The following is a 141,247-nucleotide window of genomic DNA, read 5'->3' as shown; positions in this document are numbered from 1 at the left end:
ACGAGGGGGAATCGGGAGGCAGCTCGTCTGACCGCGAAATAATTCAGTAGGGGGTTTGCTCGCTTCCTCTCTGAAGACAATGTTTCTCTTGAATAAACAGACCGAAGCAAGCGTGAGAACTCTCATTGCTAGAGGGTCCTGCCCCTTGCCTCCCTCACCCACCTCATGGAATGCCAGCTGAGGCTCAGAGAGGAGAAGTGTGCTGTCCGGAGTTGCATGGCTATGTTGTGAGACGGCAAGAGAACCCTTGCACCTCCCAACCTCCCATTCCCCAAATTTTGGACCACAAGAAATCCGTATCTTGAGAAAGTTCCCTCCGCTCATGTAATTTTTCTAGGAACCAATGATATAAGACAGGCAGCGAGTGACTTACCCAAGACAACACAGCCAGCTGCGGCAGAAAGGGGGCTAAAAACTAGGACTCCTTGCAAGTCCGTGCTTTGGCCCACCCAAGGACAGACACTCTCATCTGCATGTTCATCCAGCCATCCTTTCATGCACCCATACATTTCCATAACCATCTATGTGTTAATTCCAGCCATTCACCGACTCCACAAGCATCCATCTAATACCCCTCTTTGCTGGGCCTTGTGGTCAACACTGGGGATGTGGGGATGGTCAGGACATTCACAGTCTCTGTCCTCTTAGCTCATTCATTGGACAGTAGTGCCAGCCAATTAAAAAAAAATACCCCAAACAGAAAGCAATCATAGTAAGGGTCACCCACATATTATAGAGGGATGTGACCCTGGCCGAGGCCAAGAAACTTCCCCAGGGGCGTCACCTGTGTGCCCAGTCATGTCTGACTCTTGTTGACCCCATGGACTGTAACCTGCCAGGCTCCTCTGTGGAATTCTTCAGGCAAGAGTACTGGAGCCTGGGTTGCCATTTCCTCCACCGGGGGAATCTTCCAACCCAGGGATCGAACCCACGTCTGCTGCACTGGCAGGTGGGTTCTTTACTGCTGAGCCCCAGGGGAAGAGACTCCTGAGATTTGAAGGATGGATAGGCACTGGCCCGGTGGGGAGGTGCTGGAGAGGGTGCTGCAGGTGGAGGAAATGGCACTGATGTGGGCGGGAGCAGGGTGACTTTGGGGGGCTGAAAAGGGGGTGAGGGACGCAGCCAAGTGGGTAGTGAGCATCGGCCAGGTGGGACGGAGAGAGGCAGGGCCAGACTGTGGGATGGGGTGGGAGGGAGGGGAAGCCATATGTAAAGGGGTGACTCAGATCTGTCTATTAAAAGGAAGTTTGGGACCTCCCTGGGGGACCGGTAGTTAAGACTTGGTGCTTCCAACGCAGGGCATGGGTTCCATCCCTGGTCTGGAACTAAAATCTCATATGCCACGTGGTGTGGCCCCCCAACAAAAAAAGGATAAAAGGATGCCTGATGCCCAGGGCTGCCCGGGAGGACTAGTTAGAGAGGGCCAGGAGGGGAAGCTGGAGGCTGCTACCGCATCCAGGTAAATGTCCTGCTGCCTGGAACTGTGGGAGCCGAGGTGGAGCCTGAGAGAAGCGGGCTTCTCCAGAGGTAGTTAAAAGCTGCCCAAGCTTTCTCTGGGGAGTGGTTAGTGGGAAACCAACTCAGAGCTCGTTTCAGCTGCACAGAGGCCTTGGTGTGTTGCTTTATTGATGGAAATTAATTGTAAATATTATTCAAATTTGCCTCCCAATGCACAATTATATTTCTCAGGGGAGCCTTCTGAGCACATAATAAAGCCCTATAAATAATACATATATTAACCTAAGAGGAACAGAGGCATATTAATGTAGCAATTGTGGGTGGAGGCTGCAGGGAATTTAACAGACTAGATGCCAAGCGCTTGAACTTGGGGTTTAACCTCGAGGTCACCTAGAATCCTCCAGGCACCCACCAAGCACTTTCCTCTCATCATTTCACTGAATCCTTCCAGAGATCTTTGTGGCAAGGGCCATCTCCATCTCCATCTACAGATGAGGAAATTGGGGTTCAGAGAGGTGAAGTGACTTGCCCAGTGTCACTCAGCTAGTAAGTGATAGAGCTAGAATTTAAACCCCAGTCTCTTTGACACTAAGGCAACTTGTAAATACAAATTGTCCTCTGAAGAGACTCCTCCCTGGAGAAGGATGATAAGCATATGCTTCTTCTCCAGTGTCAGATTTTGAGGAGGTGAGAGAGGAATCTGAGAGGTTGCTTTTTCGTTTGGTGGAAGAAAATGTTGTCTGGGTGGACTTGTCACTTCCTCATGACCGTGGACTTGTCACTTCCTCCTGACCCTGAGAATCTTAGGGTTGCTGAGTTTGCAGGAAACTCGGCTTCATCAGGTTCATCCCTTCCCATCCCCACATTTTGCAGATGGTGAAACTGAGGCTTCTTTGTAATAAGACTGGAGACCTCCTGCCTTACCCACTGCCGAGAGATGAGATATGCATGGAAATGCTTACATGAGTCACTTTTAAATCACCGTTATTCTAGAGACCTGGGCCTTCACCAAGCCACCCTCTTCACTTCTTGGTCTGTTGACAAGGGCTTTGGTGCTGCTCTGCCCTGAAGGACCCCAGCCTAGGCTCTGGGAGTCACTTGGAGTTTCCAGTGAGTCTTCCTTCCTTGGGGAGGTAGGAGATCTTAGAAAAACCTGGTACAGGGCAGAGACGTGCTGTGCTTGGGGCATAAACTATACCCTTCAAAACTGTTCTGGGTGTAGGCAAGAGGGCTTCCCAGGTGGTGAGTGGTAAAAACCCACCTGCCAACGCAGAAGACATAAGAGACGCAAGTTCCATCCCTGGGTTGGGAAGATCCCACAGGAAGGCGTGGAAACCCACTCCAGCACTCTCGGCTGGAGAATCCCCTGGACAGAGGAGCCTGGCGGGCTACAGTCCATGGGGTCGCAAAGAGTTGGACACAACTGAAGTGACTGAGCACGCACGCAGGTAGGTGAGAAAGACGCTCTCTGTCTTGATCCAGGTGGTGGTTCCATGGTTGTCTTCATATGAAAACCCCATTTATCTGCGCATGCACGATTAACGCCCTTCACAAGTGCACTGTGCTTCATTATATCTCAGTTAAAGGTATTTTTAAAAATAAAAAAAATTCATGGCACCTGGAGGAATAACTTCCCACTTGCATTGGCACCCTGGGCAGACCCAGATCTGGGGGCTTCCCTCTGATTCAAGGGAGCAGCTCAGAGAAGGGTTGTTCTGAAGGGGCCCATCCGGACAGGCAGCATCTCAGGAAGGACTTAGCCCTTCCCCCTTCCCACTCTGCCCTCGGACTCAAAGGGCCTTTGATGGTTAAGACCCAGGATCACATGGGCTCGGGAGTCAGACTGCCTGGGCTGGAATCCCAGCTTCACCATTTACATCAGCTAAGGTTAGGGCTAGGGTTAAGGCTCTATGACTGTAAGCAAGCTATTCAACATCTCCAAAGCCTCAGTTTTCTCACCTGTACAATGGGTATAGTAAGGACCTGCAGCTCACAGGGTTGCCATGGAGATTAAAGATGTGAAATCTAAGCATTCAGCAGTCTGGGCTCACACGCACTGCCCTCTCTCAGCAGACATGCGTCTACTCCATCATTGGTCTCCCTATTTCCAGCCTTGCTCCCCAACAACTCACTCTCCGCAAAGCAGCTAGAGTGAACATCCATCCGGTACAAAGTACAGCAATCCAAATCCCTCACTGTGACTTACAAGGCCCTAGAGGACTGACATCACCTCCTCCATCTTTATCTCACGATGCTCCCCGGCCAGGCATTCCATTTGTCTCCCCAGAACAACGCAACATCAAGAGCGGCAACAACGCTAACACATCTGAGACTGTTCCCACCTCAGGGGTTCGAGTTTGCTATTCTGGGACCTCTGTTTGCATGACTGGCTCCTCCACTTCCTCCAGGTCTCAGCTCCAGTGTCACCTCCTGAGACAGGCCCTTCCTGACCCCCCCTCCCACTTAATGTAGCCTCCCCCTCCCCACTCACTGTCCATCAGATCTCTTGTTTCTTTTTCACCATAGTACTTCCTGTCATCTGGAATAATTTGATTTGTTTCTTTGTTTAGTTGCCTTAAGACTGTCTGTCCAGAGACTACCTCTTGCCCACCTCTGTACCTCCAGCGCCTAGAAGTCCTTCGTACAGAAAAAGTTCTCACTGTGTTATGTTGAGCGAATGAAAAAAAATAACCATCAGCTGGTGTTATTTTTGTCATCACTATCATCTAATTCATGGTGATGTATTAATCTAAATTAAATTCATCGTCTAAATTGTGATTACATCATTTCCAAAGTATTTTCACATTTTTTCTCATACTGGTAGGGAAAAGGTAGGACTATCCCCCATTTCACAGACATGGAAACTGAGGCCCCAGGTCACGTAGTTCGGAAGTAGAGTAACCACAATTCTTTCCCTTGTATCTTTAGGAGCGGTCCCAAGCGAAGGAGGGAGGCTACCATTAAATGCGTCTACCACCCCTGGCCTTTTCGCTTCCTCTGTGTCTGATTAATTGCAGCCTGAAAATAAAGGATCCAGATGCCTCCCTCCTCCTCCTTCCCCTCCTTCTATTGTTTCGTAGTTCTTTTCCGGTCCAGGATTCGGTTAAGGGTTTGGCTGGTATGACCGTGACCACACACTTCCTGTGTTTATCCTGCCACTCAGAAATCGTGGCTGGAGCGGTCAACTGGGCTCCAGGTCTGTGCTGGGCCCTGGGAGATGCTATGGCAGAAAGCACAGCGGCATGATTAGTCCTGATGCCCAAGGATCCCTGGAGTCCAGATGCCCAGCCTTGGGAGAGATGGCTTCCTGATGACCTTTTCCCAGGCGTCCATCATACAGATATGTGACACCTACGGAGCAAACATCCAGATAATCAAAGGAATTTCCGGTTGACTCCCAGAGGCTGGTGCCACAGAGCAGGGACTCACACAGGGTGGTGGGAAAGGGGTTCTTGGCCGTGGCTGGTGGCTAGTAACAGCCTAGGAGCTCCTGGTTCACGGCAGGGAGTTTACGATGGTCAGGCTCCAGTGCTTTACTGGGAAGAACTGACTCACGATGGAATTTTAGGCAATTCCACATCCATCATCCCATGCCATCCTCATTAGAAGCCTGAAGCGTAAAAGCATCTTAACTTTGGAGATGAAGAAGTTGAAACTCAAAGAGGTCAACTTTCGCAGAACCACAGGGTACTTATCGCCTCTGGAATGATTTTATTTATTTCTGTGTTTAACTACCTTAAGGCTGTTCCCAGCCGGGGTGGTGAGCTCCATCAGGCCACAGATTGTGCCCATGTTGCTTACCTCCAGCAGCTAGAGTGGTGCCTAGCACAGAAGAAGTGCTCATGATACCTGATGGAACGAATGAAGAAATAAGCGCAGACTGATTGTTAAGTTTATCATTGTCGCCATTGAGTTTTATGACAATGACTATGACAATTCACTGTTTCAAATTTATTTTACCTTTTTTCTATATTGATTACATTGTGAGGCTAAATTGATTTTTATTGAGCACCTACACTGTGCTGGGCTTTGGAGATGTGAGAGCAGTCACTCTCTTCACGCTCCTGAATCTTACAACATGTTAGCATGGGGGAGAGCTGGAGCTTGAACCCACATCTGCACAGCTTGCTTTTTCATTAGGTAGGCTGTTTCTTGTTTCGACAAAGGAGTGCTTTGTCACTCAGTTGCGTCTGGCTCTTTGCGACCCCATGGACTGCAGCCCACCAGCCTCCTCTTTCCATGGGGATTCTCCAGGCAAGAATACTGGAGTGGGTTGCCATGCCCTTCTCCAGGGGATCTTCCCAACCCAGGGATCAAACCCAGGTCTCTCCCATTGCAGGCGGATTCTTTACCGACCGAGCCACCAGGGCAGCCCCAGGAAAGGAGGGATGAAGACGTTGGTACAGAAGGGAGAGAGAGACTTTCTGTTGTAAAGCAGTGAAACTCTCAGGGGTTAGAGAAGCCTCATGTCTTGGCTGGGGTTGCTGACCTGGGATTGATTCTGGGGGCCAGGGTGCAGCTGTCAGTGACTGCTCCCCCATCTCTGACTCTTCAAAATAGGGGAGTGATCTGATCCAATACTCCTTCCCACCCTTGAAAGAGGAGCCGGGAGGTGGCACTGCTCAGCCCAAATGAAAGGTGTGGTAAAAGTGCAATTGCAGGAACCCCGAAGGTTGGTGGGAGAAGGTGATGGCACCCCACTCCAGTACTCTTGCCTGGAAGATCCCATGGACGGAGGAGCCTGGTGGGCTGCGGTCCATGGGGTCGCGAAGAGTCGGACACGACTGAGCGACTTCACTTTCGCTTTTCACTTTCATGCATTGGAGAAGGAAATGGCAACCCACTCCAGTGTTCTTGCCTGGAGAATCCCAGGGATGGGGGAGCCTGGTGGGCTGCCGTCTATGGGATCGCACAGAGTTGGACACGACTGAAGCGACTTAGCAGCAGCAGCAGCAGCAAAGGTTGGTGGAATAAGAAAGTGGATACGGAGGTACCCTGCTCCATGTGGGGAATCCCAAATGTGGGTTCCACACTCCCCTACCAGGCTCACCATTGGGGCGATGGGTTTTCAGCTTGGAATCGTAAATGTCACGCCTTTCTGGTTCCTAGATTCCCCAGTCGTGTCACTTGCTTATAAACCTCTTCCTGGTCCCCTGGCCACAGCATCTTCAAGGATGCAGAGAGTTCTATGGAAATGGCTTGCTCACACTTAACATGTCAAAGCTGACAAGACCGTTATGGTCAGTCTGGTTGAGTCGGTTCCCTGTATCCCTGATGGGAAACAAGTCCCACAGTTCACTGGAGGCGAGCTAGGGCAAGAACCCAGAAGCCTGCATGCCCAGCCCCACTGTTCTCTGCTCTTCAGCTGGGTATACATCCCCTTCAGCGGCTCCGTCTCTCTTTCTGTAACATTTTCACTCAGACATGTCACTCAATGTCAACCACATATTGCTCCTTAGGGCATTAATTGCTGAGTTGCTTGTGTAGCAGAGCTAGGAGAGAAGAACCACAGTTTATTCAGCCAAGTCCTATTGAGAGGCCTGAAGACTGTTTCCTTTCTAGAAGCGTCATTGGTGCCGGTGTTTCTGTAACTCCCTGATGGGCTCTCCCCAGAGAAGCTAAGTACAGCCTAGCTTCTAAAGCCTGACCCTCAAGCCCAGGGAAGCCTACAGATCTGGCTAATCTGCGCCTTCTGCACACCAGCACCCCACTTCGGGTCCCTGCCCCACCCCTTCCCTTGAGGGAGAAGGAAGCGCTGTTTAAGGCTTTAGGAAGAGGTCACCCAGCTCAGGAAAATGAGGCAGGTACAGCGGGCAGTGTTCACACACACAACCTTTGGAATCAGGCCAGGTTGACTGGGCAAATAACTTTTCCTCTCAGAAACTTGGTTTCCCCATCCCTAAGCCTGGGAGAGTAGGAAACATGCCTTGTAGGGTTGCATGAGGATTCGATAAAATCATCCGTGTCAAGAGCTTATCAGAGCATCTGGAAAATATTACACATCCCCAAAGTTGCTAGCACTCACTGTTGTAATGTTTTATTCCATTTGTTTCCCCCTCTTTTACTGGAGCTACAAGACTGCAGCTTGCTTTGTTATCTCTGGGAGCCGTGCCTAATCCAGGCTATTGTTTCAGGAGGCTGCACAAATCTGCTTAAATTATGTATTGGGGTTGCACGTTGAATGCTTGCTGCAATTTGAGTGTGTGAAGAAAATGTAATTGCTTTGTCTGCAGCTGATCTGATCTTCCTTACGAATTCCATTCCAACTTCTCCCACCCCCCTCCAACTTCTCCCACCCCCCAGCACTGGCGGAAAACAAAACAAAAGCACAATTAAGCTTTACCCATGCTGTGGTTTGAAGTGTGTCCCCCACATTCCTGTGTTGAACTCCTGACCCCCAGTACTTTAAAATGTGACCTGCTTTGGGAACAGAGCTTTCATAGAGGTGAGAAAGTTAGAATCAGGTCATCGGGGTGGGTCCTGATCCAGTTTGACTGGTGTCCTCGTAGAAAGGGGAAATTTGAACGCAGATGTGTACAGAGAAAAGACGACATGGAGAGACACAGGGGGAAATGGCCACGTGCAAGCCAAGGAGAGAGGCATGGGGAAGACCCTCCCCTCCAGGCTCTCGGCAGAAACCAGCCCCGCTGACACGTGATCCTGGACTTCCAGCCCCCAGAATTGTGAGACAGTGTTTTTCCATGTTTAAGCTGCCCAATCTGCGGTCCTTTGTTACAGAGGCTCTAGCAAACTGATCTAACTCTGTTTTGACATTTTAGTCCAAACGATCTTCATACAGGCTCTGGAGGTTAAGTGTCCTCTTGCTTGTCTCCTGAGGTGGTTTCAGGCCTGTGGAGGGTAGGGCCTGGTCTGATGGTCCCAGGGGAGCATGTGGGAGTCCAGAGTTCCTGAGGGCTCTGCCCCAGTGCATGTGAAGGAAAGTCTCCACTTTCTCAGTTTCCTGCGCTGGCTCCCCCGAATGTAAACCCGGCACCCCTACTCTGCCCTCCTCCCAGCTGGGACTGAGATGAAGCATCCTAGCCTGTGAGAAGGTCACTGCCCCCGCCCCATATCCACAGCACATGAGAACCGAGGGCGTCGAGAAAGCCAGAGAGACCAGACTGTGATCTGGAGGCCACCCCCTGTCCTCTGTGGACCTGGGGCAAAGCTGCAAGGAGGAAGCAAGCCAGTACGTGGGCACTCCTCTCACCTGCACCCCCCTCCCCTTCTGCCTCCCGGTTCTTGAAAAGCAGTAGCTTTTCTTTTCCTATCCCTGTGCTCTATTCTCCTATTATCCGGTGGTAAGCCTCGGAGTTGTTGCAGGAAGGGGGTCTGCTCCTTGCCCTGGCAGAATCCAGGAGCTGAGCTTTCTTTTGTGCTAAAAGGAGAGAATAAAGGGAGGTGGGAAATCCTCCCTCAAGATAGCAGTCCGCCGTTAGTCCAGAGCCTGGCTGCAAATCTCATTGCACGCATCAGAGCAGATATCACATCATTCTTCCTCTTATGTAACTGGTCCAGCTCTCCTCCCATGCACACAGACTCCTGGGGCCGACTGGACAAAGATCTTGCATTTGCAGCACTAATTAAAAAAGCTCCTTCATCATTTGCAGAAGAGCCATCTATTACCAACACTTCTAACCCCCCAACCCCTGCTGCACCACACAGCGTGGCATGCAGAATCTTAATTCCCCAACCAAGGATCGAACCCGTGCCCCCTGGAAGTCATGCAGTGGAAACGCAGAGTCCTAACCACTGGACCGTCAGGAAATTCCCCCTTCTTGACTCTATCTGCCACTCCCAACAGGGTTTGGGTCTTAAGAATCGGAATGAAAGAGTCATAACAATCACTATTAAGATCATGACTAACAATCTTCAACAGTTAATGACAATTATTCTATATTTCACATTTGCAGGAGGAATGCAGGCTCAGAGGGGCAAAGTCTCTTGCCCAGGGTGACTGGGCTGGGAGGAGGATGTAGCAACTGGGAGCCGAACCCCCTTCCGCCCTACTCTGGTCTATCTTCCAGCTGTTTATCCTTGCACTATGAGGACTGCATCCTTGCAGCCCAGGAGGGTTTGGCATTGCTGTAATCAATGTATAGCTGTACATGATTTTTCTGCCCACTTAGGTGGAACTGCTTCCCAGATTTCTGAGACCTGGGAATCGGCCAGTGACAGGGCTGGGAAAGCTCTGCAGAGAGGATGGTGCTTCGTGAGGTCACCTAGGACTCCTAATGCCTCTGTAATAGGATTAACACTGCCTGGAACCCTGGGCGTCTGTTCTCCCTTCCTGCGCTGTGTCCCCTGGGTCAGAGGGTTGCCAGGGATTAGAAACCCAGCCTGGAGTTTTGGAGACCACAAGAACAGATGCTCAAGACACTCCCCCCAGTGTCTTGTGTACAGTGCTGGTTGCAGGCAGTCATTCTGCCTTAAAGGGGGCTTTCACCTGCCCGGCCTTGCTGCACCCTAAACGTTCACTGGGATGGGGTGACGAGCCCTGCTTTTAATGAGGAGAAACTAGGTGCTCAGAGAGGTTAAGACACGTGCCCAATCAACACAGCTAAGGAATGGCAGTGCCAAGAGGCTGGGACACAGAGGATGCCAAGATCTTGTGCTCGACAACAAACTGTTTTTTTTAAAGCATTTTAAAAGTCTTTATGAAATTGGTTACAATACTGTTTCTGTTTTGGTTTTTTGGGCCATGAGGCATGTGGGATCTTTGCTCCCCGACCAGGGATTGAACCCTCATCCCCTGCATTGTTAGGCAAAGTCTTACTCACTTGACCACCAGGGACGTTCCCTCCGCGTCAAGCTTGATGACCCTGGCCACCAAGTGCCCTCTACAGTTCATGCCTCAGTGTTTTGGGCTTTGCTTTCATGTGCAAAGTGGAGCGGCAGTGCAGGTTCTGAAATAAAGTGCTAAATCGGAAGGCAAGAGACCCGTGCTGGAGTCGTACTGCTCTCACGGGCTCTCTGTGTAACTTTGACAGTCATGCTCCCTTTCTGGGTCTCAGCCTTCCTTTCAGAAAAAATCGGGAAGGGGAAGGAGATGGGTTTTGACAAGAGTGCACTTATCAGAAGTTAGCATGTAACAAGCACCTACTATGTACCAGTTACTTAAAACACACATCACTTCATCGACTCCTTCCCAAACTAACATGGCTGTATACATTTTCTGCTCTGCATGTGTGCTTGGAGTCTGACTCTTTGCAACCCCATGGGCTGTAGCCCACCAGGCCCCTCTGTCCATGGAATTTCCCAGGCAAGAATACTGGAGTGGGTTGTCATTTCCTAACTCCAGGGGGTCTCCCTTTCTCAGTGAGAGAACTTGAATCTTTGGGGTCTCCTGCATTGGCAGGTGGGTTCTTTATCACTAGCACCACCTGGTTAGGTATGTGTAAACTCAGGGTCTGTGTGTTTCCAGAGCCTTGCTCCTGGCCAGACAACCTGGAAGGATCCTTTAAGCTCTGACATTCCAAGATTCCAGGGAGAAGGTTTAGACAGATCAGGACACAAATTCTTCCTTTGTCACTTCCCAGTTGTGGGACATTCTGGACAACTTATTTCACCTTTCTGAGCCTCAGTTCCTTCATCTACAAAATGGATCAACTGTGTCCACCCCTTGGACTTACTGAGATAATTGGATAGGGAAGTTTGGCGTGCTGCAGTTGATGAGGTTGCAAACAGATGGACACGACTTAGCGACTGAACACACACACAGATGATTAAATGATGCAGTACACAAAGGTCCGCCCTCCAGCACATGGTAGATGGTGGATCTTTTTGCCCTTTTCCTACCCACACTCATGGAATGTTGGAGAGGCGTCTAAGTGGGGATGTTGGAAGGTCTCTTTTCTCCTCAGCAAAAATCCTTTCCCTCCCTCCTTCCCTTCTGTTCTGCTCTACCACACTCAAATTCCAGCAGCTGTGCTTAATTGGATTTAACTTAATAGTTTTATTGATGCCTTTTGGTTGGGGGGACGAAGAGGCCTCTGGGTAATTTGCACATTTTTAACAAACCCAATAAAGAGCTGATAAGCATAAACAAGTCCGTTTTAATTGGATTAAGGAGAGGCTTGGCTTGGGGACTGCAAACCTCAGAGGAGGTGGAGAAAAAGAAGGCTCTTGGAGATTTCAGATTTTCTGCTTCCTTGGACCTCCAAAGTGCTCTGCACAAGGCGCTGGTTTCTTTCTGATCAACAGCATTCTGGAGTATTCATGTCCATGTCTTACTTGCTACATGGGATGGCAGCATCTTTCCCCCCGGCTTCCTTCCCCACCTGTTGTCACTCTCCGTGTGACAAGTGGTTCAGCCCTCTGGACCTTTGTTCTTAGATCCACCGAAGTTCAAATCCTGGCCCTGACTCTTGCTTGAGTCTCTTGAACAATTAAGTGATCATCTAAGCCTCCACTTGCTCAGCTGTGAAAGGGGTTCATGGTGGTTTCTAAACCGTAGGGTTAGTGTGAGAATCACATGCTGGGAAGTTGCCTGCTTCTGAATAGGTCCAGCAAAATGGCGGCTACTCATAGCAGGGGGAAGGACCACAGTCCTTGTTCTTACGGGGGCTCACGTGTCTGTGAGTCAGATATTCTCATACGTTTTGTCCGAAGCAACCCCAGCTGATGGAACAGGGGAGTGTTCTGTCATGTGAATCTTCTCACAAAACTTAAATATTCCAACAACTAAACTCTCATACCAGCTTCCCAGGTGGCACGGCAGTAAAGAATCTGCCTGCCAATGCAGGAGATGCAAGAGGCACGGGTTGGATCCCTGGCTTGGGGGAGATTCCCCTGGAGGAGGAAATGACAACACACTCCAGCATTCTTGCCTCGGAGAATTCCATGGACAGAGGAGCCTGGAGGACTTCAGGCCATGGGGTTGAAAAGAGTCAGATACGACTGAGCTCAAGCACTAAAAACTCTCATATACTCCTGGAGGGAGTACCTAATGGTGTTGACTCTTTGGAAAAGGTTGGCAGTTTCTTTTATTAAATGTATGTATATCTTGTGACCTGGTAGCAATTCCACTCCTAGGTATCTGCTCAAGAGATTGAGAATGTTATATTCACACAAAGACCCACGTGTGAACATTTGTAGTACTGCATTGGCCAAAAAGTTCATCTGGGTTCTCTGTAACATCATATGGAAAAACCTGAGTGAACTTTTTGGCCAACCAAATACCTTTATTGATAATAACCAAAAACTGGGAAGAAGTCAAATTGCTATCAATTGGTGAATAGGCTAAAAAAAAAAAGATGTGGTATGTCCATACAATGGAGTACTACTCAGCAGTGAAAAACCAACTATTTATATATGCAACAACCAGGATAAATCTCAAACGTCTTACATTAGCTAAAAGAGCAAGATGGATATGATTCCATTTACATGAAATTCTCGAAAATTATGATAGAAAGAAGACTGGTGGTTGCTAGAGGCTATGGAGGCTATGGTGGTGGAGGAAAGGAATCAACGGCAAAAGGCATTAAAGAATTTGGGGGAGAAATGATAACGTTCCAGGGCTTCTCATGTGGCTCAGGAGACGCAGAAGATGCAGGTTCGATCCCTGGGTCAGGAAGATCCCCTGGGGGAGGGCATGGCAACCCACTCTAGTATTCTTGCCTAGAGAATCCCATGGACAGAGGCGCCTGGCAGGCTGCAGTCCATATGGTCACAAAGAGCCAGACATGACTAACGTGACTGAGCACACACACACCATAAGGTTCCATAGCAACATGGTGATGGTGGTGACAGGCCTGTGTATGGTGGCAGTTAAATCCATCATACTGTATAAGTGAAAGTGGCAAATTTTGTCATATGCAAAATATACTTCAATAAAGCTGATCAAAAGACAAAACATCCACAGTGGAGAAAATACTGACATGGACAACAATAATAATTACATCCCCTACAGTGGGTCAGGCACTTCATATACACAGGTCTCCTTTTCTCGATCAGAAAACCAATGCTCAAGACCATGAACCTTCATTTCTGAGGCCGCACTCCTGGGAAGTGGCAGAGCTCGGACTTGAACCCGGGAAGGTGAAGGTACTTCATGCAGGTTCCGAGATCCATGAGCTGGCCACCCTGTGGCTTGGGAATCTGGACATTTGCTTGGGAAAGATGCAGTCCTAACCCTTGCGGGGCTCCTGATTTCTCCTTGGGAATTAGCTAACCATTATTGAATCCATGCACCTAATGAGGTAGAAAGCTACCTCTGATAACAATGATTAGTACTGAAGCGCTGTTCTTTAACATTAGCTTGCTTTGAAGGCATGTTTAGTAATTAAACACTTCCCACAGCCCTACAAGGCGAGAGAAGAGTAAATGGCTGGCTTTCAAGGACAGCAACCAAGGGGAGAAAGAGGGTGTGAATTTCCCTAGGCTGAGCTCCTGCCAGCCCACCATCAGGACCCTGTGGCCTGAGTCCGTTTAGCCCATCAACACACAAAGAAAGGGCGTGTGGAAGATGACTGTTCTCAGAATGGTAGGTTTGGCATCAGGGAACATAGGTGTGAAACATGATTTGGGGCCAGGCTCCTCCCTCTCAAGGCCTTGTTCCGCAGTGGGCTGGCTTGTATAATTCTAAGTTGTCCTGTCCCAGGGATGACTGGATCCTTAGGGGATCACCCAGTGCAGTGATCCTGGTTTTACGGAGGGGGAGACTGGGAAGTCCAAGGTCAAGGTGTCGGCGGGTTTGGTGGTGCCTGCTGAGAAGTCCGTTCCTGGTCTGCAGGTGGCTGCCTTCTTGCTGTGGCCGCACAGAGAAAGAGACCTACTGCCTCTACGCGTGTGTGCGTGCGTGCGTGCGTGCGTGTGTGCGTGCGTGCGTGCGTGCGTGCGTGCGGTCCATGGGATTTTCCTGGCAAGAATACTGGAGTGGATTGCCATTTCCTTCTCCAGGTCATAGCGATGATAATAAAGAAGATACCTTTGTGCTTTCCAAGCCCCGCCCCCCACCCCCACTGTATATAGAGTACTGGGCCCAGTACTTCTATTCCATGATTATCTCCATTTTAGAGATGAGGAAACTAAAGCTCAGAGATGTTTGGCAACTGGTCCCACCTCACACAGCTGAGTTCAAACATAAGTCAGTTTAGTCTGATGCTGGAGGAATTCCCCACTCATTTCACTGAATGGGTGAGCGAATGAATGAATGAGCAGAGCCCCTTTTACTATATTACACCAGGGTCTGCCAGCATTGGCGCTATTGGATATTCTTGGTTGTGGCGGTTGTTCTGTGTTTTGTAGGATTTTGAGCTATGTCCCTGGCCTCCACCCTCTAGATGCAAGCAACACCTCCCCGTCCCCAGGCTGTGGAAACCAAGGACATCTCCAGATATTGCTAGATATCCCTACGGGAAGATCCCTCCTGAGTGAGAACCACTGTATTAGAGACTGGGATTTCACCTCTGACTCTGATTGAAGATAGGGTTCTGCTGCCCTAATTTGGAAGCCACTGAATTAGATGATTTATTTATTTCCTGCTGCTGCTAAGTCACTTCAGTCGTGTCCGACTCTGTGCGACCCCATGGACTGCAGCCCACCAGGCTCCTCCGTCCATGGGATTTTCCAGGCAAGAGTACTGGAGTGGGTTGCCATTGCCTTCTCCTGTATTTCCTAGTTTAGGGAAAATCCCATGGGCGGAGGAGCCTGGTAGGTTGCAGGCCATGGGGTTGCTAAGAGTCAGATATGACTGAGCGACTTCACTTTCACTTTTCCCTTTCATGCATTGGAGAAAGAAATGGCAACCCACTCCAGTGTTCTTGCCTGGAGAATCCCAGGGATGGGGGAGGTGGTGGGCTGCCGTCTATGGGGTCGCACAGAGTCGGGCACGACTGAAGAGACTTAGCAGCAGCAGCAGCAGCAGCAGTTTAGGTCTCAAAGAGGCTAAGTGCTCCTTGAAACTCTGCAAAACTCTGCATGCGTGGGTGTATGTTCGCCTCACCTTTTCCTGGGGAGACAGTTCATGGCCTCCACGAGACCGATAAGCCCATCTGGAACCCCCTTCCCAGTCTGAGGAATGGACCTGTGAGGTCCTAAGCTCCGCTTTGTTCTTTCTTCTGCCCCCTCCGCCGAACTTTGCTCCTCCATCATGAAAGGGTCTCAAGGCCGAGCGATTCTTCTCCTCCAGCACAGTCTGTCCTGAGGAAGAAGCTGTCACCCTGGCTCTACTGGCTGAGAGGAACGGCAGTAAAAGAGAGTGGGATGGACTTTACAGAGAATCACTGAGCTGTGGAGTAAGAGAGTATTGCCTGGCAGTTGCCATGGGAACCTATAAACCACCTTGCTGCTGAGAAGCCAGAGCTGCTTGGAGTACCAGCTCCTGGCCTTGTCTCTACCCCCTCTCTACCCCAGGGGTCCTTGGCCCCAGAAAGGCCAGTCCTTTGCAGTTTGTTTTCATCCCTCATCTCCCGATGCAGCAATCTTCTCTGTTGTTGACTTGCTAGGATCACCCTTACCTTCTGGGCTCTTGGACTGTTTCTCCCCACTGGGATACAGCATTGTGGCTAAACATATGGATAAGGAGCTAGACTGCCTGCCTGAATTCAAAGCCCAGATCCAATCATTGCCCAGCTGTGTGACACTGGGCAAATTACTTAACCTCTCGGAACGCCAGTTTCCCTCACTAAAAAGTGAGGAGACTGTGTCCCTGCCTCCCAGAGTTCTGGTGACGACTCAGTGACGTTATACATATGAAGCTCCTAGCACAGTGCTCAGTATATAATTAGTACTCTGGGCTTCCCTGGTGGCTCAGCGGTAAAGAATCCACTTGCCAATGTAAGAGATGCGGGTTTGATCCTTGGGTCAGGAAAATTCCTTGAAGAAGGAAATGGCAACCTATTCCAGTACTCTTGCCTGGGAAATCTCTCGGACAGAGGAGCCTGGTGGGCTACAGTCCATGGGGTCGCAAAAGAGTCAGCCACAACTTAGCAACTAAACAGCAACAAATATGAGCTACTATCACCACGGTCCTCTAGTCAAGGCTGTGGTTCTTCCAGTGGTCATGTATGGATGTGAGAGTTGGACTGTGAAGAAGGCTGAGCGCTGAAAAATTGATGCTTTTGAACTGTGGTGTTGGAGAAGACTCTTGAGAGTCCCTTGGACTGCAAGGAGATCCAACCAGTCCATTCTGAAGGAGATCAGCCCTGGGATTTCTTTGGAAGGAATGATGCTAAAGCTGAAACTCCAGTACTTTGGCCACCTCATGCAAAGAGTTGACTCATTGGAAAAGACTCTGATGCTGGGAGGGATTGGGGGCAGGAGGAGAAGGGGACAACAGAGGATGAGATGGCTGGATGGCATCACTGATTCGATGGATGGGAGTCTGAGTGAACTCTGGGAGTTGGTGATGGACAGGGAGGCCTGGCGTGCTGCAGTTCATGGGCTCACAGAGTCGGACACGACTGAGCGACTGAACTGAACTGAACTGAACTGATCGCCACTGTGAGTGGTTTCTCATTCCCCTATCTTTTGGGCCATTGTTTGGGCACTAGGGGGGGTGCTTCTTCTAGCTATTCACCCCAAAGTCTGTGATGACTGAGAGGCTGGTGGATGGTGTTAAATGTAACTGACATATCCATTCTTCCACTGGGTCAACATTTGCTCGTCACCTAGTCTGGACCAGGAAGTGCGTCGAAATCCAGAGTCAAGGTTCCTGTCCTAACAGAGCTCATCCCCTGAGCTCTGAGAGAGACACCTGTACCAGATTACCAAAGAGATCACAAGAATGGCCACGCCCAGAGTTGTGATCGCTCAGGTTAGAGGAGGAGCTGAACTTGGCCTTTGGGATCAGGGGAGGCTGCCTGGAGGAGGAAGAGCCTGAGTTGAGTCTTAAGGAGGCTTTCCAGATAGAGGGGGACAGCGCGAATCAAGGCATGGAAAAGACCAGAAACAGCATGTGTGTACCTCTGTGCTTTGGGTACTGGTGTCCTGTTAAACACCCAAAGACTGGCTCTCGAAACAAAGCCAGAAAGACACTCACCTGCTCTGTAGCAGTTGCCGATTTCCATGGTGTAAATATTCCCACCATGGCCAATTTCGAGCTACGGATGTGATGTCACTGAATGTGAGTTTGAGATGCGCATAATGGGCTTTCGAGAGCCGGTGTAAGTGGGCTGCACCACACCATCGGCTTTAGGGGCTCAGGCTGGGGGTGAGAGAACAGAAAATCAATTCAGTGTTACTGGAGAGAAAATTCAGGGCTGCCAAGGGCCTGCTCTGGCTGATGACTTGTGGTTTTTCTCTGAAGATCCTCTAACAGTCCTCGATTCACTCATTCCAAAAATCACCAAGCACTTCCATTGCACTTGTGTGCCCGGCACTGTGCTAGTTCTAGGGATCATGTCTTGAGGTCAGTGATTAAGACTGCCCTTCCACGGTAGGGGGCTTGAGTTCGATCCTTGATTGGGGAACTGAGATCCTGCATGCTGTACTGCACGGTCCAAAAAAAGAGAGAAAAAAAAACTACTACAGTGGCACGTAGATCGGGGCCAGGAATTATCAACAAGGGAACTGTAAATACAACTTTTCCTCCCAGTAAGCCCAGCAGATCCTCTTGTCCATACCTGGACTCTTAGGTTTTGGGAAATTTGATCCTTATCCCAAGTCTGGGATAAGGCATGGGCGTTCCACGTTTTGGAAGCCCTGGGAACTCTATGGGTCAGGTTCCTAAACCCAGGTCTCAGAAGAAAATCTGACCCCTAAATTGCCTCTCCCTCCCTCTTATCTCCCATTTGTCAGGACACGCACACACACTCATACACACACACACACACTCACACACACACACACACACACACACACACACTTGTCTCCACTAAGATCAACCCCCTCTCTCATGTCTGGCAGACTGTTCACTCCCCATAATTGTTTAGTAAGACTCCAGAACACACAAAAATCATTTTGTTGCAACACATTCCGTCCTATCATGACTGTTCGTTTCAATTAGCTGTCAGAGACCAGAAATAGAGACGCATGGTCCCGCTCAGATACATCAGCACCGTGGTCTGAAAGTGGGTTTAAGGCAGCCTGGGTGTGAGGGTGTGGATGGAGGGGATAAATATTTCATTTCTTCACTCCCTGATGTTCTGCCAGTTTGTTCTCATTGCCATGTTTCCTGCCGCCCCCCCACCCCCCTGACCCTTGCCTGCTGGCAGATTGCAGACTGTAAATTTGAGGGGAAATAGTAAATGTGCAAACATGAAAAATAAACATGTTGCTTTTGTGGGGATGGATATTATTATCATCCAGATTTATAGGTCTCCACGCCTGCACACTTTATTGCATTTGGGGAAAAAAATGGAGAGAGGTCTTGGTGTTACATTGATCACCTTTCTGCCTTTCGCCCCCGCCACCTGCTAGGAGTCATTTAAATATCAGCCTAGACTGGGGACACAGTCCGTGTCCCTGGGAGTGGATGTGTCTTGACAGGTGTTTTCTTTGGGGACAGTTATTTATAGCTGCAAAGCTATCAGCCCGTAGGGGGCTTCTGCTTCTTCCCTCCCCCTTGTCTTGTTTCTCTAAAATCGAATGTCTATTTTGTTTTCCCAGTAGGAAACTGCCCAGTCGATGGTTTAAAATCTCTCTTCCTGTTTTCTCTTTTTTCTCTCTCCCTGTCTCTTCCTGTCTCTTTATATTCTACCCACTTCTGTCTCCCATCTTTGGGACAGGCTCTGGGTCCTTCCCAGGTTCCAATCCAAGGGTCACCACCAACTTCTTGTGCCACACGATCCAATGACGTGCCACCCCTGAGTCTCTCAACCCACCCTCGGGGCTGTGCTTTTTATCCCGGGGTCCTTGTTGCCAGTTTACAGGGTGAATTGCATGAGTTATTTCTGTGTCTGTTCCCATCTCCCCTCCCCCATGTCACCCCAGCTGGATGGTGCACTCTTGGGGACAAGGAGCTTACCATTCCCCACCCTCACCTCTCCTCTGCCCTCTGTTATGCACCTCAAAAGCCCTCCTTCTGAAGATGCTCAGACAGAATCTTGGTGTCCCTTTGCCTGCCCACTCCATGTGTCCAGTCTGTCCCCAGGTCCTGTGGACTGCTTCCCTAACTGTCTCCACTCTGCTTCTGACCCTGCAGCCCCTCCACGTCATATTTTTGAATGTCCCTAAAGTGCTTCTCTCTGACCACTGTCCCCTCTCAAGAGGACCCATACAGCAGTGTCTTTACTGACTTTCTCATCTCCAGGCTTGTCCCCCGCCCTCTCGGTACTTACTGTCATAGCTAAGGGACGGGGCAGTGGAGCGCGTGCCTGCAGCTTCTGTTGCTAAGGAAACCACTTCCTTGGTTACCGGGCCGGGTAGCATTTGTCTCACTGTGTCTGGATCCCACTGAGTCGCCCCCACTCTCCAGGAAGATGAGGGGGAGGAGGGAGGAGAGGACAACAGAAGTGGAGAGGGAGAGAGAGAGGGAGCGAGAGACAGGCAAAGACAGAGACTGAGAGAGACGCAGAGACATGTGGACAACGAGAGGCAGAAATCAAAACAGAGAGAATGCAGTCAGGGAGACTGGTTCAGGGATGGGGGCAGGGAGGAAGCTACGGAGAGGAGAAAGACGAGAAAGAACAGAGGTTTAATGTGCATCTCGAGGAAATAAAAGAGACCACAAAGAGAAACTGAGAGCAGGAGGCAAGCGTGATAAGGAGAGATGGTGAGGGGGGCAGGGATGAGAATAAAATACACCGGTGCAAGAGAGACGGGGAAGGAAGGAAAGGAGCTGGTTCCTGAAGGACCTTGCCCCTGGCAACCCCTCGGCCTCCCCACCCTTTCCTCCTGCCCACACTGTCTACCAGGGATGTTTGTAGCAGCTTCGGGGTTCCTGGAGAAACCAGGAGGCAACCCCTGCCATCGGCAGATGCAGGCCCTGATGTTCCTCCTTGGGTCCTGGAGTCACAACGTGCTGGGGGAGACAGCAGGGTGGGAACCCAGGGGTCCCAGCTTGCAGGCCGGGCATGTCCTGGGCTCTGGGGACCGCTGGATCACCGAGCTCTCCTTCGTCCTCAAGGGTCGGGGTTTGGAGGAGGGGGCACACAGACACACCAGACATGGGGTGGTCATCATGTCAGCTGGTGGGGTGCAGTCTCCCCACACAGAAGGGCGGCTGAACACAGAGGTAGAGACTGTTCTGCACACCAAGACACACAGTTCTTTAGAGCCTCACAGACACAAAAGCAATGACGCACCCAGAACATTCCTGTCTCTCTCTGTCTCTCTCACACACACACACACACACACACACACACACACACACACAGCAGAGAGAACATCCCATTTGTGACCTTGCCTTACATGACACTCCATCACGTGGTAGAATTATCAACAAAACTCGCTTTTAATGATGGTGTTGACCTGAGGAGTCTTCAGACAGTGGCTGGCAGCCTGAAGGGGCCACCGGCAAAGAAATGGCCCAGGTCTTGGGCCCAGAGTCTCCCAGAGAGAGAGCTGACCTCTTAGAGGGCAGCGAGGCCAAGCCCTCTGGTGCTTCGAGAAAGAAGACTAGACATTTGCCTGGGGGAAAGAAATTTGGTACAAAATACATTCAGAGCCCCCTGGCCGGGCCTTGGGGTGGCCCGAATCCTAAAGATGAGAGGCTCAGGGATGAAGACAACGGGTCTGATCCCCCAGCCCTTCTCTTTGAGTGGCCGGGTTCCAAGGGCGTGGAATGTATGAGTCATATTCCTCTTAGAAAAATATATCTCTTTACACGCGCCTTCTCCATAGTCTCTTGGCTATTTGGGAATGAGCATTTACCTGCACCCCAAGGCTTCAGAGGGGGCTGCTTGGGTGGGGGGTGGTTCCCGACAGAACAGCAGAGAGCTGTGACCTATGGCTTTTGCATCTACATGGGGGTGGGGTGCAGGTGCGCAGGTGGGGGCCAGATGCGAAACCACGGTACCCAAGGTGAGGGGAGAGAGGGAATCCTGGAACTTGATGCTTTCTAAGACAGATGATCAGCCACCCAGTCCTTTGGTTGGACGTCTCAGCATTGAAAGAGCAGTGTCTGTATGGACATGAAGAACCATCCCATTCACCCCTTTCCTTAAAGGGCACCCCCTGGACTATGACCAAAGCGGGGGCCGCTGGTCTGGGAAGGTTGTGGGGATCTCTTTCGGTCATAGGTCCACGAGATTTGGGACACACTTGTTTTCCCTCCTGGACAGCAGAGGACCCGCTGGGGGTCGGAAGGGCAGCGTCAGATCAATGCGTGGGACCCCACGGTGGAGAGAGGTGTCACCCCTGGAAGCGGGTCACCCCCTGGATACAGCGAGGGAGGAAAGGGCAGAATCCCAGGTCCCAAGGTGAGCATGCCACGTGGGGGCTCGGGATGACCGTGACCCCACCCGGTGGACCCAGGTAACCTACCCTGAGTGCCACGGCCTCTCTGACCCACTCAGAATGTCAGAAACCTAAACCCATGGAGAAGCCTCCCAGCAATCTTCCTGTAGACAGAAGCGGCCCAGATAAACCCTGTCACCGTGCATCCTGGCTGGGAAGTACGGGTGGCTACAAGCGCTCAGCCCAGCACTGGGGCGAGTCTGGGGCCACTCTGTTCTACGCCATTCCCTTTAGCTCTTGTGCCAGGGTCCTCCACACCCGCGGTGGGGAACCCGGATCTCTGGGACACCCAGGAGCCCTCCTTCCCACAGGTGTGGGGGTCAGGGACACGGGAGACAGAGCAGGGTCCAGGCGGCGGGAACTCCCCAAACTGGCAGCCCCTCCATCTCCAAGGGGTGGGGAGGCGGTTGCGAGTTGGTGGGAGGTGCCTGCACCATCTCTTCCCTTGAGCCTCCTTCGTCATGCGGAAAACTCATCGGAGGCCAACGCTAGGCCAAGGGGATGGTCCCTACCTACACGGGAGAGCGGACGGGCAGGTGGGGTTCCCCAGGGGCCCGGAGTGCCTGGTGCCTGCTCGGTCTGGACAGCCCGCCCCCTGCCCCGGTCTGATCACCCATCATCTGGGGTAGTAGTCGTCGGGCACGCCCGTGAGGTTCCTCCCCCGGAGCGCCGCGTCCACCGTCTTGATGTAGGCGGAGATGGTCCTCTGCATGTCGGCCGTGTAGGGGTCGTACTCCAGCTTGCGGAGCCCGGAGCGCTTGAAGTTGCCGTCTTTCTGGCTCTCCACGCACAGCAGCCGGTCCTCCCTGACGGCCACACCCAGCAGGCCCACCATGCGGCCCAGCTGGACGAAGAGGTCGCGCTTCAGGTCCTCAAAGTGCACCACCAGCACCTTCTTGCCGAACTTGAGCCAGTCCAGCGTGTGAGTGGCCCACCAGGGGGCATAGTTCCTCACGAACTCCGGCCACTCTGCGTGGACAGAGAGGGGAGGCGTGGGTCCAACGTGCGTGCCGTGCACGCGCACCACCACCACCGCTCAGCCCTGCCTGACACGGCCAGACTCGCCTCCCGCCTCCCGCCTCCCGCCTCCGGGCTGTTGCTTCTGCCTGGAACAGTCTTGGTCCTTCCTGCTCTTTGGGGAGACCCAAGACATCTGTCTGGAGAAGGCGATGGCACCCCACTCCCGTACTCTTGCCTGGAAAATCCCATGGATGGAGGAGCCTGGTGGGCTGCAGTCCATGGGGTCGCGAAGAGTCGGACAGGACTGAGCAACTTCACTTTCACTTTTCACTTTCATGCATTGGAGAAGGACATGGCAACCCACTCCAGTGTTCTTGCCTGGAGAATCCCAGGGACAGGGGAGCCTGGTGGGCTGCCGTCTGTGGGGTCGCACAGAGTCGGACATGACTAAAGTGACTTAGCAGTAGTAAGACATCTGTCTGGGCCTTACGCCACACCAGGCACAGACATATATAAATCTTTGCTACTCTGTTTTTATGCAGGCAGGCATGCTCAGTTGCTCAGTTGCTCAGTTGTGTCCGACTCTTTTTGTGACCCCAACAGGCTCCTCTGTCCATGGGATGTCCAAGGCAAGAATACTGCAGTGGGTTGCCATTTCCTTCTCCAGTGCATGAAAGTGAAAAGTGAAAGTGAAGTCGCTCAGTCGTGTCCGACTCTTCGCGACCCCATGGACTACAGCCTACCTGGCTCCTCCATCCATGGGATTTTCCAGGCAAGAGAACTGGAGTGGGGCGCCAGTGCCCTGTAAATGCTCAGTAAACTCTGGTTATCATTACCACTGTGATTATTCTGTTCTCAGGTGAGATGCCATCTTCCCTAACTCCCTAGGCTCAGGCAGGTACCTCCACTGGGCTGAGGGCATGGTTTAAGTTGGATTATTTACAGTGTCAACTCTGAATATTCATTGGAGGAACTGGTACTGAAGCTGAAGCTCCAGGACTTTGGCCACGTGATACGAAGAGTTGACTCATTGGAAAAGACCCTGATGCCGGGAGAGACTGAGTGCAAGAGAAGAAGGGGGCGGCAGAGGATGAGATGGTTGGATGATATCACTGACTCAATGGGCACGAGTTTGAGCAAATTCAGGGAGATAGTGAAGGACAGGCAAGCCTGGCGTGCTGCAGTCCATGGGTTCACAAAGAGTCAGATACGACTTAGTGACTGAACAACAACGAATTTACACTGTCATCTTGACACCTTTCTATCCGATTTGTTCTCTCTTTGCTTTTTATTGACGTATCACACATGGCTCCTCTGTGGTATGGTAAAAGCACAGGATGGATTGTCACCAAGACTGGGAATGTTTTGTATGGGATCTCCTGGCTCCAAAGACAGGCTACAACAGAATGTGGGAAATTCCCTGGAGAAGACCTCAGAGAGACAGCCAGCCAGCCCCTGGAGCTGCTGAAACTGTGATCAAGGGGAACCAAAGAGGGGGGTCATGAAGGATGCTGGGAACAGAGAAGGGGATGTGCAGCCTCAATTCTGAGCCCCAGCTGGATAGTAGCCAAAGGGCTGGTCCTCAGGAACCCTGAAGGAACCCTCAGGCATCCATGACTTCTCACAGGGACAATGCCACCCTGTACCTTCCAGAGGAATCTCTTTATTGAATGAGGGTCAGCAAGTTTCCCAGGCTGGGGAGCCCAGCTGGTCCTTCACAACTAAATACTCACCCCTGCTGGGTGATGGACACCCCTTATCTCATTTAATCATAGTGACTACCCAGAAAGGAAAAGACTACTGTTAATTTGTCACCAGTGAGGAAATGGAGGCTCAGAGAGGTGAAGTAATTTGCCCAAGGTCACATAGCCGGGAAGCACCATCCAGACCAGGGCTGCCTGATTCCAGGCCCCCATCTCTCCCAGAAAACAGAAGCCTCACCCCCCACTCCCTCCCACTGCCTTACACCCAGCAGGGGCTTAATAAATGGTTGTTGAACTAAATTGAAATTCCCAGCAGCCAAGTGGCGATGTGATTAAGGGTTCCTCTTTCTTTGCAGACCACATCAGAATCTGTGGCGAGGCTCCTGCTCCCCCGGCGCCTCCCAGGAACACCATGGCTGCTTGGAAAATATTTATGCTGATGACAGAGGTATTTTTTTTTTAGCCTTCAAATAGATTATTTACAATGTATCTAGATAATTGGGCCCTTACTGTTATAATGGGTTAAACCCAGATGTATCTGTGTGATTAGGGAAAAATCTAGCATGTGTATAGTCTGTTTTCCTTATTTTGCAGAAGCATTTCCCTGCTGCTGCATCATCTCACAGCATCCCCGGGGAATCAGGACAACTGCGCGCCCACGGCAGAAGCCCAGGGGGACGGGGATGATGATCGGTCATCCAGCAGCCCACATATCTGGACTTCCAGGCTTGCGACCATCTCAAGAGGTCCCTGGAGAGTGGGCCTTAGGGAAAGGAAGGGTCCATCTGCACGATGGTCTGGGTCTCCCAGCGCATGGCTCCCACCTTGGATGCAGGTGGGAGGGAGATGTGGGTTCCAAACCTCCCTGGGATGGGAGTGTACATTGCTTGAACACCTACTGTGAGCCGGGGGTCTGTGCCAGGCACTTCGCAGGCCCTGTCTCGGGCAGTGCACACAAGAAGCCTGGAGAGGAGGAAGCACCAGCTCCTTTATGTACACGGGAACAAAGGAGGCTCAGAGACATGAAGCCATCTGCCCCAGCCCACACAGTGGGCATCCGTGGCAGGATTCGTGCATCTATCCCAGACTGAGCCTGGCTCCTGCCCTCCTGGCAAACCCTTTAAGAGCACCTGATCTGCCCATCTCTAGCATTCTTTTTGCCCCAGATCCTAGTCTATGATCGCTTGCCTCACCTTCAGGTGTTGTCTAAGATACGGGGTCTGTTCACAGATGACTTTGAAGTCAGATTGCTAGGGTTCAAAACCCAGCTCTTCTTCATATTGGCTGTGTGACCTGGGGATGCCAAGCACTGTCCTTGAGCCTCAGTTTACCCGTCTTCACAATGGAAGCCTTGCTAAAACCTCCCCCTGTACAAGCGGAACTGGAATAAGACTTGCAGACCCTGCCACCAGACCTGAGACCCAGGAAGTGCTGGATAAATGTTGGCCACAATTATTGTTATTTTTTTGGCGGCACCGCATGGCACGTGGAATCCTAGATTCCCTGACCAGGGATCAAACTCAACCCCCCTGCAGTGAAAGTGTGAAGTCTTAACCACTGGGCCACGAGGGGAGTCCCGTGGCTACCACAGCCTTGATGTTGGCACCCAGCATCTCTGAGATGCCCCACGTGGCCCATCCTTTATGGGCATCAGACATTTGCTCCCTTCATACCCCTTCCTATAGCAGAGATACCTCACTTGAAGCTCCTGAACGACTTCACTGGAAAGAAGAACAAAAATGAAAAACAAAAGCCCTCGATTAGCTCGGGATTCCCGGTAATTAATGGCTGCCTTCAAATTGGGTAATAAAGGCATGCTACGCCATGGACCACTGGTAATGAGTGCTGGTTCCGCCGGAACTGCTCTTCACGTGGGCCTGGCAGGACACGGGCTGACCACCCTCTGCTTCATCTTGTCATCGGGAGGAACCGGGGCCTGATTAATAGCTTAACTGTATTTAATTCCCCACGGAATCATTAAACATGGTCTCTGTTTCATTAAACAGATCCAGGACAATTCACCTTGTGTAATCATATCACATAAAACTTTGCTTTGGACTCACTCCAGGGAGATTGTAAAATTAACGTTATGGAACCAAAAGCTGCGGGGTGGGCGGGTGGGGGATGACAGGAGCCTCGACCCAGCTGTAACCGGGAGGGTTCACAGGCAGGGTGGGGTGGACACACTCAGCAGGTGGCTGACCTCTGCCCTTAGGTGGGGGTGACCCTCACATTCTAGGCCGATGGAGTCCTGAAGCAACGATTCTCAAACTCTAAAGTGCACATGAAGCTTCTGGAAGGTATCTTGTGAAAATGCGAGTTCTGATCCAGGAAGCCCGAGGTAGAACCTGAGAATCTCCGTTCCTAATTCCCAAGTGATACTGATGCTGCTGGAACAAGGACCCTAAAGCAAGGGTCTCAAACTCAAGTGCCTTCAGGGGTCAGATGTTAATGAAAATGGGAGGATTGGGCAGGGTGGGGGCCGTGAGGAGGGTGCTCTTTGGGGAAGGCACTCAGGCAGAGCGCTTGAAGCCCTGGGTGAGGTCTGGAAGGAAGCACCATCCCAGACTGATGAGGGGGCCAGGCCCCCAATGTGAGATGTGTGTCCCACACTTCCTGTCCCCTGCAGCCTCTGGACTCAGCCTCTCCTGCTGTCTCCCTTATCTCTGGTTTTAAAGCTCCCAGTCATCCTGAATAGGGAAGAAGAGGCAAGGTGGCTCCTGGGAATTAGGAAATTGCCTGAACCTGAGAGGAGGGGTTATGCCAGAAGAGGGGAACCTTTGAATGTACCAGGCCAGAGACACCCCAGGGTAAGACAGAGCCTGGCGGCTAATGCCTGGGTTTGAATCTCAGCTCAGTCAACTCCTGGCGCCTGAGACACATGACTCCTCCCTTCCTGGGACGACTTTTGGCTACCAGCGGTGGTGGCGGCCCTTCTTACCTCCCCAGGGAATTAGAAGACTTAAATGAGATAATGACTGCTAAGTGCCTGGTCCCATGTGAGCTTCCCAAGTGAGTCCCGCACTTCTTATTTGGAACAGTCGGCTTCCCTGGTGGCTCAGATGGTAAAGAAGCTGCAGGCAGTGCAGGAGACCCAGGTTCCATCCCTGGGTCAGGGAGATCCCCTGGAGAAGGGAATGGCAACCCACTCCAGTGTTCTTGCCTGGAGAGTTCCATGGACAGAGGAGCCTGGTGGGCTACAGTCTATGGGATTGCAAAAGAGTTGTCGGACAAGACTGAGCGGCTAATTCTTTCAGTTTCAGGATTACTGGGAGGTAGAGAGCTGGGTCTGGTTTGCCATCACATGCCTGAGTGATCCTGCCAGGCCCCTGTCTCTCCTTGGGCCTCATCTTCCCCATTAACAGTGAAAGTGAAAGTGAAGTCACTCAGTCGTGTCCGACTGTTTGCGACTCCAAGGACTATAGCCTACCAGGCTCCTCAGGCGACAGTCCATGGAGATTTTCAGGCAACAGCACTGGAGTGGGTTGCCATTTCCTTCTCCAGGGGATCTTCCCGACCCAGGGATCAAACCTGGGTCTCCTGCATTGCAGGCAGACACTTTACCATCTGAGCCACAGGGAGAATGGATCAATTTGCCTGCCTGCAGACTGCTTTAAAAAATACCGATGTCCAGGCTCCACCCCTGTAGTAGTCCAGTGTGCGGTCTGAGCACTGGGATTTTCCCATGCTCCTCCTGGGATTCAGATGTGCTGGCCGGGATGAGGACCCTCGGGTACAGCGACCTCCTGGGTCCTTTCCCGCTTGGCAAGCAGAGCATGTGCTCCTGGAGCAGGATCCTGCCGTTGGCGCCTGTGGGCTTCTCAGCCTGGCCACAAATAATGTTCATTTTCGATTGTTCTACAAATAAATAATTCAGAGACCTCTTTATCCCCTGGGAACAAATGTCACCCACTGAGGGAGTGGGTCCGCAGGGGAAAGGATAGACAAGCCCCCTGAGCAAACTGGGAATCCAGGGCGCACACAGTTGGTCAGGCAGGCCCAAGGGTTTTCATCGATAACATCAGTGCTGAGTGTGATTGGCTGGGTTAATGTCATTCTGTGCTCTGGTTTTCTCTGGGGAGGGGCTGGAATGTGGAGCAGCTGTCAGGGGGCAGGGGGCATGGGGAAGGTTTGGAGGGAGTGGGAAACACCTTTGGGGCTAGAGGCTGCAGCAGCTTGGTTCCTCAAGGCTGAATGAGGCGGGGAGGGCTCACGTTTACAGACCACCTACTCAGCATCAGGGGCTCTGTGTGGGAGGATTTGTAGCCATGGACGTTCTGATCAATTCTTTATTGTAGCTCAGTGGTCCCTGGGTTCAAACCCCTGCTCCACCACTTCCGAGAACAGCGCCTTCAACCTCCCTGAACTTAGCTCGCCCCATCCACAGCACAGGGTTAACTGTGGGAGTTTGCAAACACTCACGGAGGTGACTGTCACTACAGTAAAGGAGACATGGGTGATAACTGATACGGGGGTTTGAGGGATTTTGACTTTGGAGCTCTCCCCCACTTCGGCGGGGCCACTGCTCTGCACAGAGACATTCTCCCATTCTGGAATCTACTGAGCACCAGAGATGAACACCAGTCTCAGATCATCTTAATGAAGTTCTGCGCTTGGAGACTGATGGTGTGACTTTCCAGCTGTGACCAAGGGCAAGTCACTTAACCTCTGCTGGGAGGGTGGATTGGAATGATGCTCACAGGAGCTCACAGATGACCTCGTGGCCACTCTGCCACTGACCTAGGTTCAGGTCTCTTGATTCCCAGGAAAGGGTCTGGAACCTGCTTTGAATCAGTGTGGGAAAAAAATGAAAGTCGCTCAGTCGTGTCGGATTCTTTGTGACCCCATGGACTGGGGCCTCCCAGGCTCCTCTGTCTGAGGGATTCTCCAGGCAAGAATGTTGGAGTGGGCTACCTTTCCCTTCAATTACATGAGGGTCTATTGAGTGCTTCTAAAGGGCTGACTTCTTGAGTTTTATTACTTCCATTTTATAAACTGGACAATCCAAGTTCATGGAGGCGAAGGAGCTTTTCCTGGAAGTGGTGGAGTTGGAATTTGAACTCTGGGAGTCTTGCTCCAGAGCCCAACCCCTAACCTCTATGCCATGATAACAGCCTGGCTCACAGAGGGTGATGCTCGTGGGCTGGGTGGCATGAGGGAGGCATACCTTCTCAGCTCTAAGTGGGACCTGGGACCTCACACACGCCCTCAAGGGTGTCCTCCTGGACCCCTGGCAGGAGACAGCCCAGGCCCCTCCCACTGCCCTCGGCACCCTGGCACCCGGCCCCCGCTCCCAAGTGGTACCTTTGCCCTTCCAGTGGGCGTGGGCAGCAAAGCCAATGTGTCCGCCGTACTTGCGGTTGAACTCCGCCATGAGGGCCTTGTAGGGGTTGCGGATGAGCAGGATGGCCGCGTCGAAGGCCTCGATCTCCTTCTGGCCACTCTCATGCGTCTTGATGCAGATGGTCCTCCCACTGCGCCAGTGGTCCCGCTCACCCTTGAACCCTTCCCGCAGCCGGGGAGGGGTCCAGGGGACACGGCAGTGAGCTGGGGGAAACAGGAGGCCTGCCCCACCCCATCCTGGGCCACCCCTGGGATCCTCAGACATTCACTCGTCCACTCATTCAGTCACTCGCATGTTTGTTGAGCACCTACTATGTGCCAGGGAGCTGGGGAGAAAATGACTTGCAAAAACATCCATGGGTTACAGTTCTTGAGAGCCAGACCATTCGAATAGTGGCATGGATGTAAAGTCACTGCCCTGGTTAGGACTGCAGAATAGGAGTATTCACGCCCAGGTGCCATGCTGGGGGGCCTGACGTGATGTGCCTGAGGGTTCCCCTTAGGGCAAAGTCCGCATTTCCGCCCCACTGATGCTGGGAATGGCTGTATGGCTTGCTTTGGCCAATGGACTGGGGGCGGAAACGGGTCTTGGCCAACGTATTAGGACCCAGCACGTTTCTGTTCACTTGTGTGTGTTTTTTGTGTGTGTTTTGGGGGCATCCCAGGTGGCTCAGCGGTAAAGAATCCCCCCCACCAAGGCAGGAAATGCAAGAGACACAGGTTCCATCCCTGGGTCGGGAAGATTCCCCATTGAGAGAAATGGCAACCCGCTCCAGTATTCTTGCCTGGAGAATTCCACGGACAGAGGAGCCTGTAGGGCTGCAGTCCCCGGGGTCGCAAGAGTCAGACACGACTAAGCAGTGAGCGCAGCACACGCGTGTGTTTCTGCTGTTACTGTGAGAGGGACATGCCCTGGAAAGCTGTTGGTCCCAGAGGGCAAGACACCCACGGAACAGACTTGGGCCCAACCTGCAGTCTGCAGCTGGAGCGGCCCAGCCAGCCTGGCCAAGATCACTGACCCAGTCAGGCACCATCCAGAAAGGCTTCTTGGGGCAAGAAGGTACTTAGGCTGAGAACTGAAGGATGGGGAAGAGTTTACCAGCCCAGGTGAGAAGAGCCAGTGAAAAGGTCCTGTGGTGGATGGGAAGAAATGTGTCACACATGAGCAGAGGGCGAGAGGGGAGCATGAGGCCAGAGAGGGTTGTGGGGGTTGTGATGATGAGTTAAGTCTGTGCTGAGTCGCTTCAGCCGTGTCTGACTCTTTGCGACCCCATGGGCTGTAGCCCTAGCCTGCAAGGCTCCTCTGTGCATGGGGTTCTCCAGGCAAGAATACTGGGTTGCGTTGCCGTGCCCTCTTGCAGGGGATCTTCTCAACTCAGGGATCGAGCCTGCTTCTCATCCGTCTCCTGCACTGGCAGCTGGGCTCTTTACCACTTGCGCCACCACTGGACCAGAAAGACTACACGGTCCTTGGAAGGTTTAATGCAAAAGGAAGGAAGGACCTGATCAGCTTTTCATTTCAAAAGCTGAGGAACTGAAAGAAGTTCTGGGTAGCCGGTGGTGGCTTCTGGAGCACAGGCTCTGTGCCGGACACGGCTCTAAGCCCTTTACATGTCGTAGACAGCTTGATCCTGCCAATTATCCTACGAGGGTTTTATTTGATAGAAAAGGAAATCGAGTCCCAGAGACATGAAATAACTTTCCCAAGTTACAGAGCTGGCAAGAGGCAGAGCTAAGGTTCAAACCCAAGCCACGATGCTGCCCAAGACTGCTCTTCACCTTTTTGGCCTCTCGTGCCCGTGAGAGCCAAGGCATTTGGGTGGTCTCTTCGAAGCCAATTAGAAAGCTAATGTACTAGGCTTTCAAGATGCTGGCTGTGTTTCCAACTCAGTGAGTGATTTGGGATATCCTGTTGCCTTTCGGGCCTCACTGTCCTGCATGAGGTGCCCAGCATACAGTAAGAGCTCAAGGAATGACTTAAATGGAGGGAAGGTCCCAGACACATAGTAGGTGCTTGATAAACGGATGCAGGTGAGATACCAACGGCATGATCTCAGGAAATGTCTGTGGGATGTTAAGTGAAGGGAAGATACTAAGCATGTGAAAGTGTTAGTTGCTCAGTCATGTCTGACTCTTTGCGACCGCATGGACTGTAGCCTGCCAGGCTCCTCTGTCCATGGATTCTTCAGGCAAGAATACTGGAGTGGGGAGCCATTCCCTTCTCCAGGGATCTTCCTGACCCAAGGATCGATCCTAGGTCTCCAGCATTGCAGGCAGATTCTTTATAATCTGAGCCATCAGGGAAGCTCACTAAGCACATAGTAGGTCTCTATCAACATGCCCGGGAGAGCTGAGCGGCTTGCAGTAGGTGCTTAGAAAGGGTTATTCCCATGTCCTTCCAGGGGGTCCGATCCCCATCCCCCGTGCCTCCTCACCTTTGTTGTACAGAGAACCATCGAAGTAGTAGCTGCCAGTGTAGAAGCCTGTGGCCAGCTCGATCAGGTGGCGAGCCCACGTGTTGCCAGCTCCCGGGAAGCTGGCCAGAGCAATGAGCTGCTTGGACTTGGCTGGGAGGAACCGTCTGTCCATGCAGCGGTTGTCTGCAGAGGGCAGGGCACAGACAGGGGTCAGGGGCAGGGACCGATCGGAAGGAGACTGTCCAGGAGGGACTAGAGTGTGAGTCTCAACCCTGCCACTTCCCAGCTGTGAGAGCTGGTGCTTTCCGAGCCTGTCATCTCCTTATCTGGAAATGGGAACAGGGTTATGAGATAATATATGAAAGGAGGATGCACACGCGGTAGGGATTCAATAAAAGCCAGCCAGGAGGATGAGCCTCCTCTCCAACCTCAGTTTATCACCTGAACAGTGAGGGTCTGTCTTATCCCCATACTTTCCTCCAGGTTAAAACCCACACATGGCAGCCATCTGCATGGGGCCTAGGCCGAGGTTTTCATCTGGACCTCCAAGCTCTGTGCGGCCTGGCCCTTGCCTCCTCCTAGGCTCACGCCACCCACCCGCTCTCCCTTCCCGCCTCTGCACCTGCCAGCGCCAGGTCCATCCGTGCTCTGCTCCTGCCTGACTGGGCTGGGTCAAGTGTGCTGGTCCCTTAGCCACAACCATCAGAGCTGATGCAAAATGTCATGTCTCGGCATCCCCCACTGCAACCACTCCTGCAGCTAAGAGGTCACAGTGCTGATTTTTTTTTTCTCTCTACAGACATAGGTGATGGCCCAGCAAAGGAGATTCGGCAGTAGAAAAGGAAGAGGAAAGAATCCTGGATTTTTGGTCCTACCACTGCTTCTTCAGTCTGGACCGATGACCTCAATCCTTACCATAAAGTCACGGCAGGCAAGCCCCCTCCCTCCTCTGCCCTGGCTCTCCTGCCCCTTGAGCCCCAAGCTTGCTCTCTCAGCCTCTCTCCTCCCCTATGCCCCCACTTTCTGGGGAGAAGGGAGTGACCCCTGCTGTAGCGTCTGTTCCATCTCCTTTCTCCTCCCCCAGCTCATAACTCCATCTATTTTCCCTATGTCTTCTCTCTCTCTCAGCTGACTTGATTATTAGCATTCAAACATGAACAAATAACTCCATCGTTAAAAATAAAAGTCCCCCTCCAGTAAGCACACTTTCTCTGCACGCCTGTGGCTTCCTGGGTGACTCAAACAGTAAAGAATCTGCCTGCAATGCGGGAGACCTGGGTTCGATCCCTGGGTCAGGAAGATGCCCTGGAGAAGGGCATGGCAACCCACTCCAGTATTCTTGCTTGGAGAATCCCATGGACAGAGGAGCCTGGTGGGCTACAGACCACGGGGTCTCAAAGAGTTGGACACGACTGAGCAGCTAACACTTTCACTTTCCACTTTCACTCCACACCCGATTCAGTCTCACTTTTGGCAGAGCTGTCCACCCCCCTATCCCATTTCCTCCTTCCACCATTTCATGGGGCTCTTCCCGCCTCCGCCCTGCTCACTGCACAGAATCAGCTTCTGCTAAAGTCACCAGTGACCATCCACCATTCAATCCAGCTTTCCCTTGCTTTGTTAACTTGGCAGCATCTGCTACCTGCCATCATCCTGCCCCTAGAATCCTTCTAAGATGGTACCCTGGTCTTTCCTGTTCTGTATTAGCTGCCATTATCGAAGTCTCATCACAAGCCACACTGCTTTCTCCAAAGAGGCCTTCAAGGGGAAAGTCTGAAGTCCTAAACTTAAATTCCAATTCTGCCACCTCCTTGCTGGGTAGGCAGCCTTGGAAAAATGATGGATCTGAATAAACCTCAGTTTTCTCACCTGTTACATGGGACGCTGATAATGGTGACATCCTGGGGTTCTCAGGAAGGTCAGAAGAGAGAATGGGTATTGAGTGTGAACACAGGGCTCACACACTGTGAGCTCTTAGTAATGATGCTACTAGCCAGAGACCAGCTCTCTTCCCCTGCCATGCATGTTTAATCTGTTTGTTCAGAGGAGAGCAGACTTTGGGAAAACAAACAAGCGGAAAAGCATCTTTATCAAGCCAAGCAGGTGTCTGGGAATAGTTTTCATGGGAACACACTGCAAAAAAGGAGCCTAGATACAAAACTTTCTGGAACGTGGTTATGTTTTATAATTTTGACAGGGGTGTGGATTTGATAGGACCCAGTTGGCATTAAACAGTACACTCAAAATTTGTGCATTTTGCTCCATGTAAATGTTACTTTGAAAAACCATAAGCAAATATTGAATTACAATTAGTGATATGAGGACTGAAATGTAATCATGTTGCAACTACTTTGAAATGCATCCAGGAAGAAAACTTGAGGGATGGAGAAATGAAGAGACGCATGAGAAAGTAAACAGACCATAACGCTGAGAAATGTAAAATCTGTAGGAAAAGTCTAGCATGTTCACTGTGTAACTCTTCCCATTTTTTTTTTTTTTTCTGGAGCTTTGACATTTTTTTTCATAATAAAATGTTGGGAGAGAGAAAGAACCGGGCCCCTCAATTTCCCCTGAAAACAGAATTCTCCATTTAACTACTATCTGGGAGGCGAAGTAAAGGTGCTTATTTTCAGCATTAAAAAGGAAGTGTATTTGGTTTTTAAGCTCCACAAATCAAAACAGATGCTGGAGGCAGTGTAGTACATAGTTAGAATCAGACAGGCCTGGCCTCAGCCCAGGCTGATCACGGCCTAGCTGTGCAATGTTGAGCAAGGCTTTCTACCTCCCTGAGCCTCAGTTTCCTCACTTCTAAAGTGGGGCTGACGAACCTTACAGGATCCAATGGACAATGAACGGGAAGTATGTGCAGGGCACGTTGAGAAGCTGAGATCGGGAGTGCAGGCTCAGGACCCAGATTGCCTCGGTCTGAATCCCAGCTCTGCTCTGTCCTAGCTGTGTGGCTCTGGCCGAGCTCTTCAGCCTCTCTGTGCTGATTTGCCATGTTTGTAAAATGGTGATAATCGCAATACCTATGTCATTGGACTGTTGTGAGGATTAGATGAGTTAATTCAGTCTAAAGAGCTCAGGCAGTCCCTGGCACACAGTAGGTGCTCAATAAATGGCAGACATCCTGGCCCATGCTCTTGGTGGCGTCATGAACCACATGACTCTCAAACCTCCCCAGGGTGGGGGTCCTGCAAGTGTGACGTGGGGGCTGAAGAGCAGTAGTGGCCTGGGAATGAGCAAACCCATCAGTCAGGGGCTACTGAATAGGCTCCGGGTCCGGTCACATCAGAGCTGCTCCTGGTCACGGGATAATTAAGCTGAGTGTGACCCTCCCCCCAGCCTGTAGCTACACAGTTCTGTATAGACTAACCAACTCTTACTGGAACCTAACAAACACTCATCCTTCCTCACTGGAGTGTAAATAAAGCCAGAGGCCACCCTGGCGAAACACTTTCCTGCTCACTGAGCTCTTAGTGGGATTCAGCCGCCAGGGAGGAAGCCGCAGTTGGTCACCACTACCCCACAGCAGGCCACACAGGGGCAGACTGCTGGTGGGGCCGCCGCTAGCTCTTACAGCACCTTTGTGCAAGTCAGATCAAGGTACCCGCCCCTTCCCCTGAGCAGACGCACTGTCGGCCCGAGTGCACAGCACAGCGGGCTGAGCACGGGCTGGCTCTCAAACATCACCCTTCCTTCAGGCTGTGCCTGCGCAGTGCTCAACCTGCGCAACTGTACATGGGCTAGGGTCCTGGGAGATGAAGAGGAAGTCTAGCCCAGTGGTGTTTTGTTAGTTCTCCAGGCTCCAGAGGGTGTGCGGAGTGCCCTCTGCCCTGTGGTCAGAGGTTTCTAGCTTGGCCTGTGGAGTCAGAAACCTGAAAGCAAGCCCCTCTTGCAGATGTGTGATTATGGCCAGTTCTCAAGCCCTCTGAGTCTCGGTTCTCCCGTCTGTAAAATGGGGATGATACTGCCCTGATCATAGGCTTACTGTGGGCTTTCTGTAATTAAGTGAGATGAGGCTTGGCACAGGACTGACACACATAGGTGGAGAGTGTTCTCAGATGTTGGAGTACGCCTTCGCAGGTTTTCTTTGGGTTGGGCATCCCAACAAGTTACCTTTCCAAGTGCCACTCACCCTTCATCATGCCTCTACAGGAGAAAAGATTTTCTTCTAGAAATTTTATAAACCCCGTGATCTCAGGTAAGTCCTGTTCTGAGTCTCAGTTTCTCTACCTGTGAAGGAGGCATAATGACTCTTCCTGCCTCATAGGAAAGCTGAGGGGAATCAGTGAGAAAATGCATGTGAAGGATTCAACACTGAGTGTGGCACAAAGAAAGTCCCTAAGGGCCACCACCACCACCACCACCATCACCACCATCATCATCACTATCATTATCACCATCACTATCACCACCACCATCATCATCACCATCACCACCACCATCATCATCACCATCACCACCACCATTATCACCACCATCATCATCACTATCACCACCATCATCACCACCATCACCATCACCATCATCACCACCACCATTATCACCACCATCATCATCACCATCATCACCACCATCATCATCACCATCAATCACCATCATTATCACCATCACTGTCACCACCATCACCATCACCATCATCACCACCACCATCATCACCACCATCACCATCACCATCATCACCACCACCATTATCACCACCATCATCACCATCACAGTCACCATTATCACCACCATCACCACCATCATCATCACTATCATCACCATCATCACCATCACTATCATCACCATCACCACCACCATTATCACCACCATCACCATCACCATCATCACCATCACCACCATCATCACCACCGTCACCATCATCACCACCATCACCATCATCACCATTATCACCACCACTACCATCATCATCACTATCATCACCATCACTATCATCACCATCACCACCATCATCATCACTATCATCACCATCAATATCATCACCATCACCATCACCACCATCATCACCACCATCACCATCACCACCACCATCCTCACCATCACCACCATCACCACTATCACCATCACCATCACCGCCACCATCATCACCACCACCATTATCACCACCATCATCATCACTATCATCACCATCACCATCACCATCAATATCATCACCATCACCATCACCACCATCATCACCACCATCACCATCATCACCACCACCATTATCACCACCATCACCATCACTATCATTACCATCATTATCACCATCACCATCACCCATCACTATCATCACCATCACCATCACTATCATCACCATCACCATCACTATCATCACCATCACAATCATCACCATCACCATTATCACCACCATCATCATCACTATCATTACCATCATTATCACACCATCCACCATATCATCACCATCACCATTATCACCACCATCATCATCACTATCATCACCACCACCACCATCACTATCATCACCACCACCATTATCACCACCAACATCATCACTATCATCACCACACCACCATCCACCCATCATCACCACCACCCCACCACCACCACCACCATCATCACCATCATCACCATCACCATCACCACCACCACCCACCACCATATCACCACCACCATCATCACCATCACCACCCATCATCCACCCATCACCCATCATCATGACCGTCACCATACATCATCCATCCTTCACCATCACCATCACCATCATCATCTTCACCATCATCCCCACCATCCTCACCAGCACCATCATCACCACCATCACTATCATCACCACCATCACTATCATCACCATCATCATCACTGCCTGGTGCCCCCAAGGGGTGGAAGAGGAGATAAACATCAAGTGTGGGTTCCACCGGCAAAGGGAGAAAGATGAAAGTAGAAAGGATGAGTAAGATGGAGAAAGAGAAGAAAAAATTATAAATTTGCAGGATTCTAGAACTGGAAGGCCAACAATCTACAGCTTCATTTTACAGATGGGGAAACTGAGGCCCAGAAAGGAGAAATGACTTGGCCAGGATCTTGTGAGTGGTCTGGTTGGAGGTCTGGTTGAAGACCCAAGTCTCCCACTCCCAGTTCAGATGTCTTCTCGCTCAATCTCTCTGCCGCCTTTACAGGAAGAGACACCAAGGGGTGCTCAGTGTGAGGGCTGGAGAGGAAGGTCTCCAGAACCATCCCGCTTGCCGAGGGCCCTCCCTATGCTGCCCCTCCAGGATCTCTAAGCCTGGTCATGCCCGCTAGCCCTGCCTCTGCCCTCTGCCCCCTAGCCTGCACGCTTCTCTTGCTGACGGGCTGGCTGGAGCACCTCTGGGTGGGAGGCGGTCACTGGGAGAGCGTCTGGGGGCCTGCTGCGTGGGGTGGGGGCTGGCTTACCTTGGACCTGCGTCTGGTACACGATGAAGTAACTGGGGGTCCCGCAGCTCTCGAACTCCTCTGCGCTGCACTTCTGGGCACAGAGCTGCTCGTCCTCTCTCTCATGCAGGGGGAACCGTGTGGTGGGGAAGCCACAGTGGCAGGCAGTACCTGCAAGGGCTGCCAGCGGGTACTCCTGGGGATGATGCGAGAGAGGAAGGGAAGAAAGTCCCTGAGTCCCCTGGCAGCCTGGACTCTGGATGCAAACAGGATTTGTGTTCCAACCGCCGCCTTCTCCATCACCCTCCCCACCTCGAGGGTCCCCAAGCTTCACTAGGAAGATTCTGTCCTGTCTGCGTACCTCCTGTACTATTGATATTTTCCAGCTCTCTTGAGCTATAATTGACAGATAAAAATCACATTTATTTAAGGCGTATGACTTGATGTTTTGACATATGCATACACTGTGAAATAATCACCACAATGAAGCTAATTAGCATGCCCATCGCCTCACATAGTTTTACGTTTTGCTTTTCCAGGTGGTGCTAGTGGTAAAGAATCCTCCCGCCAACGCAGGAGAAGCAGACTTGGGTTCGATGCCTGGGTTGGGAAGGTCCCCTAGAGGAGGAAATGGCAACCTGCTCCCAGTATTCTCACCTGAAAAAATCCCATGGACAGAGGAGCCTGGAGGGCTACAGTCCACAGGGTCGCGAAGAGTCGGACATGACTCAGCACGCATGCGTGAGCGTGCACATGTGCCATTTGTTTCCTTTTGAGACACACATTTCCAGTCACGCTTTGAGACTCAGATTTCAAAGGGAACTTCTTTTTTTTTTTTTTATCACTCTCAAAAGTAGTACTGATTGAGAAGTAGCGTTTTCATATATTTTCATACTATAGACCCTAATACTATAGAAACAAAACCATGTGATTAAATTCTAACTAGGCACCCTGCCTGCCAAGAACTCCCTGGGGTCAGCTCCATTTTTCCTGCAAAAGGGAGATTAGTGTAGTGGAGAGAGGTGTTAAAGCCATTGCTGCGCTGAGAAGTAGCTTTCTCCTGGAGGACCTGAAAGAAAACTGAAAAAGGAAAATTCTTCTCATGGCCTTGAATTACTCCCCAGTCAATCTTCCGGGGCTGATCATGGTATGAAGCCCATGCTTGGGGAAAAGCTGTCTGAAACTGTTCTTTTAAGCCAAAGAGGATGTCGTTACCCATGTGTAACCACTGTCTGCTGGGAGTTGTGGTTCAGTCGCTAAGTCATGTCCGACCCTTGGTAAGAGGCTCCTAATTGCTTTAATTGCTCTTTGGAAGAGCTAAGTGGGAGCAAGCTGGACCTGAGATTTGGAGGGCAACAGACTGTCCTTTGTCCAATTTGCTCAGACCCATGGAGCTGAATTCTCCCTGGTAGCTGGTCCAGGAATAATCTGCTAACAAACCAAGGTCACACCTCTGGGGCTGGATCCGGTGAGCTTGGCCACGGTAGGTTTGGTTTCTTTTTCAGATACTGAATCTGAGCTACAGCACCTAGCCTAAGATCAGAGAGATGCTGCTGGGAGGCAGGTGGCTGAGCCTGGGCTGTGATGGAGGCTGTTTTCTAGCTGGTGACACATACTGAAGCCCCCTCTGACCCCCTAAGTCTCAGACCCTCCACCACTTGGCACAAGCAGCTTTGGACCCCTGTCTACCTAATCCCTGCCAGTTTTCCCCTGTGGCCCCTTCTAAGGAGATTAGGGGAAAGCAGAAGAGGGAGGCATGCAGCAGGGCCTTCCTGTACCCCACACGCCCCTACAAGCTGCCCACACCTTCCCTTCCCTCCAGTTCTGTGTACAGCAGGACACTTTTCCACGCTGGTTTACCCTGTGACCTCACCATCTCCTGTTTGTCCCTCACCACTAGCTGATCTGTAGTTTCCCCTTGGGCCCTCAGGACAGATGGATGTCCACCTGGAGGGGAGGCCATGGGAGGGGGATTCCTGCCCAAGAGAGAAAGCTGGACCAAAAGATGGTCAAACTTTTAAAAATCTTATGAACAGCTCCCCTGACCTTCCAGGAGGCCTCCAGGGAGCAGAGCAAGCACTCAGGAAATGTTTGGTGACCTGAAGTTACCTGGCTGCCCTTGAATGGCTCCTGGACCTTGAGGAGTTCCTGCAAGCCCCTCTGTGGGCATCTCTGACTGCGTGCATGCTAAGTCGCTTCAGTTGTGTCTGACTCTTTGCGACCCTATGGATCATAGCCAGCCAGGCTCCCCTGTCCATGGGATTCTCCAGGCAAGAATCCTGGAGTGGGTTGCCATGCCCTCCTTCAGGGGATCGTCCCAACTCAAGGACTGAACCTGCATCTTTTATGCCTCCTGCATTGGCAGGTGGGTTCTTTACCACTAGCGCACCTAGGAAGCCCATGGAGTCTCCAGGGGAGCTCAGAAGACCATAGATTTGGTGTCAGAACCCATTCCGCCACTTGCTTGTACCGTGAGCTTGGGAAGTGACTGTCTGAGCCTTGGTTTTATCATCTGTGAAATGGGGAGGAAAATTCCCAGTTCCTAGCCTTGTTGTGAGAGGTAAGCTGTGTGACCCATGGGACAGAGGGGTGCATGGAGGGGCTCAGTAAGTGGCAGCCTCTATGATGTTGCTGCCTCTCGATCTTTCTGAAAGGTGCTTTGTGAATTAGGAGCCTTGATGAAAGAAACAGCCAGGCAGGATGACAGAACAGGTGGGAGCATTCAGGAGCTGGGGTGTGGGCTGAGCACCCAGGAGGAGCCACAAAGCGGCCCCCAGCCAATGCCAGCATCACTGAGGATAAAGACCACATCTCGCTGACGTTGCACTCCCCGCATTGAGCACAAGGGCCTGGCACAAGGGAGGTTCTCATCAAATAGTAGCTGAGAGGATGAATGAAATGGGTAACCACTTTCTTGTGGTGGGGAAGTGGGGGTTCTCCTGTGGACCATCATATAATTAGCTCACCTTGAATGTTGGAGGGAGCTTCTCAGATATCACTGGATGCCAGTGATGAGCTTAGCTCCATGCTGGGTATCAAGAGTGGTCACAAAATGTTTTAGGCATAGCCTCTACTCTTGTGGAGTTCTCTGTCTGATTTGGGAAGAAGGATAAACAGTCAGCCCCATCAGGAATCTCAGGCTGAGAAAGGACCATCCAGTTGGATCACCCAGTCCAGCTGCTATCCAGCACCCAAAGTTCTTGATGCCACACCTGCCCTGCCTCTGCTTGTATACCTCCAGCGATGGGGAACTCACTCTTGTCCAAAGTGGGATTGTCCTGGGCTTTACCTGGCAACCCTTGATGCCTGCTTCTAGGCCCAGTTCACATGTCACCCTCACTCCTGAGCAGTCCTCACTATTAGAACAAACACACTTCCTCAGAGGGAAAGAAACAGACCCTGCACAACTCCTAGCCTTTGGATCCAAGTTCCCCTCCTGCGTCACACGTCACAGGCAAAACCTTCCTCAGAGCAGCCAGGTGGCTGCTCCCCCAGCCAAGCGTCTCGCTTCTCCAGCTGCCCCACACTGCCCTCCCTGGAATTCCGTGTGTGAAAGCAGGCTCACCTTCTCCGTGCAGAAGTCCACACACTTGTCCACGGACATGTTGGGCATGGCGGCCGTCACGGGCAAGGCCAGGGAGAGGTTGTCAGGCCTGCGGAAGCAGCCTCGGAAGACTGCGCTTCCATCTGGAGAGCCAAGGGGAAAAGGAACAGTCAGATGCAGGCTGGGAGAACCACCTTCTGAAGGAAGCACTGATGAACTGACGCCCAGCGGAGGCAAGGACACATGGTGGAGATTCATGAGCTAGAAAATTCCAAGAATGTCCTCAACCCTAGCATCTCTGTCCACAACCCGGGTTGCTGAGATGTTCTTGCTGGGCCATGCAGTCCCCTTTTCTTTGCCACCATTCCTACTTCTCACTTTCGCATCCTTGGTGGTGGCAACTTAGATGCTATGGAGGATTTTCGTGATCTCAGGAGAGGGTTGGGCATTTGAGATAGAGGGAAGCCAAGGGGTCCAGGGTCCTCCCGCTCCTTCTTCCAGCACTGGGGTGCTCTGCCCCCTCATCCTGGGCTTTAGGGGAGACACTCAGTACCTCAAGAGTGTCTGCCCCATGCAGTGCTACAAGAGGCTGATTTACTGGAGAGATTCCCTTTAATTCGCTAATGTGGAAGCATCCAAGCTACATAGTAGAAAATTTGGAGGCCATTGCTACCTCTTTAATAAAATTTATCCTCAAAACAATACTCAGCTGTTGTCTTCAGCTGAGTTTACCTGAAGCACACCCTGAGGCAGTGTTTTATTGAGGGCGTGCTCTCAGGAGAATGGTGAGAGGGAAGCGGGCAGAGGAGGAGAGGAGCTAAGTAAGCATGTGACCTTAGCTGGGTAACATCTTCAGCCTGGAGGGTAAGTGACATCACAAGGGTGGTTCCACCTTGTGGAACCTTGGCCTTGTCTGCCCACCCCTCCTCAGTGTCTGTCATCTGGGAAGCTGTTGGGTCAAGGATCATTTTTCAGGCAAGGGGGCAGATGTGAGCCACTGGCGGTAAAGAGGATTTGGGTGGATACCTTTTGCATTCACTACAGATACACATAAAGATTTATCAGTAAGAATGCTCATTGCAGAAATGATTTAAATTAACACAGGAAAGACTGAAAACAACCTCACTGTCCAACAATGAAGTGTGGACAAATAATGTGTGGGATGATGACACACTGGGATTCATGCCCCATTAGAATAAAGAGGCTAAAGGCTACTTTAGAGAGAGCTTTGTCTCTCCAAAGATGTATTCAAGATAGGATGCCAAATAAAAACTGAAAAGATGACACTCCACCTATTATAAAATGTCAGTTGTGTACACAAATGATCTCTCAATATAAATCTCTAGAGGGTTATCTCTGAATAGTAGGTGTGATGGTTACGTTTTGTGTCAACTTGTGAGGCTATGATGCCCAGCTGTTTGGTCAGACACTGTTCTAGGTGTTGTTGAGAGCGTTTTTTGTAGATGGATTAACATCTATAGTTAGCTGACTTTAAGGACACTTTCCCTCTGAAATGTGGGTGAGCTGCATCCAGCCAGTTGAAAGAATGAGAGAGGAAAACAAAAGAGGTTTTCCAGGGAAGAAGGAATTCAGCTTCTGGATGTCAGGCCTGCCAACCTCCACAATTTCATGAGCCACTTCCTTAAGCCAATCTCTTAATTTACACATTTCCACACAGCCTGCTGGTTCTGTTTCTCTGGAGAACTCTGACTGACTGGATAGGATTATAGACAATTTTTATTTCTACCTTTTTCTGTAAACCTCTTTCCCAACCTTTTTGACAGTGCACATTTATTTTTTGATATAATAAAGACAAATTTTAACAGTTAAAAGTGGCCCCTGTCAAATTTATCTAAAGGCTTATTGATGCCCATTTTAAATTGGGTTCCATGGTTCTCAGATTTGAGCTGAACATGTTTTTCTAGAAGCACAGCTTTCGCAGAAAACAAAGGACGCTGTTGACGAGCGAATCCGAGCCAGGAGCACACAGGTAGGAGCCGTTTAGTGAGTGTCTACTACGTGTCGGCGACTACCGTGTGTTATCCACCCTTCCGAGACCTTTGCAAAAGCCATCTCATTTTACCTTTTGAGAACTCTGCAGGGTCCATAGCAAACTCTCATGTGACAAATGAGAGAGACAGGGCTTAGAAAGGGAGGTTGTATGGCAATACTGAAGACCCACTGTCAGCAAAATCGTGCTGAGGATTATCTCAGAAACATGATGCTAACCCTTGGGGCAAGTGAAGCAAGCTGCAAAAATTGTATATCTCCATCCATGTATGTATCTGGGTCTATGTACTGGTAAGCAGCCCACCGCCACCAACCCCCTCCTTTTTTTTTTTTTTTTTAGCATACCTATATTTAAGTGCAGAGAAAAAGATATGAAATTACTCCTCAGGCAGAAGGATGGTGGAGGAGGGGGAGGGAGTCTAGGAATGAAAATTTTAAATCTCAGCTGTCAAAGGCACCCCAGTGATTATCCCTACCACCTGGCACCCTGGAGCCTGAAGTTGTTCGTGGTGGAGGGAAATGTAGCAAGCTGAGAGGACATCCAGAATTGGGTTAAATGACTACTCTCCGGAGCATGCTGCAGACTCCTGCTATCAGCGCCGTCTCCTCCACTTCCCCACCTCTCACTCCGGGCTGGGGAGAAGCGATGGTGGTGGGTGCTGTGGTCCTGGCCTCAGTTTCCCCACGTGTAAATGATAAGGAGGAGGTTAGACTATGCAGATTCTCTTCTGTACAGGACGGCCTTCCACCTTCCAAATGAAGAATCGTCACAGCCCCAAATGCCACTGGTGTCCCGTGGTCTCCCATCCCATGGCCCAGTGTGCACAGAGGTGAAGTCCCATTGCATCGGTCACCCCAGCTCAGTTCAGTTCAGCTCAGTCGCTCAGCCATGTCCGACTCTTTGTGACCCCATGAATTGCAGCACGCCAGGCCTCCCTGTTCATCACCATCTCCTGGAGTTCACTCAGACTCACGTCCATCGAGTCCATGATGCCATCCAGCCATCTCATCCTCAGTCGTCCCCTTCTCCTCCTGCCCCCAATCCCTCCCAGCATCAGGGTCTTTTCCGATGAGTCAACTCTTCACATGAGGTGGCCAAAGTACTGGAGTTTCAGCTTTAGCATCATTCCTTCCAAAGAAATCCCAGGGTCGATCTCCTTCAGAATGGACTGGTTGGATCTCCTTGCAGTCCAAGGGACTCTCAACAGTCTTCTCCAACACCACAGTTCAAAAGCATCAATTCTTCAGTGCTCAGCCTTCTTCATAGTCCAACTCTCACATCCATACATGACCACTGGAAAAACAATAGCCTTGACTAGACGGACCTTTGTTGGCAAAGTAATGTCTCTGTTTTTGAATATGCTGTCTAGGTTGGTCATAACTTTTCTTCCAAGGAGTAAGCGTCTTTTAATTCCATGGCTGCAATCACCATCTGCAGTGATTCTGGAGCCCCCCAAAATGAAGTCTGACACTGTTTCCACTGTTTCCCAATCTATTTCCCATGAAGCGATGGGACCGGATGCCATGATCTTCATTTTCTGAATGTTGAGTTTTAAGCCAACTTTTTCGCTCTCCTCTTTCACTTTCATCAAGAGGCTCTTTAGCTCCTCTTCACTTTCTGCCATAAGGGTGGTGTCATCTGCATATCTGAGGTTATTGATATTTCTCCCAGCAATCTTGATTCCAGCTTGTGTTTCTTCCAGTCCAGCATTTCTCATGATGTACTCTGCATAGAAGTTAAATAAGCAGGGTGACAATATACAGCCTTGACGTACTCCTTTTCCTATTTGGAACCAGTCTGTTGTTCCGTGTCCAGTTCTAACTGTTGCTTCCTGACCTGCATACAGATTTCTCAAGAGGCAGGCTAGGTGGTCTGGTATTCCCATCTCTTTCAGAATTTTCCACAGTTTCTTGTGATCCACACAGTCAAAGGCTTTGGCATAGTCAAGAAAGCAGAAATAGATGTTTTTCTGGAAGTCTCTTGCTTTTTCCATGATCCAGCGGATGTTGGCAATTTGATCTCTGGTTCCTCTGCCTTTTCTAAAACCAGCTTGAATGTCAGGGAGTTCACGGTTCATGTATTGCTGAAGCCTGGCTTGGAGAATTTTGAGCATTACTTTACTAGCATGTGAGATGAGTGCAATTGTGTGGTAGTCTGAGCATTCTTTTGCATTTCCTTTCTTTGGAATTGGAATGAAAATGGACGTTTTCCAGTCCTGTGGCCACTGCTGAGTTTTCCAAATTTGCTGGCATATTGAGTGCAGCACTTTCACAGCATCATCTTCCAGGATTTGAAATAGGTCAACTGGAATTCCATCACCTCCACTAGCTTTGTTCATAGTGATGCTTTCTAAGGCCCACTTAACTTCACTTTCCAAGATGTCTGGCTCTAGATTAGTGATCACATCATCATGATTAGCTGGGTTGTGAAGATCTTTTTTGTACAGTTCTTCCATGTATTCTTGCCACCTCTTCTTAATATCTTCTGCTTCTGTTAGGTCCACATCATTTCTGTCCTTTATTGAGCCCATCTTTGCATGAAGTGTTCCCTTGGTATCTCTAATTTTCTTGAAGAGCTCTCTAGTCTTTCCCATTCTGTTGTTTTCCTCTATTTCTTTGCATTGATCGCTGAAGAAGGCTTTCTTATCTCTTCTTGCTATTCTTTGGAACTCTGCATTCAGATGCTTATATCTTTCCTTTTCTCCTTTGCTTTTTGCCTCTCTTCTTGTCACAGCTATTTGTAAGGCCTCCCCAGACAAGGAATTTTTAATGAAGCTCAGAGAATGTGCCATACAAGGCAAGGACAGGCAGGAGAGTCAGGTATTTGAGAAAAAGTGAAAGTGGACGTCCATGGAATTCCCCAGGCCAGAATACTGGAGTGGATAGACTTTCCCCTCTCGGATCTTCCCAACCTAGGGATCGAACCCAGGTCTCCCGCACTGCAGGCAGATTCTTTACCAGCTGAGCCACAAGGGAAGCCCATTTGAGCTAAGGTTTACAGCAATGAGATGGGAGGCCAGAAGTGGTGTGCACAAACCTTCATTTAACCAGACAACTCAGTTAGCTGGATGCCAACTCAGGTGCCAGGACAAAGAGATGCTGGCCTTGCTCTCAGAAATAAGGGGGCTCCCCGTCTCTCTCTAGACTCTACTAGTGTTTGTTGAGCCTCCACAGATGCCAGGCTCCTGGCTGGGTGCTTTGGATCCATTGAATCTTCACAGTAGCCGCGAGCCGTAGCTGCCACGGCTGGTTCAAGGAGGCACTCTGGCTTCCAGGATCACAAAATTGGCTAAGGACAGAGTGAGATCAAAGCCAGGTTACTCGGTCTCCCAACTCTATGCTTCTTCCAATAATAATAATGCTACTATAATGGTTAGATGCTTATGCTTGCTCTTTCAGTCATGTCTGACTCTTCTGTGACCTCATGGACTGTAGCCCACCAAGCTCCTCTGTCCATGGAATCTTCCAGACAAGAAGACTGCAGTGGGTTGCCATTTCCTCCTCCAGGGGATCTTATTGAACCTACATTTCCTGTGTCTCCTGCATTGGAAGGTGGATTCTTTACCATTGTGCCACCTGGGAAGTCCCCTTAGATAGTTATAGTCACATCAAACATGCTATTAGCTGGGAACTAAGCTGAATACACATGGCCTCGTTGAACACTTGCATTGCCCTGGTGGTATAAGGAGCCCCATTTTTAAGACAGGGAAACGCAAGTCTCAGAGGACTGAAACCAATTGATAAAGTCACCCAGATTATGAGGCAGAGCTAAGACTGGCATCTGAGTCTAAGATCGTTTCACTTTTGATCAAATACTCTTCATGTGCCAGGCACTGTGTAAACACGTGATACACTTTATATTCCTAATGACAAAGCAGGTCTCACTCTCCCCATCAAACAGAAGGGGAAACAAGCTCAGAGGGGGAAGTGATTCCCAAAGGCCACAGAGCTGACAGGTATCTGGATTCCAGCCTGGGAACATCTGAGCTCTGAGTCCCTACACTCTGGGCTACCCCTCTCTAAGAAACCAGCCCCAGACCCTGTTTGGGCATTTCCAAAACACTGAGATGTGTATTCACTCCCCTTTGACCACTAACCATTCACAAAGCCAAGGCTGTCACTCTGGGGTTTCTTGACATTGGAGTTCGATTCTCTTTGTGAAAAGTAAAAGTGTTAGTTGCTCAGTCGTGTCCGACTCTTTTTGACCCCATGAACTGTCGCCCATCAGGCTCCTCTGTCCATGGGATTCTCCAGGCAAGAATACTGGAGTAGGTAGCCATTCCCCTCTCTGGGGGATCTTCCCAATCTGATCCAGGGATCAAACTCAAGTCTCCTGCATTGCAGGCAGATTCTTTACCATCTGAGACCCCAGGGAAGGGGCAGGCAAAAGTCTGTGAATCTAGCTCCTTAGAGGAAGTAGAATTCCTACCCTGGCATCTCCCAGGTGGTCTTTTCCTGCCTTCTTGGATGCAGGGAGGCCAGACTTCAAGCTGGGAAGAAGGAAGACTCTGTAAGCCCAGCACAGCTCAGACAGGTCTCCCTTTGACATTTCAGCATCTGTTAATGAGTCCCTGAACCTCCCAGCTTAGAAAGCAGAGCTGAACTAAATGCCCTGAATACCAAGTAAAGTGAGGTTTTCCGAGGCCTTAAAGGGCCAGAGAGGGATCAGAAGCTGCTGTTGCGAGTCTCCCTTTGGTCAAGGTGTCCACTGGGGTGGGGGTGGGGAGGCGCACAGGTTTGGGATGTTAGTTCTAGGAGCAGTTAACCTGCCGATGTGCGGTGTTTCTACAGTCCTGCCCATTCTGTTTTTAGAGGGAAACCATGTGGATTCACAGACAACCTTGTGATGCCCTGTGGGAAGGCTGGAGTCCCAGGGGCCTGGGGAACACTTTGGAGGGCACCTCTCTCTGCAGGCTGCTCTCCATTATAGCTTGGTGATCAGAACACTGAGAATATGCAAGGTGACCAAGATGCTGAATCATCCTTCTAGCCTCATTCCTTCCATCTGTATAATGGGTCAGGGCTTCCCTGGTGATCAAATGGTAAAGAATCGGCTTAGAATGTAGGAGACCCATGTTTGATCCTGGGTTGGGAAGATCCCCTGGGAAAGAGAACGGCTACCCACTCCTGTATTCTTGCCTGGAGAATCCATGGATAGAGGAGCCTGGTGGGCTACAGTCCATGGGGTTGCAACGAGTCGGACACGACTGAGCGACTAACACATTCAGAACGGGCCACTGGTTCTCCCTACTGCTGGTGCAAGGCTCTCTTGTCTCTTACATCTGAAAACACATGAGAAGCGGCCAGCCTGGATCCCTTAAATTTCCTAACACTCTCTGGTGACACAGTTTTGGACTTTCACAGCACTAGGTGGATGCCTTGCTGTTTGCAAAAGGTCTCTCATGCCCAGCAGGAAGGGCACTGGTTTTAAATCCAGACGGACCTGGATCTGCACCTTCCACAGTGTGTGTCCTTGGCCTGAGCCTTGGCTTCCTCGTCTGTACTCAGGGATCATCATCTCTAGCCTGCACAGTTGGGATGGAAGTTGATACAGTGGCGTCGACAGGGCCCGAGACCTACCAGGATTTGGCCAATGTCTCTTCCCGTTCCTTCTCCATCACCCGATCATGATTAAAGGGTGGCCAGACCCTACGTAGGAGACACTATCAGTGCCCCATTAATACACTCCTGGCACTCACCATCCCAGTACAGGCTGCCAGTGACGTCCTGTAAACACCTAGGGTGTGTGAAGGATGGACTATGCTTCCAGGGAATTAATCTCCTTGGGAGCCACCCTCAGCTGATGTCGGGTGAACTTTGGAGGATAAATATTGCAGCTTCCTGCCCCTCTGATGGGACATCTTTGAAGAACCCTCTCTACTGCCTTCCCAACAGGATTAAGCTTCCTCAGTAGTGACTTGCTTCGTAAAGGGTCTGTGTTGACTCCTTCCCTTCCCTGGTCTCATGTCTTCACTCCCCTGGAGGTCCATCGTGGGGTCATCGTTCAAGTAAACCAAAGCTCACAGCCTTGTCTCTGGGGGAATCCAACTCAAAATATTTTGGATCTTTGTGCATTCTTAATTCCCAAGGGGAATCCTGCATGAAGTTCAGAGCTGCTGCTCTTCACAGCCTGCAGCCCGTGAGAATGGCGCCCCCTGGAGTTGTGCAGTACACAGTTCCTGGACAGTAGCAGTAACCCTGAGTAATGTCTTCCTAATGAGCAACCCTTGCTGAAGGAGAGTAACAGAGGAAAATAATAACAGCTGTTAACTCTATGTCGTTGATGCCAGGTATGTTACACATGTGTGTGTGTGTTTATCACTCAGTCATGTCCGACTGTTTGCAACCCCACGGACTATAGCCCACCAGGCTCCTCTGTCCATGAGATTCTCCAGGCAAGAATACTGGAGTGGGTAGTTATTCTCTTCTCCAGGAAATCTTCCTGATGCAGGGATCGAACCGAGGTCTCCTGCATTGCAGGCAGATTCCTTACCCTCTCAGCCACCAGGGAAGCCCTGATGTTACACATGTTCCCTCAGTTAATCCTCAGAACAACCTAAGCAGTAGATGATGCTATTATCCTGTTTTGCAGCTGGAGATCCTGAGACATAACAAGATTTGATTGGTATTACAGCTCACACAGCTAGTGGGGTACAGAGTCGGGATCTGGCTCCAGTCTTACTTGACGTCACTTCCTAGGTTCCCACCTCTCTGCCATTCTGCAGGAGGCCTATCAAATTCCAACCTGGATGGGCTCTGGAGACCCTGTGCCAGCCACCTGAATTTCCCAGAAACCCTCTCAGGCTCCACAGGAGGGGTCCAAGGATCACAAAAGCCCGTGCCCCACATTCTGATAATGTCAGCTCTTCATTGCCAGGCCAGCTGGGATGGTGCATGACCTCGGCAGCTTGGGGTTTTTTTACTAGCAAGAGGCGAGCAGAGCAACTGTTCATCAGCTCTCTTGATGGGGGGCAGCGCAAGTCTCTCTGAAGCCCATCACCTCTTTGTTCTGGGGCTTCACAAAAATGAGGGAAATGCCACCAGGCATCAGCTTAAAGGCAGGCGAGGAAGAGTTCTCCTTGGTTTGAAAGAGGCCACCACCCCCTAGGGTAATTAGGCCAAGCTCTACTGCATTAAAGATGCCGGTGAGGAGGAAAGGCAGTGAGCTGGGAGCTGTTAATGGCTACCTATAATCAGAGGGAGATTGAATTACACAAAGAGCCTAACTGTCCGAGGAGAATTCAAAACCAGCTATTTTTAGGCATCACCAAAGGCTCCTGTGAGCTGTTGGAAATTCAAATAACTTGAGCTGGGTGCTGCTCGGAGTGAATTGAGGAGTTTTCATTTTAGGAAGGAAGATGCATGACCATTACTCCAAGCAGGCACTGTGCTTTCTCGATTTTATCTCACATGGCCGTCATAGCAATCTTTCGGGGTTGGAACTGTCCCCATATTACAGATGAGGCTCTTGGGGCTCAGAGGGAAAGAGTGGCATGGTCAAAGTCAAAATAGCAAATCAGTGAAAGAGCTGGGATAGAAACAATGTGTGCCTGATCTTGAAACCTACATCCAGAGTCTTCCCTGGTGGTCCAGGGGCTAAGACTCCATGCTCCCAATGCAGGGGGCCCAGGTTCAATCCCTGGATGGGGAACTAGATCCCTTATGCTGCAGCTAAGACCTGGCACAGCCAAATAGAGAAATGCAAAAAACCCTATATCCATTGCTCCCATAGCCTCCCTGGAGTTTGGTTTAGGGAGAAGTGCAAATTACTTTCCCCCCACCACAATACAGAAGGAGAACAATTTTCTGGCTCTCATACCTCGACCGTACACAGCAGAACTCATGAAGACCCATCTGAATTATAAAATTCAGGGATCCCAGGCATATATCAAGGGAAAGGAAAGACCTCCAGGCCTGGCAAAGAAGGAGCTAGACATGGCCCCTCCCTCCATCCAGTGTGACTTTCCATGGTCATCTGAGGCTAGATGGTGAGGTGGTTAAAAAGAGTATAGTGAGCATAAAGGACAAGCATTGTCTCCTTCAAGAGACAAAAAATCGCTAGAACTAAGAACAGTACACAACAAGAACACTATACAAATTACACTGTGCGAACTGGAAACCATAAGTCAAGGTCTATCTTTTCAGTGATAACATAAGCTTCCTAGAGCTTTCCTCGTGGCTCAGCGGTAAAGAATCCGCCTGCAATGCAGGAGCCACAGGAGATGGGGGTTCGATCCCTGGGTCGGGAAGATTCCCTGGAGGAGGGCATGGCAACCCATTCCAGTATTCTTGCCTGGAGAATTCCATGGACAGAGGGCCCTGGCAGGCTATACAGTCCATGGAGTTGCAAAGAGTCGGACCTGATTGAAGCAACTTAGCATGCACACACAATGTAAGCTTCATAATACTTTCATCAAAGAGAAAAAAAAAAAAAAAGAGGGAAAAAGGCTGAGTCCTGGGAGAGGCTGGTCTGCAGTCACAGGGGTTTTGTTGCTGTTTAGTCAGTAAATCGTGTCTGAATCTTTTGTGACCCCATGGACTGTAGCCCATCTCTGTTCATGAGATTCCTCGGGCAAGTATGCTCGAGGGGGTTGCCATTTCCTTCTCCAGGGGATCTTCCTTCCCCAGGGATCAAACCTGCATTGGCAGGTGGATTCTTTACCCACTGAGCCCCCATAAAGCCCGCGAGGTTTTAGGCGGCACTGAAGGGTGGTCAGCACCACGGACAGCCACCCATGGGCACCACATATATATATATATATATATATATATATATATATATATATATATTCCATGTAATTCTAGTGAACCTTGCAAAGCAAATCTTGCAAGAATCTTTCAGGCAAATGGAATTTCTTGCAACGTCCTATAAAGCCATAATATTCTCAAATCACCAGCAGGTCTCTGCCCCTGGGAGGAGAAGCCGCACTTGCTGACACATTTAGCAAACCGCTGTGAAAAATGTAATCCAACCAAGAAGGAAGTCCATTTCTCGGTCCTTTTGTAACAAGGGCAAAGAGCCCTTGTGCCTGAGAGTCTGTGTCAAGGAAGAATAGCAGGGTTCCTGCAGACATTTGCTCTGCCAACCTTTTAATGCTTTCACTACTGTAGGAGCATTCCATCACCTCGGAGACACGGAGGCCAGCTCCCCCCACGAGGCTGGCTCCCCATACAAGGCCGACACCCCATGCAAGGCCAACACCCCACCAGAGGGGTGCTCAAGAGACAGTAAGCCTCCTTTGGATCTTCACAATCATTAAGAGTTCTGTGCCACTGCCCTGGGAAACACAATTAGGACACAGTGTTAATACAAACTAATGACTCTACAAATGGAATCTGGTTTCCACCACCCCTGTTTCCTGGAGCATTTGCTCATTGCCCTGCCTAAAGTAATACATGCCAGCGTCACATGGTGGTGGAAGGCCTCCCTTTCTAACTTATTTGTGTATAAATCAGATCTCAGGAGTGGGAAATCAAGCATGCCACTGAGCCATAGCAAAGACACTGGATATTCTGTGTCGTGTAGAGACAGGAGACAGGGCAGAAGGAGAGACCAGGGGCCAGGGAAGGAAGGAGGTAGGTCAGACCAAGGAGCGCTTCCAAAGGAGAGGCATGGGGTCTGGAATCCAGCATGAGGCCAGGGTGTTTGCAGCACTATATGGCATTAGCACCCAAACCAGGAGTCGGAGAGCTGGGTCCCAGCCCAAGCTCAGTCCCTGACAAGCACTGTGGCCTTGAGAACATCAGGCCTGCCCGCTGTCCACTAAAAGTAACTCTTGGCATTTGGACACTCTGCTCCTTCTGCCCTGATTTCTCCCCCACCCTCTGGCAATGTGTCTCGAGTCTGAATATCCTCCTCTTTCACACCAGGCAAAATTCTGTGCGTCTTTCAAGGCCCTAACCAGTCAGCCTTCTTCTGTGGAGCTGCCCCCAGGGCTGTTCAGTCTGGCCACTTGTGCTTTTTAGGCCTCAGTTTCTAAAGCTGCAAAATGGAACATCGGCAAAGAAGGTGCTTCTAATAGGTCATTCAAAACATAACCTTTGCTGATCCTGGATTTTTGCTCTCAGCTGGATATGTGACTCTTCCTTTTACCTGGAAATCTTAGAATGAGATTCGGTGCAAATGTTGCTTTCTTGGCTCCTATATATACGTCACCACCCCCTTGCCCACTTGAGCAGACCCGACTGGTCTTGGGTCTGCCTGTCCACTAGACGGTGACCTCCTTGAGAGCAGGGACTATGCTTTATTTTTTATTACCCATTCTCCTCTCCAAGCCTAAGCCACAGGGGAGCTCATCAAATGTTTTGGTTCAATGAACAGTCCTCAGGCTATCTCCCAATACCATGTTGCCAACTGGGAGCCCATGAGGAGTTCCAACTTGACCAACCATCTGTCTCCTTATCCAAGCCACTTGCAGTCTTATCTCAGCCACAGTAGCCTTGAGGTTAGCAAGGCTTAGATTCCGTTCTGTAGTCTCCTGCTGGAGGTGCCCAAGCTTCCAGCCTTATACAGTGACAATTCAGAACAACCGGGGTGGGCTTAGACTCCAGGACTCCTCTCTCGGTAGAAATGAATGGGTTCCCCATCTTGAATGTATGGATGGAACGTTCCTTTCTCAGATGGAACACAGTATCACTGCAGAGGTGGGTGAGCTGAGGGGCACAGCAGCATTCCCAGCAGCCTCAGGGGTCTCTTACCAGCAACCACCCAATCAGCCCACCCCCTCACTGCTACCAGGGCAAAACACACCCGACTGTAAGAGAATCTCATGGTTTATGTGTGTTGAGGCTTTTACATTTCAGGTAATTGAAAACAAAAAAAAACCAAAAACCTTTGATGGTCCATGAGACTGCTATTGCTTGGGCTTCTTAAGTGGCTCAGTGGTTAGAGAATCTGCCTGCCAATGCAGGAGACCCGGGTTCGATCCCTGGGTTGGGAAGATCCCCTGGAGGAGGAAATGGCAATCCACTCCGGTATTCTTGCCTGGAGAATTTCATGGACAGAGGAGCCTGGCAGGTTACAGTCTATGGGGTTGCAAAGAGCCGGACACGACGGAGAGACGAGGAACACATGCATTAGACTATTATTATACCTGGTGATCTTAATAGTCTGTGTATCTGAGTGTGTGTGTGTGTGTGTGTGTGTGTGTGGCAGGGGAGGACAGCGAGAGGCAGAAACAGAGGCAGAGAGACAGAGGCAAGAGAGACAGGAGGATGTTCATATCACCCAGCCACTCTGAACAGTAAGCAAAAGGAGGTCTGGCTGAGAGCGGCTGATGAAATATTCTTGTTATCTAGCTTAGCATCATTCACCAGAATGTTCTAGTGGCTGCAGCTTTCCCTCTAAATACACATAACTTTAAGGTCATGTCTTCTTATGGTCAAAGTCGCCATCTGAATAATGTAAATACTGGCATAAAGGGAGTCACTAGTGGACTTCCCTGGCAGTCCAGCGGTAAGGAATCCGCTTGCCAACGTAGGGGACAAGGGTTCAAGCCTTGGCCTGTGGGAAGATTCCACATGCCGCAGAGCAACTAAGCCCGTGTGTCACAACTCTTGAGCCCTCGTTCTGGAGCCTACGAGCCTCAGCTACTGAGCCCGGGTGGCCTAGAGTCCGTGCTCCCAAACAAGAGTGGCCACGGCAAGGAGAGATCCATGCATTGCGACGAAGAGCAGCTGCCACTCCTCGTAACTGGAGGAAGCCTGCGTGTGGCAAGGAAGACCCAGCACAGCCAAAAATAAGCAAATACAATTAAAGAAATCAGTATCAGGGATGATGACTCCGCCATCAAACCAAGACCTCACTACCCTAATGGCCAAACCAGAAACTCGCGGCATGGACATTATCCAGCCTGGATTTCACACACCCACCGTGTCCTCTGCCAGCTGGGCCCTCAGACCTGGGTGAACTGAGGCAATGATGGACAAGGAGATGATGGTACCTCCGTTTCTAGTAATCAGCCGCTTTGCAAATTGGCAGCACGCTTGACCCTGCTGCAGAGCGAAGCATGAACAGAGCTTCAAAAACAGGGCTTGGAAAACGACACATTATCAAGGAAACCAGCGATGAATTTCTATCAGCGGTGACATTCACATGGAAGAGGCCTTCTGCTGCACGCACACAGGTGTTAAGGTTCTGCCACGTTCACCTGAGTGGGCAGGCCTACATCCTGGGCGGACCTTGTCAGCTCCACCGAGGTCTAAGGCCTTATTATTCAAGGTGTGGTCTATGGACCCGCGGCCTAGCATCACCTAGGACCTCCTTGGAAAGCTGAATCAGAGTCTGCATTTTAGCAAGATCTCCCTGGGATTCCCCGGCACGTTCAAATTCGAGATTTGTAGTTCTGGATTCCTGTTTGCACCTCAGGACCACATCCGAAGAGGACCCAGGACAAACCTCAGCCGTCTGTCTTTTATCAAGGCCATTAGCTCTGCTTGTAGGTCTGAACGTCAGCTCTGAGGTCACGAGGCTGTGTGACCTTGGGCAGGCTTACTTAAATTCATTAAGCCTCAGTTTCCTCACTGTAAAATGGAGATGATTAACCATGGCAACTGCCTGAAAAGTCTGTAGGGAAGGGAAACAAAATCAGGCTTGCAATGGGCTTAGCACAGTGCCCGGTGTACAGCAGATGTTTGAGAAACAAACATTAAATGCTGCTAAACAGCCAGAGAAGGGAGAGTGGGACACTATCCACAGAGGAGGGGGTGGCTCCTGTCCTTGCCTAATTACACCCTTCCCTCCCTCAGTCTGAAAACTGGAGAGTTTTTCTCATAAGATCGAGACATTGGCAAGTGAGGGATAGACTGTCTCTGCATGCATGCGTGCTAAGTGACTTTGGTTGTGTCCAACTCCTCTCGACCCCATGGACTGTAGCCCGCCAGGCTCCTCGGTCCACGTGATTCTCCAGGCAAGAACACTGGAGTGGGTTGCCATGCCCTCCTCCAGGGCATCTTCCCAACCCAGGGATCGAACTCTTGCCTCTTACATTTCCTGCATTGGCAGGCCAGTTCTTTACCACTAGCACCATCTGGAAATTGTCTCTATGGAGCATTAAAGGCATAAACTATGGGACTTCCCTGGCGGTCCAGTGGTTAACTCCACGCTTCAGTACAGGCAGCCTGGGTTCAATCCCCAGTCAGGGAACGAAAATCCCACGTGCTGCATGGCACGGCCAAAGGAGAAGAATTAAGAGAGAAGCTCTGGAGTTGGTTTAAATCCTCTGCTGCTTGCATGGCACCGAGCCTCAGTCTCCTTATCTGTAAAGTGGGTGAATAACTGCTGTTTCGAGGGCCATCGCGAGGGTCAGGCATGCTCTTGCAAAGAAGGCACTTGGAAAATGACAGAGTGCTTGCTGCTGTCATTATCATCGTCACCATCATTAGGGACAACCTGCTCTCAGCCAATCAGGAAGGGTAGGCCAGGTCAGGCTCTCAGTCTGTGGAGGCGGAAGAGGGATTCAGCTGGAGGCGAGGCTGGGGCAGGTGGTGGCGGCTGGGGGGCGGCGCCCGAGGGCTCAGGAGGGGTGGGGGCGTGGGTGGGGGAGGGGCTGACTCACGTACACCTGCGGGCTGACTCTTGGGCCAGCTGCAGCCGGTAGACGGACAGGCGGTTGGCTCCCCCGCACACGCTGCCCCGCTCGCCCTTGCAGTCCATGTCACACTCCGCCTCGCTCACGTTGGCCGCCTGGATCTTGTGGCCACAGTAGCACTCGGCGCCGAACTCCAGCCCAGCATACAGGTAACCCCTGGGGGAGGCTGCTGTCAGGCCGGGGTGCCTGCCCCCATGGAGACCCGGGGGAAGGGCAGGGAGTCGTGGCCAGGGAGGAGGTCCCCGGGGATGAGTTGGCTCTGGGGACTCGGAGGCCCCAGGGGAGACGGGGATACAGATGCTGAAGGTGGGATGACAGAGAGACCCCCCTGCCGAAGGAGGAAAGAGGGGACCTCAGGGGACAGGAGACTCATCACAGTGGACAGCGGGTAGACAAGAGGCTTTAGGAGATGGGGAGACCACAGGGAAAGGAGGAGACTGGGGTGGGGGGCTCTCCCTATTTTCCTGGAAGCGGGAGGGGGGAAAACAAGGAAGGCTGTGGGGGTCAGGGAGACCTAAGGAGATCTGGGAGACAGGGATGCTCCAAGGGACATCAAGATCGAGAATTAGGAGACCCTGAGAAGGTCGTGGAGGCTGAGGAGTCTGAAAGTCTTGCAGGTGCAATGGGCAAGAAGCCAAGAAGGATTACAGGGAGGTCCTGGGTGGGGGCAGGCAGGGAGACTCAAGGAGGGGACGAGACCCCAGGGAGACCACTGACTTCCCTCCCTGTCTGAGGCCTCACACCCCCTCTATACTTCGCCACACAGACACAGCACGTCACATTCACACCCACCCACATACACCTTCAGCACCCTTGACATTCACTACACCCTTCCGATCCTGTGGTCCCTCTGTCCTCCCTGCTCTCTGATCTTTCCTTCCTCAGCCAGGAGCCAATCACAGGTGCAGAGTCTAGCCCCTTTGTTCCGGGAAACACCACCCAGAGATGATACCTCTATGTCCCCTGAGAGAAGTCAGGCCCAGGAGAGGGGGCAGGGGACTCTCGCATCTCTCTGGAAAACCAAGGTCACATATCCAGCCAAGTAAAAAAAACTTTCCTTAAAATAAAAAAGAAATCCAGGCACTGCAACATTTTCCATTTTTCTTTTTTCACAGCTATGGAATCATTTCCTAAAAAGGACTCTTGGTAAGGATCTGTCTGTAAACAGATGAAAAGGGAATTGCTTGTTCTGGCTCCAGGGGTGGCTATGAAGTGGGGGAGGGGAGAGGAGTAGGACGAGCCCTGCTCAGTCCTCTTGCCCACTGCGTTCTCTGAGGAATGCTCCAGAACTGAGAAAGGTTCCTGGGGGCAGGGGGCAGCCTGCAAATTACTGGTCCTGAAAGACTGGACTTGTGGGAGGTGTCAGCTCATGCCTTCTGGGGTCTAGCTGGAGACACAGACCCACCCAGACTCATGTCTCTGAACATCCCAACAACTCAGGGTGGTATGCAACCACAGGGTCACCTGGGCAGAGGCAATTGTTGTTCAGTTGCTCAGCTGTGTCTGACTCTTTGCAACCCCATGGACTGCAGCACTCCAGGCTTCCCTGTCCTTCACTGTCTCTTGAAGTTTGCTCAAACTCATGTCCATTGAGTCAGCTCTTCGCATCAGGTGGCCAAACTATTGGAGCTTCAGCTTCAGCATTAGTCCTCCCAATGAGTACTCAGGGTTGATTTCCTTTAGGACTGACTGGTTTGATCTCCTTGCAGACGCAGTTCAGTTCAGTTCAGTTCAGTTCAGTCGCTCAGTCGTGTCTGACTCTTTGCGATCCCATGGACTGCAACACGCCAGGCTTCCCTGTCCTTCACCAACTCCTGGAGCTTGCTCAAATTCATGTCTATCAAATCAGTGATGCCATCCAACCATCTCATCCTCTGTCATCCCCTTCTCCTCCTGCCTTCAATCTTTCCCAGCATCAGGGTCTTTTCCAATGAGTCAGTTCTTCCCATCAGGTGGCCGAAGTATTGGAGTTTCAGCTTCAACATCAGTTCTTCCAATGAATATTCAGGACTGATTTCCTTTAGGATGGACTGGTTGGATCTCCTTGCTGTCCCAGGGACTCTCAAGAGCCTTCTCCAATACCACAGTTCAAAAGCATCAATTCTTCAGCACTCAGCTTTCCATAGTCCAACTCTCACATCCATACATGACTACTGGTAAAACCATAGCTTTGACTAGACAGACCTTTGTTGGCAAAGTAATGTCTCTGCTTTTTAATATACTGTCTAGGTTGGTCATAGCTGTTCTTCCAAGAAGCAAGCGTCTTAATTTCATGGCTGCAGTCACCATCTGCAGTGATTTTGGAGCCCCCCAAACAAATTGCAGATGCAGCAGGAGCATCTTAAACTATCTGGGCATCTTGGGGCTGGGTCAGCCTCCTCCTTCTTCCACCTCTCTGTCTCTCCGAAGCCTTGGTTCTCAGGTGTCCCTGGGGCCGTCACATATAACTGGACCCACTGGTGGAAGGACCACTACTGGGCAGCAGGAGCTTTTAAAGCGCCCCAGCTGGATGTGAAAGTCAGAGCAGCGGGCTCCAACCATGGTCCCGGGACCTGCAGCATCCAGTATCATCTGGGAACTTGTTAAAAATGCAAATTCTTGGACTCCAACTCAAACCCAACAAATTGAAAATTGGGAGTCGGGTGGGGCCCAGCAGTTTGTTTTGAAAGATCCCAGGTGAGCTTCCCTGATAGCTCAGTTGGTAAAGAATCTGTCTGCAGTGCAGGAGACCCCGGTTTAATTCAAGGGTCAGGAAGTTCTTGGGCTTCCCTTGTGGCTCAGCTGGTGAAGAACCTGCCTGGAATGCCAGAAACCGGGGTTCGATCCCTGGGTTTGGAAGATCCCCTGGACAAGGGAAAGGCTACCCACTCCAGTAATCTGGCCTGGAGAATCCCATGGATTATATAGTCCATGCAGTTGCAAAAGTCGGACACGACAGTGACTTTCACATCCCAGTTGATGCTGACATGCGTGTCTTGGAGCTCACATCTTAGAGGCAGAGACAAGCACGTAACTAGAAAAGGGCTGCACAGTGAGATGAGGGTGAGATGGAATAAATCACAGATGGTGGAAATGCAGGAGGCGCCCAACATGCCTGGGGTGTCAGGAGAGACTTCTCAGGAGGTGACAGCCAAGATTGAGCTTCAGAACATGAGTCAGTTCAACTTGAGTAGTTCAGTTTGGTTCTGCACAAGCTTGTTGGCAGCCCACACGTGCTTCCAGATAGAGCCAGAGGTGAGTCAGCCAAGGCCCTGCCCCCAAGGGGCTCCCCAGCTAGTTGCAGGGATGGAAGCATGAGCAGGCTTGGGCCGCAGAACAGAAAGAGCTTACACTTACTGTCTGCCAGGCGCTGTTCTCAAACATGTGCTTGGCAAATACTAACTCTTCAGCCCCCACAAGACCCCTCTGAGGGCATGGCCCCTGTCATTTACCTCTGTCTCCCCACAGTCCAATAAATAGATTAATCAATATCCTAGAGAGCTGGGAGTCTCTCCTAAGCTGGAGGTGGTCCTGAGTTCAGGATTTTGATGGTGGACTGTTCTGGAAGCTAATTATTAAGCGGACAGTGTTTCCTAATCAGGGAGAGAGGGAAGGGTCCCTTGGCCACCCACTTGCCCACTTCCACTCCAGCCGTGCAGCCGAGCTCTTCCAGAGCTTGTGACCTCCAGAGGCATCAGGCTCGAGTCAGCATGTGAGAGGCCTCCCGCAAACAGCCACGGGTCCGGGACCCAGGGCATGGGGGAGGGGCAGGTCTGCTCACTGCTCGGCGCCTCCCAGACAGCAGGGCTGGTTCCCAGGCCTGGCCCCAGGGTCCTCACTAGCTGTCCCCTGGGGTCTGTCTACTCTCGAAATGTCAGCTCCCTCCCCTTAGGGCCTGTTCTCATTGAGAACATCGTTTTCTCCTTAGATTGGAAAACATTGCCTGGACAGGTGAGTGTTTCGCCCTGGGACAGGAACGAAGAGTCTCTTGGCTGGGGAGCCACGAAATATCCCTGATTGCAGGCTCCCACCTCAGCTTTCCCACAGGCATCTCACAAGCCTCATGCCCACAGACTCACACTTGCCTGCACAGAAACACTCACTTGTGCTTTTCCCACAATTCTGGACCCTTGCCAACATGACCACAGAGACTCCGGCACTCACAGCCACTATTCTTTAAAGGCAATTTGATGTTGGCCTTAACCTCACAAACATATCGCCCTGAAGAGTGTACACTGTAAACTCACACCTAGGCATAGCCTCACACAACTGCACAATCACAGATTCCTACAGACCAACTCCCTACTCTTGATCTCCAGCGTCCATGAGACAGGCTGCTCTGTCTATGGGATTTTTCAGGCAAGAGAATGTACACAAGCATGGCCCCCCCACCCCCACACCCTTGCATCACCCTTCTCTTAAAGTCACATGTCCATCCTTCATCATGCCCTCCCACAGAGAAAAGAAAGACCACCACAGGTAGGGAGCTGCGAAGGAAGGGGTCTGAATGCAGGGAGCTTGGGACACTGGGGCCCTACCGTTCTGCACAGTTGTCCTGGCAACGGAAGACGGTCATCTTTTTGTAGTCGAAAAAGGACACGCCTCGAAGGGCCCGGCTCTGGGTGTCATCCAGGTAGCAGCCGATGTACTTAGCTTTGGGAAGATGAGAAAAGTCAGATCTGGGGTGGTGGGGGAAGGGGACAAAGCTGAAAGGGTTTCAGAAGTGACGAGTATGCCTCTGGCTATGTGGCTTTGTGGACCTCTTGGTACCAGTTCCTTCCTCTGAGCAGTAAAGTAGAAACAAGAGAGCCTGAAACTCATGTGCATTGGCAGAGCTTGGGCTACGGGGGCAGTGGAGTCCCGTGGGTAAGGCTGCGGGCCCCTGGAGGCCAACAGAGGGGAGGAAGGGACCTTCCACAGCCAGGGTTAAGGTCACACCCCTGGGCTCTACTGATGGCAACTGGGTGCCCAGCAACCCGAGCCAGCCTCATTCCCTAAGCACCAAGCACACGAGACTCTTATTAAGACAGCTCTGAAGAGCTTCATCTGTTGACAGCCTGCTGTCACTTCAACAAGACGACTTAAGGTTTTTTTTTTCTTGGAAGGAACACTGGACTTGGACATCTCAAGATCCAAGTCACCACCTCACTTTGGGAACATTCCAGAGCATTTGGGCCACTTAATCTCTCTGAGGCCCAGTTTCCTTCACTGTGGGGATGAAAATATTGGCCCAGTGAGGTTAAAATGGACTTATCTGTATAAACATTTCCTCCACAGGGTCTTGCATATAATACGCACAAAGTTAAGGTGAGTGGGATAAGAAACCAGTCATTCATGGCGCTGTTTAAAGTTCCTCACAGTTTCCCCACCTTGTGAGCCAAGGTAAATGCTTTCATTCAGAAGGAATTTTGTTTTTTTAAAGATTCTGTTTGATGTGGATCATCAAAGACTTTTTAAAGTCTTTATTGAATTCGTTACAATATGGCTTCTGTTTTCTGTTTTGGGTTTCTGTCCGTGAGGCACGTGGGATCCTAGTTCCTCAACCAGGGATTGAATTCACGCCCGCTGCACTAGAAGGTGAAGTCTTAACTGCTGGACCACCGTGGGAGCCCCCCAAATGAAAATTTTAAATTATGTTAAACAACCATCCAGTGATACACCATTCACTTGGTTTTCTTAGATTAGAACGCGTGTTCCTATACTTCATGGTAAATAGTACATGAAGATGGTACTTTACAGTTTATCGAGTCTTTTCCCGAGTGTTCTTACAATCATTATTGATTTGGACATGCCCTTTGCTAAGTGCTTTACACATACTGTCTCAGTGGATCCTTAGAATGAGCCTGTGAGGGAATTATTAATATTCCCCATCAATGTAGAAGAGGAAACTGAGGCCCCGAGAGGCTAAGTGAGCAGCCCAAGGAAACACAGCTTATACCCGTGGGCCTGGGTTTGGACCCAAGCAAGCTGGCCGCGGAGCCCATGTCCTGAACTACTGCACTCCTTGTTTCTCTTTGCTTTTTCTTTTTTTACAGATTTTTTTTTTCCCCTGCTGTGGACCATTTCAAAGTCTTTATTGAATATGTGACAATATTGTTTCTGTTTTATGTTTTGGTTTCTCACTGGGAGGCGTGTGATCTTAGAGCTCCTGTCCCCGACTGGGGATCAAACCTGCGTCCCCTGCACTGGAAAGTGAAGTCTTAACCACTGGACCACCAGGAAAGTCCCTCTTGTTTCTCTTTGAATCCGGGGACCTTTGCAATGACCCAGGTGCAGTGGTTCTTGGCATGCTTAAACTCTGTTCTTAGATGATTGAAGAGAGGCCCAGAAAGGTGAAGTGAGCTGTCCCAGACCTGAAACTAACTGATGGTAGAATAAAGATTTAAATTTAGGTCTATTAGGCCCCACACCAGTGCTCTTGCATTTGGGAGTCACTGGAGGTGAGCCTGAGGACCCTGCCAGCCCTTGGAACTAAACGGCCCTCCTGGAGAACGATGGAGGAAATGCTACATGCCGCCCGATCTTGTTCAGGCCTAGGCTGCTGCCTAAACTGTGGGCTCCTCGCCTCTCCCCCGTCCCCACGTGTGGAGAACAGGGTCTAGCAGAGGATACAGGCTTGTTAAGGAGCAATTGTGTCCCCTCAACGCTGCCCTGGGAAGTGCAGAATTTGTCAGCCTCGCTGGAGATTCTCGACCCTGATCACCTTGAATTTCTTCCATAAGACAGAGGTGATTTGGTCGACTAAGAACAGTCCATCTTTAAAAGAAACATTGCCTCCCAGGAGCAGGGACGTCAGATGGTGACAGCTCTGGAAAAGCCGACATCTCGTCACTGTGCTTGTTCAACAATGGATGAGTCTCCTGTGTCACAGAGGGAGACATGGCCCGGGGAGGGGGGTGTGTGTGTGCGTGCGCACGCGTGTGTGTGGCGTTTACATCTGGGCTGGGAGAGAGAACTTCCATGGGCCGTGGTTGGCAAGTAACCTTAGTTCAGGAGTTCACTAGAGGACAGGGTGTCCAAGGATGGGCAGGAGGAGGAAATAAAAGAGGAGGAAGGAGAGGAAGGGAAAGGGAAAGTGAGTGAGCCGTTGTTTATTTTGGCAGAATGAGGTCATTGTCATCAGATCAAAAGCTGTGTGTGTGTGAGAGGGAGAATATGCATTGAGTACCTACTGTGTGCTGGCTACTATGTGCCATGCCTCATTTAAAAAGATGCAGTCCTCACACCCTTCTCATTGACCCATCTTCTAGATGAAGAGCCTGATCCCAATGACTGCTCTCTCTCTCTGTCATAGGGATAAATCTTTGTATTTGGCATACGGTGTATGCTTTCCTACTGGTCCCCACTCATGTTCCTCTGTCTTACTTGTTTCTAAGTAGAATTCGAAACTATGCAATCTGCCTGTGTGCCTACCGCTTGAAAGCATCTCGCTTAAAATTTAAGCCCAGATCTGTCCTCCAGCCATTGTCCATTTGAGGAGGCTTCGCTTTCATTTGACCCACAGGCCTTAGGATCATAAGGGACCATACTGAGTCCAGAGGGAGATGAGTGCTCACAACCCAGAAATGCTGGGCTTGGATGTACTACGACCATGGGTGTTCTCGCCAGAGGGTGAGGGTAGGTGCATGTGACTATAGGTGCGATTGTGGATTGTGTTAGATGAGAGTCTTATAATCAAATTAATAGGAGTGTGAGCGTAGGTACGCACATGCCCACCGTAGGGTGAATGGGTGGACTGTCACGGTACTCTTCGTGCTTTCAAAGCACCCTATCCTCGTGTTTTTCTGTTGCACGCACATGTGCATGCTCAGTCACGTCCCACTCTTTGCAACCCCCATGGACTGTAGCCCACCTGCCAGGCTCCTCTGTCCATGGGACTTTTCCAGGCAAGACTACTGGAGTGGGTTGCCACTGCCTTGTCCAGGGGACCTTCCTGAGCCAGAGGTGGAGCCTGTGCCTCCTTCATGGGATTTGTACCACCAGTGCCACCTGGGAAGCCCTTACCTGCTCTGATCTCGGGGAGACACTGACCTTGGAAGAGCCAATCATATTGTACCTGCCACCAGCCAGTGATTGATGGCTCCAGGGAAGGACGCATGACCTACTCTTTGGATTCTTATAGATTAAAGCTGGGAGAAAGAAGTCTGTCTCCCTTGAGTTGTGACACTGGTATTTTCTAAGCCCGGAACTACCGACAGCCAAGATCCCTGGCACAAAGTCAGTCTGTGCAGGAGAACCAAGCTAAGTCAGAAGGAAGCAGAGCTGAGAGTTAGGAAGAGAATGGCACAATTCATTTATTTGACAACCTAGCCCCTTTGGTAGTTTGGTGACAAGACACACTACCTTTTCTTCTTTGGCTGAAGCTGATTCGAGATGGGTTTTTTGTCACCTGCCATCAAAGGAGCACTGACTAATATGCTGACTGCCCAGCTAAGTTGCTTGAGTCCACCCAGCTGGGAGAGTCCAGACCATGTCCCTATTTAGGCTGCCCTTTCTTGTGTACCACACTTAGTCTCGGCTTGAGAGAAAAGCTTCTCCATCCCGCCAGAGAGACCTTCCTGGAGGGATGATGGGAGACGGAGGGTCTTTTGGAAGAGGAGTTAATACTTGACCATAGGTCCATCTGCCCCAAAGCCTGGGCTTCTAATGCTGTGCCACCCCTCCCCTAACCCTCACACCAGGCCAGGCATCAGGCTGAGATGACCCACACAACAGCCGCTCAAAGACTTGTTGTGGGAACAGATGAAGCTCCTCTTCTTCCTCTGTCCACAAGAGGGGAAAAGAGACTCACGGTCCCCTTCACTGATGCTCTGGAGAAGCGTGGCATGCTAGACACTGTGACCTGATGGATGGGCTGAGCTCTGTGGGTCAGGAAACGGATACTGAATCTGTTTCCTCCTTGCCTTGTGCAAGGAAGGGCTGGTGACTCTTTCCCTCCTGACCCTTCAGTGCAGGCTGTGGCCAACACAACCGGCGACCCTGTCACTGGAGCTCTATCACCCAGTTAGAGATAAGCTCATGGTAGGCTGGGGGGGTGGGTAGGAGGGGGTGGGCTACCATCCAACCCACTTCCAATTTTCCTCAAGTTCTGCTGTAGTGGCAGAATCTCCCGGAGATGAGGGGGAGGTTGGGTATGTAAAACAGGGACAAAATTCACAGGCCACTCGAGGGTGAATTAATGGCTGAGTTCATATAATCTATCAGCTCGTTGGAGCAGCCATCCGAATATCGCTGAAATGGCAAAGTCCCGTCCCAGCCTGGCTATTTATCTCAAGCCCAGAAACCAGCGAGGGGTGAGCCCAGGAGAGCACAAGCATCTGGGAAAGAGCTTTCCTGACTATTTTCTCCCCTTTCCTGTCCTTTTTTTCCCTCTTTTGCTTCAATTAATCTTCCTTTTCAAGCAACGTTGCTCTCTTCAATAAAGGTAATTTGTTAAGAGGATAGCTAAACATGTGCTAATTTTTATTCCTCTTATTTATTGTTTGTGAGTAGATTTGCAGACAGGAGGTATTACAGTGCCCTCAAGGACCAGTTTCGGAGTCTGCCAGACCTGGGTTCTAATCCTGACACTCCAAGGAGGCTGGCAGTCGTACTCAAGGTCCTGCCTAAAAAGTGGAAATAAAACATAAGCATGTAGGAGTTCCCTGGTGGTCCAGGGGTTAAGAATTCTCCTTGCAGTGCAGGGGATGTAAGTTCAATCTCTGGTTGGGGAAATAAGATCCCACGTGCCTCGGAGCGACCAAGTTCCTGCTTGCTGTGACCACTGAGCCCACACCACAGCTAGAGAGTCAGTGCACCATGACCAAAGATGCCGCATGATGTAATGAAGATCCCGTGGACACAGCCAAATAAATGAAATAAAAATTGAAAAAAAAAAAACCCAAAAACCAACATAAGGGTATTTTGGGTTGAACTGTGCCCCTCATAAAAAAGATCAGTTGAAGTCCTAAGCCCAGTACCTCAGAATGTGACCTTCTTTGGAAATAGGGTCCCTTCTTATGTAATTAATTGTGAGGTGAAACTGGAGTAGGTGGGTCCCCATCCAGCATGACTGGGGTCCCCTCTGAAGTCCCAGAGCCACAAGGAGGAGACTACGTGAAGACAGAGGCAATGACTGGTGCTTTACAGCTGTGAGGAAGGCCACGGGTTCCTGCTGATGCCAGGAGCTGGGGGAAAGGTGTGCAAGAGGCTCCCTCTTACGGGCTTTGAGAGCCCATCTTGATGTCGGACTTTTAGCCTCCTGAACTGCAAGGTAATATATCTCTGTTGTTTCAAGCCACCAGTTCAAGTACCAGTTCATAGTGCTTTGCTATAGCAGCCCTTGAACACAAATATGGGGGTATTTAAAAAAAAATATTTATTTATTTGGCTGCTCTTAGGACTAGAGATCTCTTCAAGAAAATTAGAGATACCAAGGGAACATTTCATGCAAAGATGGGCTCAATAAAGTACAGAAATGGTACGGACCTAACAGAAGCAGAAGATATTAAGAAGAGGTGGCAAGAATACACAGAAGAACTGTACAAAAAAGATCTTCACGACCCAGCTAATCATGATGATGTGATCACTAATCTAGAGCCAGACATCTTGGAATGTGAAGTCAAGTGGGCCTTAAAAAGCATCACTATGAACAAAGCTCGTGGAGGTGATGGAATTCCAGTTGAGCTGTTTCAAATCCTGAAAGATGATGCTGTGACAGTGCTGCACTCAATATGCCAGCAAATTTGGAAAACTCAGCAGTAGCCGTAAGACTGGAAAAGGTCAGTTTTCACTCCAATGCCGAAGAAAGGCAATGCCAAAGAATGCTCAAACTACCGCACAATTGCACTCATCTCGCATGCTAGTAAAGCAATGCTCAAAATTCTCCAAGCCAGGCTTCAGCAATACGTGAACCGTGAACTCCCTGATGTTCAAGCTGGTTTTAGAAAAGGCAGAGGAACCAGAGATCAAATTGCCAACATCCGCTGGATCATGGAAAAAGCAAGAGACTTCCAGAAAGACATCTATTTCTGCTTTATTGACTATGCCAAAGCTTTGACTGTGTGGATCACAAGAAACTGTGGAAAATTCTGGGAGAGATGGGAATACCAGACCACCTGACCTGCCTCTTGAGAAATCTGTATGCAGGTCGGGAAGCAACAGTTAGACCTGGACATGGAACAACAGACTGGTTCCAAATAGGAAAAGGAGTACGTCAAGGCTGTATATTGTCACCTTGCTTATTTAACATATGCAGAGTACATCATGAGAAACGCTGGACTGGAAAAAACACAAGCTGGAATCAAGATTGCTGGGAGAAATATCAATAACCTCAGATATGCAGATGACACCACCCTCATGGCAGAAAGTGAAGAGGAACTAAGAAGCCTCTTGATGAAAGTGAAAGAGGACAGTGAAAACTTGGCTTAAAGCTCAACATTCAGAAAACGAAGATCATGGCATCCGGTCCCATCACTTCATGGGAAATAGATGGAGAAACAGTGGAAACAGTGTCAGACTTTATTTTGGGGGGCTCCAAAATCACTGCAGATGGTGACTGCAGCCATGAAATTAAAAGACACTTACTCCTTGGAAGAAAATTTATGACCAACCTAGATAGCATATTCAAAAGCAGAGACATTACTTTGCCGACTAAGTTCCGTCTAGTCAAGGCTATGGTTTTTCCTGTGGTCATGTATGGATGTGAGAGTTGGACCGTGAAGAAGGCTGAGAGCTGAAGAATTGATGCTTTTGAACTGTGGTGTTGGAGAAGACTCTGGAGAGTCCCTTGGACTGCAAGGAGATCCAACCAGTCCATTCTGAAGGAGATCAACCCTGGGATTTCTTTGGAAGGAATGTTGCTGAAGCTGAGACTCCAGCACTTTGGCCCCCTCATGTGAAGAGCTGACTCACTGGAAAAGACTCTGATGCTGGGAGGGATTGGGGGCAGGAGGAGAAGGGGACGACCGAGGATGAGATGGCTGGATGGCATCACGGACTCGATGGACGTGAGTCTGAGTGAACTCTGGGAGTTGGTGATGGACAGGGAGGCCTGGCGTGCTGCAATTCATGGGGTCGCAAAGAGTTGGACACGACTGAGCAACTGAACTGAACTCTGGGTCTTTAGTTGCAGCACACAAGGCCTTTTTTTTGGAAAGAAGTCTATTTATTTATTTTTGGCTGTGCTTGGTCTTCACTGTTGGGCGGGCTTTCTTTCCCGTGCGGTGCTCGGGCTTCACTGCGCGCTGGCTTCGCTTGCTGTGACGCACGGTCTCCAGGGTGCTTGGGCTTCAGAGGTTGAGGCACGCAGGCTCAGTAGCTGTGGCTCCCGGGCTCCAGGGCGCAGGCTCAGTAGCCGTGGCACGTGGGCTTAGTTAATCCATGGCGTGTGGGGTCTTCCCGGACCAGAGATTGACCCCGTGTCTCCTGCATTGGCAGGCAGATTCTTTACCACTGCGCCACCAGCCTCAACCATCCTTAAGCTGAGGCAGGTTAGCTCTTAGTTGCAGCGGGATCTAGTTCTCCCCCCAGGGATCGGACCTGGCCCCCCTGCATTGGGAACATGGAGTTTTTAGCCACTGGACCACCAGCAAAGTCCCTACAGGGGTATTTTAAAAATTGACTGTAAGAAAAAATAATTGACTAGAAGATTGATCTCTTTGTGGGAAAGAGACACAGTTATTTTCCTGCTGGGGATTCTTCACTATCTTGGAAAGTTGTCCTTCGGAAGGATCACTCCAGTGCTATCTGGGCTTCCTTGTGCAGGAAATTCCATTCCTGGAATTCCTGCTCATATCTAGGTTCCCTTGGGGTAGAAGGGATGCATCTTTCACTTTGGTCAGGGCCCAAGGATCCTACAGGCTCAGCTCAACTATCTCCTCCCCGCAGGAAGGCATGATACAGCCCCATGACCCAACCGGATCCCTCCCTTGGGATCCCACAGTTCCCTGGTTTACCCCACCTTAACACTTTTCGAAACAATTTTCCAAGTACTGGGCATTATTTTTTCAGATTATGAAGAATTTAGGCTCACTGTGAAAGAATTTTTAACAAAATGAAAAAGTGCTATAGTGGGCGAAGCGTGACATGATGCTACATATATACAGTGTTCCAGTGTTTAGAAATCACCGACTCAACTCTGTGAGATGGCGAAGGACAGGGAAGCCTCGAGTACTGCAGCCCATAAGATTGCAAAGAGTCAGACATGACTTAGTGACTGAACAACAATTCATTAGAAATAAACCCATAAGGGAGGAAACAGGACCATAAAGGTGATACCTCAACAGTGCTGATCATGAATGTTGTTGGATGGTGGGCTTCTGGGCTATTTCAACTTTTATCTCTTTTTGCTATGTATTCTAATTTTTCTATGATAAGCATGTGTGACTTTGATAATCAAGAAAAAAGTTATGTTTTAAAATATAATTCATCTGTTTACTTGTCTTTCTTTTCCCTGGAGGGTATGACTATTCCTCAGACCAAAAAAAAAACCCAAAAAAAAACTGCGCTTGAATCATTCTTGTGTCTCCACTTCCCAGCACAGGGCAGGGCAAACAGACATGCAAGAAATACAGAGTGAATGAATGAATGGAGCTGGGATTCTATTAAGAGTCGGACATGACTGAGTGACTGAACAATGAACAACATAGCTCAGTGGTGAAGAATAAGAGCTTTGGGGGCTTCCCTGGTGGCTCTGGATCTTTTTAAAGCAACAGTTAGAACTGGACATGGAACAACAGACTGGTTGCAAATTGGGAAAGAAGTATGTCAAGGCTGTACATTGTCACTGTGTTTATTTAACTTCTATGCAGAGTACATCATGCAAAATGCCAGGCTGGATAAAGCACAAGCTGGAATCAAGATTGCCGGGAGAAATATCAATAACCTCAAATATGCAGACGATATCATGGTTATAGCAGAAAGCAAAGAATAACTAAAGAGCCTCTTGATGAAAGTGAAAGAGGAGAGTGAAAACTTGCCTTAAAGCTCAACATTCAGAAAACGAAGATCATGGAATCTGGTCCCATCACTTCATGGGAAATAGATGGGGAAACAATGGAAACAGTGAGAGACTTTATTTGGGGGGGCTCCAAAATCACTGCAGATGGTGACTGCAGCCATGAAATTAAAAGATGCTTACTCCTTGGAAGAAAAGTTATGACCAACCTAGATAGTATATTCAAAAGCAGAGACATTACTTTGCCGACTAAGGTCCGTCTAGTCAAGGCTATGGTTTTCCCAGCGGTCATGTATGGATGTGAGAGTTGGACTATGGAAAGCTGAGAACCGAAGAATTGATGCTTTTGAACTGTGGTGTTGGAGAAGACTCTTGAGAGTCCCTTGGACTACAAGGAGATCCAACCTGTCCATCCTAAAGGAAATCAGTCCTGATATTCATTGGAAGAACTGATGCTGAAGCTGAAACTCCAATCCTTTGGCCATCTGATGTGAAGAGCTGACTCATTTGAAAAGCTCTGATGCTGGGAAAGATTGAAGGCAGGAGGAGAAGGGGATGACAGAGGATGAGATGGTTGGATGGCATCATTGACTCTATGGACATGAGTTTGAGTAAACTCCAGGAGTTGGTGATAGACAGGGAGGCCTGGTGTGCTGCAGTCCATGGGGTCGCAAACAGTCAAACACGGCTGAGCGACTGAACTGAACTGAACTGAACTGAACCTAACCTGTGGCTCACTGGTAAAGAATCCACCTGCCAATGCAGGAGACATGGTTTGATTCCTGATCTGGGAAGACCGCACATGCCTCAGAGCAGCTAAGTGTGCTCACCACAAAGCCTGCACCGTTGAAGCCTGCTTGTCCCAGAGCCCGTGCTTTGCAACGAGAAGCCCGGGCACCCTTGCTAGAGAGTCGCTCCCACTAGCCGCAACTAGAGCAAAGGGCATGCAGCAGCAAAGACCCAGCACAACCAAAACAAATAAATGAAATTATTATTTTTTTAAAAAAGAAGAAGAGCTTTGGATGTAAAAAGAGTCGGGTAGGAGTCTCTTCTGCTGCTTGGCAACTGTGCATCATGGGACAAGTCCTTTAACCTCTCTGAGCCTCCGTTTCTTCACCTATGAAAAAGAGTTTAATACTTCCTACAGACATAAGGCTGAGCATGAGCACACAGTCTGACCCAGAGCTGACCCTCCATAACCTGCAGAGATTGCATCTTTTGCTGGAGGAGGTGGGAAGTGGGAGCCCTGCAGTCACTTCCAAAAATGCTGACTAAATCTATTGTGTCCTTCTTCAAGCCCAGCCCAACACCCTCTGTAATCTGGGGTGGGGGAAACAGAAACAGCGCAGACTTTGAAATCAAGCTGGAGTCGGTTCCTGGCTGTGCTCCCGACAACGGGGTCACCTAAGGCAAGTCACATCGCCTCTGTTCTCTCCTACAGAATTACAATATTAATAATAATAGCCAGCATGCAATAAGTGCCTACTGGGTTCCAGGGTCTGTGCTGAACACTCTCTGTGCACTGAGAACTGAGACGACATAGTGCTTAGGGTTCAAGTGTAAGATCCAAACCTCCCAGGTTCAAATATTGATTTATCCTCTCCTCCTGCTGGTTAACCTCGGGCAGGTTACCTAACCTCTCTGTGCTTCTGTTTCCTCCCTGGAAGGGGGAGTTAATGACAGTGTCTACTTAAGCTGGGCTGCCAAGAAGACTATGGGATGTACCAGCTGCAAAGTGTTTAGAACAGTGCCTGGCCTTTAGAGAGCATGCCATTGATTTATCTTATATAATCATCACAACAGACATCTGATGTTAAGTATCTTTTACCTCCCAAAGGAAACTGAGGTGACCTGCCCAGAGCTTCACAAGCCACCGCAGAACCGGGATTTGAACCCTCATGTGGCTGCTCAGAGCGCAGGATCTTGAAAGCCTAGCAAGGTGACTGGCATGTTGCAGGTGCCAGCTCCACCCAGGAAGTCAGACTTCCTGACCAACCCCAGCCCAGCCTGGGAGCAGCTCCACCCTCCCTTCCTGTCCCATGATGGGCTCCGAGTCCTTTACAGCTTGAGTCTTGCATCGTTGCATCAAGCAGAGCCCTTGCCAACTTTAGATAAAAACCAAATGTGTTTAGCATCAGGTCAAGGAAGCGTCTCATTTTTATTAGCGTTAATCTAATACGTTGTTGTTCCTTGCCGAACTCTGAATAAGTTAATCAAGGACAGTCTGAATTTGTGTTTTCTTAATAAGACTGCCTGATTTCGAAGCTGCCTGCTGAGAGCTCTGCGCTCCAGGCTTCTTTATTTTCTCTTCTGTCTCTCTTTATACTTTATAAAATATCTAAGATTTCCAGAAGCAAGGGGTGGGGTAGCATGGTAGAGAAGAAGGCTCACAAGCTTTGGAATTAAATGAATCTTGCTTCAAACCTCAGTTCCTCTACTCACCACCTGGGTAACCTGGGGTAACTGACTTCTTCTGAGTTTTTACTTTTTGCATTTGTAAAATAGGATAATAATAGTCTTTAACTTGTTGAGTTGTTGTGATGATTACATAAGGCAATGATGGTCTAGCCTATAATAACCATTCAATATATATTTAGCTACTATTTCTGCTACTATTAATATTAGTGGCAGCAACTATTAAGTGACCTATTATTATAAATCAGGAGATCTGATAAGCATTTTAAATATTTCATTCAAATAACATATGAAAAGCAAATAGAACAGTGGCTGGCATAAAGTAGGTGCTCAAGGAATGGTAATAATTACTTGTAACGGTGGTGGTGGTATTTCATTCTCATAATAAATGGGGGTGGTGTTTCTGTTGTTGCTGGATGTATCAATCACGCCATTAGGGAATCATATTCTATTAGAGGACCTCAACAAACACAGGAAATTACTGTTCATGTAAGGGCCATGACAGGGAGCACAGAGAAGGAACATTTGATCAAGCCTGGAGGGGGGTCAGGACAATTTTCTGGAGGTGAACTAAGCTGAGACCGGGAGGAAGAGCAGAGCTGTGGCCAGGCAGCAGGCTGGTCATTCTTTCATCTCTCCATCCAACGACTCGTTTATACAGCCAGGAGGCACTGAGTACCAGCTTTGTTTCTGGTGCTGTCCAAGGTGCTGGTAGAATGAAGCAATCAGGACAGGTACTGTCTCTGCCTTCATGGAGCTGACAGTCTAGCAGTAGAGATAGACTATAAGGAAGCAAAGTGCTTCCCTGGGGATCCAGAGGTTAAGAATCCACCTTGCAATGCCGGGGACACTGGTTCAATCCCTGGTCCAGGAAGATCTCACATGCCGTGGGGCAACTCAGCCTGTGTAGCACAACTATTGAGTCTGCCTGCTGCAACTGAAGCCCGCATGCCCAGAGCCTGTGTTCCACAACAAGAGAAGCCACTGGAATGATTAGCCTGTGCACTGCAACTAGAGACGAGCCCCTGCTTTTCTCAACTAGAGAGAGCCCGTGCAGCAACCAAGACCGAGAGCAGCCAAAAATAGAACAAGCAAAGAAAATTTCAGGAATTAAAAATCTAAGGAAGCAAATAAAAGCAAGATACTTTCAGATGGTGATATGTACTGTGACAAAAATAGAATTGGGGAATGTGGTCCTGACCAGGCACAAAATGGGGCTACTCTAGGGCGTTCCAGGAAGACCTCTATGGGATGGCACGGTTTGACTGGAGACCTGATGGAAGGGAGGAAGGGGGCCATGCAAAGATATGGGGAAGAGCATCCCAGATGGAAAGGACTAACTATAAAAAGATCCTGAGGTAGGATCGGGATTGATGTGTTTAATGAGTAGCAAGGAGCAAAGCGGAGAGAGATGTGTGGTGAAGTGGGTGGGAAGTGTTACATGTTAATGTTACAACATGTAATGCCAAGTGTTATAACATGGTGGGTCATGCTGGGGGCTCTGGAATTTATCATAAGTTTGATGGGGCTTGCAAAGTAGCAGAGTTTGGAGTGGCTGGGATGAGATGAAGCTTGGTGATTGGAGAAGGCAGTGAGGGAATTTCTCCATCAGGGTAGCACCTCACACCTCAGCTATGCCTACAAGATGGGGTCCCTTACCCAGGTGGATCAGCAAGACCTTCCTGATCACCCCTAAGACTCTACTCTGTGCAGGCATCATGCTAGGTGTTTCCATAATCATGTCTCATCAAACTCTCAGGAGAAGCCTGGCAGGAAGGAGGCCATTGTTCCCATTTTACAGATGACAAAACTGAGGCATGAAAAGGTCAAGCCACTTGCTTGGACTACGTGATTGGTTGGAGTGGAGTTGGACTATGAATCCAAGTCCCCTAAGCCATTCTGCTGCCTCTCACCTTCTCCTTCACTGCCCTGTGAAGTTTTTAAGGAAGTGGAATTCTAGGAAATTCCTGAGGGTAAGATGATGGGGTCTTCTTGATGGCTCCTGAGCCAGACGCAGGTTGGGACTGAAGCAGGGAAACATACTCCCCAGGACAAGTCCCCTCCAATAGCCCTGCTTCCTTCCACAGGGGCAGAAGGGGTTTTTCCACAAGTTAAATCACAACGGAAGTGTGACGTGTGTCAGGGAACACAAGGGTTGGGGAGGGTTTCCTTCTGTCCTGATTGGTGGTAGATCCTCCCAAACCATCTGGTTGCAATTCTGGAAATGTCCATTCGTGTTAATCTCATGAATTGCAGGAGTTGTGGGGTCCTCCCCAGAACGCTGATCCGATGAGGGGACATCGGTTGACCCTGGGAAGTAGTCATAGAGGCAGCATCCAGGCCAGATGTGTCTGCTTTGAACTTGTCACTGACCAGCTATGTGGCCTTGGGGAAAGTTTGCACTTCTCCAAGCCTGTTTCCATGGGCATAGGATCACATTCCTTAAGACCATGGAGTGTAGTGAAAATCAAGTGAGGTGAGGTACTTAGGAAGAAAAGCCCAATTTGAATGTGACAGGCTAAGAAAATGCAACGAAACGAAGTCCCCTAAGCGCCCTCACCAAGCGATCCAGCTAAGCGGACGGAGAGACAGACTGCAGGGAACAGAAGCTCTGCCACTAGCTAGCTGTGTGACCTTAGGCTCCCGGGGCCTCAGTTTCCTCATCTTTAAAATGGGAATAATAGCTCCTATCACATGGAGTTGTGGCTGTAATTTGATGCCTGTCAAGTGCTTGGAAAAGTACCTGGCCCTTAGTAAGCGCTCAACAGATGCTCAGGGTTTTGATATTCAGGTGCATGTAACAAGGGCTATAAAGGCACGGGAGGGTCAGATGCTGACCTCTGACAGATTCAGGGTTCAGCTCTAAGTGTGGATGTTTATAAGCTGTGTGACCCTGGGCAAGCTACCTAATGTCTCTGAGCTTCAGTTTTCTCCTCTGCGAAACCTCCTGCATATATGATGGCTCTAGGCAACACTGACCGCTGGCAGCTGTTACCATCATATCATGAGTATCATCATCCCCCTCCCTTGTCTGCAGCCACCTTCCAGCCCAGAGGCTCACCCCTCTTACCTCGCTCCTCCTCCTTCTCCCGGACGACCCTCCCCTTGAGGGCCCGGCTCCAGGCTCCCCCGTAGTCCCCTAGCTTGGCTCTCTCATTCCCGTCCTTGCCCTTGAACCAGGGTCCGTACCTGCGGGCGATGCTTGAGACTTCACCTGTGTCCCGGAAGCCTCTGCCCAGATTTAAGTCACCCAGGAAGGTCAGCTCAGCGCCCTCCACTGGGACCCCCACAGCGGGGTTGGCCTGGTTCTGGGAGACGGCAGGCTGACCCACAAAACCAGAGTGAAGGAAGACAAGGCTCCCAGCCGTCAGGTAGAGCACCAGGAAGGTAAAGAAACGCACAGGCTTCCTGCGGAAGTACCGCTGGAATTTGAACCAGAGCTTGGCCATAGTGGGATCATTCCGGACTGGATCGCTGGGGCTCAGCTGGGGGTTGGGGGGTGTGGTCCAGGGAGAGAATGGAGGAGGGCTTTGTTCCTCAATCTTCCCTTAGGGATGGAGCCCCTGGGGGTCTTCAGTCTTAATCCCGCTGTGAAGGTGACTGCCAAGTCCAGGGCAGGAGGCCAAGTCCAATGCTTGGCTAACGCCAAGAGAAGAGAGGACAGGGTTCAGCAGCCCTCCCGAGGTCAAGGTGAGCTTCTTTGGGCCATGAAAGCGGTGCTGAGGTTCAGGGCACTCAGGAGTTGGTCCCATTTTCCTACATCTTGTTCTCTGCCTCAGAATTCCCAAAGAACTTGGAAAATAGCAATGGGAGGAGGATGTTGTGAGGGTTCACAGGCAGCTGGAGTTCGCTTCTTGCCCCTTCTCCGTTGCTCAGGCCTATAGGAGCTGGGTTAATGCACAGGGGGCCTCCTCCCCAGCTGGGGACCAAGCTCGGTCTGTCCGCCTGGTGGAGACACAAGCGGGCAGCCTTTCATCTGGTGAAGCGTTAGGGCTCAGGGCTGCCACCTGCAAAAGAGCACAGGTCCAGACATAAGAAACCTCCTGGCAGAGGCCAGAACGTGACGCTTTCTTGAACATTCTCAGGGGAGGGGGCCATGCAGAGTCCAGAGAGGGAGGAAACCAGTGGCCCAAAGAACCCGGCAGTGCTGGGTAAAAGCGACCCCTACTGGTCCTCGTCTCGGGGACAAGCTTTATCTCGGACAAGCTCAGGTCCTTAGGCTCCACTGCTCAGTGCTCAGTCATGTCTGACTCTTTGTGACCCTGTGGACTGTAGCCCACCAGGCTCCTCTGTCCAGGGGATCTTTCACGCACGAATACTGGAGTGGGTTGCCATTCCCTTCTCCAAGGGATCTTCCCAACCCAGGGATCGAACCTGCACCTCTTGCATCTCCTGCATTGCAGGCGGATTCTTTACTGCTGAGCCACGGGGGAAGGCCTTCTTAAGCCCAATACGTCTGCATGTTTGTCAAATATATGCTGACTCATGGGGGTTACTTTAAGTCAAAATGTACTTCCTAGGTCTTTGCCAGACTGTCTGCTGGACGTGGCTGATACTGAACAAGATCAAATTTGTTCATCTTTTCCCCCCAAACACATATTTATAGAAGCCCTACTGTGTAGCAGGCACGTCCTGCATGTGTGCTAATTCGCTTCAGTCTGTCCGACTCTTTGGGACCCCATGTAGACTGTAGCCCACCAGGCTCCTCTGTCCATGGGATTTTTTCAGGCAGGATTACTGGAGTGGGTTGCCATGCCCTCCTCCAGGCTCTGTTCTAGGTGCTGGAAATAAAGCTGTGAACCCAAGAGACACAGTTCCTTCTCTCACCAGGATCACATGGTAATGGAAGAGTTCAAATCCAGAGTCCCTCTCTTCTGTCCAAGGAGGAGAAGGAGAAGGAAGGAAAGCAGAATTATTTAGCAACATACACATTCACTCAGTATTTGTTGCACTTGGCACGCTCTGCTTTGTACTGAGCCTGCTATGTGTATTACTCTCCCCCATGTTCCCGTGGGAAGTGACTATTTCCCATTTTACAAATGAAGAAACTGAGACTACACAGCTGGTGAGTGGTGGAGGTGGGATTGGAACCTAGGATGGTCCTAACACCAAAGCACAGCTCCGAACCCCCACTTGTTGACTCTTTCTCCCACACGGTCAGGGCATCCCTTGGGAGTTCCGAGACAGCCCCCGAAGCAGCAGCCCGTCTCCACCTGCTCCCAGTGGCCAGTGGCGGCTCATTCTATGAGGGCCCCTCAGAGTGTGGTCCGAGGAGCATCTGATTCAGCATCCCCTGGGAGCCTGGCTATCCATGAAGATTCCTAATCTCTCCAATCGGAATTTCTGGTTGAGGAGGAAACCTACAGGTGTAACCAGGTGCTCTTAGGTGATGATCAAAGCACAAAGGTTTGACAACCACGGTTTTTTCAGTAAACACTCAGGATCAGCAGTCTGGAAGAAAATAGATTGTAAATTAGAAAGTGGAAAAAAAGAAAAAAGAACTCCATTTGCCTTATGTGGTTTCATATCACCACCAGCAGGGGGCCTCATGACAATCTTGGCCACTGCAAAGGATTCAAGTGTCAGCCAGCCAATGGGTGATTTGAATGGTGACAGCCCCTACCAAATCCAGACAGCAGCATGAGAGTGTAACTGGGGTTCAAGGTAGAGTCCAGCGTTCCTCCATATGCCATCCTATTCATTCAAGAATTAAGCACTGAGCACCTACAAGCGCTAGCTATCGTTGTAAGCGCTTGGAACTATTCAATGAACAAGACAGCCCCAAATGCATGCTCTTGTGGGGTCAAACTCTCTGTTCATCCATCCATCATTCTTTAATTTATTCAGCAGTCCACCTACCCATCCATCCATCCATTAAGTCACAGTCTTTTCACCCACCCATCATTCATTCTTTAATCTATCCATCAATTCCCCTACCCCTCCATCCATTCATCATTCATCTGTTCGTTGATCCATCCACCCATCCATCCATCACCCATTCACTCATCTATCTATCCATCTGAATTGGAGCAGCCCACTCACTCACCCAGCTCTCCACCTACCCATTCATCCGCCCATTCCTCCATTCATCTAGCAACATGTCTTACTCGCCTACCTTGCATGTGCTTGGAATGCGGAAATAAACAATTTGGAAAAAAAAATAATTCAGAGTTGCTGCTTTCAAAGAATTCAGAGCTTACTGAGAGAGAGAGCAATTTAAATGATCACCACATCAAATCACTATACTAGAGCTGCTGCTGCTGCTGCTAAGTCACTTCAGTTGTGTCCAACTCTGTGCGACCCCATAGACAGCAGCCCACCAGGCTCCCGCATCCCTGGGATTCTCCGGGTAAGAACACTGGAGTGGGTTGCCATTTCCTTCTCCAATGCATGAAAGTGAAAAGCGGAAGTGAAGTCGAAATCAGTTGTGCCCGACTCTTCTCAACACCATGGGCTGCAGCCCACCAGGCTCCTCTGTCCATGGAATTTTCCAGGCAGAGAGACAAAGATAAATCCCATAGTAGCTGTATATATAAGATATAGAACAGAAATTAATATTAACAGCTAATGTTCATCGAGCACTTATTATATGCCAGATACCACTCTACAAACATAATGCTCTGATTTAATCGTCATATCAATCCAACGAGGCAGATTTAGATCCATTTCAAAGGGGAGAGGAATGAGGCACAGGATGATAAAGTAACTTTTCCAGGGCCACACAGCTGGTAAGTGGCAGCTGGCTTGTGAACCTGGGCTCATCTGATTTCACAGCTTGTGTCCCTAACCACACATCTATTCTAGTCTTGTATTCCTTTGAGAATATGGTAAAAAAAAAAAAAAAAAAAAAAAAAACTACAGGCATATGCCCAGAGAAGAGCGCTTGCACAAAAGTTCCTAGATATTGGCTTACAATGTCAAGGGGGTTCTGCACCCTGAGGTAAGAGGCCCCGGAATGTGGGAGCCCCGAGAAGTGAGGGTCTGAAGCTTCCCTGAGGGGAATCAGAGAGGGCTTCCCTCTGGAAGGTTCTTTAAGCTGGCAGGTCTTGTAGGAAGAGTCAGCTTTCTGGGTGAATAAACAGCAGAAGGACACTTTAGGGAGGAGGAACAGCACATACCCAGGGCAGGGCACTAGGGTGGAGGCAGCTGAGGAGCTTAGTGAGTGAAGTCAAGTTGCTCAGTCATGTCTGACTCTTTGCGACCCCAAGGACTGTATATAGCCCACCAGGCTCCTCCGTGCATGGGATTCTCCAGGCAGGAATACTGGAATGGGTTGCCATGTCCATCTGCAGGGGATCTTCCCGACCTAGGGATCGAACCTGGGTCTCCTGCATTGCAGGCAGATGCTTTACCTTCTGAGCCAATAGAGGAGCTTAGGGCATGGTAAGAAGGCAGTGAAGTGGTGGGTTGGGGTCAGACCCTGGGAAGCCTTGAATGCCAAGCTCAGAAGTCTGTCTGGACTATGCTCTAACTGAAGTTTCATGGTCACACTGACACTTTGGAAAGACCAGCCTCTTATTAGCTTAAAAACCTCTGGGCAGTGAGGGGTGTCCCCTGGTATTCCATGTAAATCACGCACATTGCAGAGATTTCCGCAGCTGGGCCAGGATGAAGAAAGACCAGCAGCCCTCATGGGAATAGGCGGTGGGGGGCACACCAGCCCTTCCAGAGGCATGCAGGCAAGAGCATGGACTCTGCAGGCAGAAGGACCTGGGCTCAAATCCCACCTCTTCCATCTACCACCTGTGTGGCTGGGGTAAGACACCTCTTCTCAGCGACTGAGGCTCCTGACCTGTGAAGTGGACATAAGAAGCTTGACACTCCCCCCCTAAATAGATTGCTTGGAGGATTGCATTAAAAACTAGGAAGAGCACAGGGGGCTCAGCTTGGTGCTCCGTGGTGACCTCGATGGGTGGGATGGGGGTGTAGGGTGGGAGGGAAGTCCAAGAGGGAGGGGATATATGTACACATATAGCCGATTCACTTCATTGTATACCAGAAAACCAACAGCATTGTAAAGCAACTATACCCCAATTAAAAAAAAATTGTACTCTGTGCATCTGGCTCATAGTGGGTGCTCAAGAAAAGCCCTCAGCCCTTCCCCTCCCGTGAGCACACGTGAGCTGCCTTCAGAGCCCCTTGCTGCCAGCAAGCCCCACATCTGCCGCGGGTAAGGAGACAGCAGAGATTTCCGCTGTGGTGTCCCCTGTGGCTCTCTGTCTCTCTGAGGACGTTTCTGGGTCTAGTTCCTTTTTCTTGTTCCCTTCCTGTTCTTTTACATTTCAACACATATTTTCTCTAAGTGGGTGCCAAATGGGTTTTAAGAAGATAATGAGCTCATTAGAAGCTGGCAGGGAACAGAGAGACTGAGGCAACGGTGGTGCCGGACTGGGGATTGGGGAAAGCGGGGGCGTGGATTCTGAGGAAGGGGGCTCCTCCTGGGGAAGGCGGATGCTGACTCGAGTTGCCCACACCAAACTGCCGGTGCTGGGAGGTGGAGGAGGGCACCTGGAAGGAGAACGCCCTGGAATCCGAGCCCCATGGGCATGGGGGAGGGGCAGGTCTGCTCACTGGGACCCTGTGTGTGCTCTCGCTACGTCAGCCCTGTCCTCTGGAGGCCGGTAAGTCCCCAGGGAACACTGGTGCAGAAAATAGTGAGAAGAATCAGAGAGCTTGAACCTCCACCACGGGTCCCTGCCATGAGCCAAATCCCCGAGTGACAGCCGGAGGGAGTTGCAAATGCAGGACAGCAGCATCCTGCGCTTCTCAGCTGCGGGTGGTCCTAGGGTACAGGGGCCCCCGCTGAGCCTATCCCACCTCCCCCAGGGAAACGTCTGTCACTCTTGTCCACCCATCATCCTTCCTCTCCCTTCTCTCTCTTTCTTTCCAAGTTTCTCTCCATCTCTCTTTGTGTCTCTCCAGACAGAACTGGGGAATGGAAGTAACTGCCACTGGCTGAACACTGTGTTTGAAGGTTTTACAAACCTCTAACCAACTCCTCCCTCCTGACAACCTGCAAAGTAGGTGTGATTGGTGTCCCGGACTCCGTAGCTTATGTATGTCCCACCCTGGGCTGGGGGCACACCTTGGCCTCCAGCTGCCCCTTCCCGTCTGTTTCCGGTTGTTCATTACAAGCTGGAAGCCAGAATCGCGTTAACAAGACTCGACAGGTGTCTTCACCTCTCTGAGCTGCTGTTTTCTCTCAGCAAAGTGGGTAGCCCCTAGAAGTCTCCCTCGCAGGGTCTTGGGGAGGACTTGATGAGATCACCCACAGGAGCAGAGATGGTGTTCCTTAAAAGCTGGCTATCACAGCTTCATCCCTTTGCATTTCACGTGAGACCTGCTCTGAGCATCAGTTTTCCCATTTGCTGAAAGTGGCACAAACCCCCTACCCTGCCTCCCTCCCTGGGCTGGCATGAGTTGCCGTGACAGGGAGGCCGAGAGGCCCTCTTTGCAGGAATGACAGTGTTTGGTTACTGCAGTTCGTGTTTCTAGCCGGAGCCCCAGAGTGTCTAAACACAGCCTATTTTTAGCACCAGAATGAACCTCGGGTGCTGAGCTGCCAAGAATATGATGGGCAGGGCAGAGCTGCCCTGAGGGAAGGGAAAACACGAGGTACAGCTTGTCCCACGGCTCCCTCCCTGGTGGGGCTGTTGCGCTTCCCACTCCAGATTCTGGGGAGCAGGTATGTCTGGCTGGAAGCCCGTAAGGCTCGGCAGGGGCCTGGTTCTCTTTCCACAACTCCCTGAACTTGACCTCAGGGCACAAGCCCAGAGACCAGCTGATTCCCTGACCATCCAAACTTGCCAAGAAAAAGATGCTGAGGAATCAGGTTTGCGAAAGTTCAACTTCTTCATGGTTCTGGGTAGGAGATCCACCTGGGGACCTCCAAGAAACTGGGAGCCCAGGTCAGTGGTTACCTTTTGGTCTTGGCTAAATAGTAACAATATCAGAAACCACTGGCATTTGCTAATACCAAATACACAGAAATTCCAGTTGAATGAGCTATTTCAAATCCTAAAAGATGATGCTGTGAAAGTGTTGCACTCAATATGCCAGCAAAAAAAACTCAATATGCCAGCCAGGAAAACTCAGCAGTGGCCACAGGACTGGAAAAGGTCAGTTTTCATTCCAATCCCTAAGAAAGGCAATGCCAAAGGATGCTCAAACTACTGCACAATTGCACTCATCTTACATGTTAGTAAAATGATGCTCAAAATTCTCCAACCCAAGCTTCAGCAATACGTGAATCGTGAACTTCCAAATGTTCAAGCTGGTTTTAGAAAAGGCAGAGGAACCAGAGATCAAATTGCCAATATCCACTGGATCATTGAAAAAACAAGAGAGTTCCAAAAAAACATATACTTCTGCTTTATTGACTATGCCAAAGGCTTTGACTGTGTGGACCACAACAAACTGCAGAAAATTCTGAAAGAGATGGGAATACCAGACCACCTGACGTGCTTCTTGAGAAATCTGTATGCAGGTCAGGAAGCAACAGTTAGACCTGGACATGGAACAACAGACTGGTTCCAAATAGGAAAAGGAGTACATCAAGGCTGTATATTGTCACCCCGCTTATTTAACTTCTATGCAGAGTACATCACGAGAAACGCTGAGCTGAAAGAAACACAAGCTGGAATCAAGATTGCCAGGAGAAATATCATTAATCTCAGGTATGCAGACGGCACCACCTTATGGCAGAAATCGAAGAAGAACTATAGAGCCTCTTGATGAAAGTGAAAGAGGAGAGTGGAAAAGTTGACTTACAGCTCAACATTCAGAAAACTAAGATCACGGCATCTGGTCCCATCACTTCATGGGAAATAGATGGGGAAACAGTGGAAACAGTGAGAGACTTTATAATTTTGGGCTCCAAAATCACTGCAGATGGTGACTGCAGCCATGAAATTAAAAGACGCTTACTCCTTTGAAGGAAAGTTATGACCAATCTAGACAGCATATTAAAGAGCAGAGACATTACTTTGGCAACAAAGGTCTGTCTAGTCAAGGCTATGGTGTTTCCAGTGGTCATGTATGGATGTGAGAGTTGGACTATGAAGAAAGCTGAGTGCAGAAGAATTGATGCTTTTGAACTGTGGTGTTGGAGAAGACTCTTGAGAGTCCCTTGGACTGCAAGGAGATACAGCCAGTCCATCCTAAAGGAGTCCTGAATATTCATTGGAAGGACTAATGTTGAAGCTGAAACTCCAATACTTTGGCCACCTGATGCGAATAGCTGCCTCACTGAAAAAGACCCTGATGCTGGAAAAGATTGAAGGCAGGAGGAGAAGGGGACGACAGAGGATGAGATGGTTAGATGGCATCACTGACTCAATGGACGTGAGTTTGAGTAAACTCCAGGAGTTGGTGATGGACAGAGAGGCCTGGTGTGCTGCAGTCCATGGGGTCGCAAAGCGTCGAACATGACTGAGCGACTGAACTGAACTGAACTGAAATACATAGGCCCTGTGTTGAGCATCTTATTTCCATTGCACCACTTGATCCTCCCTAGAACGGTTTGAGTGGTTATTTACCCCTGTATGCCTCAGTTTCCCTGTCTATAAAAAGGGGGGAATAGCAGGGCTTATCTCATAGCGCTGGTGTAAGGACTAAATATTGAGCTGAACTAATATATACAGGTGTCAGTGTTACCTCTTATTATGACTTACAGAGAATATGTGTGGTTTTGCCTGTCACTGCCCTGTTACAAGGATCTCACCTTCCTTCCCAGGGCTTCCTCATCACCAAGTCTCAGCTCATATGGCTTGGGCAGAACGGTATGCCCTCCCTAGTCGCTGCAAACACTATTATCTTTGTTTCTTTGTTATCTTTGATAACGCAGGGTGTGTATATATTTAGAAGTACAACTCCTGGGTCCTCCTGTGACAGCATCTTATGACTATCCCAGGAAATGATGATCTGTTCTCTAAAACGGCTGTAGTGACAATCCCCTCGCACCACCTTCCCCAGTAATGTACGATGCGCATGCCTGCGGCTACAAATCCCATCAACACTTAATGCTGTCACCCTTTTTGTTTCTGCCAGTCTGGTAAATCTGTAATAGAGGAGGTCTGGGCCCTACCTATAGAATTGACTGCCAAGTGCCATTTGGAAGCAGACTCAGTCGATGACGGATGGGAGTCGGTGTGTAAATGCTCAGCTCCTCGCCCCACTGATGGAATAAGTCAGGCTGTCTTTGCACAGGCTCCCTGAGCTTCCCCAGCCTCAGGTGCCCTCAGTGGTAGCTGACTGATGCACCACCTTGCCTTGGTGTTTTCCCTTCCCTGTTTTTCTTCCCCACTCAGGGTGTGGCTCAGCTGGTAAAGAATCCGCCTGCAACGCCGGAGACCTGGGTTTGATCCCTGGGTTGGGACTATCCCCTGGATGAAGGGAAAGGCTACCCATCCAGTGTTCCGGCCTGGAGAATTTCACAGACTGTATAGTCCATGGGGTCGAAAAGAGTCAGACATGACTGAGCAACTTTCACCAGGGAAGGAAAAGGACTAGCGTGCTCTTCACCTAAATAAACTACTTACCCATGGTATCCTTTACTTGGAATATACCCTGGCTTGTCCAATCTTTTCCTTATCGTTAGATGTGTAAAATATTTCATTTTTCTTCCCTGTACATAAGTAGTGCTATGCTAAACCTCCTGAATGTAGATCTTCACCCAGATTCTTAGAAAGCAATACATGACCTCTCATGAATGTGAAGTGTGGGCACGACTACACCCATCTTACAGATGGGCAAGCTAAGGCTCACAGAGATTAAGTAGCTTGTCCATGCATTCAGCTAGCAAGAAGTGGGGCATGAATTCAAGGGCAGAACTTAGTCTTAATGTCATGAGGTGACGGCACGCACACAGCAAACCACCAGGAGCGCCAGCCCTCTTTCTCACACTTTGCACCTCTCAGTTGAATTCCAGCCTCAAAGGAAGGATCCTTCGTGAGTTTGGAGACATCCCTCAGACGCTTCTTCTCCAGCTAGGTGGACCCCCAGACTCCTTTAATCTAAGTTCCTCTCATCCTTCCTGCTCCTGGACCACTCACTTGGCCGGTGAAAGAGGTAATGAAATAGTCTGAGAAATAACCATTATAAATCCCAGTCCTGTAGCTTTCACTCACAGTCTTCAGGAATGGAGAATTTCATTCACCCAACTAACCCTGGGGAAGAATTTTGCACCCTCATCTGGTGTGTGGACCCTGCCTCAGGGACACACTCCCCTCTCTCACGGGTGTGCTAGAGTGTAAGGAGCCCACAGTGCCCACGATGGGCGTGCATACCTTTTCTCCGATTTCTGGCCACTGTGTGAAGCTGCAATGGGCACTCTGTATACACAGATTTACTTCCTGGGTCCAAAATCACGAGATTGCTTTCATCCAAGATTCCACATATTTGAGCATGTGTACACAGCTTGTGCTGTCTCTTGCATCCTCACCCCTCCCAGGAAGAGTCTCCAGAACCCCGACTCTCCACTCCCTCGGTTTCCAGGACAGAGACTCACCCACCACTGCCCAGAGCTCACAGCTCACCATCGACGTCTCCTTTCATTCATCTTTCCCAAAACTCGAGAAAATAAATGAGAAGGCAAAGTGCCATTAGCTTAATGGCCTTTAACACCCAGCCATCTGCCATGATGTAATTAAATAAAAAAATCAGAGGGAACATATGGTGCCCATTATGAATAAATATTAAAATTTTGTTTCCCCAGCTAATGACTCCGGCATCTCTTGCTCCACAGGCAAACTTTACGGCCATCGTCGCTTGTGACAGGGAATCGGGCTGAGCCACAGTGAGAAATGTGAGGAATGGTGTTAGATCTGGGGTAAGATCTAGTTGTCAGATGTTTCTGGCTTGAACCTGCCTCAGCCACGGGGTGGCTGCGTGATCTCAACAAGTGGTGTGAGACTCAGTTTCCTCATCTGTAAAATAGGAACGATCCCCTCTGCCTTGTTAGGAAAGTATAAGGGTGAAAGAAGCTAATGTGTTTAAAAGACATAGCAAGGCTTCCCCAGTGGGTCAGTAGTTGAGAATCTGCCTTGAAATGCAGGGGACGCCGGTTTGATCCTGCTCCAGGAAGATCCCACATGCCGCGATGCAGCTAAGCCTGTGAGCCACAACTACCGAGCCGGCCCTCTAGACCCTGAGAGCCGAAACTTCGGAAGCCTGTGTGCCGTAGAGCCTGTGCTCCGCAACAAAAGAAGCCACTGCAACGAGAAGCCCGCACTCTGCAACTAGAGAGTAGCCCCTCCTCTCCCCGCTCGCCACAACTAGAGAAAGCCTGCATGCAGCATCGAAGACCCAGCACAGCCGAAAATAAATAAATAAATAGAAGGCATAGCGCTCCAGTAACCGCATGAGCTAATACTCACTGAGCGCCTCCTACGTCACAGAGTCGGACTTGCCTGGAGCGACTTCTCACACAGGCACGCACGCATGCGCAAGGCACTGTTCTATGTATCGGCTTGTTTGATCCTTCCAACAATCCCATATGAAAGATCTCATGTGTTAGCCTCATTTTGCGGATGAGACAGCTGAGGTTCAGAGAGGTTAAGTCACCTATGCAAGGTCACACAGCTAAGGAATGGTGGAGCAGGGCTCAAACAAAGGCTATCTGGCCTCAGAACATGCACTCTTAACCAAGGGGACTCGGTAAGAGTTAGTTACAGTTAGTCTTCAAAGATACACTACACAAAAACTAGACACCGTCTAGCCAGACGCTCCAGCAATCATGCTCCTTGGTACTTACCCAAAGGAGTCCAGAACTGATGCCCACACAGAAGCCTGCACAGGGAGGCTTATAGTAAGCAGCACTGCTCGCAACTGACAAACCCTGCAAGCAACCAAGAGGTGCTTCAGTAGGTGAATGATAAATAAACTGTGGTACATCCAGACAATGGAATAATACTCAGTGTTAAAAGGAAATGAGCTATCAAGCCATGAAAAGACATGAAGGAAACTTCAATGTATGTTCCTAAGTGGAAGAAGCCAGTCTGAAACGGCTACACACTGTGCGATTCCAACCATCAATATACGACATTCCGGAAAAGCAGAACTGCGGAGACAGCAAAAAGATCAGCGGTCGCCAGGGGTTAGGAGGGGATGGATGCATAGGGGACCTGACGATTTTTAGGGTGAGGACTCTCTTCTGTATGATGCTACAGTGGTACGTGTAAGTAAGTAAATGTTAGTCGCTCAGCCACGTCCGACTCTTTTGCGATCCCATGGACTATAGCCCGCCAGGCTCCTCTGTCCCTGGGATTCTCCAAGCAGGAATACTGGAGTGGTTGCCATGCCCTTCTCCAGGGAATCTTCCCAACCCAGGGATCAAGCTCGGGTGTCCTGCATTGCTGGCAGATTCTTTACCATCTGAGCCACCAGGGAAGCCCACTACATTGGTAGATACACATTACAATTTGCCAAAATCTACGGAGTGTACAACACCAGTAATGAACCCTAAGGCAAACTATTGACTTTGGGAAAAAACAATGTGTCAACGCAGGTTAATCAGTTATAACCAAGGTCCCCCTCTTCTGGGGGATGTCGATGGTGCGGGAGGCCATCTGAGGCGGGGGGCAGGAGATACATGGGAAAGCTCCCAACTTTCTGCCCAATTTGGCTGTGAGAGTAAAACTTCTCTAAAAAGCAAAGTCAATTTTTTTTTTTAAGGGGAGGTAATCACATGCTTGAAAAGGCATGGACCCATTGGAGTAGCTATCAGCGAACCATCTAAACTCTGAGGTGGGGAGAAGGGAAAGAGTTGCAGGAAGGGACAAGGGTGTGGCGGGGAGATAAAGGCCATGATGAAATGACGGTTCTGGGCGCCCCTGGTGGCTCAGTGGCAAAGAACCCTCTGCCATTGCAAGACTCAGGTTTGTTCCCTGATCTGGAGGATGCCACATGCCACAGGATGGCTAAGCCCAGGCGCCACAACTACTGAGCCCAGCACGGTCAGTAAATAAACAGACAAGTAATACATATATATATATGAGAAATGACAGTTCCCCTTTTCCAGTGGTTTGACGAAGGGTCACCCAGTCCACTGGGCTTCCCTGTCAGGCGGCTGGCAGCTCTCCTCTGAGCCCAGATCACTTTCTTCACCAAGAGGGACTTTGAAAGAAAGGCCCCAAATCCCTATCATCAAGCCATCTGGAGTCATCCTTCTCCCTCCAGGAGCTGCTGTGTGGTGGGTCAATTAGTGCGTATTTGCATAGAGGTCCTTAATAGGCTGCTAATTGTCTGGGGGAGAAAATAGATGGCTCTGCCCGTTCTGGGCAGAATGTTTACCCAGAGGGGCCGACCTCCAGGGGGTGGCAGAGAACTGCGGGGAAGGAGGGAGGGGAGGGGTGGGATGGGATGGAAGGGGGTGAACTGAGTGAATTACCACCACTCAGGTGCAGTAAGGAGCAGGATTGTGTGAATTTTTGCTTTAGTTTCTGTGTGTGTGTGCGTACTGGCTCCTAAGGCAAACTGCATTTCTCCCTGTAGGTCCATAAAAATCATTTGAAGGAGAATTAGTTCGGGAGAGCTTCTCTGGGTAGAGTGGTTGCAGAAGACCCTACAGAGTAGAAAGCGTTTGAGCTGAGACCTGAAAAATGAGAAGGAGGCAGCCATAGACGATCTGGGGCAAGGCTCTTCCAGACAGAGGTGGGAAGGGACCCTGAACACCCCAGGGACCTGCACTGGGGCGGGGTCAGTGTGGAGAGAGCAGGGGCTGGGCAGCGGGCTTCCATCCTGCAGCGGCCGTGGATTCTGCTCAGGACTGGTTCCGAACTGCAGAGCAACCCATCCCTGTTTCCTCTGGTTTCCAACATGGGGTTGGGGCTGAAGGAGTGCCCAAAGGACCCTCCCTGCCCCAGCGGGGTATGGCCACGTCTCTGCGGCTCAGGGAGGCTGAAAGGGTGGCCCAGGGTCACACGGCGAGGCCAGGGCTGTGCTGGCTCCAGGTTTCTTCCCCGTGTGCCCACGCCGCTCCCTGCCAGCCCCCATCACCCCCTGCCCGGCCATGACTAGCGACTCGCGGCTTGCAGGCTCCATGCTGGCAGCGGAGGTTTAAGCTCTACTTTAGAAACAATGACGGCTCCCAGTAGCTGCTCTTCTCAGAGAGGAATTTTCCGCCAGGGATTTCCCCAGCAAGAAACACTGTCCCCACCCTCCAATCAAGCAAGCCTGGTTTTTCTGTCTAAGCCAGTGCGCAGATGTGCGTGTGTGTGTGTGTGTGTGTGTGTTGGAGGGAGGGGTCTCTGCCCATGGCCCACCTGTGTGGGTTCAAGTTCTCTTCCACCATGGGGCACTCAGTGCCCTTGGAGGGGCCACCAGGCCCTGGCAGCTGGCTCAGAGCAGGTCTACTAGGTGGGCTCAGAGCCCATCAGAGCTGGAGGGAGGACCCTTCACAAGCCCCAGGCTGGCTTCCTTACTGACAGATGGGGAAACTGAGGCTCAGAGGGGAAAGCGGAGGGACTCCCCACAGTCATCCAGTCCCAGATCCAGACCTGAAGCCTTGGCACCTTCGCTGGGAAGGAAAGAAAGTGGATAGACTACTATTTATTGCACACCTACTATATTCCAGGCCCCTCCATCTAAACCGCGTCTTTGACTCTCCCCAGGGGCTCTGCTCGGCAGGTTGGTTTATTCTCACTTTACAGATGAGGCAGTCGAGGTGGGGAGGCTCAGCCCACTCTCCGGAAGGCAGAACTGGGGAGCAGCAGCGTGAGACTCTAACCCGGGCCCGCCCCCCTCTGGCATGTCAATCATAACTTCCTGCAGCAGCGCCCACCTCTGCCCTCGGCAGGGAGAGTGGCTTGATTCGGAAGTCCTCACGGTCCAAGGGCCTTTCTCCAGGGAGCCTGCTCAGTCACCTGGCAATGCTTCTTGAGGCTCCTCAGCTGGGAATGAGGGAAGGGAGCGCCTTCTAGAAGGCCCAGGGGTCCCAAGGCCCCTGGGGTATCTTCACCACATCCTTCAGTGGCCCAAGGAGTTCTGGCGTCCCACGCAGACAACCGCTGCCTGAAACTGACCAATGCTTCAGCCTCTTGAAGTCTTCTCCTCGCCTCTGAGAAGGTGGCACATGACCATACGTGTGCAAGTGCCAACACAGATGCACATGCGTGAACACGGGCATTCCCCATGCCCCCCTCCCCCCCCGCAGCATGTACACATGCGTGCCCATCCCTGTCGGTCCATCCCCATGCCTGCACAGGGCAGGCATCCTTCAATCCACTTCGCAAGTGAGCTCAGAGGGCGCTCGGTGACTTACCCAAGAAACGGGTTCAGTGTTGCAAATGGGAAACGGAAGCTTCCCATTTGGCCCAAAGATAGTTTCTTAACCCCTGGGATGGTCAAGAGCATAAACCAGCACATGTCTTCAAAAGTCTAGGCCAGAGTTTCTCAAGCTCAGCACCACCGACATTGTGGATACTGGACAGTTCCTTGCTGGCAGGGGTGTGGAGGCCATCCTGTGTATTGTAGGGGTAGGTGTCTCTGGCCTCCGCCCGTTAGATGCCAGCATTGTCCCCCCAACAGCTCCACCCCGCCCCCCAAGTTATGACAATGGAGAATGTCTCTAGAGAGTGTTCTAGATTTTGGCCGTGGGAGTAAAGAGAGGTGTGGATCAGAATACCGCCCTTAGACCCATCTGACTCCAGCTTCACAAAGTTGTCGTCTCTGCTTCTAAAGCTTAATTCTAGATTTTATCCTGGTGCTCTTTCATAAGACTCTGTGAGAAGGCCCCATGCTAGGATCCCTGACCTCCAGCATTCTGTGCTGGGATTCCAGGGTCAGTTTCAACGTTGGCAGGTTCTCTGATTCCGAAATTCTTTTCTAAGCCCCTGAGATCCTGTCTCCTCCCGTGTCAAGGTTGAAACTCTCCCTGGGAGACGGCCATGCCTCGCTGCCTTCCAGCAACCAGGATGAAAGATGTGCCCATGAATTATATATTTCCTGTCATCCCTTAATTGCTTGGCAATTATAGACTACCAAGGGTCATGTGCCCGGAGCAAGAACCTCCCCTTCGGCAGAGGAAAAGCAGCTGGATGGAAACTCACCAATGTACATAAAGACGTTACCTCTCGCAGGGTAGGTGGAGGAGTGGTTTTGGTTTGTTTTCTTCATTTTGTTTATCTGTATTTTCTTTTTCCACAGTCAGTTGGGTTCAGAGAAAGAGATGGAGAATGCGCGTGCTTTGATGTCGGAAAATCCCATGGACAGAGGGGCCTGGCTGGTTGCAGTCCATGGCATCACAAAGAATCAGTCTCTCTCTCTCTCACACACACACACACACACACACACACACACACATGACTTGGGCTGGAATCTTGGCTTCATCACTTACTAGCACTGAGAAGGTGAGGAAGCCACTTATCTTTTCTAAGCTGCGGGTTCCGCACTCATAAAATGGGATGAGGATGATGGTACCCACTGCTGAAGTTGTTTAGGGGGTTAGTTCACATAATGCATGCAAAGTGCTTAGCTGGGAGTCTGGCGCACGTACGGGTGGACCGAACCCAGGTCTCCTGCATTGCAGGCAGATTCTTTACCAGCTGAGCCACAAGGGAAGCCCAACACAGTCACAATGACTGCTAGCTTCATTTTTGACCCCACCCAGGCAGCTATGGCATGGTGGCAGGCATGTGGGTTCTGCACTATGTTAGTAATTCTGCTCTGTCCTGGGGAGGGCACGTCCCCTCTCCAAGCCCTCTTTACACATCTCTTTTCCTGATGTGTAAAATGGGCAGAAACATGCCACTTCTCAAGGTCTCTCACAGGCATCTGGTGCCAACAGGCGTGTCCAACTATTATTACCCCATTCCAGAGGGCTGGCAGGCACAGAGCCAGGCAGGGTGGGACTGGGGGCAGAAGCTGGAACTGGAGGCGGCATCTTATCTCCCAGCTTATTTCTGGTTCTTCTACAGCACAGCCTCCCCTCCCACCCCACCAGCCCCAACATTAATAGGTCGCTGCTGTCATGATGTCTTTAAATTTAGAACACTCCCCCCCCAACACACAAACACACATCCACCCACACACCCCCAGGAATAAATCTGCCAGGGTGGGAGAGAGAAAGGTCTGTCTCATTACAGACCTCCCTCATTACAAGAGGAAGAGGGAGGCAGTTTGATGCTGGAGGCTGCAGCAGCCAGGGTCTTGGGGTAGGGAAGCTCCCCTCCTCCCTGCCCCGAGTGCTAGACAGGAGGTCGGGGTACTCGGATGCTCACCTCATGGGGCCCACCAGCAAGGCCAATCCAGGGAAGAAAGGGGTGGACTAGGTAACCACTAGGGTCTGTGGGCTTGAATCTGGACATCCTTGTAGGCAGGCTGGGTGCCCTGGGTGAGATGTACAGCCTCTCCGAGCTGGAGTTTCCTCATCTATAAATGAAATTTTTGCGGGGTCGTCTTCAAGGGCAGGTGACCTGTGTGGTCCTGCGGGGCTCTGCACTAGGTTTTAGCTGTCTGCTGTCACTGTCTTGAATTTCTTAATAATTTTTGAACAAGGGACATTTTCGTTTCGTACTGGGCTCTCTGCAAAGTATGTCGCTGATTTGGGGTGGTTGTAAAAGTTGAAGGAGACTCATGACTGAAATTCCTAGCCCAGTGTGGGGCACTGGTGGAGACACAGGCTTGGTATCTCCCTTCCCTTCGTCTTCCAGCTCCATCTTCCAAGCTCATTCTATAACTGTGTGGGCCAGGGCAAGTGGCTTACCCTCTCTGCACCTTCAGTTTCTCCTTTGACAAACACAAAAACAAAAACTGACTTCAATTTTCTCTGGCTCCACTTAGTGTTCCCCCAACCCTCTCCCCTGGCCATTCAGACTACAATGCACTCATTCATTCACGCAGTCATTCAACAAACAGTCGCTGAGTGCCAACCCCCTGCCAAACCAAGGTCTGCCATACAGATCTGCCTGAATTAGCAGATCTATCCATGGGGAGGGTTTATCCTGCACAAACTTCACAAATGCATCATCTCTGGGGGTAAAAATGTCTCCTTCCTCATCTCAAAACAACATTGTTCTGATCCACAGGAGCCCAGGATTCTCCTCCAACTCCAGTCTGGCACATTTATACAAAGGAGTATTACTCAGTCATAAAAAAGGACAAACTACTGATAGACATTTGGGACAGTACTGATGACCCTCCCAGACATTATGCTGAGAGTAAGAAGCCAGACTCAAAAAGATGTATGGTTCATATACATGACATTCTAGAAAAGGCCAAGGGAAAACAGATTGGTGGAGGCCAAGGGCTAGAATCAGGGAAGAAAATGACGGCAAATGGGCACAGAGGAATTTTTGAGGGTAACAGAAGCTTGTATATCTTGACTCTGCTGGTGGCTGCATGATGGAATGCATTTCTATGTTTTTTGTTTGTTTGGTTGGTTGGTTTATTTATTTATTTATTTGTCTCCCCAAGAGGCATATGAGACCTTAGTTCCCCGACCAGGTATCGAACCCTGGCCTTCTGCAGAAGAAGCACCGAGTCTTAACCCCTGGATCTCCAGAGAAGTCCTTGAATGCATTTGTTAAAAAGTCCCAGAGATATAAACTACAATGGGTGAAGTTAACTGTAGGCAAATGATACTCAATCAGAGACATTTAAAAAAAAAAAACAAAAAAAAAACCCCACTGTGCTTTTTCCTGCAATGCCGGTTGAGCTCCGAAGGGAAGAGATGCTTCCCAGAGAATCAACACCTGCTCACTTCTCATCCTGGGCCTCTGGGATGCTCACCTGGTGGGAAGGGATAGCTCAGCCAGGGCAGGGACAGCTCCCATGAGCACCTGGGCTCCCACATGACCCTCATCCCATTGCCTGCTCGAGAACAAGAACATTCGGGGTTATTTTTGCTCTGAGAAGTACCAGCCGCAGGGTACTTTCTCTGCAGGCAGTCGCCACCCCCTGCTGTGTTTACATAAAAACACATTTGCACAGGGTTTTGTTTTTACATTTGCCTCAGAGGCCTGGAGTCTATTAAATGTGGGAAGGCCTGATGATCTGGCTGGAAGCAGCTGATGGGAGAGGGCAGGCTGAAGGAAGATGCTCTAGGCCTGCATTTCCTCCCAGTCTCAGGGAGCCCTGGGTCTCTGTGCAGAGGTGATAAAAGGGCTCACTGAACTCACTTGTGCATGCGCCCGGCATTTCTCAACCTCAGCCCCACTGACATTTGGGACTGGGTGATTTGTTGTTGAGGGGGGCTGCTCTGTACATCGCAGAGTGCTCAGAAGCATCCTTGGCTTCTGCCTACCAGCATCCTTCCAGTTGAGATGATCAAAAACATCTCCAGTTCAGCTCAGTCGCTCAGTCGTGTCTTTGTGACCCCACGGACTGCAGCACGCCAGGCTTCCCTGTCCATCACCAGCTTCCGGAGTTTGCCAAATGTCTCCTGCAGGGCAAAATCGCCCCCACTTGAGAACCACTGGCACACACACACAAGCTCAGCTCAGGAACTCTCCGCCTTTCAACACCCACCTAAAACGAGTGCTGACGCTGTCTCCCGCACCGCTGCAGCCCTGGCTCTTTCCCCAGTGCCTGGCAGGCAACGTTTGAGAGGCTCAAAGGCGTTTTGTGGGATGAGCAAACCACGGCGGCACAACTGATACCGATGGCCACCGGCTTCCGTGGCTTGGAGGACACTGCCCGGCATTCAGACTCTGGCCACCGTGCGGTTTTGCACCACGTGCCAGGCTGTTCCCACATCACCTCACCCAGGCCACAGATCGAGGTCCACGACTGTCTCCATTTTCCATGTAAGGAGACTGAAGCACTCAGCTAGCGTGTGGTAGAGCTAGGACTTAATGGGCTTCCTGGCGGCTCAGTCAGTAAAGAGTCCGCCTGCAATGCAGGAGACCCGGGTTCGATCCTTGGGTTGGGAAGATCCCCTGGAGAAGGGAATGGCTGCCCACTCCAGTATTCTTGCCTGGAGAATCCCACGGACAGAGGAGCCTGGCGGGCTACAGTCCATGGGATTGCCAGGAGTAGGACATTACTGAGCAACAGAGCACGCATGCACGCTGAGCTGGGATTTAAGCCTAGAAATGTCTGTTGCCAGGGCCCACTCTCTTAATTATCACATTCCATTTAAGGCACTTGCAGCCTTAAATATTCTTTAAGGATGGGATGGGGAATAGTGACAATGATTTCCTCCTTAACCAAACTCTGCACAGGCTCCCCTGAACCCTTTTTCACATAGATGTCTCTTGTTGCTGTTTAATCGCTAATTCGTGTCTGACTCTTTGTGACTCCATGGACTGCAGCACGCCAGGCTCCTCTCTTCTCTGCTATCTCCAGGAGTTTGCTCAAATTCATATCCATTGAGACGGTGATGCTATCTAACCATCTCCTCCTCTACCACCCCCTTCTCCTTTTGCCTTCAATCTTTCCCCAGCGTCAGGGTCTTTTCCAATGAGTTGACTCTCGCATCAGGTGGCCAAACTATTGGAGCTTCAGCTTCAGCAACAGTCCTTCCAATGACTGTTCAGGGTTGATTTGATTTCCCTTAGGATTGACTGGCTTGATCTTGCAGCACAAGGGACGCTCAAGAGTCTTCTCCAGCACCACAGTTCAAAAGCATCAGTTCTTCCGTGTTCAGTCTTCTTTATGGACCAACTCTCACATCCATCCAATTTACCTTGATTTATGGACCAAACATTCCAGGTTCCTAAGCAATATTGTTCTTTACAGCATCGGACTTTCCTTTTACCACCAGACGCATCCACAGCTGAACGTCATTTCTGCTTTGGCCCAGCTATTTCATTCTTACACGAGCTACTAGCAGTTGCCGTCTGCTCTTCCCCAGTAGCACAATGGACACCTTCCAATCCAGGGGGTGCTCATCTTCCCTTGTCATATCTTTCTGCCTTTTCATACTGTCAGTGGGGTTCTCCATGCGAGAGTCCTGGAGTGGGTTGCTAGTTCCTTCTCCAGTGGACCACATTTGATCCATGGAGGTGATCACCCTGTGACCCATGAAGGGGAGGTATCTCTGCATTGACCAATGTTAGTGAGGCTCCTGCGAAGTCAGTTTAGCAGAATTCCCATCCTCCGTATCTGCTCTAATTGGGTTTCTCACCCTCCACCGTTCCCCAGGTAATGTCAGATCACCTGACCTGCCTTCAGCACTGCCTTCAACCCTGTTAGGTTGGTTCAGTCAGAATCTTCCCCAGTTCTTTTCCTTTCTGTAATTTTGTAATTTTCCATCCACTGACCATCCCCCTATGTCTGGCCAACCTTATTGCTTAGTTGTATACGCCCACTTGCCCATGCTGTATTCGGAGTTGAGCTAGTTCTCTCCAGAGGTCTCTTTTCTCCGATTGCAACAGTCCTGAATAAAATCTGCTTTTTCCACTTCAGCTACTCTCCAGTTCTGATTTTTCTTTAACAATAGATCCAGACACATATATCTACACACATCGGGGAGGGACTGTGGTTGAAAAGCAGAAAGTCAACCAAGATTAACATGGTAAGGAGTGTGGATTTAGGTGCAGGACCTACCAGCATCCAGATCCCTCTTGGCCACTTACCAACCCTGTGAACTCAGGCAAGTGGCTGGGGTTCATTTCACCATTTGTAAATGGGGACCGTGACAATAACACAGGACAGGATTTGTGTAAAGGTTAAATGATGATGCTGTAAAGTGCAAGCTGTCCTGCCTGTGCTCAGTCATATCCAGCTCTTAGGGACTCCATGGACGGCAGCCCGCCAGGTTCCTCTGTCCATGGGATTTTCCAGGCAAGAATACTGGAGTGGGTTGCCATTTCAGATCCTTCCAGGGCATGTTCCAGACCCAGGGATCAAACCCAAGTGTCCTGCACCTCCTGCATTGGCAGGCAGATTCTTTACCACTAGCTTCACCTGGGAATTCCATAGAAAATAGCCTGAGCTCAATAAATATTGGTTGGATAGATACATTCAATAGGCTTTGGGGAGAATAGTCCCAGATAAGGTGGAAATCAGTAGGAGAGGTGACTTTACATCAAATCACCCAGCAAGGCAAGGGTGTTTGAATCCCAGAGTCCCCACCATACACACACACACACACACACACACACACACACACACACACACACACACACACACACACACACAAAGTGAGACAGAGCTGGTTACTCCTCAATGGCCTCCTGCCCTTCTGACTGGACTGAACAGAGGTCCACTGCGCATGTGCTGGCTATTGACAGGCTGCCTGGGTGGGTAAGAGGCCCCCTGCAGGTCCCTGTACCATAGGAGTCAGAAGGCTGCTGACCCCTGGAAACTGTGGAGCCTAATTCAGCATCCCTTGACCCCCTTCTCAGCAGACGTGCTGAATGCAGGCAACTCTGACCTGACCTCAACTGTGACTGCCCTTTTGGGAGCTACCGAGAGGCACTGCAATCCCTCCCAGGTCTGACCAAGGGACAGGGCAAAGGGGGGCCTCCGGGCCATCAGCCATAGAAGGTTCTGCTCTCCGTGTTAATTCAAGAGCATCCACGGCTCCTGCTGAGCAGCTGAAGAGCTCTCTCGAGCCTCTTTTCGAGTGAAAACAGTCATTTGCAAGAGCTCATGATGCAAGGAGCAGACGGAATGGCACGGTTGCACTCCAGCCAGCCTTTCTCACAGCCCAGAGCCTGTGGAGCCACTTGGAGGAACGGCCGCTGCCGCGGGCTGGTGGGAGGGTCTGGGGACACGGAGGAGGGCCCATCTCCACAGCTCCAGAACAAGCCAGGGCTTTCATGGCAAAGGGGCAGCAAGCATGTCATACCTGGCGCATTTGTTTCCTAGGGCGGCTATAACAAATCGCCAAAACTAGGGTGGGGGGGTGCTTAAAACCATAGGAATTTAGGCTCTCAGAGTTCTGGAGACCAGACGTTCCAAATCAAGGAGTCAGCAGGAGGCAGGATTAGTTTCTTGTGGAGGTTCTGAGGAAGAATCATTCCATGCCTCTGTCCTAGCTCCTGGTGGTTGCTGGCCCTCTCTGGCACTCTTTTTACGGTAGAGGCAATACTCCAATCTCTGTTGCCATCTTCAAATGCATTCATTCTCTCTGTGTGTGTCTGTTTTTTCTTCTTCTTTTTTCAAAAAATTGTTATTATTCTTCTTTTTGTTTTTGGCTGTGCCGGGTCTTCGTTGCTGTAGGCGTTTTTCTCTAGTGGGGGCAAGCGGGGACTACGCCCCATTTGCGGTGCAGGAGCTTCTCACTGCGGAGGCTTCTTTGTTGCTGAGCGTGGTAGGCTCTAGGCACGTGAGCTCCCTGGCTCCAGCTCCTGAGATCTAGAGCGCAGACTCAGATCTGTACGGGCACCATTGCAGGGCACAGGCTCAGCTGCTCCATGGCGCGTGGGATCTTCCTGGATCAGGGATCAAACCCATGTCTCTTGCACTGGCAGGAAGATTCTTTACCACTGAGCCATCAGGGGAGCCCAGTTTTCTCTTCAGCCATCGAATTAGGGCCCCGCTTGAATCCCGTGTGGCCTCATCTTAACCAACGACACATTTTCAGATGGGGCTCTGAGGTTCTAGGTGGAGGTGAATTTGGGGGAGGACACTGCTCAGCGTAGCAGGGATTGAATTTCACTCCTGCCACTTGCAGCTGTGTGACGGTAGACGCGCGACTTAACCTCTCTGGTCCCCTTTCGTCAGCTTTAAAAAGCAATAATGACAGGATTATTGGGACGATTGGATCTGTTGCTGCAGTAAAGTGAGCGGCTCCAGGCACAGACCCTGGAGCCAGACGACCTGCCGCCTGCTTGCTGTGCGACACTGAACAGGTTGCCTACACTCTCTGGTCGTCTATTCCCCTGTCCATACGGGTGAGGAGCCTGAAAGATATTATGGCCCTTCTCTCCCTCCCATAGTTCCTAAAGCTCCCCAAGGGCACTACAGGGGTCCATGGGCTCTCTTAGGATTTCCAAAGCCCCCAAATTATACTTTAATCCACAAAAAATGGTACAACTCTGTGCTTTTTTTTTTTTTTTTGGAATTGGATTGACTCAATGTCAGAATCCATTCATTCTCAAGACAAGTAGAATTTTTCATCAACAATTATTGCTCTAATACTTACTTTTAATTTAGTGAAAAAATTACTTAAAATCATGAAGCTTGTTCAAGAAACAAAACACAGACACAAATAACAAGACAGTCCTTGGGTCTGGAGAGGTTTGGGCTCCATGGGGTTGGCTGATATCAGCTAAAATGAACAATGTTAACGGCTCTTAGTTATGAAATACTCACTTCATACCAGGCATTTTATTCACCGTTGTCCACAACACCTCTCATTTACCCACGAAACAACCCTATGAGGCAGGGACTCTTAGTAACTTTACACGTGAGGAAACTGAGGCCCAGAGAGGGGCAGTGACTTGCTCAAGGTCACACAGGTGCTCAGGGGCTAATTGGGGGTTTGAATTCAGGTCTCTTTGACTTGAGGGCTGAAACTCTTAACCAAGCTGTTAAGTGGCCCCTGTTGACTACAAAGCTGTAGAGCAGAGCAATATAACGTGAGCCGTGTGCATAACTTAAAATGTTCTAGAAGCCACAATAAAAAAGGTAAAAAGAAACAGGTGAAATTAGTTCAACAGAATACTTAATTTAACCCAATATGTCTAAAAGATTGTCCTTTCAACATAACTATAAAATAATTTATCAGTGAGATATTTTATATTCTGGGTTTTGGTTTTGGTTTTTAATATGAAGACTTCAAACTCTGGTGTGCATTTCACACGAACAGCACGGCTCAGTTCAGTGGCCACCATAGTGGATGGTGAGGCTCAGGAGAGCTGAATCTCTGCTATGGATTTGCAGAGCTGGAGAAACTATCTAGATTCATCAGTTTCCAACCACGAAGCATCACCGCTGCAGCTCGGTGGCCTCCTCATGTGGGAGGGAAGAGAGGTGAACAGTTTGTTTCTCTGGCATCCAGACTAGTGTAGGTACCAGATGACTCATTCCATGGACCCAAGAGCTCCAGCCTCTTCGTCTGAACCCCACCCTGTGGGCAGCTCCGGGCCACCCCAACTGTGACCTCACTGGGAGCTGACTGAGCCCAGCTTGTTCTGGAGCCAATCTGGGCTCCTATGGGCCCCCGAGCCCAGCCTAAGCCCAGGAATCTGGTGGATCAGAAACAGCCCTGCGGAAACAACTAAGACAGCTGCTGGAGGCCAAAGGGACTGAGAGTCTACGCCTGGCTTTGAACCCCAGCTCAGCCACTCCTAACTGGGAGAAGTTGCCCACTGTAACACTGGGGCCGTCAGAGTAGCGCCTTCTTCACAGAGTTGGCAGGAGGGTCAAATTGATGCAGAGAGAGGAAAGGGACAAAATAGGTGATTAAATAGTTAATCTCACTAGGGGATCGTAAGTAGAAAAACACACGGGAGACCCCTGTAAGTTAATGATTACTCAGGAAAGCAGGCTTGCTTAACTGCAAAGCCAAGCAGCTTCCTGAGCGACAAAACCATGAGACACACAGGACGTGCCCCCAGACAGCAAAACGACGGCGGCGTGAGACGCGCTTCCTGCCCAGCGAGCCCAGTGAGCTAGGACAGGCTCTCTGCACACATTAGCTGTCGCTGAGTGGCTAAGTTATTCTGACTCTTGCGACCCCACGGCTACAGACTGCCAGTTTCTCTGTCCATTGGATTTTCCAGGCGAGAATACTGGAGTGGGTTGCCATTTCCTCCTCCAGGGGATCTTCCCAACCCAGGGATCGAACCCATGTCTCTGGCACCTCCTGCATTGGCAGGCCGATTCTTTACCACTGTGCCACCTGGGAAGCCCCTCTGCACACATAAAAAACAATAATTAGATTGCCGTTGTAGGGACAAGGATACTCACCTCCTCAACCTGGAGGAGGAACCCATGGTGGAAGCATGACGTCCACTCAAGAAAGATAAAAAAGCTCTTCTCCCGCTCCCCGCTTTTCCTTTGACTACAAAACCATAGCCCAGCAAGTTCTTGGGGCATGGCACCCCGTTACCCACCTGCTTGTAAGCCTCACAAGTGTCCTATTCTAATAAATCCCTTCTTATCCATCACTTTGCCTCTCACCAAATTCTTTCTGCACTGGGACATAAAGGACTGTGGTACCAGAGTTCTTCAGGGTCCCCCAAAATGACACCTGGTGGTTTCAAAATGAGGAGCTATAAGAGTCACTTTTATCTCCTATCCACTTATGTCAAACTACATTGACTACATTACAGAGAAATGCTATTTTCTCCCCATTTTACAGATGCAGAAACTGAGGTTCTGAAAGATGAACTACCTTGCCCAGCATGACACAACTAGCCAATGATGGATTCAACGGTTATAGACCCTTTCTCACAAGGAGGTTGTGAGGATGGAATGAATTAGCAAAATAAATGGAAGCACTTCAAAGAGGGCTGGGTACACAGCATGGGCTCAGTAGACTTTTTCTCCCATCACCATCACCATCGTCACCATCCTCACCGTCATCGTCGTCATCATCTACATCGCGGCTGCCATCATCTCTGTCATTGTCATATCATCTGTGTTATCACTGTCAGCCTCATCTTCTGCCTCCCCACGTGTGTTGTGAGCACAAAGCACAGTGATGGGCTCAGAGCTGCTGAGCCTACCCTGATCCTGAGCAAGTTTCTTAACCAGGTTAAGCGCGCACGCGTGCACACACACACACACACACACACACACACACACACACACACCCTTACTCCTAGGGTATTTTCTTTGGCCGAAGAACGCTGTACCACACAACTTTGAGAATGTCTTTAGGGAGAGAAAAGTAAGTCATCCACCGCAGGTCCTGCGGAATTTATTCTCTCCTCCTAGCACAAGAAGGCTCAAGGAGAGCAGCCGCCATGTTTGGCTTCTTGGCCACCCGCGGGGGAAGCTGCCAAGTGAAATGACCTCCCTCGGGTCTTTGATGGGCCACTCAGACAGAAGGGGTCTTGTTTGGGGTATTTTGTTTATTTACTGCTAGCACTGCTGCCAACCAAGTTTATACAGAGTTGCCACAGGTCAAGGTCTGGGCAGAACCTAAGGTCTGGGCTGCCTCTCCTCTCACCCAGGGAGGTCGCCTCTGACAGCTTTTCCATTCCTTCATCCCCGACTCCACAAAGTCCGTCAGCCCACTGTCTTGCTCCCCTCCCCAGGCTGCTCTTCTAATTAATTCTTCAAAGCCAGTGACACCAGGGTGATACTGAATTTATGCACAGATATTTGCATATTAGTGGGGGTCTTCAAGAATTTCGAGGCTCTGGGTGGGTGGGAACTGGAGAGAATAGAAAATGGAATTTCAAAGAAGGGAAGTAATTTTTAGCACCGCTCAAACTGTTGCACAAGGAAGCCTCCCACCCCCACTTCACACTGGCCTTGCAAACTTGACATTTCTCTTGAGACCTGTGGATAACTTAATTGTGCAATTCTGGGCTCTCAACAGAACTAGGGGAATTCCCCAGAACACACTGAACTGGGACATTTGTTCAACATAGTCTATTGAGCATCTGACTTAAGCCAGGCACACTTCTAGATGGTGAGGTAGAGGAGAGAATGAAATGAAACTCTGCTTCTGTGTATTTTCAATGATAGGGAGCAGAAGCCTGATTTTGCTAGCTTGATATCCTGTGTGATTTTCAGAACCATCATTCTTTTAAGCTAGTGTTTACTGAGGCTGGCCATGTGTTAAATGCTTACAAAAATTGTTGCTCAGTTGCCAAGTTGTATCCAACTCTGACCCCATGGACTGTAGCACGCCAGGCTCCTCTGTCCATGGGGATTTCCAGGCAAGAATACTGGAGTGATTACCATTTCTTTCTCCAGGGGATCTTCCTGGATCAAGGATCGAACCTGTGTTTCCTGCATTGACTAGGTGGATTCTTTACCACTGAGTCACCGGGGAAACCTCTTGCAGAAACTACCCCAGGTAATTACCACAACAACTCCATGAGACAGGCACTATTCACATCATCCCCATTTGACTGATGACAAAACTGAGGTGCAGTGAGGCTGACAAACTTGGCCCAAGTCATTCACCGAGAAACTGGAGGAACTGCGTCTTGAACCCAGAAACCCAGGGCTACCGAAGTACCTGGAGGGACTTGCAATCCAGTTTTGAAGTGAGAAATCAGGCTGTGACCTGAGAGATGTGTAGGGGGTGCCTGGTGAAGAAGGTGGGTGCAGGAGGAAAGGACCCCTCATGGGGGATGGGGAGACAGTAGCCTGGGGCAGGGTGAGTGACCTGCTTGAAGATCTGGCCCCAGGACTTCTGCCTCCAGGCCCATATTTCTGTTCCTTTTTATACCCTTGACCTCATGAGCCCTGCTCTCTAACCAGCTAAGCTAAACCAGGGCTCAGCAGGAGCCCAAAATAGCTATGGCTTCCAGGCAAAATTAGTGCCGAGTCAATCCTGACCCATTCATCACTCTGACTCCAACCTTGTTATTTTCAGGCAACACGGCACTGGAAACAAGTTAGAGAGAGAGAGGGAGAGAAGGAGGCTCCTTCGATTCGGTTATATCACCAGGTTTCTAGTGGAAAATCTGTTGTTTCTTGAAGAAAGTTTTTAAGACATTGGTTTATGCAGCTGCAGCATCCTCTGACCCCTGCCCATTTCCTCTGGCTTCAACACTCTGCAGAACCCACATCTCCTCCAGCCAGTGTGGTCTGAGTAGGGTTAACCCCACATTCAGCTCCAGAGACGAGTCTTGACTAGACTAAGCCGATCAGCATAGCCGTCTCCCTCTCCTACCGCAGTGACTGGTTCAGGAGCAGGCAGATCATCTAATTAGAGTCAATGAGACTGGCTGGGAGAGGGAGGTTCTGGTTTCTTGTGGATTAGGACAAGTAGGAGAAATGAGACTGGGCTCTTGGGGAAGCCAGGCAGCCAGAGACCAGGGTAAGGTAGAGACGCAGAGAAACTAAGATCTGATGCTTTTTGTTTCAGCCTGGATCAAGCCACACCTGAAGCAAGTGCTTGCAGCTTTAGATGGCTGTGAGCCAAAAAAAGAGAATCTCTTTTTAGAAAGTCCATTCGAGTTATGCGCTTACCACTTTCAATTCCCCAGATGGCTCAGTGGTAAAGAATCCTCCTGCCAAGCAGGAGATGCAGGTTTGATCCTGAGGTTGGGAAGATCCACTGGAGAAGGAAATGGCAACCCGCTCCAGTATTCCTGCCTGGGAAATCCCACGGACAGAGGAGCCTGGCGGGCTACGGTCCGTGGGGTAGCAAGGAATAGGACATGACTTACCAACTAAATAGCAGCAACTTTCAATTTAAAAGAGTTTTACCTGTGTTAGAGCTATTGGAGGATTCTCACCCAGGTTTGTGAACACCTGTGGTCTGGGCTGTGGGGAAAGCAGATAATCTGGGATCGAACTGAGGTTGGACAGTGAAGGGCTTTCTGAGTCGAAGATTTAGGATGATCATGAGTCTCTGAGAGGAACAATGGGCTCTGCAGAAGTTTAAACGCAACCCATGGCTTCCTTAAGAAAGAAGAACCACAATAATGCTTTTTGTCTATTAAATATCTGCCTGTTGTATTTTGCGCATTATCTATTCTGATCAATCTCACCACCTGAGGAGACTGGAGTGAGGACTCACATTTACAGTTGAGCAAATTGAGACCCAAAGAGGAGAAGTCGGACACTCAAGACACAGTTAGCGGAGAGCTGAGCTTGGAACCCAGGGGGGTCTGCCGTGGAAACCGCCGATCCTGACACATCACCACCTCCCTAACAGCAGCTGCCCTGGGGAGAGCCTGTTTATCCTCTGGGAGACAGGGTTTCACGTCAGTGCCTGGAAGCAAATGACACAGCGAGTGAATTTCACCAGGACCATTTTCTCCACTTAACCTTGGCAGGGTCCCAAGGGCAATAAACACTTCCCCAGAAAGTCTGAGGACTTTGCTGGACCTAACAGATGACGTCGCTTAGGAGTGGAAGCTCCAGCAGAATCACAATGCAGGCATGTCCTTGTGGGTACCACCCGTAAGATTCATGAGGTGTTCCCATCGCCATCATACCAAGACCAGAGTCGTGGAATGGGTACCTTACAGGTACGGAGAGAGGCTCAGGCTCATAGTCCCTGGACATTGACTGTATCTGGCTGGAACTGATCAACTTTGTTTTTTTTAGTGTTTATAGTCATCAGACTCTCTTTAGAGAGAGTCGTCTTGATTTCAGATGCATACGATGGCTCAGAGGGTAAAGAATCCACCTGCCAGTCAGTGTAGGACACAAGAGATTCAGGTTCGACCTCTGGGTGGGGAAGATCCCCTGGAGCAGGAAATGGCAACCCACTCCAGTATTCTTACCTGGAGAATCCCATGGAAAGAGGAGTCTGGTGGGCCATAGTTCATGGGGTTGCAAAGTGGGACACGACTGAGCACATGGCATATATTGACTTACAGTCTCAGGTAAGTTACCTTCTTAAGTAAATGGTTTTCATTAAAAAAAAAAAAGTCATTCAATTCAAAGAGAAATTAGCAAATGTGGCAAAAATCACAAAGGTGGTACGCTGATGAGTTAAGTCTGGGAGACGTCTCCTCCACCCCCTCAGATGAACCCCAAACTTTTATCTCATTAACTTAGCAAATGGGAGAACCCAGCAGATAAAGAAAGAGGCCTGAGTGAAAAGGAGAATGGGTCCCCTTTCCTCTCCATCCTCTCCATGTCCTGCCTGCCCCAAACCTCCAAGTCAGAAGGTTAGGTGTCCTGAGCTAGGCTGTCTCCTAATTCCTGTTACCAGCGCAGTGCGGAGCTGGAAGATGGATCTTCTGGAGAGAAAGCTGAAGTGGGCAGGGAAGGTGTTTCTAAGATGAGCTCCAGGTGGGAGGACCAGCAGGGTCTGTTAAAGCTAAGCATCCACCTCGCCCATGACCCTGCACTTCCACTCCCAGGCACACGCCTAAAAGCAGAGTGTTCTGTCTACTGAGAGACTTGTACAAGAATGTTCCTAGCAGCTCTGTTCCCTATGGCCACAAGCTGGAGGAACAACTCACGTGTCCTTCAACAGGACAGTGGGTGAAAACAAAATGAAAGGAAATGATCTGCTGTGGACTGAATAAATATAGAGAGGGTGAAAAAGAGGAAGGACTCGTGTATGATGACTTGGGCAGATGACAAGATTTTGGTGCTGTGGGAAGGAGATACAGAGGACCCCATTGGGACATGACAGGCCCATTTATTCTCCCGAGAGATAAGCATTATTACTGCCTTCGTCGTGCGTGTGGGTGTGTGTGAGTGTCTGCATGCCAGAGATGGAAATGAAGACTCAGAAGACAAAACAACTTGCCCAAGATCACTCAGCACGGAAGGCGAGCAACTGGACTCTGCTTCCAGCGCTCTCTTGACCACTCCCCAGTCTGTCCCAGATGCCCTGATGGCAAGGACCATTCAGGGGCTTGCTGTAGGCAGGAGGGAGGAGGCACTCTCACATCAGTCTGGTTTGCATTTCACGGCTTGGAGACTCAGGTTCTTCCCTAACGTGAAACCCTGAAGCCAAGTTAAAAGGCTGGCTTCATTTCTGCCTGTGTCTTGGCAAGTGATGCTCTGGCCTTGAACCTCCTCCTGTCTCTGCACTTGTCACCATCTACTCCCTCAGCCCCCATCCCCACCCCTCCGCCTCCAGGGGCAATTTAATCTCTGGGTGTCCAGTTCCATGACATGTTCCAGGAAGGAGGTCAGTAGGGTGAATTGCAGCATTAGCATAAATTATTGACCCAGCGCCATGGCGGCCACTGAAGGACATTGTGCGTAACCCAACCGGGGCCCCCAGCCTCAGATCACTGGTAAGTTCAGGTTGTGCAGAGAAGGCAGAAGAAACCTGCCAAGTGTAGGATGTTGGCTGACCCCTTTCCTGCCTCAGACATCCCTCCAGCTGGCTCTGCGGATCTCGGATGAGCCTCCCACAGGTGACAGAACAGTTTTCAGAGGATTTAATTTGGGCGTGATTTCCCTAACATGGTTCTCTCTTCCCCACCTCAAGCAGGTATCCGGTCTTGTTGTGACACCTGGTCTCAGGGATATATTTGCAGGGCAGGAAATAGAAGCAGCCCACTAGTCAAAGGCTGTTCGGTGTTTGTAGGAGGCCAGAGCGGGACTGCAAACTCAAATGCCCACAGGGGCCAAGGAAGGGAGTGGGGGGGCCACATGTAAGTTTATGTAGAAACAACGAGAAACACCACGCGCCTTGGAGAGGGCAGCACTTGGTACTCAGCTCCAGGCCGAGGTCACCTGCTTCTGTTTGTATGCTTAGTCACTCAGCCGTGTCCGACACTTTGTGACCTTTTAGACTGTAGCCCACCAGGCTCCTCTGTCCATGGGGTTTTCCAGGCAAGAACATTGGAGTGGGTTATCATTTTCTCTTCCAGGAGATCTTTCTGACTCAGGGACTGAACCTGCATTTGGGCATTAAAAGGAGTGCGTCAAGGCTATATATTGTCACCCTGCTTATTTAACTTATATGCAGAGTACATCATGAGAAACGCTGGACTGGAAGAAACACAAGCTGGAATCAGGATTGCCAGGAGAAATATCAATAACCTCAGATATACAGATGACACCACCCTTATGGCAGAAAGTGAAGAGGAGCTAAAAAGCCTCTTGATGAAAGTGAAAGAGGAGAGTGAAAAAGTTGGCTTAAAGCTCAACATTCAGAAAACGAAGACCATGGCATCCGGTCCCATCACTTCATGGGAAATAGATGGGGAAACAGTGGAAACAGTATCAGACTTTCTTTTTTGGGGCTCCAAAATCACTGCAGATGGTGACTGCAGTCATGAAATTAAAAGACACTTACTCCTTGGAAGAAAAGTTATGAGCAACCTAGACAGCATATTCAAAAGCAGAGACATTACTTTGCCGACTAAGGTCCGTCTAGTCAAGGCTATGGTTTTTCCTGTGGTCATGTATGGATGTGAGAGTTGGACTGTGAAGAAAGCTGAGCGCCAAAGAATTGATGCTTTTGAACTGTGGTGTTGGAGAAGACTCTTGAGAGTCCCTTGGACTGCAAGGAGATCCAACCAGTCCATTCTAAAGGAGATCAGTCCTGGGATTTCTTTGGAAGGAATGATGCTAAAGCTGAAGCTCCAGTACTTTGGCCACCTCATGCAAAGAGTTGACTCATTGGAAAAGACTCTGATGCTGGGAGGGACTGGGGGCAAGAGGAGAAGGGGACGACTGAGGATGAGATGGCTGGATGGCATCACTGACTCGATGGATGTGAGTCTGAGTGAACTCCGGGAGATGGTGATGGACAGGGAGGCCTGGCGTGCTGCGATTCATGGGGTCACAAAGAGTCAGATACGACTGAGCAACTGAACTGAACTGAATTTTCTCAGAGATACTAGACATCTAGGGGCTTCCCCAGTCGCTCGATGGGTAAAGAATCCACGTGCAATGCAGGAGACACAGGCGATGTGGGTTCCATCCCTGGGTCAGGAAGATCCCCTGGAGGAGGGAATGGCGACCTGTTCCGGTATGGGTGCGTGAGTCACTCGGTCATCTCCGACTCTTTGCGACCCCATGGACTGTAGCCTGCCAGGCTTCTCTGTCCATGGGATTGTCCTGGCAAGAATACTGGAGTGGGGTGCCATCCCCTTCTCCAGAAGATCTTCCTGACCCAGGGATCGAACCCTCATCTCCTTCATTGCAGGTGGATTCTTAACCATTTGAGCTACAGGGAAGTCTGACTGTTCCAGTATTCTCACCTGAAAAATCCCATGGAGAGAGAAGCCTGGTGGGCTACAGTCCATGGGGTCTCAAAGAGTCAGACACGACTGAGCGACTAAGCATGCATCGGACATCTAGATTTTTATACAAAATAGTCCACTTTTTAAATCTTGGAAGCTACATTATTCATTTGAAAAACAGAGAAAAGTCAAAATTATGGAGACAGTAAAAAGGTCAGCGGTTAGCCAGGGGTTGGAGGGAGAGAGGGATGGAGCAGAGGGGTTTTCTAGGGCAGTGATGTGATTCGGCATGATTCAGTAATGGTGACTACATGTCATTACACATTTGTCAAAAGCCACAGGATGCACAACACAGAGTGAACTCTGGCGTAAGCTATGGATTTTAGGTAATAATAATGCACCAGTGTGGGCTCACCAGTTGTAGAAATAGACCACACTAACACAAGATGTTAATTTCCAGGGGAACTGGGAGGAGGGGGGTGTGGGGGTGTGTTGGAAGGGTGTATAGAAACTGTTTGTACTTTCTGTTCAATCTTTCTGTAAGTTTAAAAATGCTCCCTTCCCCAGAGACTTTCCTGGGGGGTTCAGTGGCTGGGACTCCATGCTCCCAGGTGCAGGGGGCCCGGGTTCCACCCCTGGTCAGGGAACTTGATCCCACCTGCCCCAGCTAAGGATCCCACATGCCGAAACTAAGACCCGGCACAGCCAAATAAATAAAAATGTTCCCCAAATAAAGCCTATTAATTAAATAAACAAATAAAGCAAGCCAGAGAGAAACATCTGGGAGCCTCGTTCAATCTTAGAACTGTTTATCAGCAAACCCAGTTGAAAGCTCTCTGATGGGCCTGCAGGGGGGTCTTGGAGAGGAGGTTGGGGGAGCGGAAACAATTTTTCTGTGACAGGGAACCAGACCAGAAGTGGAAAACAGGTCCTGGCAGAGGCCCAAGGGGAGTGGGTGGACTCTTAATGCCAGAAATACTGACCTAGGCACAGATTGCTAGCTTGGCCCAGAAGCAGCACGTTTGCAGACTTGGAGGAGACAGACAAGATCGATGAATGGATTTTGATGGTGACTAGGTGGACCCAGTGATGATGAAAATTAAGTCTCCTGCAACCCAGTAGAGACTCCAAGTCTAATCTGAATTCACTCAAAGAGATATAAGAAAGTGGATGCTTCCGGTACACCTGAATTTGTGGCCTTAAATAGATTCCTTGATACTCACCGCCCACAGCTGCCCGCTTCAAAGGAATTCAGCAATCTGTCGAACCAGATTCTTAAATGCACTGGCTCCTCAAATAGACAGACAGGGCTGGATTTCAACCCATTCTTAGAAAGGCTCCGCTCAAATCCACCCAAAATTCATCCACTGATCCCTCTGCTACTGAGTCCAGCTTACGGGATAACTAACATCTGGGAAGGCCATTTCACAAGTATCCTTTTAGACGGTTTTAACAGCTACCATTCATAGGTGCTGAGCTGTCCGGACTGGTTAACCTGCGAATAACGCATTGTTCGGGGAGGAAGCATCTCTGAGAGGCTGAGTGGTGCTTCCGAGGATACCTGGACCACCAGGGCACAGTTGGGTGTGCACCCAGCACCCCCACCTCCTCTTTGGGGTGCGCTGAATCAACTGCCTTCATTTTCTCTCCATCTGACAGTCTATTTCCACAATGCAAAGCTGATGAACGATTTTATTTTTTGTTCACGTGGGACCGTTAAGAGTTTTGGCAAGCATTTAGGAAGCGTCTTAAAAATAGTTTCGAAAATATTACATTTGAACAATATTTGAACGGCACAGATGGCTTGCTGATGCAGAATGATGGCGAAGGGAGTGCCGCATCGGGGAGGGTGCTCAATGTCGGTTTCAAAGAACCTAACATGCCTCCTTGTACACGGGGTCAACAACAGGTCCCTACATCCCCTGAATGGCCCAGAAAAGGCACAGGCTTTTACTGAATCATCTACATCTTCCCCAGACAACCAGCATGGGAGGCAGAGTGGGAGCAGTAAGCACAGTCGTACACGACCATCCCAAGCTCCCTGCCCGGCCCTTCCCTCGGCAATCCTAAATTCGTTTTATATGTCTGTGAGTCTCTTTCTGCTTTGTAAGTTCATTCGTATCATTTCTATTTAGACACACTGCTATATTTAAAATGGATAACCAACAAGAATCTATTGTATAGCATGCGGAACTCTTAATGTTATGTGGCAGCCTGGGTGGGAGGCAGGGTTTGGGGGAGACTGTATACATGTATATGTATGGCTGAGTCCCTTCTGTTCCCCTGAAACTCTCATAACATTGTTAATCAGCTAGATTCCAATATAAAATAAAAAGATTAAAAAAAAAATCGTTCTTGCTGATATTTATGGAGCACTAACTAAGTGCGATACTTTGGCCACCTCATGCGAAGAGGTGACTCATTGGAAAAGACTCTGATGCTGCAAGGGATTGGAGACAGGAGGAGAAGGGGACGACCGAGAATGAGATGGCTGGATGGCATCACTGACTCGATGGACGTGAGTTTGGGTAAACTCCAGGAGTTGGTGATGGACAGGGAGGCCTGGTGTGCTGCAATTCATGGGGTCACAAAGAGTCGGACACTGAGCGACTGAACTGAACTGAACTGAACTAAGTGCGAGGCACTGGGCTGTGCCTTTTGCATAGATTGTTGTTGTTGTTCAGCTACTAAGTGATGTCCAGCTCTTGTGACCCAATGAATTGGAGCCCCCTGGGTTCCTCTGACCACGGGATTTCTCAGGCAAGGATACTGGAGTGGGTCGCCATTCCCTTCTCCAGGGGATTTCCTGACCCAGGGATTGAACCTGCATCTCCTGCAACCCCCGCACTGGCAGGTGGATTCTTTACCACTGAGACACCGGTCAAAGGTGTCTCAAAGGTTGAGACACCTTTCAAACTTATGCTTCAGTTCTACTATTATCCCCATTGTATGGATGAGAATGCTGAGGCCCAGACAGCTGAAGTACCTTGCTCAAGGTCAGGTAGCTCCTCCTGAGCAGTGGCTCTAGGATTCACCCAGGTCTGTATACTCACCACTCATTTATGAGGGTTCCAGTCCTATGAGGGGCCTTTCAGTGTGTGTTGACTTCTCGGCATCACCTCACACCTCATGCTGACTTTTCTTCCATCACTCAGTTAGTGTTCAGCAACCAGATAATATACTGAGTCCTTATTCTAGGCCTGGTGAGATGGCTACAAGACCAAATAAAACAATCTCCCCACTAACAGCCACAACCTATGGGTGCATACGGTGCCAGGTGAGGTCCAGGAAGAATGAGCCAGGCTGGCTCTGGGGTTGGAGAGTCCTCTGATGCCTCCAATTGTACCGCATACTCTAGGTATCCTGTCAAAACTAGCCTGTCTCATCTTCCAGTCATTAACATACAGTGGGCTAAGAGCAAAACCACATCATGTCTGAGCAAGAGGGAAGCTTAGGGATCAACCCCATTGTACAGATTTGGAAACTGAGGCCCCAGGAAAGAATGAGTCTTGGCTAACGTCACACAGCAGATCCAGAACCCAAACCTAGGTCTCTTCACTCCCCTCTCAGCCTTCTTTTCACAATATCACTGTGATGGTTGATTTTATGTGTCCACTTGACAGTGCCTGGGTGCCCACACATTTGGTCAAGCATGACTCTGGGTGTACCTGAAAGGGTGTCTCTGGATGAGATTAACATATGAATCCATAGCTGAGGAAAGCAGATTGCGCTCCCCAGGACTTGTGGCCCTCATTCTTGGGCATGGCAACGGGAAGATATTTTCCTTCTGAGAAGCTTTCTAGAACCATTTTGTCTTGGGCAGAATGAAGACCCCCCCAAAGATGCCCATGTTCTAATCCCTAGAACCATTGACTCTGTTACCTTACAGGCAAAAGGGACTGTGCAGATATGATTAAGTTAAAGGTCTGGGGGTGAGGAGATTACCTGGGGTTATCCAGTGGGCACAACATTATCACGGGTCCTTAGAAGAGCGAGGTGGGAGGGTCAGCATCAGAGAAAGCGATATGACATGAGAAGGTGGCCTAAGGGAGAAGTCACTCTCTGCCTGAGTGTCTTCCAGCTAGGACACCATGTCTGTCTTCTGCCTTCAGCCTCAGACTGGACCTTAAACCATCATCTCTCCTGGGTGGTCAGCTCTCTAACTGCAGACCTCGAGATTCAAAGCTTCTGAAATTAAGTCGATCCCTTATAACACATCTGTCTCTCTCTCGGTTCTGTTTCTCTGGAGAACCTTGACTAATGCAAGGACTCTGCGGGCAGCAGGCTGGGAATCAGGGCAAATTTGCTGTCTAGGAAACCTAGTCGCCTTTTCCTGTGGCAATCCAGAACTCTCTGCCGTGTGGTATACACATGCTCATAGTGTTCCACGAGGCCCTTTGAGGTGCTTCACACAATAACTTCCCCTAAAATGTCAATAGTTATGCAATTATTTAAATGGGAATACTTAGAAAATTTATAAGTGAACATCGAACCTTGATTTTACATATATTATCACTTAGGATGAAGCTGAATAAAATAGTGAGTTGACAGAAGAGCCACTTTAAGAGGAACATGCAGCTCTGGGGAGTTCTCTGAAGGTGGATCAAGAAATGCTGGAGTTTGGGGACTTCATTCCTCTAAAAAAGATACGTTAATGGAGGGGATTTTGAATTCCTGGGCATGGGGATGGGAGCATACCTCCCCTCTGGGAAGCTTCCTAGAACCCTTTTGTCATGGGCGCAGTGAAGACCCCCCACAAAGATGTCCATGTCCTAATTGCCGGAACCTATGACTCTGTCACTCTGCATGCAAAAGAAACTTGGCAGTTAAGCGTCGTGAGGTGGGGATTATCCAGCGGACACAACAGCTTCACATGGGTCTTTAGTAGAGGGAGGCAAGAGGTCAGAGGTCAGACAAGGAAATGCAACATCAGAAGTTGAGACCAGAGTGATATGGTTGCTGACTTTGACAACAGAAAGGGGTCACGAGCCAAGGAATGTGGGCAACCTCTAGAAGCTGGAAAAGGCAAGGAAACAATTTCTTCTAGCGCCCCCAGAAGGAACACAGCCCTGCCCATATCTTGATTTTATCCTAAGGAGACCCATTTTGGACATCTGAGCTTCAGAACTAAAAGAGAATAAATGTGCGCTGTTTTCAGCCATTGAGTTGGTGTTGTTACAGCAGCAATAGGAAGCACACACACCCTTTATCGTCTCTAAGGGGCCGATCACATACTCCGAGGACACACAGAGGGACTCTCCACTCTCCCTTCCAGCGCCCCTGCCTTCCCTCCTGCGAAAACAATGAGAATACCTTCAGCCTGTCGCTACAACTTTGTGTTAGCATCACCTGTTAGCTGGCTAAGGAAAACCTTCCAGAATCCAGGAGGGTGGTGGCATTACCTGTTGTTCATTTTCCCCGACGTCGACTCCTCCCCTTCTCCACCCCACCCTCTGCCTTAGTTAGGGTGGTCTGCACAGACCATACCCACAGGCTCTCTGACTTCCACCTGAGTTTGGCCAATGTGAGGGCAGGCGAGGAGAAAGTGGGTATAAAATGGGCAGGGCATTCCCCCAGTCCCTCTCTCTCTGTGCAGTCACCAGGGTTGGCTGAGACCCTCCACCAAAGACCCGATCCCTCTCCACACACTTTGCTCTGGGCTTCTGCCACCTCTCTTGCGCGTTGCCTTTTCAGGACTAGAGGTGGTAACAGCTCCCCTTGGGCACTAACCCTGGGGTGCGGCACCATCTGCGGTGATTTCCCCACTTTGCTCACCGTCCCCCTTCATAGACTCTCGTCTGCTGCCCGATCTGAGTGAGTCATTGCTTTCTCCAGGCTCCTACTGATACTATAGGTATTGCAAACACGACACAGACAAGTGAAGCCACTTGTCCAGGGTCAAGAACCAGGCAGCAGGACAGACGGCGCTGGAGCCCAGGTCTGTCCAAAACCCCTGGCTCGAGGGTGCCAGGGCAGCCCGTGGGCTGTGGGCTGCAGAGAGCCAGGGGACAGGCTGTTCTTGCTCATTTTCCAATTTGAGTTCACGGCCAACTGTTAATGATTTGGTGCTTTGGAATGCAAACCCAGGGGCCCTGCTTCTCTCGGAAGATAAACCAGCATTGCTAGTTCTAAGTGCTTTTGTGTGTTATGCCACCCTGGCAATGAGCTCAATAAGGCGAGTACTAGCACTGACTCCATTTCCTATGTGGGTAAACTGAGGCACGAAGATTAAAATCATTGGTCCGAGGTGACTCAGCTAAGCAAGCCAAAGAGCTGGGAGCTGAACCTAGCTCAGTGATCAACCATGGTAAACTGAGTCCTATGGGGCCTGCGTCAGGTCACCTGCATGGCTCCCAAGGACATCTGAGCTTGCCACTCCTTCCCTGGGCTCTTCGATGTTTCCAGGGCAGGAAGATCCAGCCCGCCCCTCATCCTCCTCGGTGGGCTTGGCTCATTCCTGGGAGTCCCACCTTCATCCCTAGCAGACTTGGCCACCAAGAGGGGGAATTTGTCATCATCCCAAATGCAGCTCACTTTAAAGAGCTCTGCTCACGGCTATCTCGATTACCACCAATGCCACCCACCCCAGTATTTCTCCAGCCTCGTGGATTTCTGAGGGCATCCGGCACCTGGCTGGAGCCTGTGGTTCCCCTCCCTGTGCCTATGAACACACACAGCCCTTGTTCTCCTGGCCCCTGCCCTTCCCAGCACAGGTTGGACCCTTGCCTCGCTTGTCTGAACAGAGCCTCTAACTTGGTCCTGCCTTGGGCGCCGTCCCCTATCAGCCTGCCAGTGGAGAAAACAAGCTGTGCAGAGGCACTTTCAAAAAACAAAACAAAACAAAAAACACAACTCAGAAATCAGAGCTGGCCAGGCATCTTTCTCCCACTGCGTCACCTTCGGAATGGGCAGCCTTGCTGGGTTTTGTTTCCCTCTTTCTCTTACTCTCCCTGCAATTTCTGCCTCTGTGCATCCCGGAGGAGGAGGGTCTGGCTAAATGCTGTTATTGTGAGGGTAACTGAAGCTCCCTAGTCACCCTGAGACGGGTCCAGGAGGGCGGAAAGGGGATCGATGGCCCGCTTATCGCAGAGCAGCCGTCCTGCTGTCTGGTGTCCCGATGTGGGCAGGGGCGGGTGTGGAGAGACTAGAGCGAGCTGCTGCAAAGAAGGGATCAGACCCTGGTGGTGGTGGTGGTGGGAGTGGGGAGGGGGGAAGGAATTTCTAGAAAAAAAAGATGAGATGTGTTATCTGGCCAAAGAAAGTAATTAATTGGCCATTAGCCTCTGGAGTAGGTTTTCATCTCCCAACTTCTCAGAGATTAGAGAGGGAACCGAATTAGCCCTAGGGAGCACCGCGGTGGAGTCCCCGGCCAGCATGGTCACTAAATATTTATGTGGCGTCTTTGTGTGCAAGGTATTCTGGGGCGGGGTGGGTGGAGGTGGCCACAAAGAAGGGGACCCTGAGCAGAGTGAGCCCTAGGTTCTAATCTTGACTTTGATTCTAACTGGCGATGTCTCCTGGCAAGTCCCTTCCCGGCCCCGGGTGTCAATTTCCCCAGATATAAACTGAGAGGCTGTGTCCAGGCGATCCTGGCTCATCCGCCTCTGGCCAAGCAACTTGAGAATTTCTCCAAAGATGCTGTAGCTGGACGACCGTGGGGTAGCCCAAAAGTATGAGTGTACCGAATACTCCGAACTGCACACTTACAAGCGGTTAAGATGGCAAATCTTATGTGTATTCTACTGCGATTTAAAAATTGGGAGGAAAGGGTAAAAATTTTTAAAAGAATGGATTTACTGTCTCTTGCATAGGTAACACTATATAAAGAAGGTGGTGAATACGGCAGTGCCAGCCTTACGATGGGCCATTTTACCTCAAGGAAGAGAGGCTTTTGGTTTTCTTCGGTGGTTGTCGTTTTAAAATAAATTCCAAGAGTCTGTAAACTGTATCCAAAGGGTCAAATGCCAGATCCGGCTGCCTGTGTTTATAAATAATGTACAGAAAGTTTTGTTGGAATAAGAAGGAAGAGGGAAGAAAAAGACAGGAAGAGAGGGACAGAGGGGCAGAGGGAGGGAGGAAGGAAAAGGAAGAGCTCTCTACAGCAATAAGCATGGTACACTACGACATATCTCGTGTATATATATCCTTCCCTCTACTTGGATAACAGAACCCCTATCTTTGGAAGGAGGTAGCGATTTGCCAATTTCCAAGGAACGTGTTATGATTGATCTAAACCAGTGGTCTTAATTAGAAGCAATTTTGTCCCCCAGGGGGCACGCAGCAATGCCCGGAGAAATTTTGGTTGCCACAATTGAAGGGGGTGGTGTTCCTGGCATTGGACGCTGCTCAACATCCTACAAGGCACACAGGACAGCCCCCCACAACCAGGAGTTATCCAGCCCCAAACGCTCCTGCTATATAGATGGGAGGTCAGTAGCTAGACCAGTGAACCAATCAGCAGGACCTCATCGGAGCGAGAATCCTAGGAGACAGCATGTGATGCGGTGAGGAGCAGTCTGAGGAGCCTTGAAGCATGACAACACTGGGACCCCACAGAGCAGAGGCTGAGCCCTGGGGACGGGGCAGGGAGGAGAGGCAGCCACAGAGGGGCCAGGAGCCCCATCTTGGGAGACAGACTCAGGCCAGACCAGTGGCTGCAGAGGGAGGCTGGTCCACGGCTCCAACAGGCTCTTTTTTTTTTTTTTAAGAGCCTCTCACGGAGGTCTGCCCAGCGTGTCTGCTCAACCTGGCCACGGTGAGCCACAACGGGCTTCGGGCCTGACTTCTGAGAGGGGGCTGTCTGTGTTGCTTCTGGATCCAGGGTCAGGACGGGATGCGCAGAGAGCCTGCCAAAGGGAAGGCCAAAGCAAGGACCGGGATCCACTCCCATGCACGCACGATGGCATCTGGAGTCCGCCCGTCTCTCTCTGCAGCACCTCCTCCCTCTGCTGCTTCTGAGCTGCTGCTGGAGAAATGCACGATGCACCCTTGCAACACGCCATCTCCCCGAGCTGAGCTCCCCTGGCCCACAAATATTCTCCACCCGCTTCCTTTGCTCAGTCAGTTCCCAGCCAACCTTCTCATCCCTGTCTCCACATCTCCTCCTTGGAGAGCCCCTCTTGACCCCCTGAAATAAGCTGAGTCTCCTTCCTGTAGGTTCCCACAATGTGCCAGTCTTTCCCCTTGGATAAGCTCATGACACATCCCTGAAATTATTTATTTAAAATCTGTCTGATCGGAGGGGAAGGAGAGCAGAGTGGTTAAGAGTAACAGCCTTCCCCATCAGACAGAGGCAGGGGGCCAGGGAGATGAAGGTTAAGCAGGAAGAGGTTTTCCGTGGCTAGGGGGCTTTGTGAAATTTACAGAATCTCCTTGCAGGACACTTCAAAATGCAGCCTTGAAAATTAACATGTCAGTGGGAATCCTTTGATCATTTCTCCTTTGCAGACTGGAGGGAAAGGTTAAAACACTTTGGGGTGAAGCCATTACTAACAGGGGAAAGGGGCGTCAACCTCAGATTCCTGAGGCAGACAGCTCTGTTCCATTCCTGGCTGTGTGAGTCTGGGCAACTCACTCCACCTCTCTGATCCTCACAGTCTCCACTTGTAAAAATGGGATGACAGTAGTAATCTCATGATGTTGTCAGAGGCTTTAACAAGGCGATCTATCCAAAGCACAGAACCTGGCATGTAACAACCGCTCAATAAATAGTTGTTATTATATGACAGTATCTGACACCTGAAAAGACCCTGAACTTGGTTTCTAAAGATCTGGGTTCAAGCTTGATTCCACCACTCATTTCCTACGTTTTTTCTTTTCTCACATCACTTAACCACTCTGACCCTCCTCTGTCATAGGATGAAAGGACTATGAAGAGGGCTGCAATCACCACCATAATAAATACAAAGGTAGTTCTATTTGTTGATCCAATCACTTTACCATCTCCCAAGCCCTTCACAGTTTTCCAAGCCCGTCCCCGACCCTATCATCTCACACTCATTCATTCAACAAACATTCAGTGAGCACCACTATGAGCGAGCCAAGCTTCACGTTCTAGGCGCCGGGGAAACAACGGTCAAGGACACCAAGATCTCAGTCCTCACGGAACATATATTCTTGTGCGATAGGTCTTGACTCGGGGGCGATGTTGCCCCCTTGCCCTGCCAGGGACATTGGTCAAAGTCTGGAGAGGTTTTTTTTCAGGTTGTCACCTCCCAGGAAGGGGGGTACTACTGGCATCTAGTGGGTGGAGAGGCCAGGGATGCTGCTAAAACATCCCAGAATGCCCAGGACAGCTCCCAGCAACAAACAGTTACGTGGTCCAAAATGTCAATAGCTTCGAGGTTGAGGACACGTTGTTCTTGAGGGAAGAAGCAGAGAGTAAACAAAATAAACATGCCAATCACATGGTAGATTAGAAGAAGATAAGAGCTTTGGAGGAAAAGGGTGTAGGAAGCCAGAACTGGGGTGACGGTGGCAAGGAAGGGCTGGATTTACTCAGAGTTGCTTGTGGGGCAGCCGATGAAGCACGGGAGTCAAAGATGCCTCTGAGGCTCTTGGCCTGAGCATGAGGAAGCTTCAGTGAAGAGCCCTGCCCAACAGCCTCTTTCCAGACATTCTTAACCCTTTCCCACCCCCCGCCTCCACTGTCAATTACTCCTCCACGCTTTATACAGCAGCCCAGGCAATCTTTCCATAGAAATTTGGAGCTTTCACTTCCTGTCTCCCTTCCCTTCCCACCCAGGTTTCCCAAATGCCAGGTGAGTGCCCCCCTAACTCTAAAGGTCATCCATGACCTACCCCCCTCCCTTGGTCCTCTCCCCAACCCTACTCTTCTCTACCACCAGCCACAGTTCACCTGATTCACCTCTGAGAACAGGCCTCTAGCTCTCTTTCCCATCAGGAATACTGTGTTTCTCCCTCACCCACTCTCCAGCTCTGCCTGGCCCTACTCCTCCTGAAGGGCTTGGTTCAGATGCCACCTCCTGCAGGAAGCCTTCCTGGAAACACTCCACTGGTATGAGAGACCTCCTTTGGAACCCACACCTCCTGATGCACTGGTTTGTAATTGCCTACCTCCTCCACTGGACTGAGAGCTCTATGAGGTTGGTCATCAGAAGCATCCTGCTCACCACGGGCCAACTGTCCAGGTTTGCAGGGCAGTGAGGGGTTCCCGGGACACTTAGATGTTAAGTGCTTAAACTGGGAAAATCCCTGGCAAACCAAAACCAGCTAGTCACACTCATCATATCCCTGATGCTTAGCAGAGTCCAGCAAAAGGTAAGCGCAATTCATGTTTATTGAATGAATGGTAAGTAGGAGATTTCTGAATATTTCCTAAAGAATGGATGAAGCTCATCGTCAAGGGAGTTAATAACCGAAAACCATCAGCCAGGCTTCTGGAAGCATCTGGAAGACCTGATACATCCTGTGTTGAGCTCTAAAAGGGAAAGTCACTCAGTCACGTCCAACTCTTTACGACTGCATGGACTGTAGCCCACCCAGACTCCTCTGTCCGTGGAATTTTCCAGACAGGAGAACTGGAGTGGGCTGCCATTCCCTTCTCTAGGGGATCTTTCCAACCCAGAGATTGAAACAGAGTCTCCTGCATTGCAGGTGGGATCTTGACCATCTCAGCCACCAGGGGAGCCCTCTCAAGCTCCAAGGACAAACACAAATCATGGTATTTCTGCTCTCTAGCTAAGGTTCAGGTTCAAGAGCAGGGCCCAGGACCACCCTCCTATCTGCACAGAAACGGAGGTCAGGATGGCCAGAAAAGATCTGGGGCAGTAAGTCTGCTGACCCAGTTCTCCTGGATGGGTGGCCAGCCCCTCCCCAGGGCCGGGCACTCAGCTGCCCCACCACGGAGCCCCAGTCCTCATTCTGAGCCCGGCCCCAGCCGTGTTATCTGACCCTCCATCCAGGACAGCTGATGCCCTGTCTTTCGGCAGCTTGCAAAACTAGAAACTTGAAAATGCTTCTCAGGTTTTGTTTTTCTCCTTCTTTCCTAGTTTCTTTCTTTTTCTTCTTCTTCTGGGGCCATCAACCCTCACCCCATGCTTATCAAGGTCTGAGAAAAAGGGGATAATTGTGTTCTCCGGCCAGGTGGCCTCCATGCCAAAACAGAAAGCTACTGGGTTGTTTTTACACGTGTAAATTTGGAGTCCTGGGGGCTTATAGCATAGAGAGGCACACCCCATGCCACTGAAAGTAGAGAAACCTTTGCTTAAACAGGATGACAGAGATGTTCTCTGCGCATAAACCAAGGCAGTGTGGTCTAGGTGGCATTTCCCCCAGAGAGGAAATTATCTGCAGTGGGTATAGGGGGTCTTTCCATGAGACCTATGACCCACAGACAAAAGAAAGCACAAAACAAAGAGGTACGATTTGATGAGTTATTGCAAAGTGAACACACACCCATGTAACCACCTTCCAGGGCCAGAAACGAAAGCTAGCTCCCCAAAGCCCCCTCTGTGCTCCTTTCTAATCACCCCTCCCTCCTTCCTCACCCACGGTTGTGACTGTCCTGACGATTTCTTCCTCGTTTCTCTTTATAATATTTTCACCTAAGCATGCATGCGTTCCTAAACTCTATAGCTTAGTTTCTATTCTGAGCTTTGTGTAATTCATATTGTACAGTATATGCCCTTTTGGGCTTCCCAGGTGGTGCAAGTGGTAAAGAATCTGCCAATGCAGGAGATATAATAGAAGTGAGTTTGATCCCTGGGTCGGGAAGATCCCCTGGAGGAGGGCATGGCAACCCACTCTAGTGTTCTTGCCTGGTAAATCCCATGGACAGAGGAGCCTGGTAGGCTACAGTTCATGGGGATCAGAAACAGCTGGACACAACTGAGTGACTTAGCGGGCATGCACGCACATCTGTCCTTTTGTGTCTGGATTTTTTTGCTAGGCATTATTTGTGGCATGAAGCTGTAGCCAGTCCATTTTCACTGCTGTGTACTATTCCATGTTATGATGGGACCTCATTTTACTTATCTATTCTACCATAATGGACACTCGGGTAGTTTCTGGCTTCTCATGCTTACGAATACTACGTGTATAAAAAGAACATATATCCTCGTTTCTATTGAGTCTATATCCCAAAGTACAATAGCAGATTAGAGGATGTATGTAATGTTGCACAGCAGTTTTTCAAAGCAGCTGTACTAATTCATACTCCTACCAGCAGTATCTGAGGGTCCTAAGGGCTCTTTTTAAGTTTTGCTCTAAATATATGGCAGGCTTGGAGTATGGGTGTGGGAAGAGATCTAACTGACTCCCCAAGTGGGCAGTTCTGGCAGAGCTGACACAGGTTAGTTAAATCATCACACAGCACTGGACTCACAAACCCTGGAGGAAAGAGGTGGATCTGGGGAGGCAGGCAATGGAAGAGATCTGATCTGGCCCAGGGGAACGCCACAGGAGTTCTCAGAAAGCACGCTTCACCCAAGACCCAAAGGTGCAGTTGCAATTAACCAGGTAAAGAAGGTTGGAGGCGGAGAGGGGCCCATGCCGGGCAGATAGCACAGCATCTGCAAAGGCCCTGAGGCTGGAAGGGAGCAACATGAGTCTAAGGAGCTGAGGAAACAAAGGCCCAGAGAGGCCCAGAAAGTCTCCTGAGGTGACGCAGCAAGTTAGCAGCAGAGCTGGGTCTAGAGCCCGTTGCTAAGGGGCCCTTGGTGCCCATGAGTTTCTGTGAATGCAGCTGGTTCCCGTAGAAGGTAGTGCCCCTCTCAAGAGCCAGGGCTGCCAGATGAAGGCACGCTAGAGTTCAAGTCTGAGCTCTGGCATCCCCTAGCTGTGTGACCTTGGGCAGATCCCTTCTCCTCTCAGAGCCTCAGTGTCCTCATTTATAAATAAGGAGAATGATATAAGGCCACAAGCTTCAGGGCTGCTGTGAGCCAAAAAGGTCCATATAGTCAAAGCTATCATTTTTCCAGTAGTCATGTACGAATGTAAGAGTTGGACCAGAAAGAAGGCTGAGTGCCAAAGAACTGATGGTTTCAGACTGTGGTGCTGGAGAAGACTCTTGAGAGTCCCTTGGACACAGCAAGGAGATCAAACCAGTCAATCCTAAAGGAAATCAACCCTGAATATTCATCGGAAGGACTGATGCTGCAGCTGAAGCTCCATTACTTTGGCCACATGATGCAAAGAAGCCAACTCATTGGAAAAGACTCTGATGTTGGGAAAGATGACGGGAGGAGAAGGGGGCGACAGAGGATGAGAGGGTTGGATGGCATCACCGACTTAACGGACATGAGTTTGAGTGAACTCCGGGAGATGGTGATGGACAGGGAGGCCTGATGTGCTGCAGTCCATGGGGTCGCAAAGAGTGACATGACTGAGTGACTGGACAGCAACCCATGCTTGGAGAGAGCCTTCCACGGAGAGGGTGTTAAACACAGACAAGCGTGTCTCTCATTTTCCCAGGTCACTGGGGCTGGAGTTGCACAGGAGGAGCTGAGGTTGGTGAGTGCCTGCCGTGTGACCGACCCCTCCTTAGGAGGCGGGAGCTCTGAGGACCCCCCCAGGTTGCAGAAGAGAAAACCAAGGCTCAGAGAGGCGGAGTGACTTGCCCTCTGTCACACAGCAGGAAGAGGGATAGGAAAGCCAGGATCCAACCCTCCCTCACATAGAGGGATGCGGCTGAATTACCTTCACAGCCTCTGCAGAGAAAGTTTTATCCCAGGAAATCAATAGAGTGAAGCAGGAAATCAGAGAGAACATTAATAATCTCAGGCAGCAAAATGAACTGCTTCTAAGCGGCCGTTCGCACTGAAGACATCCGTGGAGCCTGTTACAAATGGTGTGGCTCAGAATGAAAAGGAACTTCTGTGGGGACATCCAGGGGGACGCTGAAGGCGGGCAGCACACGACTCGATTCTGGAACAATGGGCTGGCGTGTCTTCCGAGGGCATCCCCAACACCAGCTCTCTGTGGTTCAGACAGAACAGGCTCCATGTCCCCCGTGTCGGGGAGACCTGGGTTTACAACAGAGGTCCAGCTGAGCCCACAGACACGCCTGTTTGCTCTGTCCTGTGTTTCAAAATTGCCTGAATTGGGTGACCAACATTTACAAGCAGGTAGAGGCTGTGCATAACACCTTAAAGACCGTTGAGAGGCATGGGGAGACAGCTGGGTGGGAGTGGGTGCTCCCTGTAGCTGGTCCCCCAGGTTTCTGGTTCATCACTGCCCCTCCTAGGGGACCTGCCTGCCCCCGGCAGCATCTGTCACCCCTCCCTGCGTCCTTTGAGCCATCACCAGCTTTTAGCCAGTGAAGTGATCCATGACATGTGGTTTGTTAGGGAATGATGGCTTTTGGCAATCAAAACTGGAGGGGAATGGACAGGCCCAAGACTCCCAGGGGCCAGTGGGGTGCCAAGGCTGAGTCATCTGGTCATGCGCGTCTCCCATCACCCTCAGTACTCACAGAGCCCCTCCCTGGCCTATATTATCACAGGTCAATAACAGCACAGAAGTAGTCGGAATAGCACTGACTGTGTACACGGCATGCTGGGCTCAGCGCTAAGCACCTTGCATGATCAATATCATTTAATCTTCACCTCACAGCAACCCTCTGAGGTGACAACAGTAGAAAGGTCATTTTAGTGCGACCAGCATTTACTTCCTTTGCTCAGGTTAACTGGGTCTTGATTATCCTTTGGGGACCCATCCTGCTTCTGCTATTGGTCTTTGTGATTCAGGAAACCACAAGAGCTGATTCACAGCCTCCCCACCCAAGGAAGGTCCAAGGTGGCCATATGACCTCAATCTGACTGAGCAGTATAGTCATTTTCTCTGATTTCAGGAAACCTGCTGCTGCTGCTAAGTCGCTTTCACTTTCAGGAAACCTACAAACTCTCAATTCCAGGACTAGTGGGAGGAGGGCTTGCAGCTGACACTATGTAATTATGGAGTTACTGGTAGGCATTTGTGCAAAGATGAAGATAGCCAGAGCCACTGGAGAAGGAAAGCCCTCCACCAAGGAAAAGGAGAGTCAAGAGATCGGGAGGGGGAGAAAAGAGACACACTGGGAGGGAGGGAGAGAGAGCAAGTGAGAGAATGACCTGTGATGCTATCAAACTCCTGGATCAAGCCAACTCTGAAGCTAGTTGCCAGTTACATGAAGCTATACAGTCCTCATTTGCCTGAGAATAAGAGTGTAATGATATTTAAGTTGGACTTTCTGTCAGTTACAACCAGAAGGATCCAACGAATATAACTACCATCATTATTTCCACTTTACATATGAGTAGTGGGAAGCTAGGGCTTCCCAGGTGGTGCTAAAGAACTCATCTTCCAATGCAGTAGGCATAAGAGACCCAGGTTCAATCCCTGGGTCAGGAAGATCCCCTGGAGGAGGGCATGGCGACCCACTCCAGTATTCTTGCCTGGAGAATCCTACGGACAGAGGAGCCTGGTGGGCTACAGTCTAAGGGGTCCCAGAATCAGACAAGACTGAAGCGACTTAGCATGCATGTACACAGTTAGAAGCTAATTGAAATGAATTACCTGAGGTCACACAGCTGTGAATTCGGAGCGCTTGGATTCAAGCAACTTTTGCCCTGAACCTGAAGCTGTTAGGTCAGAACTCTCGGTCTTTTATCCGGAGAAGGCAGCGGCACCCACTCCAGTACTCTCGCCTGGAAAATCCCATGGGCGGAGGAGCCTGGTGGGCTGCAGTCCATGGGGTCGTGAAGAGTTGGACACGACTGAATGACTTCACTTTCACTTTTCACTTTCCTGCATTGGAGAAGGAAATGGCAACCCACTCCAGTGTTCTTGCCTGGAGAATCCCAGGGACGGGGGAGCCTGGTCTGCTGCCGTCTATGGGGTTGCACAGGGTTGGACACGACTGAAGCAACTTAGCAGCAGCAGCTGTCTTTTATAGGGCTGTCTCTCTCTCTCTCTCTCTAGGGGACAAGAGTTGGGAATTTTAGAAGCATCCTATGTGTGGAGCAGCTGGTACACTCTGGTGATTTGGGGGAGGCCAGGAAGGGCTGAGGAGAGGCTGCATCAAAATGAAACATATAATTATTATTTAAATCAGTTCAGATACAGAAGGAGAAAAGTCAGAGCTTTCTGTGGCATTCCCCCCCCCATGCTGTTTTTAATTCTATCTTATCAGAACACAGCTGGGATTTGTTTTTCAAAAGGAAAAACTCCTTTAATTAAAAAAACAAAAATTCTCTGATAAAAGTGAAAAGAGCCCACAGGCCTTCAGGTGACAATGGAAGGGAGACAGGGCATTTTAGCAACTTGAAGCAGATTAAAAAACTAATTTGTTGACTCTTTTTTGCCAAGCCTACCTCTCCCCTGGAAAGCTGTGTGTTTTGCATAATGAAGCTGAAATCCTGAAATCGCTGCAGCAGGCCCAGCTCCCTCTTTGTGGGCATTTCAATGGGCTCCCACCTCACGTGGCGGTGCAGTTTCTTCTTATTGCTCTGGCTGGGGTTTAATAGAATCATTTCACTCCCTTTACTTAAAATCTGTCCAGGGCCTCCCACTGCTGGAAGGATAAAGAGCAGAGCGGTTACAGGGCTGGCCAGGCCCTGAGAATGGTCCACTTGGCTGCGTGCCAGCTCTTTCCTAGTCGGGAAGTGCATCCGTGTCCTTGATTCATGCCGCTGTCCTCACCTCAGGGCCTTTGCATGTGCTGGCTCTGCCATCTTCCCAGCCTTTTCCACCTGGTCAATCCTCTTTGTCCTTCAGAGCCAGGCTCTGTTTTTTTTCTCTCTCTCAAGGAAGTCTTCTATTTCAGAGGCCCTAAATTCTAGCAGTTACTTCAAGTTGTAATTATATGCAGGTTGGGGTCTTGTTTTTCTCCTCACTTTCTCCACAAGGTCTGGCATACAGTAGGTGCTCAATAAAAATCTGTCGAATAGACCAGTGGGTGAACCTTGATGAAAGGGAGTGCATGGTGCCAGCATGCCACGGGTTCCTCAACACCTCAGGTCTTCCCTTTGCTGCGTGCAAAGCCCCAGTCCACATTCTCCCAGCTTGTTTTCACACTCTCCTTGCACACCCACTTTTGGGTGTGCATAGTGCTCTGGGGGGTGAGACCATGTTGTATGGGGAAGAGAACATGGGCTCTAGGGTCAGATCTTTGGTTCCAATCTTAGCCTCTCCAGACTTTAGGAAAAAAATTTTTTTTAATTTATTTCTTCATTTTTGGCTGCACTGGGTCTTCATTGCTACGCCCAGGCCTTCTCTATCTCAGGGCATGGGTTTCTGCTTGCAGCGGCTCCTCCTGTTGCGCAGCATGGGCTTTAGCGTGCATGGACTCAGTAGCTGTGGCCCATGGGCTTAACTGCCCTCAGCATGAGGAATCTTTCCAGACCAGGGACTGAACCCGGGTCCCCTGCATTCGCAGGTGGATTCCCATCCACTGGACCACCAGGGAAGTCCTCTCTAGACTTTTACTTATTTACTTCGTTTTCATCCTGCCAAAATCTGTTGTTGTTGTTGTTGTTCAGCCATGTCTGACTCTTTGCCACCCCATAGACTGCAGCACGCCAGGCTTCCCTGTCCTTCACTGTCTCCCGGAGTTGGCTCAGACTTGTATCCATTAAGTCGGCGATGTCATACACAACATAAAATTTCCTACAGTAACCATTTTAAGTGTGCAGTTCAGTGGTGTTAAGGACATTCACAGCATCATGCAACCGTCACCACCGTCCATCTCTAGAACAGTCATGTTCCCAAACGGAAACTCGATCCCGTTAAACACCAACTCCCCATTTCTCCCCTCCCCCAGCCCCCGGAGACTACCATTCTACTTCCTGTCTCTCTGAATCTGACTACTTTAATAAAGTCAAAGTGGAACAATGCAGTGTTTGTCCTATTGTGTCTGGCTTATTTCACTTAGCATAAACATCCTTGAGGTTCATCCTTGTTGTGGTGTGTGTTAGAATTTTGCTCCGCTTTAAGACTAAATAATATTCCACAGCATGGATGGAGCCTACTTTATTCCATGTCAATGGACACTTGGGTTGCTTCCACCTGTCTGCCTTTGTGAATAAAGATGCTGTGAACGTGCCTATACTCCTTACCTGAGAAAGAGGGTAAAAGAGCATTTTCCTTGGAGGGATGTTGTAAGGATCAATGAGTGTGCCCTGCACAGGGCGCATTTCCTGGCACATCAAAAGCACCCGTATTGTTCAGGGACCAGCGGGTAACAGCTCACCCCAGTGGGGTGACCAAGCACACTTACAATGGAGGGCAGAGTGTAGAGAAGCCACCAGGGGTGGGTGGGGAATGCAGCACCCAGGGCCTGGCAGCGGAGCAAGACCATGCCCACCCCCAGGCCAGAAGGGGTAGGGGAGGAAGGCTCCTCGACGCAGAAGACCCCGACAGGGGCTGTTAGAAGACACCACCTCCACACCTGCTGTGTTTTCCTCACTGAACTCATCACTATTTAAATTTAAGCTGTTCAGTTATTTATTTATGCATTTCTGTTCTGACTCCCATTCCTGGAATCAACCCCCCAGGACAGCAGGGCCTCTGTCTGTTTGCTCAACACTTCATCTTCAGGACCTAGACAGACCTAGGTACATGGTCGATGCCCAGGAAATACTCAAGCCTGGTGCACGTAAGCACTCAATAAATATGTATTGAATCAATGAACGGGGAATGATTCATTTGTTTTTTTTTTCCACCGTGGTATCCAAATAAAGAAAAAGAAGTGAAAATGTTAGTTGCTCAGTTGTGGCTGACTCTTTGACCCCATGGACTGTAGCCTGCCAGGTTCCTCTGTCCATGGGATTCTCCAGGCAAGAATGCTGGCGTGGGTTGCCATGCTCTCTCGGTCGGGATCTTCCTGACCCAGGGATCAAACCGTCTGAGCCATCAGGGAAGCCTGGGAGCCAAATAACTACTCCCCAAAGATATCCGTGTCCTAATTCCTTGAACCTAAGGTGATGTTGCCCTACATAGTAAAAGGGGCTTTGCAGATACGAGTAAGTTAAAGATCTTGAGATGGGAAGATTATCTTGGATTATCTGAGGGGGCCCAATGCCATCTAATAAGGTGGTGGTGGTGGTTTAGCCGCTAACTCGTGTCTGACTCTTGCGACCCCAGGGACTGTAGCCTGCCAGGCTCCTCTGTCCGTGGGGTTTTCCAGGCAAGAGTACTGGAGTGGATTGCCATTTCCTTCTCCAGGGGAACTTCCTGACCCAGGAATCAAACCCGGGTCTCCTGCACTGCATGCAGATTCTTTACGGACTGAGCTACGAGAGAAGCGCATCTAATAAGGGAGGCAGGGAACTCAGAAGTCAGAGATGGAGACATGACCATGCAGGCGGAGGTCAGAGTGACGTGGGGCTACCAGCCTCGGAATGTGGGCAGCCTCCAGGCCATAGCAAAGGCATGGAATGTTCCTCCCTTTGAGAGTCCAGTAGGAACAGAGCCCTGCTGACCCATTCTAGGTTTCTAATCCCTAGCAATGAGGATAAGTTCACGTTGTTTTAAGTCCGTGTACTTGTGGTCATCTGTTGCAGCAGCAATAAGAAATGAATACGCTCACATGCGAAAGCAGCGTGGGATCTAAGGGACTGTGGCCCTGTCACAGGTCAGGATGGAGAAGGCCCAGGTTCCGACCTCAGCTCTGTCACCAACCCTGTGCAACCTCGGCCAAAGTCCCCTTTCACAATGCCCAGGGCTGACGGGCTGAGCTTACTTAGTAAATACTCATCACAACTCTGGGAGAAGGCACTGTCTTTATCATTGCCATATTACAGATGAGCAAACTGAGGCACATGCCGTCCTTATGTTATTTCCTAAGTCCATGGGGTTCGCACAGAGTCGGACACGACGGAGCAACTTCGCTTTCACTTTTCACTTTCATGCATTGGAGAAGGAAATGGCAACCCACTCCAGTGTTCTTGCCTGGAGAATCCCAGGGACAAGGGAGCCTGGTGGGCTGCCATCTATGGGGTCGCACAGAGTCGGACACGACTGAAGCGACTTAGCAGCAGCAGCAGCAGCAGCAAGGTGGTACACTGAAGCTTCTGTCCTCAACCCGAGACTCAAGAAATGTGGGTCTCAGATAGTAATAGGGAAGCTGGGCTGGACTCCAGTTTAATCTGCCTCCAGAACCCAGGGCCTCCTGCTTCCTCCCCAAACTGTAGGGTCTTCAAGGACAGAATTGGGGTCTGCCATTTCTGTATCTTCAGGGCCCAGGACAAAGTACGACTCTTAGCAGACTCTGAGCAAATGCTGAGCATCAGCAGATCTTGACATTCAATATAGAACGAACACGTGAATGAGAGAATGAACAGGTCTCCCCTCAACCAAAGAGACACTTCTCATGTCTGTGATCTAATTCATTCCTGCCCACCTAACCTCCAGGTGAGCCAACGTGAAGGCCAAGTGTGTGCTTGCTTCCCAAGAATGGCAAACACGCCTGCCAGCATTGGGGAGGCAAGACGACGTCGTGGTTAAAGGCATGGTCTCTGACATGTGGTGATCTGCATGCAAATCCCGGCAATGCCTCTCCTGAGTTGTCAGTTCATCTCTCTGAGCCTCACAGGTTATACCAGAAGTCATAACAGAAATATCTCAGAGAGCAGTTGTAAGTATGATGAGACATACATATATATGTATATGTGTATATGTGTGTATGTATATAGAAAACCTCTGGCATGGTATCTGGTAAGCACTCCATAAGCATTAGCTGCTATTATTATTATTAACACTGCTGATGTTGGGATGAGCAGAGATCCAGGTAGGAATGGGGTATCCATGGAGAGAAGTACACGGTATACCTCTGAATGAGTACCAGGGGTCCCACAGGAGCAGGAAATACAGACCACTGGCAACTGCATCAGTTCCCGACAATCACAATAATGGAACAAACAACCAGAAAGGCCCAGCAATATACGGATTTAAGGAGTTGATCTGTTAGTGGCAAGCTGGAGCATGGCTGAGCTAGACTCTTCGCTGAGGTTTGGGCTAAGGGTAGTTCAACATGTGTCCGTTCTGGGGCCAGGCTAGGGGGAGGGGGCAGCTACCTTGGTGGAGCGCCTCTCCCAGCCATGGTAGAAACATGTAAGGCCCCTGGACACCTAAGCTTGGAAAGGACACGCTATCACTTCCACCGATGGCCAGAGGAAAACACAAACCCAAACCCGAAGTGAAGGATGAGGAGCACAGACCCTGCCTGCCTCTTGAGTGGGAAGAACAGCCATGTCTCATGGCTAAGGGCATGGATACAGGGAGGAGGGAGGAATTGGGGCCAGGGATGTGTTTTCCCCAACAACCAAACACTAGGCAAACCTCAGAAAGGGTCCTCACACTGCCCTGGCCTGCTCGCCTCACCAGCTTCTGCAGCCCCTGTGCCATCAACTCCTGGTCAAAACCTGGAAGACCCCAGCAGCAACACTGGCAGTCTGTGGGGACCCCCAACCTCACCTTCCCAACATCTGGACCTGCTCCCGGGAGCCATTAATCTCGGGCAATTTCTTTCCTCTCTTGATTTGTTTATTTAAGGAAAACAAGTTGCTCTTAATTAGAAACACTGCTGTCGAAATGTTCATTGCATCCTAGGCTGCCTATGTTCAGACCTTCTGCCTAAAATTATACCTGCGCTCTGAACATCTGTGAGTCTGCTCGGTGAGTGGCCTAAGTGCAGGCTTCTGGCGGGGGAGACGTGGGTTGTCCTGGGGGCTGAGGGAGCCGGGGGAGCAGAGGAAGACACAGCTTCAGAGCAAAGGCACTTGGGAAAATGAACATCCAACACCCCAACACTCTGCTCAGAGCTGGCACCACCGATCGCTGAATCAACACTCGGCAGGTACACACTCGAGCACAGTGCAGACGTGCAGAGCACACAGAAGAGGAGCCTTTAAAGGCTCAGAGACGTGCTCTGTTAGGACGCTCTCAGCAGTGTTTACAGTGCCCTCAACACCTTATCCGCCCTGTGGACACCGAGTCTCACCTGCACAGATGCACGTGTTCAGACACACACACACACACATGCGACACACACAGAAGTTACTTTGCCCCACAGACAGGCAAACACATGAAACACACATCCTACACCCAGGGACAGGTGAAAAGACACAAGGCCCCATCCTAGGCACACACATTCGGAAACTTGCGCACACACAGGAGACACGCACAAACACCACACTGCAACATCCAGAAACACATTCAGAGACACCTCACGTGCACACTGAGACACACTCAAATGGACACAGCAACACAAACCCAATAGCAACACTAAGAAACACACACATATACACAGAGACACAACTAAGCACAATGCTTCACGCAGGGGCACACACCCAGAAACACACGTGTACACACACAGATGACTGAGTTCACACTGCAAAACACACAGGTACACATCCATAGAAACGCACACATACGCAGAGACACAGCCAAATGTGCCCTCTCTCACTCTCAGACACACGCGCTCAGAACCTCACGCATGCACACGGAGACACTCACAGAGGCTGCACCACGGCAGACAGGCACATTCACACAAAGGATGAGGAGTGTGCAGTGCTGTACACACGCACGCGCAGAGACACAAAGGTGCGTCGAGAAACATGGAGACGCAACTGTGAGTTTACACTCACGTCACTGCACACAGGCGCGTACATGCACACACACGCAGGTGCCCACAGATGCCCACACAGACAACATGCACATGTGCCCTGGCCACCCCACATAGCTCCTTAAACACAGAGACTGGCACACAGACCCTCACGACACATGTGTGCATCTGATCACACACACACAACTGCTTAACACTCACAGTTGCTTATGCATACCCACACTCACACTGCCTCACACAGGCGCATGCACACACACACAAATGCCTAAGTCCATGGACAGGCAATCTCATGAGTGCACACTCATACGGACACTAGTCTCGCATGTGCCCACACATGCTCCAGGGTTTTATGTAACTCATACTCACATGAGCACACGTATGCATACTACAGGAGAACGTATACAGAGGCACACGTTCACACACATGTGTCTATACAGACACACACGTCCTATTCCACCAGGAAAGCAAACTGTTGGTTTCCTGAATCCTGGAAGTCGAGCCCGCAGATGAGAGCTAACACACGGTGGAGCTGCTCCCACTCCAGGCCCGGCTACATGCCTGTCAACTCGCTCCGTGTTGGCCAAGACGAGGTCTGTCTTCCCTGCGGAGGTTTTAGCACGGACCCAGAGCTTCCCTGGAGGCTCAGACGGTAAAGAATCCGCCTGTAATGCGGGAGACCTGGGTTCAGTCCCTAGGTTGGGAAGATCCTCTAGAGGAGGGCACAGCAACCCACTCCAGTATACTTGCCTGGAGAATCCCCATGGACAGAGAAGCCTGGCGGGCTACAGTCCAGGGGGTCGCAAAAGGTCGGACACGACTGAGCGACTGAGCACAGCACAGGGGTTACCTAGTACAGGGAGGGATGTAGATATCCCAAGCCTTGGAACCATTCAGAAAGAAATGACTGGCTAATTGACAGCCTTCCTCCACAATCTCAGCCACCTGCCCACACACACACATACGCAAGACACTTTCCCGGCGTGGCTGTTCCTGCAGGGAACAGCAGCCTCGCCTGATCAGACAGCCTCAGCAGATGGAGGGCTGCCCAGATATACTGAACTTCTCTGCCCTGCATCCCTCCACAGCTGCAAAGTTGGAGCCATGGAGACAGCTTACCTCTACCTCCTGTTGTCATGGTGACGCAGCAGCTGGATGCATCCAGTGCTCCTAGACCGCCTGGGGCTCCCCACCAGGAGCTGCTGGTCCAGAAGTGCTTTTATGAGGAAGGAGCGAGTAGTGGGGAGGGAGCGGGGGCGGGGGGGGGAGACTGCAGGTGTCAGATGATCCGAGAGAACAAGGGCCCTGCTCCCCAGCCAAGGATCAGTCACCTGGTGCTCAGGGCCAGCCTCCCTGGGGACAACAGCACCCAGAGGCCCGTGCGCAAGACTCAAAACAGACAGCCTTGCTGCTGCACTCGTGCAGCCCCAGCCTCACCAGGTGCACCAAGCACCTCCCACGCACTGTCTCGGCTATCAGCTCCTCACTGTACTACGGAGGGACCGGGGTTCAGAGGGCGAAGTGATGGGTCAGACTCAGGTGTGCCTCAGTCCTAGACCTGTTATACACTATGTTACACCACCTGCTGGGATTTGGAGGATTTCATCTCTGACAGTCACTCAGGGCTGTACGAATGTGTGGATCTCTGAGGATATAGGAAATCTCTTCCTTTTTACAGGAGCAGCAACTGGAGCTCAGAGAGGTCGAGTGACTTGCCCAAACTCACATAGCAGATTGATGGCCCACTTGACATTCAACCTCTTGACCCGAAGACGGGGTTTCCCCAGGACATCAAATACCAGCCTCTGACACCCTCGAAGCATCCCCGGGTCCTGGCAGCCTAGAGAAGCAGCTGGTAGCCTGCCTGGCCCCAAGTCAGAATCCCAAGCAACAGCAGCAGATCCTCAGACTCCCACCTTATGCCTCAAGCACTGTCCTGGAACCACGCAGCAATGTTGTTCCCTAGAGGCAGACACCAGGTCTGCCACGGGGCCAGGGGAATACATCCATTAGGTCCGTTAGGTCACGAACAGAAGCACTTTCACTGCCTGCCTCACGGACCAACTAGTTCATGGAGATGACCCCGGCCCCAGGCTGGAACCCTAGGGAGTAAAGCAAGACTCCATCTTGGGGGCTGTGACAACAGGAATGGCTCCAAAAATGACCCCTGGAGACCAGGTGGCCTCTTTGGAGCATGTTTTTCCTTAAGAGGAAAAAAACGATCTGGCCAAGCTCATGAGCTATGTGCTGGGCTCTGCAGAGCCTCGAAGGGCCTGAGGTGTGACAGACCACCCACAACCTCAGAGTTGAGGATGACAGTGCCAGGAGTCCCCATCCAAATGTCCATTCCAACCTCTTTTCTGCTGAAGTTTGCACCTCGCCAGGCTCCGATCTGAATGGTCTCATTGAGCAGCTCAGGAAACTTCTCCCAAATTTTTAGCTCATCTAAGGAGCTGCAAGGAACGGGAGCTGATCCCCTGTCTCTAGCGTCTCTGCCAGCGAGGTGATTCGGCTCCAGCGATGACGCTTGGGGCTGCTGGAAGGGCTTGGATGGGGGTGATCTGTCCGGACAGGTCCCCCTGCTTCCCTCTACACACACATACACACACACATATGCACGCACGCACGCACCAGAATGGACATAAGCAAGACTGCAAAGCACTCTACACAGAATTCATCACCCAGGCAGCCCTGGCTTCTTCTCCAGATGATGGGGAATCTCGTTTACCAGAGTATTACCCCCAACAAGGACCCTGTAAAGTCAACTTGAAAATACGTCCAGCTCCTTCTCCCTCAGAACTCTAACTGGCCAAGAAGGGGGTGATTCATGAATCAAATGAAGGGGGCCCGTTGCCTTCCCCCCGGTCCAGGTCAGCTGAGAAGCCCTAGACGTCCTATCTTGGGAACCGAGGGGGTGCCTGGAGGAAGGACAAAGGATAAGCCAGCACGTCCAACCCTCTGCGGGAGGAGAGAAAGTTTGTCATCCACCCAGGGCCGGGCTGTCACCACTGGGGATTCTTTACTCACCTGGCTCTGGACACTGAACCCCAGGCTCCAGGCAGCATCTGGAATCGGCAGCCCAGGTGGGGGACAGATACCCTTTGCAGCAGCTCTATGCCCTCTCCCTAAGGCCCCCCTGCTAGCAGGACCAGGCCCCTTTGCCCTTACCTGTGGGTCTCAGTCACTTGCAAACTCTGCCAACGGAGCCCAGCCAGCGCCCGGGGTCTCTCTCTGCGACTCTCGCGTACCGCTTGGCGCACCCGCTCTGTGGGCGCCTTCCCAGCTGCCAGCTGCTGCAGTGGCATCCAGGAAAGGGAGACTGGATTTTCTTTCTCGCCGCCCAGTCTCCTCCCGGCGGCCCGGGGGGCTATTTCTTCGGGTCTGGTGCAAGGGGCATCCTCCGCGCCTCCAGCGGGAAAGTGGAAGAGTGTGCGTCCTGGATTGCAGCAGCGGCGACAGCGGTGGCCGGGGACGAGGAGGCGGTGGCGACGCCAGCCGGTGAGCCGAGGAGGCGGGCGGAGGCGAGAGGAAGTGCAAACGGGGCTCCTGCGAGCCTGGCGCTCGGGCGGGCTGGCGGGCGGGCGGCACTGCGGGTGCCCCGCGCCAAGGCGAGGCCCCGCGCAGGCACCCGCCCGGGGATGCCCGGGCCCGCTGCGCGCTGGGCGCGGGCTGCGGCTGAGCGCGGGGCTCCGGCCGCCTCGCCTCCCTCTCTCTCGCTGCCTCCCTCCCTGCCTCGCTCGCTCCCCCGGACTTCACGTCTCTGGAGCCCGAGCTCCCAGCGCCGCTGCCGCCGCCGCCGCCGCCGCCAGCAGCACGCCTCAGCCCGGCGCGCTCCTCGCGCGGAGCCACAGCACTGCCTACCGCTTAACTCCTTGCATGCCACCTGGCCCTCCCGCAGCCTCCCGGGGAGCTGGGCAGGCCCGGTGCCAGGCCTGCTGCGGCCCTGGGAAAGGGCCTCAGCCTCTAAGCCTCAGTTTCCCCATCCGTAAAATGGGCTCGAAAGACGCACGTCCTAGAATTGTCTGGAGAATTAACTGAGACGATTGTGGGACGAGCCAAGATCCCTGACATTGCGTAAGCGCTGATAAACGGCAGCGGATTTGTTGTTGCTGCTGCTGGTTTTGTTCAGGAGGCTTGCCACAGTGCCTCATTAATGGTAACCCCCCCCACCAATAAAGGGCACTCTGGGGTTTTGGGGGGGTGGGGGCGGGTGTTTAGTTTCTTGTTTTACAAGCTACACAGGCAGTAAGTTTAAGCTGTGTGACCTCTGTCTGATCACTCACCCTCTCTGAGCCTGTTTCAGAATTTCCCTTCGGAGCTCTGTGACCTTGGACAAGTTTCCACCCTGAATCCCTGTAATCTCCTCTGTAAAGTGAGATGGTAGGTAATGCCCCCCTTCAAAGGATCTCCACTGAAACTCTGGGAAAGGAGCCCACCTAAAGGAAGGGTCACTGCTGGGGGAGTGCCTCCTAAGTGCCACGTACTTCCGCACATATGAAGCCCTTGAAAACAAGCCTCCAAGGCTGCTAGTTCCATTTTCATTTTTCAGATGAGAGAACTGGGGCCAACAGAGGTTAAGAGACTCGGCTAGCTTAGCACAGCTAGAAAGGAGCAGAGCTGGGATTGGTACTCTGGAATTTCTGACTCCAAAACCATTGTCTGTTTAAGCTTGGAACTCAAGGAGAGGCTTTAAAGTGACCCTTTGCAGACTCATCTTCATTTAAACTAACAAGAAGAATTCATTCCTGCATTTCTTCTTTATCGGAGCAATCATTTCCCCAACTATAAAATTAATTCTCATCTAATGTACATAATTCAGAAAATACTAAATAAAAAGAAGAAAAGCAAATCAACTCCATTCTTATCACCCAGAGATGATGATTTTTAACATCTTGGTGTAGTTCCTTCCAGTCTTTTTTCTATACCTACATGTAAAAGCATGTAGAATCATCCATTCTGTATCAGGAGATGGGTAGGGCTTGGCAAATGCAACTCATAAATCCTTTGTGAAGGCTGAGCCCCCAGTTTCACAAAGAAAAAGACATGTAAATGCTCGATCAATGGCAGCTGCTGCTCTTTATTAGAAAGAAGTGATCTGAATGATACTAACACCAGTTGCTGAGAATTGCTGAGTCCTTACTAAGCAATAAGCACCATTTCTGTTAATTCTTTACAAACACCTTAAGGGATACATCTTGGAGTTGGTTCATTAGAAGATGAAAGACTGGAAAGATGGTTCATTTAACGGTGAAGACTCAGAAAACTGAGGCCCAGAAAGGTGAGGTCAGTTGTTCAAAGGCACACAGCAAATTCATGGCAGAGCTGGAATTAGAACTCCAGCTCATCTGCCCACCCCACCCCAGTCTCCAGCATGATTACAAATGGCAGATCCTCTGTGCCTTTCCCATGCCATCCTCTTCCCACCGCAACTCACAGCCCTCTTGCTCTATCTCGGGGACAACTCTCCTCCAGGGAGCAATCCAGGGACTGACACCTGGTCACGGAGCCCGTTGCAGGGTCTGAGAAGTGTGCGACTGACCTCTGGCCACTTCCAGTCCACCTCCACCAAATCCCACTTCTCCCCGCCCCTCTGTCATGCCCCTCAGTGGGCTTCTCACAAAGCGGAAGAAGCCGCAGGTGAAGCTCAAGGGCTAGGCAAGTGTTCTTGGGTTGGTCCCTCACCCCTTGGAGTCACCGCTTCATTATCCATGAAAGGACTAATGTCTTCCCTGCTTGCTTCTTAGGGTTTGGGGAAAATAACAGACTGGAAAGCACTTTGAGAGTGGCAAAATTGTCATATATAATGGTGATGTTATAACCATCACTGCCATCATCATCCAAGCATTTAAGGACAGAGTACCCTGGTTGTGCAGTGTTGAAAAGTGGGAGCCCTGGAGACAAGCTTGTTCTTCCCATATGGATGACCCCTCACAATGTATTGAAAGAATGATCTTTCCCCCACTGCCCTGTGGGCCCACTTGTGTCGCAAAACATATGTTCCCCACATGCGTGTAGGCAGGTTCAGGGCTTTTCATTCAGTTCTGTTGGTCGACTTGGTTATGTTTATATCACTATTGCACGGTCTCAATTACTATAGCTTTCTAATAGTCTTGATATCAATAAAACACATTCTTTTAGCATTCTCTCTACAATATTGTCTTGGATATTCTTGGCTTTTTGAATTTACCTATCAATTTTAGAATTAGTTTATCAGGTCTCTCATACGACAATGACAAATACTGGCTGGGTTTGAATTGAGATGACATAGAGTCTACAGATCAATTTGAAGAGATTTGCCATTATTACAGTATTGAGTTTTCCAATCCCTCTACCTCACACCACATGCAGAAATAAATGCCAATTGAGCTGTAGATCTAAACATGAAAGGCAAAATAACAAAGCTTCCGGAAGCCTATAACAGAGGCAACCTTTATAACCTTGGGGGTAGGAGAAGACTTCTTGTTTAAGAAGCACTATTCAAAAAGGAAAATACTGATATATTTCATATATTAAAATCATAAGAACTCCACTAATAGACACCATTTAACTGCATGAGTCAAGGCATGGAATGGGAGCAGATATTTCCAACACCCAGAACTATGGGCTCCTATTCAGAATTTATTAAAAATCTTCCCACAAATCAATAAGTAAAAGACAAGACAGCCAAATAAAATGCTCAAGAAACCGGGACAGAGGCTTCAAAAAAGAAAATGTCCAGAGAGCCAATAAACTCATTTAAAGGTGTTCAGCCTAATTAGAAATCAGGGGCACGACTATTAAAACTGCAAGGAGATACCATTACCCTAAAATTACAAAAACTGACAATCCCAAGTGCTGGTGAGAACGTGGAGCAACTGGAAATTGAATGTGCTGCTATTAGGAATATAAATTGGTGCAAACATTTTGAAAAACCGGGTGGTATATCTACGCGGTCTGAATATACACCCCTTTCTGGCTGGCGTTTCCTCTTGTAGGTATATAGCCAACAGAAATGAATACTTGTG

General features: G+C 50.3%; 1 protein-coding gene across 2 annotated transcripts; it reads right to left on the bottom strand.

The window, feature by feature from the left end:
- WSCD2 (WSC domain containing 2) lies at positions 20,771-137,872 on the bottom strand. 2 transcript variants are annotated; one of them, XM_018061077.1, is made up of 10 exons: positions 137,412-137,872; positions 88,804-88,887; positions 77,122-78,058; positions 62,239-62,353; positions 57,693-57,877; positions 42,144-42,265; positions 38,600-38,774; positions 32,240-32,404; positions 29,766-29,966; positions 20,771-22,767 (listed from the first exon to the last, which is right to left on the bottom strand). In XM_018061077.1, the coding sequence occupies exons 3-10, from the start codon at positions 77,498-77,500 to the stop codon at positions 22,415-22,417; spliced, it is 1,695 nt and encodes a 564-aa protein (XP_017916566.1). In that variant the 5' UTR covers positions 77,501-78,058; positions 88,804-88,887; positions 137,412-137,872; the 3' UTR covers positions 20,771-22,414. The 2 variants fall into 2 exon arrangements, with proteins under 2 accessions (XP_017916566.1, XP_017916565.1); XM_018061076.1 differs by lacking the exon at positions 88,804-88,887.

Source organism: Capra hircus, chromosome 17, assembly GCF_001704415.2.
Source record: "Capra hircus breed San Clemente chromosome 17, ASM170441v1, whole genome shotgun sequence".
NCBI classification, from domain to species: Eukaryota; Metazoa; Chordata; class Mammalia; order Artiodactyla; family Bovidae; genus Capra; species Capra hircus.
This window is presented reverse-complemented; position numbering and strand designations above follow the sequence as displayed.

What these genes read in the sequence shown, in the direction of transcription:
- WSCD2 (XM_018061077.1), bottom strand. Translation starts at nt 77,500, where the DNA reads ATGGCCAAGCTCTGGTTCAAATTCCAGCGGTACTTCCGCAGGAAGCCT. An exon ending in CAGGACAACTGTGCAGAACG is followed by an intron (nt 57,878 to 62,238) that starts GTAGGGCCCCAG and finishes AGCCTCCCCCAG; the next exon opens with GGGTTACCTGTATGCTGGGC. An exon ending in GTACCAGACGCAGGTCCAAG is followed by an intron (nt 32,405 to 38,599) that starts GTAAGCCAGCCC and finishes TGCCCTCTGCAG; the next exon opens with ACAACCGCTGCATGGACAGA.